Raw genomic sequence first — 144,179 nt, forward strand, 5'->3', positions numbered from 1 at the left:
TAGTCACAGGTCTTACCCTCTTCAGGAACCATTTTTGGAGCTGTTAGGCATGATGAAATGCTGGATCAAGCAAAATCTTTTATGTAACTCTCCTAAAACTGATGATTAAACCCCAAGAGTAAATTTGGTTTCCTATTCTTAAAAGACTATATTCATATAGTTGGAGCAGAAACCTGAAAGGTCTTTCTTTTATCTACTCATGATACAAAATACCTCAGTTTATTCCCCTGTTTATAAATCCGGTCTTTTGAAAGCATTATAAGATTTTCAGCTTAGAATGTATTACTTAATTCCATGTAATTTAGATAAAACTATTACATAAAACATTTATGGAGTGAGATTCCCAGATGGCTTTCTCTTCCTCTTCAGCTGGTTATCCAATATAAATTATCACAAGTTTCATATAGGCCAAAAATGCCAGCTGAAACCATAAAGTCTGTCCAGAGGAGCTAAAAAAGCATATCTGCCTTAGGGTTTCCTTTTTTTACAAAATGCAAGATTTTTTTTTAAAAAAAGAACAGCTTTTGGCTGAGTGTTGTTTTTATACTGGCACTCTTATTATTGGCATGATCTTTCCATTATTTATTGCATGTGATGTTTTATGTTTGGAAAGTGTTTTGAGCTTTTAAAGAAAGGCAGTCTAGAAATATATCAAATAAATAAATCTCTGCTTTATAACATATTATAAAGCCAGCAGATAAGTTTGTATTAGTAGCGTATTACTTCCCACATAGAAGCTATTGATGCATTCATTCATCAGTGACAAATAATTCAGAAACCACTTAAAACTCCAAGAAATCTCTAGGATTTCCATAACAAAATCTTATGCTTTACCATACCAGGAGTTTTTTGTCATCAAGTTGCCGCAGACATGCTGCATAGGTCAGGGTAGCCTTTGTAGTAAAAGTCACACAATTTGAGATCCCCCAAGTCAAGCACAGACCTCCAGTTATGTACTGTTGCTTCTCGATTATGGATACAATAATTGGTTTAACTGCCCAGGAAACTTATGTTCCAAGCAAGTCTCTTCTTCAGGGATAGAATTTATACTGTCACATTTATATACAATGACTAATGAAGTTACTTATAAAAGAACATAGAGTTAGCCATTCTAAGCATATTGTTCACATGTGTATCAGATAAGCCCCCTTCAAATGACAAACACATGAGTTAACAACTAGAAGACACAATTGGGTAGCACTTGCTATCCTTATTTAAGACAGAGTAGTGAATGTATCTAAGCATGTGATGTGTGCTGATGAGGAATAACCTTACACGGAGCCTGTTTTATCTTTTTTTTTCTTGCCGAACTCTGGAATAAGTTGCCTAGTAGGCCTTAATTTATTGAAAAGGTTTGTGTGTCATAGTCTTGTTTACTCCTAGGTTTTCTGACAGCAAAATGAAGCAAGCACAAAGCAGGGAAATGTGCAGCTCTTACAGGAAAACACAGAAAGGTGATGCATATAAGGCCACATTTTCTGATTACAAAAATCTAGGTGAATTCAAATATTGAACATATAAAGTGGACAACAGAGGGCAGTACTGGCATAGTTTATAGTCATATGTTTCAGCAACTAGTCCCATTTCTTCAACGTCAAAATTATACATGCTGTTTAACCCCCTAGTTATATGTTTGGACTTACATGATACCAGGTACTCTTCTTCCCAGCAAAGCAAGAAATCTAAACAGTTCTAGAGCTCTTAAAAATATTTAGAAATATATCCCCATAACTTCACACACACATCAATCAACTTGCAAAATTTGGAAAAAAAAATGAGGCTGTTAGGGATAATACAAATTTTGACAGCCAAACTGTTGATTTAAAAAAAAAAAATCAGTTTTCATATTTCCATGTATAAATCAAACTGTTTCTGTTTCACAGTGTTTCTGATCTTTTTTCATTAAAATTTTAATGTTATCTTTGCATCAGATATGTACAAATAGCATAAATGAAAAAACAAACAAACTGGGAACACCAGTAACAAAAATAGGTGAAACAAAAAAGGATCATAACATACAAAAGCAAGAAGAACAGGGCAGTTTTATCCATCCTCAGACAGTTAAAACAGTTGCTTCAGTTTAGGGCAATGCGAGATTTATACCTTTTCTCTCCCTCCCTCTGGGTTTTAGAAATACAGCTAGTACAATTTTGTCATTTCTTTTTTATTATGCTGCACACATTTAAGGACATTGCAATCTCAGTGATGAGGTGAAGCTCAAAAACCATTATGTATGCCCTCCTTAATTTTCTCAGCAGGAACAGCAGACAAAGGAAACTTTTTCTTCCATAAAGTACCAGATATCTTCTTTCATGTATGTGTTTTTTAATTTTAAAAACAGCACATATTCTCCTGAAAGGAAACTCTTGCTCTTGGAGGGGGGTGCATTTTGGCTGCAGTAATAACAATTGATTTATATACCACCCTTCAGGACAACCTAACATTAACTCAGAGTGATTGTTATTATCCTCACGACAATCACCCTGTGAGGTGGATGGAGCTGAGAGAGCTCCAAGAAGCTGCGACTGACCCAAGGTCACTCGATGGTTTCATGCAGAGGATGGGGGGATCAAACTCAGCTCTCCAGATTAGAGTCATGCCGCTCTTAACCACTACACCAAATTGGTCCTAGTAGAAAGTGGGAGATGAGTTGGGGGGACAGGTGAGGAGACCTCCAGGAACAGCTTGAGGGGGTGTTGAGATTTGCTATGGAAGGGGAATTGGCAAAGATTGTCCCCCTTCCATCTGGAAATCCTCTGTAGGATCCAGCCTATCCTGGGTCTGAAAGGAAAAGCCTAATACAGTGCACCAAGCCCAGTCTGCCGTTTCCAACTTCAGACATTGCTTATTTCTCAGGAATGTCCTCATTTTATAGTATCTTGATCAATCTAGCACAGAAAAAAAAACCATGATGATGATCAGACTGTCAGATGTGAGTCTGATGTTCTAAACTGGCAAAGCATGAATAAGGGCAAAGGAGTATTGTCAAGCCATAGGAGGAAAGAAAACATCCCAAGAGTCAAAGGGTTTTCGTGAAAGCTCTGGTCTATTTGCTCATTAGCTGATGTCCCAGCTGCTTTAATCATTAGGTACAATACTTTCCCCTCACATTTGCTACTCTACAGATTAATTGATCCAGTTTGTGGCAAATCAGAGCTACAATTCTTCCTGTAATGCTCACCAATGTGTGCTCTAAAGCCTGACCTTTCATTTAGAAAAGAAATCAATAAACCAACCAAGCATAAAACATAAGGGACACAGCCTTTTGTGCAGTTTAAATTTGAATAAGAGTGTTAGTAAAGAGGGGATCACAGTTATTCAAGATACTGCTACAGTGGCCCTGCAGAATTTATGGTCCATCAGCACACTTTGTTTCTTGCAAGGAGTTTCACAACTGGCATCTTGCAGCAAACGGTGGAGATTTTTTCAACTTCTGGAATATTGCTATATTGGTTTATACTGAAACACAGAAGTATAGTGTCCAGATTACATGAAGTAATGGTATCACTTTGCTCTGCTCTGTTCAGACATCATTTGGAATACTGTATTCAAATTTGGGCACTGCAGTTTAAGAAGGATGTTGACAAGCTAGAATTTCTCCAAAGGAGGGCTATAAAGGGGTTTGTAGACCAAATACTATGAGGAAATGTTGAAGAAATTGATATATTTAGCTAGGAGAGTAGACAACTGAGAGCTGATATGATAGCCATAAAATATGTGAAGGGATGTCACATCAGTGATGAAGAGGAGTCATTTTCTGTTGCTCCAGAGGATCAGGCCAAAACCAGTGGGTTAAAATTAAACATAAGGCTAAGCATTAAGAAGAACATCTCGAGGGTTAAAGGGGTTCCTCAGTGGAACAGGTTTCCTTGGGAGGTGGTAGGGTCTCCTTCTTTGAAGGCTTCTAAGCAGAGGCTAGATGGCCATCTGTCAGCAATGCTGATTCCATGATTCAGTAAGAACTTAAGCAGATCATGAAAAGGAGTACAGGAAGGAATGAGTTAATGCTAGGCTGTTGTGGCTGTTTCTTGTGTTCCCAGGCTAATGCCAATTGCCACTTTTGGGTCAGGCTCCAGACTGGCCAGGGATTCCAGAGCTTTTTTGCCTTCCTCTGGACATAGAACAGGAGTCACTGGGGGACTGTGAAAAGAGCTGTGAATTTAGTGCATTATGCAGGGGAGACCCTCTGGGTCTCTTCCAGCTCTAAGATTCTATGATTTTATGCTGGAGTGATGCTTTGTGTTAGTGGCCCACATGTTTTACCACTTTGCCATGGATGTTGTGCCAATGCCCAGTCCATGCATGCAACATCTGTATCTTGTGTGTCTGGCCCCTTTAGATGGCTTGCAAACAGTTTGTGTGAATTTGACTGATACCAACTGTTGCCTGCTTGAGCAATTTGCTGTTTTGAGAGGGTCAAGGTCAGAAGAGCAAAAGGCACATATAGAATTAATTCAAACAAATGGCTTTAGCCTTGTGTGTGAACCAGGACTCAAGAGGAACCGGAAGTGACAATCAACTGTAGTATATGTCACTCCTCAATATTCTGCTGCTTTGGTAAAAAAAGAATCTAGAACATTTTGAGTTGTAAGGATGAAAAAAAGGGATTGTGTATATATTATGATCTGAAGGAGACACGAAGCAGAAAAGCACAAGAGCTTTTACAGCAAAAAGTTGGAGATGTAAGGGGACTTCAAAATATGCAGAAATCTCATTTATACTTCATTAACTTTAATACTACATATTGGTTAAACGGAATCAGTTAATCCTCTACATCACTTATTCCCTCTCATCTCCTCTTGGCTGCCCACTTTCCCAAGGAGCTTTCCAGGGCAGCACTACCTGGGCTAGATCCCATAAAGGAAGGAGTTTTGAAGCATGTGTCAGTCCCTAATATTTATTTTATTTACAAATATGCAAGTAGCACAGTGACAGGCAAAGACGTCCTCCCCAAGGAAACAATAATCATTCAGGAAAGTTAACATTCTTCTGTTACAGGCCCAGTCTCTTGAGGACAAACCACTCACACTGATCAGAAATAGGCTTATCCATTGCCACTGCTGCCCTGAGCAGAGGTAGGAGAAAAATAAAAGCTAAAAAAGCGGCATTGCTGACATCATTATGTCACTTCTGGGTACAACCTGAATTGATATGGGTAGATAAGAGTTTCCAGCAATTCCTCAGCTACCCTTTGTCACTTCCAGGTTTTATCTGGAAGTGACATAGGTATGTTGGCAACATCACCGACACCACACACAAGCCCCCTTGTCTCCTCTCTCAGCCCTCCCTCCACTGGTTGTATGGCAACCCTAATCAAAAAGCAATTTCACAGCACCATATTTACAATATCTACTGGATATAACATTTGGCAACTGCTTGAAGAACTCAGTCTTCAAGCCCAGAGCAAACAAAATGCCAAGACTCGGAAATACTGCCATCCTGTACACTTGTGCAACATATTCCAGCACTGCATTAATATTCCTATTCTGCTAGTTGCCAACTTGGGAGAAAAAAAAGAAATACTATACAGGCTATTGAATGAATGCACATAAGAGCTTACTGTGGTCTGTATGACTTTTTCACTGAACAAACTGTGGGGAATCAAGGGAAGCTGTGAGCTAAGGCAAAACAAACACTCCCCCCACAATAAAATTCCAGTACGGTGCTAGAAGCTAACCCACTAAAATAAACTGCAGTTCACATTTAGATTTCTAATTGAAAGCCATGCGTCAGTATAATTGAAATGTGATGCAGAATAGCATTCAGTTAAAAACAAAATATAAACCCTTTCTAAGGGTGAACATGCTTCTTTTAAATATTTTTAAATATCCACCAGAATAAAACATTGTATGGAAAAAGTAGCAAGAAAGAAAGAAAGAAAGAAAGAAAGAAAGAAAGAAAGAAAGAAAGAAAGAAAGAAAGAAAGAAAGAAAGAAAGAAAGAAAGAAAGATGAAACCAAACATGAGGGTCTGCAGCACAAACCTCATCACACTTACTATATTAATACAGTTTACCATGGAACAAACAAGCAGTTACCCTGTTCATCTTCTTTTGGGTTTTAAATATTTATAGATCCATGAAACAGTCACTGAAGAATTTGTAGTTGTTGAAACTACAATATTCAGAACAACAAAGAAATTCAAGATATTAAGATTCAAGCTATTGCCTGACAAAACATTTTTAAAACATGCAGACAATCTCCTTACAAATGTAGAAATACTGATTTACAAATATTTACCTATCACTCTGTATAAGGATCCGGGGCAAGGTACCATTATTGGTCCTTCTCTGCCCCCTGCCCCCACTCTTCTCATGCACAGAGATCTTTATTTCAAAATTACATCCATGTTTGGTTATGTTCCTGTATTTCCCTACCCTGTTTCCTTCTTTCTTGAATTTTCTTTTATGTACTTGGTCAAATAGACATTGTTACACTACAAAAAAAGGGGGAAGGGGAAGCATTATGCCTTCAGTGAGGTATAATGCCATACAGTCTGTTCTCCAAAGCAGCCATTCTCTTTGGGGTAATTGTTCTCTTGGAGATCAGTTATAACACTGGGAGAACTCCAAGCCTACTTGGTTGGCAGAAATAGGATGCGTTGCTCAAGTTAGATAAGGTTAATTGACAAACACCCAGAGGCACCTGGCATTGGCGGACAGTGTGCCCGGAATAGGCCACCGCAGGTGTTATGGCTGGTGCACTGGGAAGGAGCACCTTCAGTGCTGAGCAGCAACTTTCCAAACCTGGTAGGTGTTGTGATAGACACTTCAGCAGCCTTGAAGATGGGAGGGGGGGGCACTGCATGTCTCTTTGTGTGTGTGTGTTTCTCTGTGGTAGGTATGCTTCCTGAGTTCTCCTTCCTCTGTTTCTTTTGAGAGATTTTGTTTCTTGTTCATGGCCTTCCGAAGGGAAGGGTGTATTTTTCAGAGCTTCTACCAATGGCCTCATCTGCCCACTTGCTTGCAGCCTTGATGCTGAATTAGCTGGCCGTGGTTTAGTGCTAGTAATGCTTTAGACTAGAACTCTTTATATTCCAAGATATTGCAGTAAATGGAATCTACCTAAATAAACTGTAAGTTGTATCTTTTCTACAATTTGATTGCCTGAAGTATTAATTGCTGCATGTTGGGGAAAATGCTTCTGACTGGATAAATCTGCTACCAAAGAAATACAAATAACCTTATGACACTTTGGGGGAAAGGGATGAAGCTGGGCACCTCTCAACACATAGTACATGTGCAAGCAAGGATAAATGAGGCCAGCAGGAGCACTGGCCGAGGTGGACCGGATCATAAAAGGCAGCTGTGATAGGCTGCCTAGCTCAGCCCATGCTTGGGGTAGTTAGCTTATAGTAATAAGCAGTGATGTTGATCAGCCATTTAAATAAATAAAACTAGTTCAACTCAATCAGCTGTCTTTGCTTGATACTGCCAGGGCAAAAAGCTTACAAAACGATCATCCCATCTTGCACTATAGGTTTTGGTCTGCCTTGCATAAAGTCCACTTAAAATTAGAGCAGAAATTATAGGCATATATTGTGGAGATAAGGAAAAGACTTAAGTAAGTAAGCAGCCACTTAGATAATGAATGGAAATTTTCATTTCCAGCCCAATGCTTAAAGATAGATATGGTTTCTAATTGTAATTAAAGACTTGCAAATGTCTACCTTTTAGTTCTTTTGAGGATTGGTATTCGGTAGACCCTTTTATCAAACAGGCAGGTCTGTGATTACCACAATTTCAATCCTCATAAAGAGCTAAAGGGAAGAGACAGTGATTTCTTTCTGCCTTGCATGTTTCCTGATCTTTTCCCTTGAACAAACGCTACACCCAAAGCAAGGAAAGAAATTTAACTTCTTCCTGTAAGTTAAATGAGGCAGTAGAAAATGTGTTTTGATCACTGTACTTGGCCTTATCTCCTGAACAGATATTATAGCTGCAAAGAGCACGGCTCATTTTGAGGGGGAACACGCAGGAATACAGTTCTGGCAGTTCCCCAAAGAGGTCACATGTCAAATGGTCCTGCCCACCTGACTCTCAGCCATTTTGGGCTTGTTTCCGCCTGGATTGGGGCCAAAACGGCTCGGATCGGGCCTCTGATGGGTGGTAGATCACTCTCTTACTCAGCAGCGGCCCGATCCGGACCATTTGGCCATTTTCAGCCCTTTTTTGCCATTTTGGGCCCAACTTCGGCCCTGAATGGCCAGGATTGGGTACAAAACAGCCAGAATAGGTGATGTCAGGGGTGTGGCATATGCAAATCAGTTATGCTAATGACACACTTCTGGTGATGTCATGAGCCGTGGCATATGCTAATGAGTTATGCTAATGAGTTCCTCCAGCTCTTTTTCTACGAAATGACCCCTGGCAAAGAGCAATGGGGAAAAGTACAGTGCAAGTGCTCTGTGGACATGGCTGTCTCTCTCTCTTTCTGCACAAAAGACCTGACAACATGGAACAAACTGCTTCTGTCTGCCTTACTCTACCACCCCCAACCCTTTGTTAGTGCCTTCACACACTGTTCCGGTCTTAGCATCCTAATTGTATTTGTCTCAATTTGAGGATCCAGTGCTACCCCCAAATGGGCAAGAGTTCATTAGCACCTATAAGACTAACAAAATTTGTGGTAGGGTATGTACTTTCATGATCCACAGCTCACTTCGTCAGATACAACTAGAATGTGAGTCTATCTGTCCTTATATCTTGGTAAGAGGAGTGACTTGCTCTTTTCTACTGCTACAGAAAGACTAAGACAGCTACCCATCTTGATCTAAACCCAAATGGAATGTTTGTTCATTTACCATGATAAGTTTTTGAGTTTATTAGGCTGAGAGCTAATTTGGTGTAGTGGTTAAGAGCTGCAGGACTCTAATCTGGAGAACTGGGTTTGATTCCCCACTCCTCCACTTAAAGCAAGTTGGGTGACCTTGGGTTGTTCACAGCTCTCTTAGAGCTTTCTAAGAGCTCTCTAAGCTCCACTCACCTTGCAGGGTGATGTTGTGAGGATAATAATAACACACATTGTAAACTGCTCTGAGCGTGGCATTAAGTTGTCCTGAAGGGCGGTATATAAATTGAATGTTGTTGTTATAGTTTATTCTAGTTACTTTTCTGTAGTTATATTAACCTGGACTTAATTGTGTATCTAACTCTGAAAGGGCAAGTAGAACACAACAAACCTGTTTCCCTTTTTCCTCCATAGTACAGTTTATTATATCCTACTCAACAAGTCGTGTGATTCAATTTGTGTCCCTTGGAGACAAGCACCTTTATCATGGGATGCTGCCTGTCCTGGAATATGGATATATTCCTGCCTCCCTTTGTACATTTGTCCATCCCTATACCACTTTACTATTGTATCCCTAACTCCCTAGATTTCCAGTTACATGTCACAACCCAATGCAGATTGAGACACACACCAAGAATCCATAATAATCACCCTTGTTTACATATTATGCATACACTTTCAGTATATACAAGTATGCAAGACTGCAGGATGTGAAGCATTAAGGATAAGGTGCATTTTGCATCTTTGCAAGCCTACTGTAATGTGTAGGGCATGTAAGTGCACAGAAGTAGATAAAAGGGTTTGTTGATCAGTCAGCATGCACCTCTGCCAATCCACCCTTGTCAGAAGCAGCATCTTCCATCATCAACCAGGAAGTGTGGTCTCCAGGACAGGTTGTATGATTTTATTATTGCACCTACACATATACATACATTAGGATTTTTAGGTTTGTTAGAATCATAGGATCAACAAGCTTAGGTAATATTAGCAATGTTGGTCATATATGTTTTGTGAGTCTGAATCAGTCCATATGGAGTGTGTGAATGTTAGCATTCTTCTGTTTGTTACATATTCATTGTGGTGTTTTTCCTGTTTTTTTTTTAAATAGCTAGACTACTTTCAGGGACAGGATAAAGGGATCATAGCACTGAGCTGAAGGAGTTACACTAGCCACCCATCAGTTTCTAGGCACAATTCAAAGCACTGGTTTACTTTTAAAGCCCTAAATGTCTTGGGGCCATGATACTTGATGGCCCAGCTCCTCCCTTAGTGGCTGGCTCGTCATCTTGTCATCTCTCTAGGGTTGCCAGCTGCCATGTGGCAGCTGGAGATCTCCTGGAATTACAACTAGAGATGGACACAAACAGCAATACAAACAAAAAAAAGCCACGAACAGCCCAATCTGTTGTTCGCGAACAAGCTGTTCATGAGGCCCCATTCTAAATGAACAGGTAGTTGTTGCAAGCCTCGCTTTTCGTCAAGCCAGACAGTCTGGTACCTGCAATCAATTCCTTTGGCATCTTAGGCAGGGATTGTCTGAACTCTCTGAACTCCTGCTGTTGCCCTGGAAACTCTAATCTAAGCCCAATTTAGCTTGATAGGCAGGTCTTCCTTTCAAGTGTGGAGCTCCAAATTTATTACAAGGGACCAAAGAGCAGGGGGGAGGGGGGCTCCCAACTCTGGCTTAGTTTGCAGACGGTGGAGAGGGAGAGAGACAGCTGCTGTTGGCATTTTGATAGAGATAGTACATTGGAGCTTGTGTGTGGTGGGATAGGGATCTACCCCTTCAGGTTCCAGGGCTGCTGTCAGGCTCTGGGCCAAGCTATTATTTATTATTGGTACCTTTCCTGGTGCCTGCTTAGGTCAGGTTTCTGTGAGTGGTGCAGTAAGGATCTTGACCAAACTTGGATGATGGCTGGAGGAGAGCCTGATGGCCCCCACGAACATCCAACCATGAACATGTTAGTGAACAGGTCATGCTCATAAGTGTTCATGAGCCCCTGTTCATGGATGGCAATGAACAACGGACATCATGTTCGGGGTTTTTTTTCCTGTTTGTGCCCATCTTTAATTACAACTGACCTCTAGCCAACAGAGATCAGTTACCCTGGAGAAAATGGCTGCTTTGGAAAGTGGGCTCTATGGAATTATACCCAGCAGAGGCCCTTCCCTAAAACACCACCCTCTGTAGTCTCCACTCCAAAATCTCCAGGAATTTCCCAACCCAGAGCTGGAAACCCTACTACTCTCTGAGCCCCAGCTGTACAGTGAGTGGCTGGCTACTACAGAAAGGCCTTTTTTAGTGGTGGCACCTTACCTTTGGAAAGCCTTCAGCACTTATGTAGTAAGGTTGCTACTCTTAGTGGCAACCCTACTCTTACTCTCCTTTAGGTGACAGGTCAAAATGTTTATTTTTACTGAGGCTTTTAATGGATGTGTTCCAACTTGTTAAATTGTTTTAAAATTGTTTTATGCACTGCTTCTAGACTGAGAACTCCTTTATGAAGAGCATTTAGACTGCTGGCCTGTTCTATGTTTTTTGTTTTTGTTTTGTTTTTTTTAAAAAAACTTGGCTGGGTTCTGCATCAATTTTATTCCCTTTTTATGATTTGCTTATTATTAATTTTATACTGTTTTATTATTTTGTTGTATTACTGTACTTTGTGATCTGTCTCAAACATGTTTCTGGAGAGGCAGCATATAAATAAATAAACAATGACTAGAATTAGACTGTAAATATCACATTTGCTTATGGTTTCTTCTCTGTAGAAAAAAAAGCATTTCTATAAAGTCTTTTCCTCATACAGCAGCAGCAAGAGCTCTGAATTCAGCAGTGCATTAATTTAATAGCATAAAGTATACAACAGCATGGTTGAAATGTCAGACTGGGGATGACTGAGAGGGGGAAAAAATGAATGAACCCCATCTGAGGCCTCTGGAAATCTGGCAGGAAATCACAGGCTTGTAAACCAGGAGATTTTCCTCAGTAAAATGTGAAGTAATCTCAAGCTGAGTCACTTTAAAATAGACAACCCCAACTGGCTGAAGGGAAAGCAGCCAAAATGGGGATTTAAAAAGTTCTCGATGGCATACGTGCCACATAGTTTAAATGTACCACATTTGTTTAAGGGATATTGGATTCAGTCAGAACCAATATCTTGACTGTAGCTGTACTGCACATTTTCATTATAGTGCCTCGTTATTTAAAACTCTTTCCCACAATGTACAATAAAACATGCTTCCTTATTAAAGTGGGGCCAGTAAATTATTAATTTATGTCTGTTAAGGGCCATTACAGGTTCCAGGGATGGGATATTTCTTCCACCACCACATATAGTCTTTCCAACCAGATGTTCTTTTGACCTGGGACATATTCTTTCATTTACAGCTTTCTTAAATGCTTCTTGGATAATTCATTTCCCCAGGGTCTTTTCTAGACAGCTAGCCTTACGCTGTACAACAGAATAGCAATTGTCTCAAACTGTTCTGGGTGTCCAGATTGTAAACATCTTAATACCATGAAAAAACTCATTGTCAGTTTGGTATCTTAAGCAAAATTGCTTGTGTATATTGAACTCTGGAAAGGAAAAAGATTCCAATTAATGCAACACAGCCATTCAGGGCTTCTTCAGTTGTAAGAAACCTATAATTTGCCATATCAGGTTAGGAAATATCTTTTCATACAGCAAAATAACACCCTGGAAAATAAGTGCAGGGTTCCAGATGGTTACAGAGAAATTCAATGGTTTTACAAAGTTTCATATTCACAAGTCATTACAAACATTGATTTATCACATTGTATGGTATGGGAAAGAGTTATAAATTCCCAGAAATATTCAACAATACAAATGTCAATCTATAGCAAGGAGCCCAAACATAGAAAAGGAAATAAGGGGGTGCACTTTACCAGTGCTGGTGGTCTAGGGAACTATGGTCTGGGCTGCTGTCCTGTTAACCATGATATATTAGAGATACTCACGAGTTCTGTTCACATCCTATTTGTGAGGATAAGGTTTCTTTAAGAGATGGCTGAGAAGAAACAACCAGGGAGACACTAAGGGAGGGGTGTGGTTATCAGAGCTTCAGGAAAGTAAGCAGGAAGGCTTTCTACAAATGTAGTTCTCAGGTTCATAATATTAATAAAGGAGTTTTCCACACATGGTTTTTTCCACTGGCTCCCTACTGCTGTAAATTATCCACTGAGTTCCACATGCGTTTCTTTCCTGTTTAGTTTTCACTTTGAGTTTTTTGGTTTTCCTCAAGGTTTTTTCTAGTTCTGTTGAGACCACCTTCACCTCATTTTCCCCACATTTTTTCCTCATTTGTAATGTTTCTTATGGGGTTGTTTGACCCACACACTCCCACACAGCTCCATCCCACTTTTTGATGATTGAACATTCATCATCATCAAACCACTTCCCCTCCAAACATACTTCCCCCTCCTTGTTTTGTTTTGAATTGTCAATTTCATATTGATAGTGCAACAGGTTCTCCGAATTCTCCAGTTCTCTGAATTCTTCCTTGCTTGAAAAAAGAAATAAAGCACATATCCCTGCGACAGAAGAGGCTTACTTTTAAATTAGCAATTTCATATCTATACATTGACCTAACATTGCAACAAAAGATACAACAGGTTCTCTGAATATCCTGCTTTCATTTAAAAAACAAAATTATCCTGCAGCCCCTTCCATTGCAGAGATACACCTTTTCCCTTAAATTTTCACAAGGGAAGGGGCTAGAGAATTTTTTTTTAAATGAAAGTTGGGAATTCAGAGAACCTGCTGCACCTTTTATTACAATGTTAGGTCGATCTATTGATAAGTAAAATAGCAAACACACTGGTGGCCTGGAGAGGCATTTCCGCAGCCAGAAAAAGCAATGTGGTTTGAACAGCACATAGCTGCTGCTGCTGCTCTGGCCTCCATCCCAGAAGAGGTCAGTTTACCCCACCAGTGCCAGCCTCTACCTCCTGGCTCTGGGTCAGCCCAGGCTCGGCTCTCTGGTTTGGGCTGTGGGATGGCAGAGCTGCTCCCCTTTTAGGCTTCCCTATGCAAAGACTTTCCCATGTGTTCATTTTCAATCTTTTTTAAAAATACAGCCCTTGCATTGATCTTTCAATATAAACATGCACAAAAAAATAAGGGCAGGGGGCTGTGATATCATAGATGATGCCACCTATGATGACAGCATCCTCACTTGAAAATCTTGATTATTTAAGGTATGTGCAGAACATAAACTGATTCCACAACAGTAAAAATGCAAAGGGAGGATAGACAGCAGAAGAACCATATCCAAATCGAAATGAATGCTTGGGATCGATCACTAAGAAAATCAGGACTAAATCAAGTGTGCAGAAAAGCCCTAAGTATTGTTTATTAAGAGAATAACGAAGCCTGCATAATTTACCAAATAGAGAAAAACACACTGGTCACAGATAGAGATGGGCACGATTGGAATCACGATGTGAAAAACCCCCTAATTATGGCGTTTGCGCCATCGGGACACAACTAATCAGTTTCATCCACGGCAACCGATCCAGCGTTGGGGGGGGGCTTGATCGGGGGGGGGGGGATCGTGATCTAATCAGAGAGCCAGACATTCAGGCGCCAATAATCTATTCCCCTAGTAACGGAGCCAGGGGAATGCCTGAACTGTGTTTGCGCTCCTACTGTCGCCCTCGAAACACGAATGGAAGCCCAGCTTTCCTTGATTAGCAGGCTTCCTTCCAACCACGGAGCAGCAACCCAGGGGAGGGAGGGGGAAGGGGGTGTTCTGAAGCCATGGGCACAGAGGTTTTTTGCTTTTTAAAAAAATGGGGTGTTGTAGGAGGAATGGGTGTTTTTCTGTCTGTCACTCTCTGCAAAAGGCAGCACAGGTGGCTGGGAGGCCACCCACGCCATTCGTCTTTCCCCAGGACAAGAGGCACACGGGCAAGCCAGCCACCCCTTGTCCTGGGGAAAGGCAAAAGGCAGCGCGGGTGGCTGGGAGGCCTCCCGCGCTGTTCGTTTTTCCCCAGGACCAGGGCCAGATCTACGATTGCCAGTGCCCAGGGCAACCGTAGTCAGGCTCTTGTATGCGCTCCTGGGTTGCCCCCCCCCGCCCATGCAGCAAGCTGGCTGTCCCGGTGCGCTGCGGAGCTGGCAGCAGCACGAGTGGCTCGGAGACTGCCTGCGCCGTTCACCTGCCCCACAAGACAAGGGGCGGCCGGCTTGCCCGCGCGCCCCTTGTCCTGGGGAAAGGCGAACGGCGCAGGCAGCCTCCCAGCCTCCCGCGCTGCCTTTTGCCTTTCCCCAGGACAAGGGGTGGCTGGCTTGCCCGTGCGCCCCTTGTCCCGGGGAAAAACAAACGGCACAGGTGGCCTCCCAGCCACCTGCGCTGCCTTTTGCTTTTCCCGCAAGCCGGCTGCCCCTTGTCCTGGGGAAAGGCAAAAGGCAGCGCGGGAGGCTAGGAGGTCGCCTGCGCCATTTGCCTTTCCCCAGGACAAGGGGCGTGCGGGCAAGCCGGCCTCCCCTTGTCCTGGGGAAAGGCAAATGGCAGTGCAGGAGGCTGGGAGGCCGCCTGCGCCGTTCACCATTCCCCAGGACAAGGGGCGTGTGTGCAAGCTGGCCGCGCGGGCAGCCGACAGGACAAGGGGCACGCCAGGACAAGGGGCGTGTGGGCAGCCTTCGAGCCACTCGCGCTGTTACCAGCTCCCCAGCGCACCGGCACAGCCAGCTTGCTGCATGGGCGGGGGGGGCGACCCATTAGCACGTGCACACAAGAGCCTGACTATGGTTGCCCTGGGCACTGGCAACCATAGATCCAGCCCTGGTGTGAATGTCCCCTCCCTGAGGGGAGGCGGCTCGTTGCCGGGTTAAAAACTCCCCCCCCTGCTCTAAGTGTATGTGTGTGTGTGAACGTCCCCTCCCTCCCCGTGCCCGCCGGGCCTGGCGGACGCTGCCACCAACCACCGTTCCTATATCACTGGAAACAGCGGGGCTCCCTCCCACTTTGGCCTCCCCGATTCCCAATTCTGGATTGGAAACGGGACTTGATCAGTTAGAATTGGTCACCTGGGTTTGGCGGCAGCCTGGATCCACGAACGGCTTGATTGGTATTTTTTTTTTGGATCGTGCCCACCTCTAGTCACAGATCATGAACAGGGAGCTGATTTTGATGTCAATTAAGCTGTTCATCAACCCATTTGTGGCTGGTCAGTATGTTGCTGCAACATATTCCTTCCTAATCACGCAATGCAATGCTTTTTGCACATGCATGTTCCCACACAGCTCAACTGACTCCTACTACCTGCCCCGCCCCTGTCCGTGTGGGGCAACAGCTCCACTAAATTGTTTAAATGGTCAAATCAGTAAAAAATAATATAAATTAGTGATAAATCAATACTGTGTTTTAATAAACGCCTACCCTTGAATTTTTATCTAAGCAGTTCTTTAGTTACACTAATGGCTGCCTATCAGTTTGAATCAGCCCTGCAGTTTTGCAAAAACCCAATGCAAACTTGTTTGGATGGCATTTTCAGCTCTTCAAGCAGGATAAATTCAATTGTCAGACATTCATTGTGAAATTCACAGCATCCTTAACACAGTGCATACATGTCATGATATAAATAAAATAAGATTTTTTTTTCATTTTTGTGTTTGTATGTATGGAATGGCAGTATGTCTCTGCGAGGGCTCATGTTACACTGATCTGGGCTTGCCTGGTCTGGCTTGAAAAATATCTGGAGTTTTGGGGGCAGTGCCTGAAGAAGGCAGAGTTTGGGGAGGGGAGAGAATTCAGTGGGGATGTAATGCTATAGAGTCTGCCTTCTAGAGTTGCCGTTTCCTCCAAGGGAACTCATCTCTGTAATCTTGAGATTAATTCCAGAAGAACTCCAAGCACCATGTGGAGTTTGGCAACCATAACTGGACCCAGAGGAGTTATGCTTGGGCTTTGAATTTTCAATCCAGGCCCTACAACATTTCAGTTGCTTCATCTTATTTGCATTTATATATTGTAACAGAGGATGTGGAGGGAAAGATCTAGTATATTGTAAGCCCCCCCCCCGCCCCCCGCCAATTCAAATGCTAACTACACACTATTTTATGAGTTCCTTTTCATCATATTTCTGAACTCTAGGAAATGAGAGACATTCCTGAGATGGGTAATTTCTGTAGATCTTTGCAAAACATGGAATCTTGTCTCATTTTTTAAACAGAATTTCATAAAAGATAACATAATGACACCCAACCACCTGCATAAATTACCAACAAGAGAAAACCACACCATTCACAGATTGTGAGAAGGGGGCTGATTTTGATGTCAGTTCAACAGTTCATCAACCCATTTGCGGCTGGTCTATGTAGCTTCTATGTATTCCTTCCTAACCATGCAGTACAGCATAATTGGCTTTTTGCACATGTTCTCACACAGCTCAACTGAGTTCTGCTATTCCTTCCCCATCCTGGTTGAGTAACTTTGTTAGAGAATCTTGAGCATCACTTTGCTTGTGTGAGAAATTAATGAAATGATCTGACAGTTGCTGCAGTCTTTGGCATCTCCTTTTTTCAGAACCGGAATGTAGACTGAGAGCGGAACCACAAGTGACAAAAGGCACAGGTTGGACACTTGTCAGCTTCCCTCAAGTTTTGATGGGAAATGTAGGCAGCTTGACGGAATGTTGGACAAGTGACAGTTGAAAAGTCTATTGGACAGCAGTTGGAGAGCCAAGCTGCAAGACTAGGATGCCTACATTTCCCATCAAAACTTGAGGGAAGCTGACAAGTGTCCAATCTGTGCCTTTTGTCACTTGTGGTTCCGCTCTGAGTGTTTCCAGTCATAAAGAGATGAAATCTAACTCAGAGTGAAGTTTCATATTGAATTTAATTGCCAAATTGGGATTCTCTAAAAATGTTTAATACTAATAATAATAATAACATTTCATTAATATATCGCCCTTCAGGACAACTTAATGCCACACTCAGAGTGGTTTACAAAGTGTCATTATTATCCTCACAACAATCATTCTGTGAGGTGGGTGGAGCTGAGAGAGCCCTGAGAGAGCTGTGACTGACCCTAGGTCACTCAGCTGGCTTCAAGCTGAAGATCAGGGAATCAAACCCAATTCTCCAGATTAGAGTCCTGCTGCTCTTAACTACTACACCAAAAAGTCATGGCTTCTTTGCACCTTGTTCTTGTTCCCAAAACAAACACTATGTAGTTTTACTTGCTCTATGTTTTCAGGCTATATAAAGATCACTCCCAGGTATATTCCAAAGCATGTGCAAATATAGTGAAATAGGTAAGTGTAGAGATTTATGCAATTATCTCTTTCTGTCCCATCATCCCACCTCATGCCTCTCAGATTGCAAATTCTGTTATTTCCCTTTAACCAACAGATACATCAATTAAGTCCACTGAAGTTCATGGAAAATCCTATATTACCTTTGGTGAACGTTGTATCAGACATTTGAAGAAAATACATACCAAGCAAAAGATTACTGAAGGGGAGGGGGAATCTCACGCTTCCTTTTCAGAGTTTAAGCATCAGATTACATAGGCTCAAGAACAGAGTGAAGGAAAATATCTTCCTATGTAATTTCAGAATGCTTTCTTGTGCTATTATCAGATTTCAGCTGATTGTACCCTTAGCACGGCTTGATAACTCACACCATTAATCTTTTGTTCCTTGAGCACTGATTATACCTATCAGTATATAAATAAAAAAAGAAAACCAAGTCCACAACCAAACTAAACAAAACTTGTCTTGAGTTCATCTTGGTTTTGAATCTGGCTAAAAGTAAATGACTTTTGAAAGTTGTAATGATTTTAAGTAAATGTGTGTACGTGTCTTTAAATGTTTGGTGTGGTATAGATGAAGAGTGGGGGTGAAAGAGAGGGATGAGTGAGTAATATGACTGGTTGATGACTGAGAGTGTGGGCGGGGTGAATGCAATTTTAGACAGAGTGGAGAGAAAAGATTCAGAGCCAAGCGAGAAGTGATGAATTACAGTTGAATGGCAAGTGAACGGACTCACGTGTATTCCTCCCTGTTCACTTGCACTCCACTTGCACTCCACTCAATTGAGTGGAGTGCAAGAGAACAGGGAGGAATACACGCGAGTCTGTTCACTTGCCATTCAACTGTAATTCATCACTTCTAGCTTGGCCCTTAGTCAGGACAAGAGAGGCAAGCTGTGTGCAGCCTGAGCTTGTTTATGTTGTCTGAGAGAAATATAACCTATGTGGAAACCTGAACTGTGTGTTTGTGAAAGAATATTCAGTCAGGGAAAAGTGTGTGTGCACCTGAGAAAAGGTCTTACTTGTAACTGAGAGAGAAATCAATATCAAATGCAGGCAAACTGTGTGAAGCCTGAGAGAAGATCTGTGTGACTGGGTTTAAATAAAGTAGCTTTAAGAATTGAGAGAACTACTCTTTTGAAACCATCAAGTTTTAGAAATAATATGAAACCTATACGCTTCTTATAAAAATAAAAGTTTATTTTGTTTTTTTAATCCCAGAGTCATTCCTATATCCCGTTTCTTTCCTCAGGGCCGCATAGTACCACAAAAAAGCCTGACCCTTGGGCACATTACTAAAAGGAGAAATTTAAATTATTCTGGAATTTAATTCCTGGTGGCAGCAATCTACCAAGAGGGGGCAAGAATAAAAGGATTAAAGACCAAATCTACCCAAGAGAAAGAAAGGGGTCATAATACAAGTGATTTTGCAGGGAGAGGCTGCGTGCTGCCCAAATGTCTATTCAAATATTAAATGAAATAAGCCAAGTCATCAGCTTCAGTTTACACCTATTTATGAATGGGACAAATGAACAAGAACAATGCATTGTAGTTTGAATCCTCAGATATAAAATGTCCTCTGGTTTTTTTCTGAAGTTGATATGAGTGGCAGCCAACAAAAGGCTCTGAATACTATTCATTTACCCTGAGCATGCCTTCGTAGGCAGCAATTAAGAGAAAATGTCTAACTGGACTAAGATTAAAGAACTGTAACAACAATAAACCTATTTTTAGACAGCAAAGTTACAATTATGGCAGTAGCTATAGTAAACCATTTAAAACCAGCATTTCTAGCACTTCTTTTCTTATTTAAGAAGTAATCTCAAATAATTCAGGCAAGGCAACTAGAGAAGATTCTTCACTAAGTATGCATACAGTTGGAGTTTCTGTTTAACAATGCTGTCCTGAGCAGATCTATTTAGAATCCTACTGAGGTCTTTTCAGTGGAGTTCATAGGATTGCACCATGTTCTTTCTTATATCCCTTAACTGTATTTTTAATATGAATAAAGATAAAATTGTTTTCCTGAGTACCAGACACCTAATAATGTCTTTCCGAGACATGTGGAAGAGAAAGTTAAAAACACCATAATGAAATATTTCTGAATAATATTTGAGGGTTTTTTCCATGGACTGAGGAAAACAAGAAATGTTCTGAAGTTTCCATTATTTCATTCTGTTTAATTTTTTAGTTGCTTGATTCTGAAAGAGAGGCACTTGTAGTCATGAGGGGAGAAGTCCACTGAAATCAGTGGCAGATGTCCAACTGGTTTCAATGGATTGGATTTCACCTCATGTTTCTTCTGTGGAAATGTTGTGAGAATTGATAATGGACATGATTGAATAATAGTTAAATAAATATATGGTAATACATGTGTCTAGGGTCATAACCTTTAGCTCTTAAAACAAAAGAAAGAAACAAGTTAGGTTACTGAAGTAACTGCACGTAGACACACTTTTTGTCATGATGCTAGACTTGCAGTGGGGCCAGACAATGATATAATGGGTTCATAGTGTTAACTTTCAGAACAAGAACAAAAGAAAAATATTTTGATTTTTCACTGGAAAAGAACAGAAAAAGTGGGGTGAATTCCAGGAGGAAAATAACACTGTCATTCTAAGCCACTAATGATCACACCAGTGGAGACCAAGAATGATTCACCCCAACGACAACACAGGTCTGTTGACTTTTACCAGATATGTCAGATTCCCCATCTGTTTGAAGAATCTTCATAGCACCGAGGTGATGTAGCAGGCCACTATGAGAAATGTTTTCCAGTGGTTCTTTGTATGTTTTCCTTCATATTCCTGTATGAGATCTTCATATTCCTGTATGAGATCTTTGGATTTGGGGCTTGTGCTGTTTGATTGTTTTCTACATTTTATAGGACTCTAGGTTCATTCACACATTGCCACAGTGGTGTGGGAGTTACTGTTCCATGACTTTATCTCTTGCTGTTATGGTAATGTTTGAGGGACTGATACTACATGGAAAGTGTCAAACACATGAGTCTTTCCCAACTAATTGCTAGCCTCCCTTCTAGTGACACTGAAAAAAAGACTTATACGGATGTGACACGACTTTAAATTTTACCCTAATGGCATAGATAAAACTATGGAAAAATGGAACTCATGCCACTATGGTAGCACATGAAGGGATCCAACACACTGTTAATTCAGCCACTAAAATTAATGTCTTAATACATTTCAGTCTCTTAAAATTATGTCCCTGATTAATCATGGAATGCGTTATTTTTCAAATGAAAATTATTTGTAATTCAAAACCTGCAGGTTAGCTGCTGACATCTTAGAAGAAGCATTCCCCACTCTCATTCACAAAGGAATGCTTCTGCTGTGATGATACCAGTGGCATATGCATGCACCATTTTTATACACATAATCAATATATCTAATGCTCAACATCTCCAGATCTGTGGATACTTAAATCCAGAGACTGGAGCTATGGTCAGACAGGATAGATCGTTCTACAAACCTGAAAAATGCCTCAGGTATGGAAAAAATAAAATCTTCAAATAGGAGGTTAACCTCCCCCCCCCCAGATAATAGAAGCAGCACCTGTAGTTTTAAGAAATTAATGCTATCAGTGGCCATTGTTAGGCAACCACACATTATCGGCAACCTTCAAGTCTTGGTTTCTGTTAGTAAAAATCATTAGGAGGTGATAGGTCCCTTTCCAGAGCTGTTTTGGCTTTTGAAGAAGGACTCAGTGAAGCCAGACTCAGTAGCCACCACAGGGCAACTTGCTATCACCCAACTTTCATGACTCACCAAGGCCCAGCTGCCTGCTACTGTTCAACAGCAGCCTCTGCTTGAAAGCCAATGTGATGTAGTGATTAGAGTTTCGGATCTGAGAGGCCCAGGTTTCAATCCCTACTCTGCTGTGGAAGCTCACTGTGTGACCCTGGGCCAATTTACACATTCTCAGCCTGACTTACCTCACATAGTTGTTGTGAGGATAAAATGGAGGAAAGAAAATGATATGAATTGCCTTGGTCCCTATTAGAGACAGAGGTGGGATATAAATAAAGTAAGTAAATAATAAATAAAGCTGAAGATGGGGGAGATAAAAAGGATAGTTGGTTAGTGGGAAAGAATAAAGCAGGCTAACAGGTGCAGAGAAAGAGAAAATAGCAGGGGGAAGAGGATACAGGGGAAAATTAAGTGACTCCCACAAGTCCATGTGGGTTCCCCACTTGTGTATGTGTATCTCCTATGTTCACTTAGTTTTAATCTGTTAGTAGCCTTAACAAAATGGTAAATCGTAGGAACCTCGTGACCAATTCCTTTAGAAAGAGGTCATCTAGTTGCCTGGAATAGCCCCTTACAGAGTAGGACATAGATGGGGCATACAGTTGGATGTTGCAGTCTCTTGATGTGTTGCTAGAATTTGTTCTCCCTCTCCCTTATGCCAAGACAACAGCAGTCATATTATTGCCATAGAGATTATCAGAGAGTTCATACACTATTGCTCAGGGTAGCTTTGTGTGGCCATCCCTTTAGCCAGCCTTTCTATAAATATTGGTGTTTGTCTAAGTAAATAAGCTCTTGGATCCTAATGTGTGTTGCATTTATTCGCTTCCCTATTACAGTCTTCCTGGGATTTGCTTTTGGACTGCATTCCAGACCTTCAGGCATTGACTTATTTATTCAGCTACAGCTGAGTACCCATGATCTGATATTCTGCACTAGATATCATGGCTTGATCTTGCTATCATTATACCCAAGTTTTGTTGTATTTAAATTTTTAGAAGTTAATGTGAGGTTAAGCCACTCTGGCATTCGGCTTCTTTGAGGTATAGTTTTCAGATGATTCATGTCATGACATCTCAGAGGCAGAAAATGTGCATTGCACAAAAAAGGTCTTGAGTTCCATATTGTTGTTTCTACCTACAAGGATCAAAGCCTGGGAAACCCATGAAGACCAGCATACTGATCTCAGTTAAGGATTAGAGATGGGCACGAATCGAATTATGACCCCCTAAAAAAGCACGAACCAGGCTGGTTCGTGTTGTGCGAACCAGTGGTTCACGGAAGCTCATTTCCACAAACTTCCACGAACTGGTCTACTAGTTAGTTTGGGTTGTATTAAAGGGGCAGTTTAAATGGCCATTTCCCCAGGGAAATGGTCATATAAACTTTTCCTGCTGCTTGCAAGTGGCAGGGCCCTTTAAACTATCAGCTGGCAGGCAGCAGGGGGGGGACCTACCCCTTGCCGCCTGCCAGCTGATAGTTTAAAGGGACCTGCCTCTTGCAAGCAGCAGGGCCCTTTAAACTGCCCATGAATTTTGATTCATTTGGGCTGGTCCGTTGGTCCGTGAGTCCAGACATCCTGGCGCTGATCTATCAATTCCCTAGGCAATGGAGAGGACATCCACAGACCTTTTGCAGCCCTTAAAAACTTAATAGGCAACTCTGCCTGCCGAGCAGAGAGCTCCCATTCTGCTCTATGGAGCAAGGAGCAAGAATGAATTTCCTCGGCAATGGAGGGGGGGGGGGGTCGTTCTGCAGCCATGGCAACACCAATCTTAGCCCTCAAAACTTAGATAGGCAGCTCTGACTGCCAACCAGACAGTTCCCATTCTGCTCTATGAGAGCAAGAAGAAAGAATTAATTTCCTAGGCAACAGAGAGGTGGACGTTCTGCAACCATGGCAACACCAATCTTAGCCCTCAAAACCTTGATAGGCAGCTCTGCCTGCCAACCAGAGAGCTCCCATTCTGCTCTATGCAAGCAAGGAGGAAGAATAAATTCTCTAGGCAACGGCTGGGAAGGTGTCTGTGTAGTGAGTGAGGGGGCTCTTCCTCCACCCTTTTCTGTTTGATTTTGCCTCATTGCAACTTTTTGGTGCTGCAAGCCAATGGGCATTTCTGAAACTTCTACTGGAAGTTTCCTGGGGGTGGCTGCTTTGGGGGTCTGTAACTCGGATGTCTGAAATGCAATCTTGACTAAACTTGGAGGGTGGCTGGAGGAGAGGCTGCTGAAGATTTTCGATGAGTTTGGGCTCTCTGGGTGTGAAGGGGGTGGAGCCAGGGTTGCCAGAAATGACAGACCATGGACCACCGAATTGGTCCGTGAACAGGGCTGGTCCGTGGAAAGTGTGTGGTCTGTGAAAATCGACGGACCACAGGCTGATGATCCATGGGGTTTTCCCGGTCCATGCCCACTTCTGTATTTAACCCATGTACAGAATGGTTGAAAAAAAATGCCTAAAATATAACTTTGTGTGCAGTTTGAGCCTCTCTTAAGCACATGGATATCAGCCCTATGGAAAACACATGAATCTGTCCTTCAGCTACAGGGGTGAATGTTGAGATACTGACTGCTTCCTCTGCCCTTCTTTAATGCATTGATTCATCAACTGGGTGCAGAATAAGAAACACAAGTCAATTGAGAACCTAGAGAGATTTTTGAGCAGCACTTCCTCAGAGTTGCCTTGGCTTGCGCAACTATGTCTGAGGCTAGTAATTCTTCGTATGGTTTTATTTAAGTGCTAATTGCAGAGTATTTTCCCCTACAATGTTGCACTGCCCTTGCCAAGGATTGACTAAAACAAACTTTTGAATCTCGAAAGCAATGCACTGAGTTTAAGAGGTACTGAACACACACAATATTGAACATAGTCACTGTCACAGGATTTAAACATGATAGTAAGAAACACAGGGCTAAAATTTACCATCCAATCACTATTGTCTTTGTATTGAATTACTGACTTCTGAAAAAAAGATTTATGTTTTGTCATTTATAGTATTTTAAAAGGATATTAATTCCACATATTTTATTTGGACTCCAATAATTCAATAAATATGTGTAGTTAATTCTCAACATAGACCCCTCTGTGGATACTTAAATCTGTGGATCAGGTCCATATAGAGACAAAAGCTTGGCTGAGTACCAGCTAAAGCCCGTAGTCCAGCAGAAGGCCCATTGCTGATTAGAGACCTGGTGGACCATTTCCCAGTGGGAAGAGCATTTGAGGGGCTGAAGTAGCAAATCTCTTATGCTCTGTTTAGACCCTCTGGCTGTATGAAGAGTGAGTTATACCTTGATTTCTCCAGCACTCCTCCAAGATCACCCCCAAAGCATCTGAGGAGATCTTCCATTTCCTGCCACTTGCAGGAGACAGAAGAGCATGACTTCCTTATGCTCAAATCCAAAAATCAAGGGGCCCTATGGTTGCTACTCATAGAAGTTTAAAGACAAGCAAGGTTCCATTGCAGCTCTCCATTCCATTTAATTTTGCTCTCAATTGCCTCCAGATGCCTGCCTTTCCTTCTTTCATTCCATTGTTTTAGTTGTTCTGTGCTTCAAGGCCAAACTAAACAATACATTGGATATACATGATCCCAATAGGCTTGTCGTTTATTCAAGGGTTGCAAGCAAGCTCCAGCCCCTGGGTTGAAGGCACCACTGCAGCTCTATACTAGAGAGAACATATACTTCCCATATGTTTTACCCATGCAAAAAAGTATGTCAGGGAAGGATCCCTCCAAGGCCAGCGTGAGCATGGTTGGGCACTTGCTGAGGCCCATAGCCCGATACCAGCAAAGGAACAACTTACCAGAGGATTAACACAATGAGCTATATCACTTACTGAGTTATATAATATATATCTATTTTTAATTTGATGAAAAGTGCTAAGTGCTGAAAGTGCAATATATAAAGACTAAGAAAGTAGAAAATATTATTATAAATGTAGATTCTTATCAACAATAAATATATACCGATAACAAAAGAGAACAATCAGACACAATGGTCCTTATAGGCACAAAGTTCCAAAATCCAACTGGTGAAGACGTATTCCAGATTTGTTCTGAAAGGTGAGTAAGGGAAATCCACTGGTTTCTCACAAATGTTTCTTTTCTTATAGATGGTTGGATATCCTTCTGTTCGCTGGTGATTCTTCAAAAGAGAAGCAGAGGCTCGCAGAAAACCTACTGCTGCTGGGCGGAGCCTAACGGGCATTGCCAGTTTCCCTTCTCCCATTTCATATTCCAACTTTATCAAAGGCTCACAAACAGTTGTAACATACACTGTAATAAAATGTATATTTAAATAAGTTCCCATGTCCTTTCTTTCCTGGTACATCAGAATATAAATACTTATTTTTTACTCACGTATAGCTAGAACCAAGTTCAGTACATATCACCTAGTTGGTGTGAATCCGATGGTTAATTCCCGTAGGGGACGTGTCATACATTTCCAAATATAAACCTATATGCAATTAACATGTTAGCAGCATTAAAGAGACAGAACCATATTTATACACCATAAGTGACATTTATGAGAACCATTCATAAAATATTTATAAAACATTTATAGAAAGCAGGAATATTCAGTACCTATATTCAGACCATTAGCTCCATTACTTGTAACATTAGCTCCGTTACTTGTGAGTATGTGGGCAGAATGTGTTATTTTGTATGTTTTTGTAACATGTATTAGAGTATTTACTTTTGTGCTTGTTAACAGTGATTATAACCGCCCCGGAGGAGGTCCTGCCGATGAAACAACAGGTAGCACTGCCGGCCCTGTTTGTCGGGCGGAGCCTGGAACGCCTGGCTGGCATTTTGAAAAATTCTTATCTTCTAGTGGGACTAACTGGGGTAAGGAAAGGACTTCCTGGTTAGCCCACAGACGGCATCCCTTTGGAGTTTCCCTTTGGGACTTGTTCTACACGGCCGTCATTTTTTTCATTTCTTCATTGGACATTCACAACTTTAAATTTCTAAACAGCGGTTTGAGGCTGTAGTGATATTGTTTATTTGTCTTCAATGTTTGATTAATTGCTTCGACTCCTTTAACAATATTGCCACTGTGCTTTTTCACTGTGTCAGTGTTGTTTTTTCCTTCACATGTACCTTTGTACCAGTCGTGCTTGTCTTTCCTTGTGAAGGTGCCTTCCTATTTTTTGTTCCTGTCTCTAGCACCAGCATCTGGTGCAAACAAGAAGCTTTTTTCAGCATGGCAATACAGCGATGGGGAAACTTTCTGCTCTTTAATTTTTACCATCCCAGCTGCTATTAAAATTACAGGAGAAGAAGAACAGCCCTCCTGAGTAATAATGTTCATCTACCAAGAAATCCTTTAGGGCATGCAGTCTTCTAAGCCATCTTCCTCTCCCCTGTTTTAAAGCTAGCTTTATTTATTCAAATCTAGTGCTGTTAAGGGCTTATAGCACGAACAAGCAAAGGCTTTCTTCTTATAGTGGGCTGCTAAAGTACACGTAAGCTGCACCACATATCTCTACTGTAAAGGCTTTCCAGTGACACTGCAGTTACAACTTGATTACTAGTTTTGAAACATTCCAGCCTGCTGCAAAATGAATGCACAGTTCCAAATTCGTTCTCCATTTGGAACGGTTTTCTGTAGCACTCAGATGATTTATGGGGAATATGAAGGTCCTGAAGAAAGCATCCAACAAGCATGAAAAAAACAATGCACTCTCTGACAGATTCTTTATAGCACAATTCTCCTCATGCCTGCATTTGCATGCTGTGACTTTAATTTCAGTGGATTTAAGTCTCTGCTAAATGAGGTTTTTGTATACTGAATATTTTATCAGCATTGCATTGTAAGGGGGAGTTAAATGATAAAATCTCTCCAGTCCTGGAACTGGGCTAAAACACTCCGTCTTCTGCCTGAGAGGCCTGAAATAGTCCCACGCCCATGAAATATTTACTTATGATTTTAAAAAAAAATCTTAATGTGTTAATTTTAAAATATTTAAATAGACCTTTAACCGTTCTTTTACAAGTTCATCACCACGGAGGACATAAACATGGGATATATAAATTTCAGGAATCTGCATTTCAAAGATCTTCTTAGGCAAAGCTGAAACAGCAGGATTTCATACTCCCAGCAGAAATCTGTGCTGAAAACCGGGTTTCTAACAACCTATACAGAAAAAAGTCCTGTCCCTTTAATAAAAGCTTAATGTGTAGAAATGAGTAAGTGAACTTCTTGTGGCCTGGAGCTAAATAACATCCTAACAAGTCTTTATCAGAGGCAGACAATGGCAAACCACCTCTTAGCCTCTTGCCTTAAAAACCCCAGCAGGGGTCACCATAAGTCAGCTATGACTTGACAGCACTTTCCACCACCAGCCCCAAGCCTCTGTTAAGGAAGCAGGCCATTTTTTTATCCGAATTGTTGGCAGCTCTAGCCAAGAATTTTTTTTTTCACACTCCAGAAACACTTTGTTAGACAAAATTCCAGAGAAAACATGGAGCCTCCATGGATATTTGGAATTTTTTGTTTTCTGCTCCCTCCAATGAAAAGTATAATTCCCCATACTCTTAATTTAGGTGATTTTTTCAAGGGCTGTACATCCTGATATATGTGTCAGGGCCATGTCTAAGTAGCTGTGCCTAGACTCAAACCTGGAGGGTATTTATACCAGGCCTGGCAAATCCCCAGACTTCATGTTGCTAATCATCCACAGGGAATGAACTAATGTCACGCAGTCTCTTTCCCTTCTACTCCTTAAAAGAGCTGACTGGCTTGGACACAGAGTCCACAGTAGCTCACCACAGGGCTAAATTTTACCCACAGACCCAAGACTGCTCCTTCAAGCTCCAATTCCTCTGATAATATAGGGATCTGTACTGAGATAGTAATGTTTATAAATTAATGTTATCTAAACTAAAGCAGATCCATTTGGATTGAGGTGTTCTAGCATAAACACAGGACAGCTGGCAACTCTGGCATGCATAACAAATCTGCTTCTGACTGCAATATATACTTAGGTTTTCTGGACTGGCTTAACAAATAATAAAAGTTTTGTTGGGTTGTATGTACTGGGACTTTGGCCCCACCCCACCTCGCTCCACAGTTTATAATGCATGTTACAGGCAAGAGCTCATTTAAGGTGACAAAATATCTTGGACTTGTCCTATAACCTGGAATGTATCACAGATTGGGAAAGGACATTCAAACTCCAAAAAAGCAGCTGATGCATTCCTAACCTTTCGATAGGCTTTACAGCCATGGGCAATGAATTGCAAAAGCAATATAGCTTTTCTTCCAGACACTCTCAGAGCAATATTATACGTTAACTCAGAAGTGAGCTATAATGAATTCAAATGGGGCGTGCACAAGACTGCAATCTCTGTTTTGCAGTAATGCACAATTCCTTTGAGTATTTCTTGTGAATACTCCTTGATAAGGGGGGTTTCTTCACAAATCAGTTTGTCTTCAGACTGGGAATCAGTGTAGAATGTGATTCAAATTGTCCATTCAATGAGAGGAAGGAAGGGGAATTATGACAATGTGGTAAGGATGGGTTTCTCACTAGGCCATAGTGCAAAGCAACTGGTTTAGACTCAGGATTTCTCTCATGTGAGATAACTCTTGGCACTGTCATGTTTTAAATAGCACAGTACTGTTACATATTATATATACAACCCTTAATCTTTTATGACGAATCTAAATTACTAACTTCCTTCAGGCTTCTTTGGTGGTCTAGGCAGTAATTATAGAACCTCTACACTTCCGCAGAACCACAGGTTCAAATCTCAGTTGGGCTGACTCAGCCTTTTCTCACTCTGGGGCTGTATTTCTAAGCATCCTTACCAGAAAGTCGGAGCCAACCAGATTTACTTTTGAGTAGACCAGATTAGGATGTAAAGATATCCCGCTGGAACAAGCTTATCTGAAGAGTGATCCCTTTGTGAAATGTAACTCTTTCCCCCTTCGCTGTTTAAGCACAAACTGCATCTGTTCACCATGTTGATTTTTTTTCTGCTGCAATTGACAGCGAATATAGCAGACACAAGAGAAGCCTGTAGTCAGCTAAGTAACCTGGTTTCACCACAGATGCTGTCAAAGGTTTTGATAGATATTGGGTTGGATCTCATCTAAAACTAATGTTGATGTTGGGTTGCCAACTCCTGCTCAGGAACCTCCTGGAAATTTGAGGATGGAGCCTGGGGAGGGTGGAATTTGGGGAGGAGAGGGAGCCCAACAGGTGTGTGTGAGATGGAGGGTCCACTCTCCAAAGCTGCCATTTTCTCCAGGGGAACTGTTTAGGTCCCTAGGTTACATGAAAAGTCTGAAAATTCAGTTGTCTAGAGTGACTTGTTTTAAAAGCAGGAGAGGAAAACTGCCTCTATGTTTATTTCTGATATGAATGCTTATAGAAGACAAGACAGAAAGAGAAGATGTCCAGGTTATTATTTATTAATTAACATGTCTAGTGCTTGTCAGCATCCAAAGGGTTGGATCCTGTGATCTGGAAGACACTGATATTTCCCACTCTATCCTACCCTTAGGAGTGTTACCTGTTCCCACAAAAGTTTATTTCTGGGGATGAAGGATTTGCACAGACAGGGAGCCATAGCATGGAAGGACATGAAACCACCTTTCCTGACTTTTTATGTCAGTGGAGCTGTGCTAGTGGAAGGGGGCAATTTCATCCACTTCCTCCTCTTCAATGCAGCCCCCCTGACCTGGATTGACTAACAGTGATCCAAGAGGACTGCAGGTGTGAAGGAAACATGGATAAAATCCACAGCCCTTGTACTGGTGGATTACTGTATCCAATCCAAAGCATTTTGACCATTCAGATTTCTAAAATCCATTATTGTTATAAAAAGATGAGAAGAATCCTGCTGGATCAAACTAAGAGCCATCTAATTCAACATCCTCCCATTTCCAACAATGGTTAGCAAGACATCTCTAGGAAGCTCCATAAGTGGGACATAAAGTGAACCACCATCCTCCGTAGTTTGTTACCCAACAGGTGGCAACACTGTCTCTGAACCAAAGTCCAATTTTGCTATCCTGGGTAGTTGCTTTGGGTGATAGACCTATCTTATTCTGACAGCTGCATGACATACTATATGGTGGCAAACATGTTTGCTACTCCATACATATGTGCAGGGCTTTTTTCTGGGAAAAGAGGTGGTGGAACTCAGTGGTGGAACTCAAGACCGCACAATGACATCACTTGGGTCAACTGGAACAAGGAGGGAGTTTCTTAAAGTTTAAATTGCCCTCGGCAAAAATGGTCACACGGTGCAGTGCGGAGGGCAATCTAAACTCCCCTCTGTCTGGAGATCAGGGGGAGGGCCAACGGCCATGTGACTCTTTTTAAGAGGTGCCGGAACTCTGTTCCACCACGTTCCCGCTGAAAAAAAGCCCTGCATATGTGGCAGGGAGCCCTGCCATCTGGTACCATTGTGCTTCAACAAATACAGTACACAGAGCCAATAAGCTATGCTTATGTGGTAAAATACACAACATAAGAATTTTCCTATCCAAAAATACTAAGCAGAATCATTGGTTACTTGTCAGCCATTTCTACAATGGTTTATACTCCAAAAGGACAATATTCGTGTTGATGTTGGAAGACAGGAAGAAAAAGCAAGTGTCTTTTTTTTAACTTTATAAAGCAAATAAGAGTTTGTATATTTCCAATAAAGCACCAGAGCTTGCTCTGGAAAAAAAAAGCCGCAATTACATTTTGAAGTCAATTATACAAGTATCATATTATGTTCATCTCAACACATGCAGAAGCCCAAACTAGATTGCCAGATTTTTATGTCACAATTAAATACAGATGGAAAATAATCAGAAACATTTGTATACAGATTTAAAGGCTATATTATTTTTTTAAAAGAACTCATAATTTGTATTGGATTTATACATGATTTTACATGTTCTAATACTATTTTCAGACTTTATTGATCCTTTTTACAGACATCTTTGAATAATAAGATATTACCAAGAAAGAAGGGATATGGCTAATGCAAAATTAAAGTGAGGAGAGAGCACATAAGACACTGAAGGCATTTTCACAACTTCACAAGTTATGCTAAGAAGAGGCATTCATGGCAACAATGCCATGGATTCAGTTTGCCCCAGCCTACGTCAAAGCAAATGGAACACTGGAATTACTGATGGATGCTAAATGGTCTCAGCCGATTTGGGGAAGGCAGCAGGAAGCTATTTACTTACCTTCACTTTCGCCAGAGTAGGTACTTTGCTGCAGTGACTGACCCATCCTCTCTCCTCAGGTATAGCATAGGACTGCCACTAGCTGGTCACCATTATGGGGCCCAGGAGGAATAGGGGGGGTGTCATCAGGTTGGCAATGGGGTACCCAATCCCCTTTTTTTCACCTGCTTCATTCTGCCTCTGTGTTGGGAGTCAATTCAAATAGGCCTGGTTGAAATACTGGTTAGGCCACAACTAGTTGGCAGGAACAGGGAGTGTTGCTCAGGATAGATAGGGTTAATGGGCAAACACCCTGAGGCATTACGGTGATTGGGGTGCATGTTTGGAACAGGCCATCACATGCCGGGTGGCTGGGCGGTGCTGAGAAGGAGCACCCTGGGTACTGAGCAGCACCTCTCAAACCTGGTAGGTGCCTTGTAGCCCATCAGGGGAGGTGGATGTAGCTGGGCACCTCTCAGCATAAAATGACTGTGCAGGTGGGGATAAACAAGGCTGGCGATAACTGCCAGCCAAGTTTGGAGCCAGGGTAGACTTGCCAGGTGGGCTCCACAAGTGGTTGCCTTGTGCAGCTCATCCTCAAAATAGTTGGCTTATTTAAATAAGTAGCAGCATAGATAAGCCATTTAAATGAATTTAAATAAATAAGCAAAACTAGTTGAACCCACACTCAGTTGTCTTTGTCTTTATGGTCTCGTGTTGTATTTAGGGGTGCCAGGGCAAACATCTTTCTAGAATGCATCATGGAAGCCATTTTCAGGTATGAGCACCATTTAAACCTCTCTTACACTATTTTTGGCAGCATCTAAAAAGTTTTGTCTTAAATTGGCTTAGAATGTATAAATGAAAAGGATGATTTTAATGCCATGTAAAAACTGTAAAAAAGTGATTAATACATAATAGAAAATAAAGGTGCTGCATTTAATATAGTGTACATTCTAGTTCCATATCTGCTTTGTTAGGAAGACTGGCAAGACTTCAGGAGTATGTTGGTTTCCCTCCATCATATCCAATTACAGTGCTATGAAACTATGTCCCATAATGTTACAAAGGGGTAGATTGGTGCTTTGGAATATCCAAGCACAAATAACATAAAACCATAAGGATTAGACTAGCGGTCATCATCCTGTTTCTCAGTGGCCAACCAGTTGACCTGGAGTGTCAACAGTAGAGTTGTCAGGCAACCAGAAAGAGTCCAGGAGGGTAGGGATATAGGGAGATTGCTGGTCATGATGTCACTTCTGGGAAAAGCCTTGAAGTGATGTCACATCTCTCTAGGAAATGCCAGAAATGATTGTACCATAGAGTTTCTAACAAATTCTAGAGAGGACTGACATCACTTTCTGTTTTTCCTTGGAAGTAATGTGCTATTTGCCTGACAGTGATTTTTTTTCTTCTACTACTGGTCTGAGAAGGTGACTTGGCAACCATTATGGGAGACCAGGCGTACCTATCCAATAGGGTTGCCAACTCCAGGTTGGGAAATTTCTGGAGATTTGAGGGTGGAGCCTGGAAAGGCTGGGGTTTTGGCAGCAAGGAACTTCAACAAGGATGTGATTTCATAGTGTCAACACTCCAAAGGAGTCATTTTCTTCAGTGGAATCAACCCCTGTGGTCAGTAATTCCAGGAAATCTCTGCAATTCTAGAAGATTTTCAGGCTTCACCTGGAGGTTGGCAACCCTACTGGTCACCAAACAGGGCATAAAAGGCCCATCCTAATGTTTCCTAACACTGGGTGTTAGAGATTTACCATCTTTACCGATGATAGACCTTCATTCTATTAATCAAATTCATTTTTAAAGACATCTTTGTTCGTGGTTATATCTAACTCCATTGGCAGCAAATTCTGCCGATCTGCTTTATGGCTAGTATTGACATTTCTGCATAGGCTTTTGTTGAGTGTTAGTGTTTCTCCGGCCTTCTTTGATCTCCCAACAAAGGTACTATGGAACACTAAGACTATGAAGAATTTGTTCCATATCATTGCAAAGGGCTTGGAGATTTAACAGGAAAGCCACTGGTCAAGTTAAATGAAATTCAGTAAACCTGTGATTTTCTGACATTACTGTTTTGATAATACAGCAGCAGTAGGGAGCTTTGGATTGCATTAGAGCCACAACATGCTGCAATGTTTGTTTTTAGAACCTTTCCCACACTGTTATTTTCCTAACTGAACCCCCTCCCATTTTCACCAGGGCAGCAAACAAGAGCTTGGGGTGTGATGAGCTCCTCATTCACTACCACTGAGCATTTGTGGGTGTGTGTGGGGAGAGTCCCTACTTCTATTTTTTTAAATTAATTTTTATTAGTTTTTCACAAAAATGAAAGCAGGGAAGGGAAATAGATTTGAAGAAGGGGGGATAGGAGAGGAAAGAACGAAAATCACACTATACAATCTGCTTGTAGCAGTACTCTACACATCTACATATCATTTCATACTACAGTTCAGTCGACTGTGATAGTTGAAAACAAGTTGCATTAAAGCCTTCATATCCTTCATACATTCAAGTCCTTATATTTATTTTTAACCCAATTATAAAATAGAGTCCATGGTCCAGCAAAGTCCTCTTCTATTTGTCCTTTCAATAATGAAGTTAGTTTGTCCATTTCTGCACTTCCCATTATCTTCTTGCAAAGGTATTATTTGATGTTTCTAGTAATACGCTAATAGAATTCAAGCCGCTGTTACTTCGTGTATTATGAAGTACTTCTGGTCCTTCCTCGGTTCATTCAGATGAACCCGGGAGTCCCTACTTCTAATGTTGCACAGGGTTGCCAGCTCTCGGTTGTGAAATACCTGGAAATTTTGAGGTTGGATGCTGAGGTTTAGGAGAGAAGAGACCTAAGCAAAGTATAATGCCACCGTTCAAAGGAGCAAGTTTTCTCCAGGGGAACTGATCTCTGGCATCTGAGACAAATTGTAATTCCAGGAGATCTCCAGCCACCACCAGAAGATGAAGTTAGTAGTAGCCTAACAAAAATGTTAAAAGGCATCCCCACATAGCAAACCTAGGTATACAAAAATATATAGGAGATTTAGCAGGGCGTCTTCCTGGTAAACAAAAACAATTAGTCTGCAAAGTACTTTAGACTCTAAGTCCGTTACTCCGTAGCTATCGCATGGAACGTTGCAACCTCCATCCCGTACCGCTACAGTACCAACTAACGCCACCCCCGCCTAGAGGCGAGGGGAAGCGCTCCAATGAAAACTCAGGGTTTGGGCAACGGCTTCACTTTCCTACCGAGCATGTGCATGGGCTTTACACGCGCTCCTCCGAGAACGCCCAATGATGTTCTCGCCGCGGGCGCACGATCCAGGCTGGGCTGTGGGAAATGCGAGCAGGGGCCGGAGAAAGCCCGACTCGCTTTCCCCTCCTCCCAGGCTCCCGGGCCAATCGCGGTCATAGCGCAGCTGTTTCTGCAGAAGCGCCGCTTCGCCTGCCGCGGGTCTCCCCTCCCACGCCCGCCTTTCTTATAAAGCCCCGGAGAGCCCCGAGGATGCCCTTTGCCTGTTGCCCTTAAGAGCGGCCGCATCCGACTGTCACCCGGTCGCGTCTCGCCGAGGATTCCCCTTCCCGGATCGCTTCTGCCAGTGGATTTTTTCCTGGTTCTTTGCATTTGCACCCTATGCTCTGGCAGCCTTTCTCCCAGCACTGTCTTTCTGGAGTTAGCGGAGCGTGCCGTGCTTTGGGGAGGGGGACACCGCGGAATCGGTCGGAGCAGAACTCTTTGGCGAGAGGGAAAGGCCGGAGAACCGCTGCTTTGGCTAGGTTAGAGCCGAAGATGGCGATGAGTGTGGCTGGACCCGTCGCCCTCCTCCTCTTGGGGTTAGCTAGCTCTCTCTTGCAGCCCGTCCGCACTGCTGAGACCGAGCAATCGGCCATCCCCGCAGGTGAGACGGGAGACTGATTTACTAATCCACTTTCTCTTGGTTGTTCCCCCTCAGACCCCGTTTTAGCCCCAGCACATGTGTAATGTGGAACACGCCTGCTGTCACGATCAGAGTGCTTAACCCACATTTGGTTGGAAGGAATAGGAGAGGCATTCCAGGCGGGTTTCAAAGCCAGAAGGGCCTTTGTTCGGAGAAACGGGCCACTGTTTCCCCCTCCTTCCCCGTCCCTGTGGCAGCTATAACATGATTGGGTTGAATGATACAGAAATGAAGAACAGCTGCTGTTTGAATGACGTGATCCAACTATTGCCGCTTTTTGGCACTATTCAAGATTTAAAATCTGACCCTGCCTCTCACAGGGTTCGGTGTTCACTTACTGCTAAGTAAGTATCTGCAGGATTGCAGTACAAGCTTGGAATGAACCCCGTGTAGCTTGGGCTCACACATTCCTAGTGAGGAGGCTCGGTGGGATGGAGGCTGGTAGTAGGGCAAGTTTGATCAAACCGTTTCACTGCTAAGTAAAATCTATTCGTCCCCTTCTCTCTCTCCAGTCCGTCTCCAAAATGTGAAACAAAAGCCCAGTTGTTGTGGTTGTAGATGCTGACTGCCCCAGTTCACAAGCAGTAATGGTGTTTTATGTCTTCCATGAAGTTGCTACATGTTTCTCTGTTTCTTGACTCTCTCATTTTTTCTTGTTACGTTTGAACAGAAATGTCTCAGGAATACCCTCAGTGCTCCCATTCAGAAATTGGGCTGAAGTGTTTTCTCATGGAAGTGGGTCTTCTGAAACAAGTTTCTTTTGAGATAAAAACACAAATTTCTCTTTAAGTGTTCAAGATGTGAAATGAACATAAGGAATTCAGAATGGATCTTGGATGTTGTACACAGAACACTCTTTGTAAAGGAAAATGGGTGAAACTTGCATGGGTTACTGAATCCATGACTTTTACTATAGTACTTTTACTGCAGTACTTTTACTGTAGTTCAGATACACAGACAGGGAATCGTGTAAGTGTGACAGAATATCACATGTGATAGGCTTCACACCTTTTTCTTCACCCAGGGGCCCTGATGTAGGGAAATCTTAAATTGTTAAGTTCTTAGTGAGTGAGGGAAGAGTTTTACCATGATATTGAAGGTTTTTAAAAAGGTAATTGCTATATATTTTGCATTTGAGAGGGCTAGTGCTGGAAGTGTAAGTTTTGAGTTGAGGGAGGTAACTTTTTTCTTCTTAATTTTTTTCTATTTAATCCTACTTCTCTGGCATCTCTCTCTGGCCCTTCTATACTGATAATTTGATCATGCTGTTTGATAGAGCAGGCTTGATGTATGGGAGAATGGAAGATTCCATGTAATATCAGCTCATAGACAGCAAGAATAGCTCTTTTTGCTATCCCCCCTGCCAGCCATTTCCGTAACAGGATGAATTGAATAGTTCTTTCCTTCCAAGTCTTGTTCGTATTCAGCTCCTTGGATCTTGTAATGATCTTGTTCCAAAGAGCTGGAGAGTAGTAAGAAATTCAATCCTCGATGTATAAAACAGAAGAAAGAAGACAAGCACAAAACCTGTTTAGAGCGAAGTGTCCAGCATGTGTTCTAGTGCTATTATTCCAAAAAGCCGTTTGGTTTAAAAGGTGCAGCATGCTGCTCACAGTCTGCTCCGTAGCTGAATCATCATGAATCGAAGCAGGCTTTCAGTTCTGTTTCCTGGCCTTACTTGGATTTGTATTGGAAAGACTATCCTAAATCTATGGTATACTTTAATTAGTCCCTTGATTCACACCTTTGTGGCCATAAATGACTTATTTTTAAAAATGTGCTTTGTTTTGCTATGTAGGACCGTATGGTATGCCATGTAGGTTTAGGGTATTAATATTTCGTTGAATGCTAAGTAACTTTCATGCTCATGGATGACTTGCACCAGTGCTGGTATAGACAATAGTTAGTGTCACACTAGAGCAGCAGAGACCCAAGTTCAAATGCCTACTAATCCATGAAGCTCGTGAATAACTTTTGCCAGCCATCCTCTGTCAGTTTAATCTACCTCACAGGGATGTTGTAAGAATAAAATGGAGAATGTAAGGACTACATGTGATTTCCTAAGCTACTTGGATGAAGTGTATCTGAAGAAGTGAGCTATGGCTCATGAAAGAGCTCACAAAACTCTTATAGGTGCTACTAGATTCTTGCTCTTTTCTACTGGATGATGTGATAAAAAATGGAAAATATAATAATAATGAAGCAATATAATTATAAAGGTTACACATTTCTGTTGAAGAGATTTTTAGCCTTTAAAAGCTCATGCAATGGTGATTTCCTTTCTGGTGGTAGATAAAAGTTCTCGTTGTTTTAAGGTCTTTAATAGAATAATCCTAAACAGGTCTCCTCAACATCCTACTCAGGTCTATTCAGTGGGTCTTTCTTCTAGGAAAGTGTTCATAGGATTGCACTGTAAGTTATGAAGACATTATTAATTACGCTGGAAATTAAGGGCGCTTTTCTGTATAGTTGTGCAACCATTGCAGGGTACCCAACATCAAATTACAGTTTGTAATGGCTGATAAAATAAGATCTTCGCTACTGTAAGCTTGCTGTGTATAATATAATGCAATGGGGTAACTGTGACAGGCACCTAGTAATTAGTACCCAATTTTAAAAAGGGGCATTGCATGTATAATTTGATATATGTGACCACATTATAACCACCTCACACACACATTGTATCAGTTCTTCAAAAATCCAAAAATAGCAGTAGCATAATACTTTTTAAAAAATTACAGTGAATTAAAACTTTTGAAAACAGATACTGCATTACTGTCACTTCCTTTGCTAATAGATCAGCGTTACTACTTACAATATTTTTCAAATTAAATCTGACTGTTAGTAAAAAAAATCATAGGGCCAACTCATACAATTCCTTCAGCAGATCGACAATACATGGAGTACAGTAGTGAATCTTGAGCTTGGGAGAAGCTCCCACCATTATGCATGCAGATACATGCTCACAAGCCTCTGGAACATCACAGCGGCTTGTGTGCATATATCTGGATGCACAACGGTGCACTGGCTGGAAGCCTGTGAGGTCTTGAAAACTTATGTGGCAAGGACAAGAAATAAGAGGTCTAGAAATCTCTACACACATCCGCACCCAATTTTCCTCCTTCAAGATTCCATAAGCATTAAAAGGTTTGAGCAGGCCCATCTCCCCCCCACCACAGCCCTGTTCATCTGTTGCTCTCAAGATTTCGTGCCTTCTGACACATGCTCTCTCCTCAGCAAGCCATTTGTGGTGTGTGTGGTTCATTTAGTTAATGTATAATGTCGTATTTTTCAGCATAACTGGAAGGGTGTGTGTGGATCCCACTGACAATTTCTGCTGATAGAAGGGTGGGTGATCACTGTTTTCCCCACTTGTGATAGACCTCCAGCTCACCTCTCACGCTGTTTTGAGGTCCCCTACCCTACAGGAGTGGCATTTCAGGGAGAACTTCGGGATGCAGATGGAGGGGGAGACAGAAAATCATTCTCTGCAGGTAGAAATCCTTTCACCTCTAAAGATTTTGGCAGAATCCAAGCCCAGGAAGCATCCCATATAAACACCTATGTTGTTAGTTGATGGTCTGGTTTCGTTGCTTTTAAGATTAGCACAAGCCACCCACTTTACAATTAGATGTCTGATGTATACATCTTGCATCATAATCTGTCCCCTTCCCATTTAGGAAACGGATTGTAAGGATGCATACATGCACTGAAATGTTTCTGCGTATGTTGAGCTTGAGTCTCATTGTATACGTTTTGCAGTCTGAATGTTCATGGTACATTAGAAACCTCTGGCTTCTTTGGTGAAAGGGTCTTTGTAGGAGATGTTGAGACCATTTTCTTTCTGATGCTTGGAGGCCTCTGCCGGTCAGAGTAAAAAGTATGAGCTACCACTAGATGGGCCAAAGGTCTGACTCAGTGTAAGGCAGTTTTAAACCATGTATTCTCTAGACCCCCATCTACTTCATATGAATTATCATCATGTTAATAATAGTACATGAGCAAATGATGTGATTCATGTAAAATTCTGTGTACAGCTCTGTTGAATAATAGGTATTCCTCAAATCCAAATGAAAATGCAGTGATCTATTACTTTGTGGGGGGTGGGCGGAATGTTAATGAAATAAGAAACTGTGTGTTATGCAGGTCTTTCTTTCTTTCTTTCTTTCTTTCTTTCTTTCTTTCTTTCTTTCTTTCTTTCTTTCTTTCTTTCTTTCTTTCTTTCTTTCTTTCTTTCTTTCTTTCTTTCTTTCTTTCTTTCTTTCTTTCTTTCTTTCTTTCTTTCTTTCTTTCTTGGATTTTGGTTAATATAAACATGAGGAAAAATCTTCACTGTTGTACAGCAGACTCTGCTGATTTGCAAATTTCTTTCATGTGCAGGTCCTAAACGTACTGGCTTTGTTCACAGTAGACTTCAGCTTTAATCCTTGACAAGTTGTTGGTGTAGGTTTGCACACATTGCATTACCATCTTTTCCAAAATCTAAAGGAATTGTTTTTGGTGTAACTCTGTTGCTGCTTAGCTTGTTTTCTATGTCCCAAATGAGGCTATTAAAATACATTCAGAGTACCTGTGAACGGTTTTTGTTACCGTTATTATGGCATTCTGGAGCAGATATGAAGAAAGCTGGTTACCAAAACTTCACTTGTAGTTTATGAATTTGAATTCTGTCTCCTGATGCACAACTGAACGGAACATGTGCGTAAATACAGATTGAAGTAAACCCCAAATTTACCAGGGCCCAGATGCAGGTATAATACTGACTTCTGCAAAAATGAATCGTGATCGTTGAATACTTCTTGCACCTGGTGATTGAGCTTGAACAGCGTGTGTTTGGTTGAGAACCAATAGCAAGCTTGAAATGCATTGGCAAAGAGTGAATAATTTACAACAATTCCTGTCTGTCTTTAGTTTATTTATTTATCTCATTTATATCTTCATTTATATTTATCCTCGTTTATATCTCCCTAATGAGGACCCAAAGCAGCTTACATCATTCTCTTCTGCTTTTTATCATTGCAATAACCTTATGAGCTAGATTTGGCTGGGAGGGTGTGATTGCCCCAAGGTTACCCAGTGAGTTTCCACAGCAGTGTGGTGATTTGAACGTGGTTCTCCCTGGTGTGACACTCTGACAGCTGTACCACTCTGGCTTTCATTAATTAAAGATCCCATTGAGATGGAATCTAACAAAACTAATGCTTGGAAGTGGACAAAATTGCTCATGAAGCTACCCAGAAGCCGGGAAAATGTGGTTCTAAAGTTTCCTTTATAACTTTCATGTGTGTTTCTGGCATGGTACAAGTTGTGGATAATGATGAAGCCACAACTGTATATATGATTTTTTAATACTTTGTTAATGTATACTTCTTGACATTTAACATGACCGGCATTCAATGGAATTTGAAAAGATGCTGTGGTTTCTGTCTCTGCAGTTTTTCCCCTTAAATGGTAAAATGTCAGTCATCTGTGCTGCATTTCTTTGTGAAAATAGCAGTTACTCACAAAAGGGGCAACATGACCCGCAAGCCAGTTTAGCAGAAGTGTTTGATCTAGAACTCTTGTTGTGTTCAGCAGGCGTAAAGTAGTAGCTCTTAACTCAGCTGCTGCAGTGGTTCTTTTGCCTGAAAAGCATAGCTGCTACTAACTCAATGTTGGCTTCCCAATCCCATGTATTTGAGATCATTCTAAGTTCTCCAGATAGAGCTATAGCAAGAATGCATTTGCAATTTTGTTGTCCTTTAGAAATGAAAGTTGGTTGGTTTGGGCAATTACTGAATTCTCAGCTGGGCTTTGACCCACCTTAATACATGTGACAATGCTGTCTCCTTTGAACTTTTGATTAATGTAGCTTGTTGAAAACAGTACAGAAGAATGCATCACATTGTTTGAATCAGTGTTGATGATGGACACTCCCTATCGAAGGCTTCTTCAGTCTTCCATTTGCAGCTACTTCTGTGTAAAGCGGAGGAGAACTACTGCTGTCTGATCTATGCCTTGCCTTACCCTGTGCTATGCATGCGTATGAAATTGAAACAGATTTGCTGTCCCTCCATATCTAGTGATGGAGGAGCTGTTTCCACACAATATAATGTCATGCTGCAGGAGCACATGTGCAAGTCACATGACTATATAGGTAAAGCTGACTTTGCATGTTTGTCCCCACCCACACAGCTGTGAGCCAAGCTACAAGTGACGAATTACACTTGCCTGGTGAGTGAACAGACTCACGTGTATTCCTCCCTGTTCACTTGCCCTCCCCTTGCGCTCCACTTGATCAAGTAGTGTGACATGAAAGTGGCTCCCATGGTACTGTAGAGCGTGTGAAAGTGCTTTCTTGTCCTGGATTTTAAAGCAATAAAGTAAAAGTACCATTTTTTCCTCTCCCTTCTGGTAACTGGAGCATATTGGAATCACATTTCAGCTTTCTGAATGTAATGTGTACTGAGTTTCTGTTTCTGCCTGCTGTAGAAAAGAGAACCTTAATACCATATTTGTGAGACGCTGACCTGAGATGCATTGTACTTTACAAAGCATGATAGATGTTGTGGAGGTATGTATTGTGGCAATATAATAATGTGTAGCCTGAGATCCTTCACAGTATTTCTCACTTGTAAACTTTACAGTATGTCCCTCTCAGGCCCAGTAAATACTTCTGAAGTACCGTAGCATGGTTTGATGAGATAGTAACAATTTTAATATATGTTGTGCTATGATAAAATGAAGTGGATGAAATAAGAGTTTAATGAAAAGATGGAGTACTACAGAAAAGCTGGATAAGGCCCTGGTTCAATGGTCAATAAACTGGGTGCTAAAAGAGAAATTTAAAATGTTCTGGGAATCTCGTTTTTGACTGTTGCTGTTTATACAGCTGGCCTTGTTTAAAAAAATTGCTTAAGGGCAAGACGCTTTCTCTACCAATAAACCTAGTAAGCTTTTTTATCACTTTGTAAAACTGATGGCAGTTGCTCAGCATTTGCTGCATAGTTATATTGATCATTTTCAAAACATCAAAACTTTAAGGAAGGAGCATCTACATATGTTGCAAGAAATGCAATATAGTACATAGAGAAATATTTTTCTTTAGTATGTAGTTGCAACTGATCCCACTCTAAACATTACCATGGGACAAAGTTGTCAGAATAAGCTGAGAAGTGGCTTTAAATAATGAGAGATGATCTTATAATCAACAGTGATAATACTAAGAATGTACTAACATTTCTGTTATACAAAAATAGGTTTGGTTTGTATACAGTTAAAGTTAGTCTTCTGCAATCCTATGTACATTGTGCAGTCAGATATTTGTAACCATAAAAGGCATCTAATTTACTCAGCTTTGGACTGGCAAGGCTATAATCTTCTTTTGTTTATTGAGGTTCATTTTTCTTGGTTTGTTGGCTTTTTTGGTTGCTCTCAGGGTTGCCCATTTTCCACCTTTTTAAATGTTAGTGATTTGGGGTAATGTCGTATTTTTTTCATTGCTTCGGTTGAGATACGGAAGCTCCCAATGAACTAATTGCAATGTGACATGAGTAGAAGGTGGCATGAACCAAAATACGAACTGAAGTTCATCACGAACCAGGCTGGTTCATGGTTTGCGAACCAGCAGTTCATGAGAGCTCAGTTCTTACGAACTGTGATGAATTTTAGCCAGGTTCGTTTGGTTCATATTTCAGATCATCACTGCAGACAGCCTGGCACCAATCAATCAGTTTCCTAGGCAATGGGGGGAGGGAATGGGCTCTCTGCAGACCTACTGACCAGGAAGTGACGTTTTCATGAACCGAACGAACCGGTTCACAAACCGGGGCAAGTTTGTGAAAGTTTGTGGTTCATGAAATGTGATGAACTGCACAGTTCGGAATTTTCCTGGTTTGTGCCTATCTCTAGACATGAGTTTACCATAATTAAAAAATGTTTCTGTTTCTTCATAACACAATTTGTGGGGTGGCTGTGAATCTTAATTTGGAAGGACTACTTATACTTTTATTTACTAAGCTTGTAAAAGCCACTGCAGAAAACCTGGTGTCCTTTTTGTGTCGTCTTACGCTATGCACAGAAGATGACTGTGGGCTCCTTGTTCAATGATCTATAAAGTCAGACTCTGTTATCCAATTCACTTGAAACTTGGGGGGTCTTTAGAAGAGAGGGTGGACTAGGTTCCATAAAATTTTGATACCATTTGATGAAAAAAAAACTTCAGCTCAGGAAAATCTGCCAGGGAAAACAATGGACAGCCATCTGATCCGATCAGTGAAAACGGAAATGGAACCTAATGAGTTTTCACAATACAATATTTCCAAGAATGTTTAAAACTGATACACCTTCCCTTCTTAATAATAATGTGGAACTGAAACTATTTCCCCATTGCACTTCCCTAGTACATTTACATAGAGCAGTGGTACATATTCCACAGCTTGCAGAGGGCCACATTTGCAGTTACCATCAACCAAAAGAGCCACATTTACTTCCAATTATGACATGTAGTCTGAATCTCAGGGAGACTCATAGCTTTCCCAGTCTTTTGGTGTCAGGTATTTCAAAGTGGGAACTACTCGTCAACCACAAGCCTCATGGGGCAAAGGTCTAACCCATTTAACTGCTTCAGGTTAGAATCCATGTTGTGGAACATTGCTCAGAAATACCACAAATGGCATGTCAGAGATAACTGACATAGAGGTAAGCCTCACTGATAGGCTTACAATTTGTCCACTTTGGGTGGGCAACCTCCTGGTCATTTGGCCCCCTCATCTGCACTTACTTTTTAACTAGTGGGAGAAATGACTTTCTGTGATGCCCAGAAGTAATGTGAAATCATCAATTCTCTGATGTGTCATGTGATATCCCCCCTCTTGCCCTGCTACCAAAGCACTCAGGGCTGTCAGGTGAAGACCTGGTAACCACCTGTAGAACATAGCGGGCTTTACTTCTGAGAAAACAGGCCTAGGCTTACAATCTAGGTTCCATTGAAAGTGATGGTTCTTCAGTTAGTCACAACTAGACATGGGCATGAATGGAAAAAACCCCATGAACACCCTGTTCGACGTTCGGTGCCAGCCACGAACAACGAACATGGATGAACGTGAACTGTTCCCAGACATGTTCGTTGTTCGTGTGGGCCAGAACCACCCCCACCCCAACCCCCCACTTAGCCCCCCTCCCCTCAAACCCACTTACCTGGCCCTTTAAAGATCCCTTTAAACTATCAGCTGGCAGGCGGCAGGGGGGAATCCCCCCTGCCGACTGCCAGCTGATAGTTTAAAGGCCCAGGAGAGCAGTCGTACAGCCAGCCTGCCTGCCCAGTGCAAGAGAGGTGAGGAGATTCTCCCCATCCCTCTTGCACCCAGGAGAATCTTCCCAATGTCCAAACCCACCAAATTTGCAGGGGATATAGTCTTCACTGTCCTCTGAAGACCCTCTCCCCAGTTTCAGAGAGATTGCACCCCGAGAAAGGCATGATCCGTGGCTCTCCCCCTTTAGTCCTCACTGTCCTCTGAAGACCTCCCGCCCCAGTTTCAGAGAGATTGAACCATGAGAAAGTCATGATCCATGGCTCTCCCCCTTTAGTCCTCGCTGTCCTCTGAAGCCCCCCCCCCCAGTTTCAGAGAGATTGCACCCCAGGAAAGGCATGATCCATGTGTCTCCCGCCCTTTGTTGTCATTTTCTGTTCACAGTTGCAAAAACAGAACTGCCTGTTGGAAGGCAGCTACTTTGAGGGGTTACAAACTGACCTTCCCAATGTCCAATACCCACAAAATTTGCAGGGAATATAGTCCATGTAGTAGTAGTAGTAGTAGTAGTTTATTTTTTACAGTCAGTGACCAGCAATGTCATGTTGCCTTGCAATATTTAATATCCTCTGTTTTACTATATCCTTAGCTTTTTCATAACCCATAGAGCACAGGTATTGTTTAGAAAGACCGTGTAGAAGTAACGTCTTATCCAGCGCCCTAAGCCATGGGGGAGGGGGGCGGCAAAAGGATCCAATATTATTAGACTTGTCAGTTAGTCCATGTTGTCATTTTCTGTTTACAGTGGCAAAAATGGGACTCTCTGGTGGAAGCTACTTTGAGGGGTTACAAATTGACCTTCCCAATGTCCAACACACACCAAATTTGCAGGGTGCATAGTCCTCACTGTCCTACGGGGACCCCCCAAGTTTCAGAGAGATTGCACCCTGAGAAAGGCATGATCCATGTGTCACCCCCCCTTGCTGTTATTTTCTGTTCACAGTGGCAAAAACGGAAGTGCCTGTTGGAAGGAAGCTACTTTGAGGGGTTACAAACTGCCCTCCCCGATGTCCCATACCCATCAAATTTGCAGGGGACATAGTCCTCACTGTCCTCCAAAGGAACCCCCCCCCAAGTTTCAGAGAGATTGCACCCTGAGAAACGCATAATACATGGGTCCTTCCCTTTGTTGTCATTTTCTCTTCACAGTGGCAAAAACGTGACTCTCTGCTGGAAGTACTTTGAAGGGTTAAAGCCAGAAGGCTAGCCAGAAGGAGTTCAGACAGAGTTCAGTCCCTTCCTCCAGTTGCCAATGGGATTGACTGCAGCAGGCTCCAGACTGTCTGGCTTGCCAAACGGCTGCCGAAGGCAACGAACAAGGCTTTTAATGACCACCTGTTCGTTTAGGGTGGGTCTCACGAACAGCTTGCTCACGAACAGCAGGTTGGGTTGTTCGTGGGTTTTTTCTGTTCGTAATGCTGTTCTTGCCCATGTCTAGTCAAAACTAGCCTTCCAGTAGTTTTTGATAGGACAATAATGACTGACATGAGCTGAATCAGAACTTTTTGATCCATGATGCAAGGGTAAAATACTTGGACAGGTCAGTCTGCTGTGCAAGCTGTGTGCCCTATATTCCCACAGCTGTATTCTAAGCACAGGACACAGACCTCTCTTTGATTTTCAATTTGCAACCGAATCTTACCCATCTTTAAGTTAGAACATACCCTGTACTGTGTTAGGATCTCTTACTCTGGGATCTTTAAGTCACTTCAGAAGGAGGTGTGGAACTGAAAGTCTCTGATCCCTCTTGGTCATACAAACTTTGTATGGTAATGGAATGATCTCGCTAGCATTGGGCAGATTCTTAAAGGAACTTTCTGTAATCTCTATACTCCCCTCTTTTTTAAAATAAACTCAATGGAGCACACAAGCATTTTTTATCTTGTGAGCGTTCCACTGAAATATTAGGCTTTATCTTTGGCTGTTTAATATTTACATGTAGGAACCCACAAAGAATGTGCAAGAGCAGCAGCCACCCCATTCCCTTCCCTTTTGCTTCCTCCCTCTGGGGCATTGAGCTGGTGCTGTGGCTCAAGTGGTGGCTCCTCCTCCTCCAATGTTTGCCACTCGTGGTAGGGAGGGTGGATGCTGCCAGACCAGTAGAGGAGCATTGTGTGCTCAAGTGCAGACAACTCTCCTTCATTGGGAGGGGGGAGTTTAAACCCTCCCTTCATTTAAAAAAAGTTTTCAAAGTTTGCAGAAAAATCTTCCTGTCTAAATTTCCACAATCTGCAAATTTAAGTATCCACAGATTGGAGCCGCTTGTCTTTTAGTAATACAAAAGTATAGGCAGCCCAGAATTTGGACATAGACTATATGATTTGTATGTAGAAGGTCCTGGAATCGGTTTCTGGCATAGTCACTGAAAAGGATCACAGTTAGCAGAGCTCTGTCTGAATTTAGGAAATAGTCACAGTAAAGACTAATCATCTGACTCGAGCTGGCATAAGGCAGCCTTTATATGTTCTTGTGTTATGTTATTTTTTGTGACTGTATAAATGGAAGCACAAAAGGTTATGGAAACACACATTTGGCTATTGCTTATATGGATTACTGTACTCTGTACAGTGGTCATGATGCAATTTATGTGGGACGTAAAATTGCCAGCATGTCAGTAATTGCAGTGTTCAGAATACTGTAGCTTATTTTTTTTTAACAGCACCACTAGTTCAGTGCACTTAAGTGGGAAAGTAAAGAGTTGGCTTAATTTTGGCAAAGCATTGAGTATCAGCTGCATGAAATATTTGTCCATAATGATTTACACAATTTATTTTTCACTAAACGTAACTTACACTGAGTTTGATAATGATTACTTTGCTCATTTTTACAAGTTATGCTTTGGTTTGGTCTAATACCAATACAAAATCCTTTTACACCATAGAGTTGAGGGGCTAGTGCTGGGAGTGTCACCTAATGTGATGGTATCACTTCCAAGTCATGCTGGAACTGAAATCAGAGGAACATTGATGCCCTCACATTTCCCCTGGCATTCCTTCCCCCCACCGCCCAGCTCCCTATAGTCACTGCAGCCTTCCCTTTCTTTTGTATTACACTTCATGCAGTCAGCTGGTTGAGGATCTAGTATGCATAATGGAGGAGCTGGTGAATGTATGATTTTCTTTATCATGTATGTGTAGGTCCCAACATATAACATCATGACGTGTCTGAGAAGAGGTTGCATATTTATTTTGTTTATTTATTTACGTCCTTTGTAGTCTACTTTTCTTACTGAGATTCAAGGCAGATTACACAGCATGAGTCAGTACAATAAATATCAAAAATATTTCAATATACATGTAATTTTGCAAGATTTAAAGAAAGAAAGAAAGAAAAGAAAGATTGAAAGATTTAACAATGTTGGAACAGAGCATAGGCAAATTCCATGACTGATATATTAAACAACATAGGAACTACCCAGTAGGATCATACTTATAGCTATAGTAGTGAAATCTATGGTCCCTCGCTGTTTACAGCAATAGCATATGAATGGTTACAGTGTCTGTAGCGTGTTACCTGGCATTTAGTATTAGGTCATGTCATTTTGGGGGTTGAAAATTAATTTTCACAAATGTCTTAATGAGAGGGTTTAAAAATATGTTTTTTGATGTCAAGAATTCAAATCTGCAATTATTTTTTTTGACTGGACAACATTTAGCTTGGTAAATCTACGTTTGATTAAAATGCACATGCACTGCTCTCAGAAAAATGAAATGAAATCATACCCTCAAGTCATATCTGACTTACGGTGACCCCTGGTGGGGTTTTCAAGGCAAGAGACTAACAGAGGTGGTTTGCCATTGCCTGCCTCTGCAACCCTGGTTTTCATTGGAGGTCTCCCATCCAATTACTAACCAAGACCAACCCCACTTAGCTTCTGAGATCTGATAAGATTAGGTTCTCCTGGGCTATTCAGGCCACAGTGCTCTCAGAAAACAATATATAATAATTTTAGCTTCTGGAAAAGCCAGGTAACGCTATCAATTTTTTTTCACTGCATAAAACCTACCCTATTACACATAAAACATATCCTTGTTGTAATCATAAAGCATCATGAGAAAGTAATGACATCAGTTAAAAAATATTCAAACAACTAGTTTCATCAAGTCTTGCTTTGATTCTTTCTTGGACATCAGCTGCCGATTTGCTTTTTGGCCTCTAATATAGCCCTCACGTTTCTCATATGTATACACCCTGCCTGTGGCCCCTGTGATTTGTTTCACATACCTCTCTATAGACTGACCATGACAGGGCCACTGTGAAGCTTGTATGGGCTCATCGATGAACTTCTTTACTTCTGCTGTCATCAGATTGCATGTCAAAGGAGATTCATATACCTGTCAGACCAGGCTATCATCTCCAATGGGGAAGAAGCACTGGGAAGATGTCTTCCAGGGATGTTCAGAAATATCTCCCAGTGTGTCGTCATCTCCACCCCTCAAGTCAACAACCTTTTGCACACCTGCTCTCCTCACTGTCATTGGAGCACAAGAGTGCCTGGATTATCATTTCGCTGAATGCATAGCATGATGAGCATTGGATGGTTGGCAAAACAGCATCCACTACAGCCTTCTTTTGCAGCCTAAGCAGCCACAGCTGAAACCAGGTGTGGCATGGGCCTTCCACCCAAGAGTGTTTTATTTTGATCTTGAACCAGCAGGGGAATACTCCAACCATGTATTCCACTATCAGTCTTAAGTTGTTGAGAGTTTTGCCTGTAATGCCGTGTTTTAAAACTCGTATGTGACAAACCCTGTTTGCTGTTGTCAACCATCTTGAATGGCTGACCAGTGTCAAGAAGGGCCAGATCTGTGGGAAGTTCTCCTGTGCTTATGGCCTGTGCAATTCAATACCCATATGCTTGATCAGTTGAGAGATCCTTTACCACACTGTCATTTAATGAAATAAGAAGCTCTCCAACTGAGAGTTTGGTGAATGAAGGATCAATTTCAAGTTCTGTAGCAATGTCTAGCATCTTGCCAATTTTACCTGTCCATTTGTTGTTAGACAAGGTCTTCCCAACTAGTGTTGTGATCAAGTGTTGCAAGAGTAACTCGTTGGTATGGAGGGCACAAACCAACCAGATCAGCTTACGGCAAAGCATGACCTCTACCCAATGCATGATACCACCCTCCAAGCCAGTGTTAACATTTGTAGAATCACCTCCAATGGCCTGCAGGCTTTTATCGCCCTTCTTCTTCATGAAACAACAACAACAGTAACAATAACAATAACAACAACATTCGATTTATATGCCGCCCTTCAGGACAACTTAACGCCCACTCAGAGCAGTTTACAAAGTATGCCATTATTATCCCGACAACAATCACCCTGTGAGGTGGGTGGGGCTGAGAGAGCTCCAGAGAACTGTGACTAGCCCAAGGTCACCCAGATAGCTTCAAGTGGAGGAGTGCGGAATCAAACCCAGCTCTCCAGATTAGAGTCCCGCGCTCTTAACCACTACACCAAACTGGCTCTCTACAAGATTATCAGCAATAACTTCAGTAGGTTTTTTTTTCTCTTTGAGCCTTTCTCCAGAGTGTGGAGATATCTTCCACCTGGCTCACTGAACACATAATAATGCTCTTTTTTGCTGATGGGAAATACTGATCTGAATTGTCTTCTTTCAGTCTAACTTTAGTTGTATCTTGATGGCTATCAAAGAAGATGTAGTCAATTTCCCCCTTCTTTCAAAAATCATCAAATTGCTGATCCAGGGATATCCTAACTTTCTCTTGGGCCCTCTTGAATTTATTGTGATCAGCTACCAGTCTCTTGTCTTCTTCAGTGATCAAGCAAGCATCTATAAAGGCGGCAGTTGTGATGGCAGCTGTGACATGAAGGCCAACACCACATTTGATGCTCTGCATAGCAACATTACGTATTTCTAATGTGTTGTGTTCTACCTTTTTATTTAAAGTGGAAGGCGTAGTTGGTATGTCTGTCACTTCATAACTTCCTTTCCATCTTGAGCATCCGCTGTTTGTTCTTCATTTTCATCATCTGTGAAAATTATTTCATTTGATGGTATTGAAACATCCTGCTTACTTCTATGCTTATATTCAGAAAGCCTTCTCTCATCCTCTTGCTGGTTCTGCTTTTTGACTTGTCTGATGTGCTCAGGGAGATCTGGCAAGTCATTCTGATGTGGTCCAATAGAACCAGTCTTGTCTCTCTGACCATTAATGAAAGCAAGTTCATTCACAGGGATCTTCATCTCTTTAGGACATGTACAGTTCATGTGAACTCCTTTTTTGCAACCATCATCTGCAGGGCAGCCCAATTCACAGCAGAGAACAATTTTACACTTGCAATTTAGGATGCCAAAAAGCTTGTCAAGTTTTGCAGTGAAAGCCTCTTTGACATCTCGCTTACCTCTGCCAAGAGATATTTGGCCTGTTCCCAGAAATTTTGGATCTTGTTTAAGATTGTAATTCATGAATTTACAATGGGGCTGCAAAATAACTGTTTGCTAGTTCCCACTTTTCAAGCACTTTAGGGTAAATGTCCTTTGCAAGACTAGCTGCTGGATAGTTTCTTACATCCTCGCCAGTTTGTAGTCTTAGCATTAGTCCATACCTCAGAACGTCATGCACAGTTGGGAGTTCAGAGGCCAACAACTCTCGGCCAATTCCAATTAGGTTGCTCATATGCATGAATGTCCCTCGTCTTGTTCTTTTAGAAGCCATTGCAGGTCAATTCCCACCAACATAATATTCCCACTAATATAATATTCCCAATATAATATTAATATATAATATAACTGTTAGCATTCACAGTTTTTTCATGATTTTCAGACACTTCTACACACATTTTCATAAGGAGAATGTAATAAGGCACATTCTAAGTGATTGGAAATGCAACAAAAATGTTTAAAAAGTCATAATTTTTATATATTTACCAAACAAAGTTGAATTAGATTAATTTGATAAAATGTTTTTAGAATTCCTTAGTGACGCTGCAACTTTTTAGCACCCCTCATATTTGGATTTTGAAAGTTGAAAAATTTGACACGCGCTAATGTAGTATGTCTGTGCATTCACCTCTTCGTTCCGAAGACTGGAGCCTAGTGAGTGCATGAACTGGCCCTTTGAGAGTAACTTGATACACAGAAAACACATCTGGATGTTTTGTTTTTCATTTAAATTGTAGGTGTGTGCCAAAAAACTTTCTAAATTGGCAAGCTTCACGAGTGCATTTTCCCAGATAATATCTTATTTTTAAACTTCTTATATTTAAAATCTATCCGTCAGTGTTAAAGCTTGTAACAACTTCCAGGTAGGATTCCTAGAGATTAGGGGATGGAACCTGGGAAGGGGTAGGGTTTAGGGATGGCAGGGTATATATGGATAGTTAACAATATGCAATACAAGGTTACACTGTTGTGAATAGTGTGTACACTTTGGGCATGTGTTGGGCTAAAAGAAATATATTACTGTGTTGATGTAGTGGTGTTCCACGATTGCTTCCAACATCATTTTTTTTAAATTCATATGTTGTCACTTGGTGATGAACACAAGTTACCTGACCTTTTGCACTGAAATACCCATAAGTTAAACCCTGCATGTATGATGTCTTTGGATATTCTTTGTAAGCTGTCTTTAATGTCTTCTATAGGAGAGTGCAACCTAAGTGAAATTTAATTTAAATCCCCCTGGTGCTTAGGTGGTTGTTCTGTGGGTAGCAGGTAAAGATAATTTTATTTGATCTGGCCTCTGGTTGATTTTTATCTTGACCAGTTTATCTGATGCTGCCATTTATGTCTTCAGTGATACTTTTTGTATTTTTAATAATTTATGCCGGTTTTATTGGTTGGGTGTTTTAGAGATGCTTTTATCTTTTTATTGTTCTTAAGCTTTTTGAGGTTAAGTTTTACATAAACTGCTGTAAACTACCTTAAGCTTCCATCCCTGCCCCTTTTTGAAGAGATTGCTAAAAATTATGGGTTTGCTTGTAGGGTTGCCAGCCTCCAGGTGGTGGCTGGAGATCTCTTGGAATTACAACTAATCTCCAGGTGATAGAGATCAGTTCCCCTGGAGAAAATGGCAGCTTTGGAGGGTGGGCTCTATGGTATTATACCATTCTGAGGCCCCTCCCCTCCTCAAACCCCATCCTTTGCAGGCTTCACCCCCAAAATTTCCAGGAATTTCCCAACCCGGACCTAGCAACCCTATCTGCTTGGCTAATTGTGACACCTTTCTCAAAGTTCTTTTGCCAGTTTGGTGTAGTGGTTAAGAGTGGTGGGACTCCAATCTGGAGAACCGGCTTTGATTCCCTACTCTTCCACTTGAAGTCCGCTGAGTGACCTTGGGTCAGTCACAGTTCTTCAAAACTCTCTCAACCCCACCCACCTCACAGGATGATTGTTGTGAGGATAATAATAACACACTTTGTAAAACATTCTGAGTGGGTGTTAAGTTGTCCTGAAGGGTGGTAGGTAAATTGAATGTTGTTGTTGATATTATTATTCTGAACTAGAGGTTTTTCAGGGTATCAGGCAGAGACATTTGCTGTCCTACTTCCTGAAACCTGTTATCTAGAGATACTGGGGATTGTTTTCATGTAAGCATAGTATCTGCTTTACTCCTGAATTATGGCTCACCTCCAAACATTTTAAGTCCTGCTACCAGTGATGGTAGAGGGCCATAATTCCTAGTCCACTGAAGTTCATCAAAGGTAATAGTGTTCACTGCCTCTCTCCAGCAGTGTCTCACCCATTTTCACTCTTCACACCTGTCCTACATGTACCTTCTCCTGCCCAGACCCCTTTGTAAGTTCCTTTTCTACTTGAACAGATTGAGGAAGTACTATTTTTTTCAAGATAGCAGTTCTGCGCTAGGCAGTCCTTAAACACAGCCTGTTAAGTACTTGCTGTTAATTCACTTTACAGAATGGTAAAAAAGGCCAGCAAAGGATTTGGCCAAGGCTATAAATATATCTACTGCTGTCTGATGCAAACCCAAAAATCACTCCTATGACATAAACAGTCTGAAAGAGAGAAACATTTTGCCAAGAATACATCATGTTGTATAAAGACTCTGTTCTGGATCAGACCAAAGGTTCATGTAGTCTACCATGCTGTTTCTCACTATGGCCAAGCCAGCATCCTGGGAGTTCCAGGACAAAAAAGAAAGAAAAGAAAAAGAAAAAAGGCAATCCTTTATACCCTTTCTCTTAGCAACTGGTATTTACTGGTAAGCTACTTCTGAACATGGAGCAGAGAAAACTATGGTTAGAAATATTTCTAGACAACATACTTTAACTGTTCTAACTCTATTTTTAGCTGTTGTTTTTATATATATTTATGTTGTTTATATTTTACATTGTAAGCCACCTTGGGCACCTTAGCATGAAAGCTGGCTAATACATTTGTCATATAATTCAATAAATAAATGGTCATCCCTCTTAGCCCTCAGAGCTAAGAGCTGCCAATATTCCATTATTATTTTTTTGTAATTTTGTTTCAAAGTCAAATGTGCTAGTAACCCTTGGCAACTCTTGTGGCAAGAATGTTCTATAAATTAATTTAAAGTATTCTGCATTGCCTACCCTGAATCAACTGGAAATAAATTTCATTAGATGAGTTGAAGTTCTGTTTTTATGAGAGAGGGGGGGGAAGCCTGTTTTATGACACTATCAAATCCCTGCCTAGTAGTCCTTTTCAAGCTAAAATGCTTTATCTGTCCTTTGTAGAGGAAAGCTCCAATAACTTGCTCATTTTGGTTGCCCCCTTTTAGCACCTTTTCCAGCATTCTTACCTTTTTTTCCCTCTTAAGGTGAACTAACAAGGACCACGCCTGGTGCTCAAACTATGGTGGGTAGCACTTTATAGTTCTCTCACCACTGACAGTGCAGAATTACTCCAGTCTAAACCCATTGATTTCACTGTGAGGATTGCACTGTGAGTCTGCAATTTGTATTCGTTTATCTGATGATAAGAGGAAAGGACATCTAGCTTGACAGGGTTGTTGTGTCCAGTCTCTGACTGAGCAGCTGACTGTGGAGGGTCAAATAAGGTGAGTGAGCTGAGTCCAATCTAAAGATGAGTGGGAGGGGAGGGAAAGTAGAAGAGTGAAGGTATTTGCCAAATGGAGCAAAGAAAACTGTGGTTGGAAGTATTTCTGAACAGTTGAGGGAGAAGAAATAGAGAAGAACGTATTTATGCCTGGAGTTGAGGGAAAACAGGATGTAGTTATAGATCCAGAGGAGTTAGCCGTGTTAGTCTGTAGTAGCAAAATAGTAAAGAGTCCAGTAGCACCTTTAAGACTAACCAACTTTACTGTAGCATAAGGTTTTGAGAACCACATTTCTCGACGTCAGATGCATCTGACAAAGAGAACTGTGGTTCTTGAAAGCTTATGCTACAGTAAAGTTGGTTAGTCTTAAAGGTGCTACTGGACTCGTTACTAGGATGTCATTATGGAGTGTTTATAATGGAAAGGAATGTAATTGAGCACTATGGAGTTTAGGAAGTGATAGAAGTTAATGGACAACAGTAAGAATATGCACTTTTACACAAGAGAGAAGCCCCCTCATGCTCCCAGGGCTTCTCAGTCCTTAGCACTTTTCGGAAAGTCTGAAAAAGAACAAAAACAAAAATCTGTTCATAGCATCCATAGAATATTCCCTATAGCAGCCTTGGAAGGCAACACACCAAGAAGTTAAGCTGTTGGCCAACCTCCAGTTTAGCAGGGACCAGGCAGATTACTTCATCTGTGTTCTGCATATATCAAACAGATCTCTGCTGAGACAGAGCTATTCACAGCTCTGTCTGCCCTCAAATAACTAAGGGAACAGAATCAATTTCTTTTTATGTGAATGAAACCAGAAGAGAGTGCTGCTGTGAGCGCTAGAAAATCCCCGATGAACCTTCTTCTCAGTGCTGATTGCACAGCACTCTCTCTGACCGTGTGCAAGCTCCTATGAATCACATTAATGTTCAATCGTCTTCCTGGAAGCCAGCTCTGAGAATAATGTTTTTGTACATGTGTAGTATGAAAGGGTGCCTCCCCCACATATACACACTCACTTTGTAGGGTTTACTCATAATTTGTTAGAAGAGCAGGCTAAGGGATCAGTAAACCCCTTGAATTTCTTACCTGATTTAAATGATACATTATTCTCTATTACATAGTGTATATTATTCTATTTGTGTAAATTTTAAATTCTGTTGTCAATTGTGATATTTTGCTCCCTTTATTTGACTTGTGTCATACTGCCTCCTTGCCTTTGTTACTGTTCCTTTAGGTTTCTTACTACCATCAAAGGCCTCACCTTAGTTCTCTCTTAGTGTAACCCACAGTATAGTTTTATTTGGTAGATTGACAGAACTGTCAGCACATGTGGGTTGCTGTGAGATAAAAAGGGATCCCCTCCGGATAAAACAGATGTTTTAATTAAACAGAGTTTATTTATAAGTACATATGTGTGTTTGTTTCAGAGTAGTTCATAAGTATAACGGTTTCAAGATCAGTAAAGATCTTCAAACGTTTCTAAATAGACTCAGTCACAAAAGCTTACTTTTACCCAGTTGCCACTTAGTGTAATGCTTGTAGCATACTTGTAGCACGCACGTACACACAAACTCAACACATGGATTTCTCTCAGGTTACAGTGCTTCACGCCTTCTCTGTCTTTTCCCTCTAACAATTCTGATCTACACTAGAACAATGCACTGAACTCTTTCCCTCAGAACTCTCTGACTAAATGGCGGTTCACTTTGTCCCCCTAAGGTACAGATACCATCTATTTCATTTACCCATCTAGCTCACCTCTTTCTTCTCATAGAAGCCTGCATTTTAAGTCACAGTAAACATACATTCAAAACTTCATGTTAATTCGCAGAAATAAAGCACAGAAAAATATCTACATGGCAAAACATTACAGCGGTTGTGAAAGCTGGGATTTTAAATGCTGTTTAAACAGGCAGTGTGCTGTGTAGTTTGACCAGAGGGGTCTCTATCCCAGTCTTCTACTGACAATGTGAACCCAAGTGGCCTTCTAAATGCTGTTCTTGTAGCCAAACTACACTGCTTTTAAAGAGTTGAGTCTGAGTTCCCCAGAACCAACTTGGATTCCCTGCAGCCACACAGCATCTGCGGGATTAAAAAAAATAAAAATAAAGGAGAACCCAAAAGGGCTTGGAACACCATTGCATGGAAGGGGAGGGCTCCTGCCTTCTCCCTAAGCACTTTTCCTGCATGGAAACAGTGCTTGAGGGGGTATTTCCTTTCTTTTGCTGCTCCACATGGAGTAGTCTGTGCACTCGGAGCAGCAAAAATGGGGAAATAACTCCCTCTCCGAATGCTGTTTTGACATGGGGAAATGGTTTGGAGGGAAGATAGGACCCTTTCCTCCCCCTGTGGGTGTGTTCTGAGCCCATTTGGGCTCTCTGTGTGGCTTGTGGAGAATCCAAGTTTGCCTTTCCAGTACAGTGTAAATGTACATCCCTCCCAAAACTGTCATCAGTCACTTTCCTCCAGAAACTGGGCTCTGAGATAACTTCAGTATCCTCTTCAGGCATTCACTATGCTAGCCTACATTCCCACAAAAATCAGGCACATAAACTTGTGTAGAGGTTCTCTCCCACTTAACACTCTAGAGATGTGAATGCTATTTCCACATTAAAAAATAAAGTGCAATAAAAAATCTTAATGGAAGAAGAGTGTGTGATAATCTGTCAGAGTTATGTAATAGGATACCATTGAACCAGAGTGGTGTGGTAGTTTCAGACTAAGATCTGGGAGACCCAGGTTTAAATCTCTGCTCTGCCATGGAAGCATGCTGGGATGACTGTGGGCCAATTGGTCACGCACACTCAGCCTAACTATCTCACAGGAATTGAGGAGAGTAGTATAAGCCACTTTGGGTCCCCATTGCAGTTTTGAAACTCAGGGGTATGTACGTGAGAGAGTTTGAAAGCACCTTTGTCTCAATGTTGCCCTATATTTAGAAAGCAGATGTGTTTGAGAAAATGCAGAAGCAGACTCTCTCTAGCTGATCTTCCACTGGTCCAAAGCTGCTTCCTCTCCCAAGTTCTGTGGGCATACAAAGTGTCAGTTCAAAAATGGAATAAATGAGTTGTGTCCCCCCCCCCCCGGCATATTTCTGCTTCCCTGACAGTAGAAACTGCATCAAAAGGAAGGATGCTTATTTGTTGTTTAAGAAGTGAGCTGTGGCTCACGAAAGCTCCTACCCTACAATTTTTGTTAGTCTTATAGGTACTACTGGACTCTTGCTGTTTCCTGCTGCTACAGACAAACACGGTTACCTATCTTAATCTAAGAAGAAAAAGGCATTATTAAATTTTTAAATAACTTGCTTGTTACCTATCTTTTTTGAGATGATTAGAAATAATCAGTATCATAAAAACTCTGAACTAGTACTATTCAGAATACCAGTTTAGAAGTCAAAATGCCAATGTAAAGAGTCATAAAACAAACACAACATAAAATTCTTGAGAAATGGGTATTGAAGAAATCACTTGAAGTTGTTTTCATTGCATTTCAAGCAAGGATGTTTTGATGAGGGTTCTGAAAAGACGATTTCTAACTTGAGCAGCATTTGGGGCTGCAGTGGGAGGAGAAAGTCAAGAAAGTAATTTTCTGCAGGTGAAAATCCTTCTGGTCATGGAACTGCTGCACTGGATCCAAGCCAACAGATGTTCTTTGGAACAGAGTTCCATAAATTGGGTACAGCTCTAGAACAGGATGTCTCCTTGTTCTTGGGTGGGGGCAGACAGAGAAGGGCCTTTTACGATGATCACTGCAAGCAGCAAATTTGTATGGGGCAGGTTCTCCAGACCCAGTCTAAATTGCAGCAGGTGGGGGATCCTCAAGTAGAACCTTGAGTCCTTATTTGTAAACAAGTAAGAGAGAGCCAGTTTGGTGTAGTGGTTAAAAGGGCGGGACTCTTATCTGGAAAACCAGGTTTGATTCCCCACTCCTCCACTTGAAGCCAGCTGGGTGACCTTGGGTCAGTCACAGCTCTTCCAGAGCTCTCTCAGCCCCACCCACCTCACAGGGTGTTTGTTGTTGTGGGGATAATAATAGCATACTTTATAAACAGCTCTGAGTGGGTGTTAAGCCATCCTTAAGGGTGGCATATAAATCAAATGTTGTTATTATTAAAAAATGGTGTTGTTGAAGCCACTCTATCATTGTTGTGTCTTGAGTGACATTAGAAGTTAGGACTCTGTGCAGTACATTCAGCATAAATAAAATTGGAACAAACACTGAGTCATTACTGACCCATGGGGGGACGTCACATCATGACATTTTCTTGGCAGACTTTTGTTACAGGGTGGTTTGCCATTGCCTTCCCCAGTCATTTACACTTTACCCCCAGGAAACTGGGTACTCATTTTACTGACCTCGGAAGGATGGAAGGCTGAGCCAACCTTGAGCCGGCTACTTGAACCTGGCTTCTGCCAGGATCGATCTCAGGTTGTGAGCAGAGCTTGTGGTGCAGTACTGCAGCTTACCACTCTGCACCACGGGGTTCCTGCTACATGAATTAAATGTGTATTTTTTCCCAAGAGCTGATTTGAAGAAGCAGTTTTCTTTCAGAGGATTAGTAATACCCCTTAGGGGAGTGAATGTAACTGTAATTTAATGTATTATTGCAACATTATTCCAGACACATAATCGAAGGCTGACGGCATGCTCTGTCTGCTCTCTGTCAGCATGAAGAGAGTTTCTTGTAAGCACATTTAGCCTACACACACTAAGATGATAGTCTTCAGTCTTTTATAACTGTGTATTCCTAACAGTTTCTACTACAGCAGCCAATGACATCTGGGGTACTATCACTTCAAAATAATAGGCTTCCAAGCTGCAATGAACCAACTGAAACCTTGATATGGATACAGTTGCGATCAAAAAAGGCCTCCTTTAGCTTGGAGATAACTTGGGATGTGTGATCTTTCCATAACCATGAAGAGATTAATTTCGAACTACTCTATATATCGCTAGTCATTACTGATTTTTCCAGAAGATGAGGATAATTATATTTATTAAAGGCACACTTCATTCAGCATTATACCTATTGCAGACTATGGAACTGAATTCTGAACTAATGACATGCAAGCTCTAGTGTGCACTTGGTAGGACTTGCATATTTATGTGAGAAATCCTTCTCACTCATGTGATTCTACTCCAGACAAGAGTGAATAGCTCTTGTAATATTCAGATGTCTATTCCATGTTTTGTTATTGTACCAAAGTACCAGATTTTAAAGTAGTTCCAGACCATTTTTTTAAAAAAAATCTAAGGGCTAGGCAATGCAAGAGTCTGGTGGGCCTTATTCTCTCTTGTTTCGTGTTAGCTTATTCTGAATAAAGGTATACTTTGTTAACCTAAGCCAGTGTTCAGTATATCCTTGAATGTCTGCATCTTACATCTCTTCTAAGTAGGGCCTACTGTGTACCTATGTTAATACAGTTTACTTCATATTTTAGAGCATTTATAATCTCATATTGGAACCCAGGACAGATAACTTTCTAAAACTGTTTAAAACAAAAGAATCACATATTTTTGCTTTTATGAAAATGTACACAAAATGAGGTGGTGATAAACCCAAGTTGAATTTCTCCATCATTTTCTGCAGCTGATGGATGAGGAAGGAGGAACATGGTGAAATAGTCCTCACCTCATCAACAGGTGGTCCATCTGTGGGTTTTGTATCTTTGTGATGAGATGGGAACTAGAGATTTTGGAGAAATGCCACATAAAAGACCAATGCTTTAGATGCTGGAAATAGTAAGACCTGGATTAAAGTCACTGTAGGGTATGGCTAGTGGATTCGTTGCCCCATATAGGAATGAATCTCAATGGATGGCCTTGGCCAAATCTCTCAGGTTGCCCTGTCTCATCTACTCTGTTTTGAATTGCCTGAAAGGGAAGAGAGGTTAAAAATAATGATAAAACAAAGTGCACTAAATGGAAGTCCATCTATAAATCTATAAAAATTTTGTATTTGTCTTGCACTGAGAATGTATGTGTGTGCTTCATGAATAGTGAGATAATCCAATATACCAACATTTTTTAATTCAAACATTTCCCTGTTCATTTCTTCTTGGGTTATTCAATCAAAGAATCACTTGTCCTTGTATTTGTTCCAACACCATTTTGCATCTGCAGCATTTTGTCTCATTCATTCCTTAATATTATCACTCACAAGAAACAGTAGATATAAAATATGTTTTCTCAAACCAAATTCTTCAATTGCTGCCAAATGTGAATAGTTTGTGTAAGAAAATTTCAATAGTTTTGGCTTAGTCAGTATGGTATGATCACATTTTCCAGTGCACTTTGTTTCCTCTGATCTTTTTTTCCAAAGAGGAGGAAAAGCTATTTGCTTTTCTTCCCCTCATGGCTGCTTTTTTATGCATTTAAGTTGAGCAAGGTCAGAGAGGGGATTATAGCCTCAAACTGTACATATTTAATGGGCAGAGTACCAGTTTTCTGGCTTCAGGCCAGGATTTGGGACTGAACCATTGGAGAGCTTCACCTGGGTAAGGACAATCCATCACTGCTAATATTGTTGATATCAGTAGCATTTGATAGTCAACCAAGATGTCTTAATGAATCAGCTACAATAAGCGTTAGTAATAATAGGAACCAACTTCCATTGGTTTAGCTATTTTATTACTGACAGGAAGTAAAGAGTTTCTCTAGGAGAGGAACCTAGTTGGAACCTAGTATGTGGATTACCCCAAGGATTCATTTTATTATCAATGCTCTCTAACCTTTATATTAAAATTTAGGCTGAGATCTTCAGAAATTTTGGAGTGGATTATCACGAAATATGCCGATGGCTCCCTGCTTTATATCTCATTATCTAAGCCTCTGGAGGCAGCTGCTAAAGTCATGGGCCAAACTCCTAAGGCTGAGGTCAAATGGCTGAGGGGTAAACAAAGTTAAATTTAATCCAGACAAGATTAGGGATGCCAGCCTGCAGATGGTGGCTGGAGGTCTCCTGGAATTACAACTGGTCTCCAGGCCACAGAGATCAATTCACCTGGAGAAAATGGCTACTTTGAGGGGTGGACTCTATGGAATTATGCCATGCCAATGTTTTTTCCCTCCCCAAACCCCACTTTCTCCAGGTTTCTTCTGGTTTCATCCCCCAAATATCCAGGAATTTCCCAACTTGGATCAGGCAACCCTAGACAAGATAGAGGCGATGCTGGTTGGGATAAATCCCAGATCCCAAATTTATTTATAATCCTCCTTCTCACAGGGATTCATGGCAGTTTACTCAGTGTAAATCAATGCAATCAATGGGATGAGCAATAAGCAATGTGATAGGACTAGAACTGCATAAATCTGAAACAAAAGCATTTAACATGACATGTTAAATAGTGTAGAAAGTACATAGAAATACAATGAAGTGAGAACAAGATAATACCATTAATCTAATGTTCAACCGTATTTATGGCCAATTGTTTTGCTGTTGTCTTCATAATGAGGACAATAAAACAGGCAATCCTAAAAGTAACAAATGTGGGGTTTTTCCTGCTGGCAATATTATCAAATTAACCTGATCGGGCCTTCCTTAAATTCATGTTAAAGTCAACTCAAAATCTTCCATGTTTGAGTGCAAGAGTACCAGAGCCCTATTATGCCTGTGATCACAAGAGCAAGCAACAGATATTTCTGGATACAGTAGTCCATTTTTGCTTTATTAAAGCATCTTCCTGAGCCATTCTGTTTTAATATAACTCCTGGTATGTGTATAAAAATTCCCTCCTGAACACTTTTGTTTTGCATAATTTCTGGAATGCCTGAAGTGCGGGAGCCTTCCTGACTTCCTCAGACAGGCTGTTCAGCAAGGTGGGGGCTGCAACAGAGAATGCATGTTTATGGGCAGTTGCTGATCTTGCCCATTTGCAGGGTGGCAAATGCCAAAGACCCTACACAGATGAGTACAAAGGCAGTCAGATGAGTGAAGAGGCAGTCCTCTAGATATGAGAGTCCAAGGCCATGAAGGGCTTTGTATGATCCATTCTACTTCAGGATGGGCTTTGGGACTGCTTTAGTAGCTGTGGTTGATGACATCTGGCTTCAGCTAGATAAGGTCAGTTGTGAATGGCTGATTTCATTAGATCCGATGGCAGCATTTGACACAATTGACCATTTGGTCCTGGTTGGTTACCTAGCCTCACTGGGGGGTAAGAGCTACCACATTTGAATGGTTTGCCCCTTTCCTCCAAGGATGAGGGTGATCCTTAAGAATGAAGATTCATCCCGATGGGAACTACATTGTGGGGTACCACAGGGATCAATCTTGTCCCCAGTGGAGACCCTCATACATTTGGTCCACCTTTCCCACTATGAACCCCACCCTACACCTGCTTCATTCATCTTCACAGGGCTTGCTGGTGGTTCCTGGCCCCGGGGTAGTATGACTTTCTTCCACCAGGAAGAGTACCTTTACAATTGTGGTGCCTTCCCTTTGGTACGCCCTGTTGGAAGGCACTTGTGCTCAGCAGGACCTGTGGATGTTTTGGAAACTCTGTAAGGCAGAACTATTTAGGCATGCTTTTGCTGTCTAATAATCTCCTGAGATACAGAGCAAATTGCTGTGCATTTTATCTACCTGAAGTTTTTATGTTATTTGCAGGGTTTTTATAGGTTGAGGTTGGGACTAGAGTGGTTTTTAACTGTCAGGCTGTTGTTTTATTGAATATTATACTTTTGTATTGGTCTTAACTGTTGTAATTGTTGTGAACCGCTTCAAGATCTTAAATGAAGAGAAGTGGTATAAAATTGAAAAAATAAAAATAAAATAAATAAATGTGATAGTATTAGTAACTGATGAACAGCTACTAGACTGACTGCAGAATAGCTGTTCACATGGATGACATAGTGGATTGGATCCAACAGCGCATGACTTTTCTTGCCTCTTTCCTCTCAGTGCAGCCCAAAATGCTGTTCTTGGGTTCCTCTGTCTTCCAGAAGCAGTGTTAGGAGGACATTTTGGGCTTTAGGTAGTGTGAGAGAAAATCATATTCTGCAGGTAGAAATCTTTTGTCCACAGAAATGCTCTGCTGAAATCCAGCAAGAAGCTTGAAGCAGATTTCTAATGTGTGTTCCCTTTTTGTGCTCTAAAAGTAAGCATATTGAAAATACATAATTCATCATTTGGAAAGGGCTTTGAAATGGCGTAATTCCGACTTTCACTGATACTCAAAGACATGTAAGGCTGTTATTGAGAAGTTGAACATTTCCTGGCCTTTGTGTCAGCAGTTGTACATTGAGGATGCCAAGTTACATTTTGGACTGAACTTTTATGTCTTGTATCTTGAGTAATAGGACACAGGGATTAGTTTAGACAAATTTATTTCATATACAGGCTTTTAGAATCTCTTAATGCATTGAAAGTTTCATATTGTTTTATTTTTTATTTTTTAGAATTGACTGTTTGGACTTGTAAAATGATGAAATACTGTTTCTTATTTTCTTTGAGTAAACTATTCTGTGCTTGAGAACATACTTAAGCAATACTTAGCCAGTGTGACACAGTGGCTTGGATTACTGGTCTTGGAATTTAATTCCCATTCAGATAAGAATTTCCCAGGAATGTCTTGGCAAGTAATTTGCTTTTTTTCAGATATCACTCAGTGGGGAAGAGACAGGAAGGTGAATGGGATCCTTCTTCCTTACCTCCTCACTGAGCTGAGTATTTGGACAGCGTTTATATATTTAGTGTGTGTGTATGTGTGTGTTGGCTCTCCATATGATTGGGAATTCTGCACATGATCATTTTCCCGAGTCTCCTGTGTGCATTCAACAGTTATTCATGTACCAATGTCCAATAGATTTGTGAGGGTCAGGAAAGGAGCTGGGTCAGTATATATGTAATCCAACTGTCTATACAGAGGCTCTTTAAGTGCAGGTTCCTAATTGTGCATATTGCACTTATGTGCAGAAAATTTAGGTAGGAGCCAAGCCAGTGGTTGCAAACAAAAATGAACCTGTTGCTTTCAGGTACACATTGACTGAATCTTTTAGGCCATCCATCACTGTGCTACAGTAAAGAGATGTTTGTAGGCTTTTTGTGGTTTATATGCACAGCTGCTTTGGAAGCTTTTGTAAGTTAGAATAGTAAATAATGAAAAGCATCCCTCCCCTTCCCCTGGGTAGGATCTCATGATCTAGGGACAGAAGCAATCCACAGGGCCAGTCTGGGCTCAGTGAAAGTGAGGACTCCTCAGGAGAAGAGGAGCTTTGTGTAGTCAGCCCTGACTCAGCAGAAGTCAGTGATCAGAGAGAACACCTGCTGTCTAATCAGAGTCCACAGCCAGCAGCCGAGGCAGAGCCACGGGCACCCTCCAGCCCCAACATCACAGAGGAAGCTCAGCCAGGGACTTCCAACATCATGGGTGAAGCCCAGCCAGGGGCTTCCAGCCTCCCAGATTCGCCCAAGTTCTCCTCTTTTTCAGAATCTCTTGCTGTTGTAGAGGATTGATTAGGGGAATAATTTCTAAAGATTTGTATTAAAGCTGCAGCCTCCTGCACTGCATCTCATACTGTTCCCAAAGTTTCCTGAACACTCAGGAGTGGCATGGCAGAAGGAAGAAAGATCTGTTTGTGAACTTCTGTTCATAGGATCCAACCAAATACCTGTGGGCTAATTTTTCCATTAATGGAAGGCAATTCTGTCGGTGGAATAGAACTTTCCTGCCTCCCACTGATCTTCACAAAGCAGGATTGCAAAGCTGCAGCCATCAACCCCTGGGAGCATTTAGAAAGTGGGGACTGGCACACCAATATCATGCTGGCACACTGAGGTCACTTCTTGTTAAAACCTAGGAAGTCATCATGGAGTACTCTGGGATTTTTAGAAACTCTATGGTTTTACTCTATGGTAAAACAAGAGAGTTTTTGCAAATTCTAGTGTCCCATTGATCACTTCCAGTTTTTACCAGAAGTGACACCAGTGTACTGGTACAATGCAGGCGCACACCCTCACCCTCTCTTCCCATTTCCTCCTGGGCACTGGGAGACAATGAACTAGATTAGCAGGAGGTATCCTGCTGTAGTGGGAGACCTGCCCCTGTGGAACTGGTATTCTCAAGAATGGCATGAGGGACAAAATGGGGGACTGCAGCAAGAATGAGAAATTGGCAGGAAATTATACCTCCCCTTCCATTAGTGTAAAGTTTAGTCTGGATCCTCTCCTGATCCCAATGGGGTCCCTTGCTCAAGCCAGCAAGTGGCCAAGATAGATCTGTTGCCCAAGATTCATACTTGTGAGGAATCCCAATCCTTCCTCCCCCAAATCCCCTCCTTGTTTTTTGGAGTACCTGGTAGAAATTGCCATCACTCAAGGTGTCACTAATTCTCTGTTGCTTTCAAATCCTCCGAGTGCCTTGAGTCGCCAGTAGATGGAATGGTGTGTTTGGGTGGGTGGGTGAGTGGGTTCAGTGCAGTTAAACCCTCATATAAGAGAAGGATTTTATTAACTAGCATACATCCTACAGAAAAGACAGAGATGAAATGAGAATGCATCAGCATACAATGAGAGTTATTGCAGAATAGGTAAGAAATAAATCCAAATGAGAATAACATATATTGAGCATGTTACCTTGGCATTCTTCCCCAGCCCAAGTCACTGATGTGAAGATGCGGGAAACATAACAAAGGATGCTCTCCAGCCTTGGTACAGCATCAGCCTTTGCTCTCCCCTGTCCCTCCCTCCCTGTTCCTACACTTTCCCCCCAAAGAAATAGATTGTTCTAAATCTTTGCCTGCCTGCTGGAAGTAGCTCTGTGGGATAAATCCTTTAATATATGGGGTGGCTCCCATTTCATACCAGACCGGAGTTATACAAACCCACAGTGCTTTCAGCCACTGATTTTTAGGACTTCACACTGGGGATGTTAACACCTAACCACCACCACCCCACACACAATTAGCCGTATGTTTCAAGCTTCCACTGATACTCGCACATCCATCTCCATATAGGTCACTTTCCTCCTTTAGTGTGACTTTAAGACATCTATGGCAGGCTTCGTACAGGTGTGAATTGTAGCTTGAGAGTACTGTTGGACTTGGGCCTTCTGTTGGATAAACAAGTGGCAGCGGTGGCCAGGGATGTCTTCCACCAGCTCCAGCTGGTAACCTGGCTGCTGCCCTTCCTTGGGTGGAAAAGATCTTGCCACTATGGTGCCCTGGTATCATCTAGATTAGATTACAGTAATGCATTCTATGTAGATCTGCTCTAGAAGACTGTCCAGAACTGCAATTGGTATAGAATGTTGTGACCAGAGTGTTGGCTGAAGTGGGTCATAGGGACCACATCACTGCAAACCTGTTAACCTGCACTGGCTCCTCATTTGTTTCTGGGCCTAATTCAGGGTGCTGGTACTAACTCTTGAAGCCCTATGTGGCTTGGGACCAGCATACCTTAAGGATTGCCTCTCCCATATGAGCACACCTGTCTACTTCTTTGGAGGCCTTGATTCAGGTGCCCCCACCATCTGAAGCTGGATGGGTAGCAACCAGGGAAAGGGTATTCCTGGTTGAGGCACCAAAACTTTGGAACTCCCTTCCCAGGAGGTTCACCTATATCCCTCTGATATTGTCTTCCACCAATGAGTGATGACTTTTTGTTTTGTTTGGGCCGTCTCCTTTGTATGTGTTTATATGGCCATAGGTTTTTATTGTATTTATATATACGTTTTAAATGTTATTTTATTGTTTTAATATTTGATGTTCATCACCTTTGAGATCCTATTTGTGTGGAAAGGTGCGTAATGTTGTAAATAAATAAATATTTTCTTAGGGCAAACAGCCTCTCATACACAACAGATCCAACCCATTGTTAAGGGCCTTAATTGTTCACTAGAGCCTTTAAAATGTTTATTTCAATGATGAAAGTATGCCTCTCTTTTTTCCCACTTTACCAGATAAGTTGTTAATTCTAACTGTTGCAACCAAGGAAACAGACGGCTTTCACCGATTCGTGCAGTCAGCAAAGTACTTCAACTACACAGTGAAGGTACTATACATTCTCTTGCTCTTTTTCAGTGTTGGAAAGAATGACACCTCTGTATATGTGTGTGTGATTGCACTTAGGCTGCACTGTACTAAAGTCGTTTTAGAGTGAAGTCATGGAAAATACCAGCAACGCTACTTACCGCACATCTCTGCCAGATCAGAATTATTCCCCACTGTGGGCTTGCTAGTGTTTTGCCTAGTCTACCTCTTGATATTCCAGATGGTGGAGTTTTCCACTTTACCTCTAGAGATTATTCCATGGGTTTACAAATTTAACTGCTGAAAAGGTTCAATTCTCACTCTATGTAATATTACCTCTCTTTCCATTCCACTTTTCCAGTAGTTGTTGAATATTATAGGCTTTTCAAAATGATTCCCTTTTCTTCTGCAAGTTTAGTTTTAATAAGACCAATGCCTCCATTGGAATAGTGTCTGTGTATATAAAAGACTGTAGCTTTTTTTGGTTGTATTCCAGCTTCTGCTTTCCAAAGTTACTTGCTCATGGAATGTATATCCCTGCACTTGATTCAGTAGGAAAACAGTGGGTTACTAAGTTAGAATTTTTACCACTTAGTACTATAACCTCAAAGGGAATTCCCTCTTACAGAGATTCAAAGGCGATAGAGAGAAAATAAAGCTTTTGGCTTTCCTGGTTCCTCTGGGACTGATTGAAACACAAAGGAGTAATAATGGCATTTATTTCTGTTTGGTCTGCTTGGGACTCTGCCCAAGCCTTTATCTTTATCTTCATCTTCAGTTAAATAATTCCAGCTAACCAATTGAGCAATCAAACACCAGTCCAGCAAAACTGATGAGCTTTTAGGGCATGTCTTTCTGCTTTAGCTGAGGCAGCATGAATACCAATCTCATTGTTGTGGCCAGAAATAGAATGCAACTGCTGCAGAATTTATCTCTGCCTTACATGCCAAGAAAAGCCTTACAGTCCTAGCAAAAGCCTAACTTCCACATAAGTGGAATCTGCCTAAATCTGCATCCAGACTTTCTGTACACATTGTAGTACTTTTTGGTATGAAAAGTTGTATGCAGTGTGGGGGGCGGGGGGAGGAGACAAAGTCATGGCAACAGGTTGTGCCTCAGAGATTCAGGTGGAGCCTAGAACCCTATGTGTAGACAGTACACAATAGCTCTGGCTATTCAACTTGGGTCCTGAGCCAATGTGTACAGCTGTATTCACAAGTTCACTGAATGCCTGTAGGTCAGGGATATAGATGCTCCAATCCCCTTCTCTGTCCCTTCTTAGAAACTTTGAAGAGAGTTTTTGATTCAGCAGCACCTACCACTCCCAAACAGCAATTTACACGAAGCACGTTGATCATCTGAGAATGGTCTTGGTGATTGTAGGATGCTAAACTGGGAAGCAGGCCAAACAGCAGGGTCTGCTAAGAATTCTTTATCTCTGGTTGAAGTTGTAAAACTAATTGAGGCATCCCAAACATCTCTGTGCCCTGTCCTGGATAGCCCCATTTCATCAGATCTTGGAAGCTAAGCTGGGTGACCCTTAGTTAGTAATTGGATGGGAGACCTCCAGTGAGGACCAGGATTGCAGACGCAAGCAGTGGCAAACCACCTCTGTTAGTCTCTTGCCTAGAAAACCTCAGCAAGGGCTGCCATAAGTCTGTTATGACTTGATGGCACTTTTTACCATCATCAACCATTTCTGTATGGAGCAGACTATATGCCATTTAAGTATCAGGTTGATCTCCAGAGACTTATTTCCAAATCTGTGCTATCACCTCAAGAATCAAGCAAAGAAATAATATATAAATAATAGCGGTGAGAAAAATGGAGATACTTCCATCCCCAAATCTAACCAACATTTCTTTGACCACTATTTTCTACACAATTACAAATTTTATCTTTAAAAATGAGCACTAGCCATGTGCATAGTATTTAAGAATTCTAACCCTGTTTTCTCCTTCTCAGCAAGAGAGAGCTGTGAGTAATTTATGTGGTGGGAAGTAATTGCTAGGTTACTATTTGGGTAGGAATCATCTCACTCATATTTCTAGAGTGATGTCACTTTGATCAGTTCTACTGAGGACATGGAAAATTTTATGGGCACTGAAACACCGAAGTGATACGTGTTAACTTTGGAACTCATTATATTTGAAGGGGTGGGTGTGTATGGCTCTGACTGAACTAGTTTTTTTTAAAAAAAATACTGAAAGACAACACATTAAACTTGTTTACTTTAGGGTGAGTTCCATATATATCAACTTTATTCTTTAAAATGTGTCCAGAATTGAAATTTCGGAATAGAATTCTTTGGATGAATGGGAAGGATAGGCTGATGGAGAAAAATATCTTGCTCTCTTTTGGCTGCTCTAAACAGGATTACAGTCAACAGGAGATAATATGCTAGTGAAGATTATGATTCAGAGACATCATAATCCTACACATGGTAGCTTTGCACTTGGCTCTTTAACCAAATATAAACCAGATATTGGAATCTAAAAGTTCCTGTTGTATTGAGCAAGATTAATTAAGCAATGTGAAGACAAAGAAGGGTTATGACTAAATGCTTCTGAAACAGAATCTTTTAAAGCATAATGTTAATCTCTTGCAGCAGTAGAAATCCTGCTCAGCACAAGAAGAATTGTGAGTTCAGATACTTAATATAATGATTTGCTGGCAAGACAATGGGCAGATTTTAAAAATTAAGAAGAAACAATGTATTTTAGCAACTGGCTTTAATTATAAGCTGTTTTGGGAGTCAGTCTGGCTGACAACATGGAATGAATGAATGAATGAATGAATGAATGAATGAATGAATGAATGAATGAATGAATGAATGGTTAACAAATCAATATTATTGGCGGAATTGTGATTCTAATAATTCAATTCTGTACAGAGATACTCCAGTCTGATCCCAGTGGTTTGAATGTGATTAGACTAGAGTGGTTCTGCATATGAGGCAAGCATCATAATCCCACAAATAATATTAATTTGTTTAATCATTCAGTCATTACAGTGGATTTAGACTGGCATAACTGTACATAAATTTGCACTGTAAGTCCCTCTAAATATCTTAGATGAATACCCTTTTTTTTTGGTCAAATACATTCTCAGCTATTGCAGTCAGGAAGTAGTTTTTGTTTCATTTGAGCATAGCACTAGCTGAAGGGTGGATATCATAAGTGCACGTGCTTTGTGGTATCTACTTCACTGTTGTTGGGCACAGGATATGGTTCCAAGTATTAGATCAAGAGAGTTGTGTCAGACAGCTGCATTTCCACCTCTCCTTAAGAACAGCCAATGGGAGCTATCAGAATGTTTAGCTCTGTGACAGCTGGAAAAAGCAGTTAAGTGGCAGAGTCGAGGGAGAGCTGTGTAGAGCAGAGGAAGGTTACTAAGCCAGAAAGAGAGAGAGCAGCTGAGTCTGTCCTAGCTGAGAAAGAAAAGTATATTTAGCAACAAAAAGTTCTGAAAGTAGGTATAGTCTCTAAGGTCAAAAGTTCAAGAGTAAATAAACTATTTATATAATTCATGACACATTCTTATGTTGATAAATCTTTAATAAAAATCACTTTAAAAAAAGTTCACTCATTGTTTATAATTAATCCCAACTGACCAAAGGTTATCTCTGTTTGCGGAAGGAAACACATGTGCACGTGCATACACACCTAAAGAAACATACGTGCACACACAACATGATTGCTCTACAAATACAGATGTATGGAAATCAGTGAGAGCCGAGCAGTAAAAGAAGTATAGAGTTCCTTGACCCCAAGAGCTGTGGTCAAGGGGTGGATAATACAGGAAACTGGCTGACTTCTCTGATGAAGTCTCTGGAAAGAGGAGAGAAGGGACCCAGTGTGAAAAGGGGTCAGGGCTTTTTACTAGTAAATAGAGACTAGACCAGAAGCAAATTGTGACTGTCTTACCTGACCTGTGAAGAAAGGTTTATGTTGGAAAGTTGTGGAAAGCCATCATGACAGGGAGGTACTAGCTTCAGTATTAGCTGAAGGGGAAGGTATCACCAGTGTGCATGTCTTGTGGTATTTCTTTCACTGCTGTGCTGGGCACAAGATATGGTTCAAGTATTGTTTGGAATGGAAGTTTACTTCTCTCAGGGCCAAGCTACACATGACGAATGACACTTGAACGGCAAGTGGATTGAGTGGAGGGCAAGTGAAAAGGGAGAAATACACTTGCTGTTCAAGTGTCATTCGCCATGTGTAGCTTGGCCCTCATTTGCTTGTGAGCTTTTTTTTTTTACATACTGAACCTTCTCATTTGTTCCATGAGAATCAAAGTTTCTATCTCAAAGAAAATAATAATCTATATGTTTTATTCATTTCAGCTGAACTCTTTTAGAAGGCTTGGGAATACAGATTGTAATATGTTGAAGCATAAGAATGGACTGTTGTGTCTGATTGCAACATAATCTGAACTATGGTGCAATATGAGCTAGATGCTGCTAAGCCAAAAAGTCTAAACTACTTACCTACCCTTTAAGTGTAATGATACCTGTTATATGATAATGCTCCTGATCAGAACAAGAGGAACTACTTTCTTTATATTCCCAGGTCCTCGGAAAAGGTGAAGAGTGGAAAGGAGGTGATGCTCTAAACTCTATTGGAGGAGGCCAGAAAGTCCGACTGCTAAAGTCTGCACTGGAAATCTATGCAGATCAGGAGGATTTGGTGGTTATGTATGTTGACTGGTAAGATAATTTCCTTGTTTTGGATTTCCCACTTTAATCTTTGGGAAGCTTGTAAAATGTCAGTGTTATAAAATGGTGCAAGTTTACATGCAAATATTTTTCCTCTGCTGTTTTACTGTTGGAAAAGTGACTGCTTATTTTCCACTTACAGAGTTGTGGGGTTGTATATGGAGCAGACTGTGTTTGTTCAAGAGATTTACAGATGCATAAACTGTCACTGTGCCATGACTGCTGTATTCCTTGAGGAGAAAAAAAGTGTTATCTAGACATGACAAGCTGTGAAATATGTAGCGTAAAATAAATATTCATGTATTTTGTGTTACTCATTCCTGTCAGAAACAAATGGACAAAGGAATTATCCTACTGGTAATGTGAATAGCAAGGGTAAAGAATGCATATATATTAGAGAGCAGCTGTATGGTCAAGCCACCTTCATACTAAAATGAGCACTCAGATGCTGAGATGCAACCTTTTTGATGATTCCACTCTTTCTGAAATGCCTGCTTATGGTGGGCAATCTCATAGGGATTCGATCTGTTGCCTGCTGCCACTCCAAGTGGCTGTGGGAGAAATATAATAATAATAATAATAAAAGCTCTGGCCTAATTGTTGGCATGCCACTTCCAGGTACAAAGCGGAAATGACAGTGGTAGTTCTAGGAATCGTCATAGAGTTGGGGTGATCCTAGAGCTATCCATTGTCACCTCTGGGTTGTAGCCAGAAGTGACATAATGACATCTGCAACATCACCAGTGACACATGCTCCTCCCACATCCCTCCCCCTCAACCCTTCGCTAGTCGCCAGGCTCAGCTTGTCAACTCTAAGTCTTGCCCTCATAGCCTCAGTGGGAGCTGGCTACAGTTTAATTTACTCAATGTTGTCCTTTGCATTTCTTTGTTTACCTCACACGCTCTAGGCCTCACATGCTCATTAAAGGAAAATGCAGGGCTGAGTCTATGGCATCCAATGACACTGATAGACAGGATGAGCAAAAGGAATACTTCTTTACACAACAAATGAATAAAATGTGGAATTTGCAGCCAGAGGATGTAGTGATGTCCACAAGCATAGACAGCTTTAAAAGGGGATTAGATGAATTCATGGAAGTCAGTTCTATCAGTGGCTACTAGCTATGGTGCCTGAAAGCCAACCTTGACATGCAGAGGCATAAACCTCTAAATACCAGTGCTAGGCAGCAACATCAGGGAAAGGCCTTGACTTCTACGCCCCATTGTTGGCCCTCCAAAGTAACTGGTTGGCTACTGTATAAGACAGGATGCTGGACTAGGTGGATAACTGGGCTGATCTAGCAGGATCTTCTTACGTAGTTTTAGGGTCTTGGGTCAGATGAAGCTCTGAAATAGAGATGGTTGGATTGGAGAGTAAATTTTAGGATGCATTCATAAAGTGATCACATAATATTCATGATGACTGGTTGCCTCTTAAAACACCTTGAGCAGTCTTTATGATTGTAATGAAAGTCTTGTAAAATAGTGCATGGTTATGCTGAAATGGGAATTCTAATCTATCATGGTAAATGATTGACTCATAGTATTGTGATGTTTGGATGTTTTGTTTAATTGAGCAGGTTTATGAGAGAAAAATGCTAAAATTGTAAGCTACTCTCCTCATAAAATGTCCTCAGTCTGATTATAGGTATGCTTATAAGTATGATTCAAAAGATACAACCAACAATATGAATGCTACATCTGCAGTGAAATGGGATAGAATATAATTGTTTTTATTTGAGATTTCTGGTTAAGCACCATAGTAATAGAGTCAGTGACCAGATAAGTAAACTGAAGATGGAATGAGGAAATTGAAAAATAAATTGTTTGCTCTTGCTTCAGCTTTGTCCAGTTTACCCAAGTGACTCATGAAGGAGGTTAAGAAAGACTTGGAAGCCTTAATTTAAAGAAATTAAATGAAATGTCTTTTTAAAGAGACAAAAAAAGAGAGTTCAATTTCATGTTGGACTTATATATCCATGCAAGGCCCTTGACTGGCAAAGGAGTTTAAAGTTCTTAATTCTGTTTAGGGTGGAACAAGATTAAAATTCCCATTGAGGCATGGGACCCAGACCAGCTGGCAAAATATTTCATCTTCCTATGGCAGAATGGGAATGCCTACTGGGGCCATTTTTCCACAATTTGGGCCATCTTTGTGTCTGTGCCTGTCTCAGTATTTGGTTTTGAATATTATTAGATGAGGTATTTGAAGTGTAGCGTAGCTGACCAATTTTGAACGTTTTCAAAAAATCATCAAAATAAGTTTTAAAAGTAGCTATAATCCAGTTAACGTAGGTAATGATTGTAGTGCATAAAAAACCCTGCAGAATATTGTGGACTATGGTGGGAGCAATAAACAAAGGATTGCACTTAAAGGGAACAGGATATCCATAATACTACCTTCAGCTTTCTCAAAAATCTGTTGTTTGTCCTCGAGTCTAAAGTGGTGTTATAGGCCATAACAGATAGATTTGGTAATCTCCAGGTGGGGCTGAGAGACCAGGAATTACAAGTGTTCTCCACTCTATAGAGATCAGTTTCCCTGGAGAAAATAGTAGTTTCTGTGGAATTGCAACTCTGCGGAGCTCCCTCCCTTTCCCAAACTCTACCACTACCACCCCCCCCCCCGCAAGCTTCACCCCCAAATGTACAGAAATTTCCCCAACCCAGAGTTGGCAACCCTAGCATTGACAAAGTGCATGGAGACAGTGCACTAGGGTGGTTTGTAGCATCTGAGGAAATGCTACAAACCACCCTAGTGCATTGTCTCCATGCACTTTGTCAATGCTAATTCCCCTAATACTGCATGGCACAAGAATTAGAAGTTATTAAATTTTGCTTTGCCATAATCTAGCTCTGAAGAGATGCTAAGGAGAGAAAATAAACACCAAAATAAAAATCAGATTTCGGTGAAAAGACAAATTATTTTAGTTTTGAGTGAATGTTGACAGGCAGCATTTCAAAACAGACAAACACTTCTTTAATGAATTGTAATTATGGTGGATCATAAAGAGGAATGTGTAAACAAAGCTTAAACATTTGTTTTCCCCCCTCTCTTTTTCACATTGCTGCCATTCACTACCACTTCAAAAGCCGCCTGAATACCACAATATGCTACCACTCTGGGAAAGATAAAGAGAAGGAATAACATTAGATCATTCTGCTTTGCGGTGGAAAATGTTGTCTGGGAAGCCGTGCTTCAGAGTGCATCTGGATCGTTTCATGGGCTGAAAGTTGCTGCTCTTTGCAAAGAGGCTTTGTCTGCTTTCATTTGCCACTTTCTCTTCTCCCTCAGACTTTTCTCTGTTTTGCTCTGGGCTTACAGACTGGGTTTGGGGAGCTTGAATGGAGGGTTTTCTCTGGCAGAAGCCATTTTTTTAAAAGCTGGAGAAACTCCAAGGCACACTTCTCACATTTGTCCTTTTGCCAAACCTTGAGAAAAGCAAAACAGTGTGAGTCTTCATAAACCCACTAGGTAACTCCGTACACATCATTTAATATGCCCCCCACAAGTTTCTAAATAACTGCCATTCTATACAGAGCTCTGGAAGGTTCCTTATGTTTTTCTCCTTTTTCTGTTTTAAACCAGTCAGTTAGTCTCTCCCTCTCTCTCTCTCTGTGCATGTCACTGTGCTTTATCAATGGGATTGTCTGCTATAGTTTTTCAAAAAGTAAGCAATGCCCTTCAAAAGTACCTATTAATAGCTATGCCATCTGTTTTCTTACTGTGTGTTCCAGTTACTGCTATGGTTTCTGGTTTGAACCATTCACAAAATCTGCCTAGAGTGGGAATTCAGTAAAAAAGTCAACACTCACAATACATATACAATCTTGATAATCTTCCATGAGCCATAATCACCTCTTCTGTCAGGGAATATTTTATATACTTTTTCCTGAAGTCTTTTGCCATGAGAACTCAATCACCAAGCATTTGTTTAGACCTGCCTATAGGATCATCTGTTCTGTGTTTTCTGTTCACTGTCAGCGATCTAGAGGAAACAGAGACTAACTATAGCATACTAGCATACATTAATAACATTTTCTCCAAAATTAGGCAGGGCAGGCTGATTGTGAACTCATAACCTCTTTTTCTTAATATCTCTTTCAGAATTATTTCTGCAGGTGAAAATTCAGTTCTTCTGACAGACCAGTTTTAACATCTTCTCGTTTCCTTAGACCTATCAAGATTATTTTGCAAGTAACTTTCCCCTCTTATGCTATTTTCTAAGGACTTTTTTGTGTGAAAAGACAAAAAAATGCACAGCCAAGTCACATGCTCATTTAACTTTTATTTCAGCTGGGTATCCAGACTCCATTATGTTTTTGGCAGTAGAATTTGCCCATGGCTATGACTTCTGTAATAGATCATAGTTAAGGAGTAGCTGCTGATAGTTTGTTTTTCATTAAGGTTGATTACCTTGCTTTTACAAATGTCTCCTAAACATTAGGGCACTCTTAACACTAAATGTCACTAAATCTTGGTAAATGTTGTTTTGAGGACATTCCTGTTTTTTTTTAAATCAGTGTATCTAATTCTCAACATGACCTGATCTGCAGGAATTTGGATCTGGGGATCAAGGTCACGGAAGCAGAAAACCACTTTTCTTGCAATTTGGGGGGGGGGGGACCCCGTCAGCTTTGCCGAAAAGTCTGAACACTTTTTAAAAAGAGGAGGAGGGGTAAATTCCCCTGATGGAGGAGTATTGTCTGCACTTGTGCACACAACACCCCACTGTTAGGCCAGGTTCACCAATGCTAGCTAGCAGGCAGAGGAGGGCGCAAAGCAGAAGCAGCAACCCCTGCTGCTGTGGGAGCCTTGGGGGTTGCAATGATCCAAGCAAGTGTGTGAACAAGTGAGCACTGGGAGCCACCACACCCCACGAACTGTGAAAGAGTGGCAATGCAGGCAGGTGAGAAAGGAAGGAGCTGCCATTGCTGCTCCCTCTGTGAGCCATGGAGGCAGGCAGATGGATGGGAGTTGAGCAGGTGCTGGATCTCTGCTGCTGTGTTAGCTGTAGAGGCACCTGTGATGCAGATGGGTGAGCTAGCAAGCTGTAGGGGGCAGCAATACAGGCAGGGGTGGATGTTGGGCTGTGTGCAAAGGGCAAGGGCGTTTTGGAGGGGGGTGCCCTGGGGGAAGGGTCTTTGTGAGGGAGGAAGAAAAGGGGGGAGAAGCAGGGAAGGGTCTTTGGGAAGGGTGGAGATACAACAGCAAAGGGTCTTTGGAAGAGAGGAAGGAAAATTGAAGGATCTTGGGAGAGGGACAGAGAAAGATCTTTGGGAAGGGGGGAGAAACAGGGGATGATCATTTGAAGGTGAAAAGCAAAGACGGGGAATAGGATTTCCTCTCTTTGCAACTGCCCTGCCTCACCCCAGTGTCACCACCCCAGCACCAGCAGCATTGCCATATCCAGAGCAGTTCCCTCCTATGAATGTCACCCCAACACAATCTGCAACATTTGGTTGCGGGCCCCCACTTGTAATATCTAATAGAAGGAGGTCAGGTAGCAGGAGAGAGAATATAGGGGGAAAAAATGGCTTGAGACATGAGAAGGGAATAATGCAGTCTGACATGTGGAGGGAGGATGCATGAAAATAAATGAAGAGAGAAAAAATTCCTATATTCTGCATCTTTGTAGAGTGCAGACTTATTCATGGTTGCAAAAATTAGAACAAATAAAGGATGTTGTTATTCTCCCCTGTGTGGATTGAGGCTGCCAAGCAACAGGGAGCACAAATGCTTTGCCACTGTATTTCTTACTGCTAGAGGAGACTGTAGACAGGAGAGGAAGGGTGGAGGTTGCCAAAGATCTCTGACTGCCTAAATATCAGCCGCTGGAGAGTACGCTCTGGCAAGTTAGTATAGAGAGGAAAGAAGGAGAAGGCTGAAGTAATGCTTAAGCTCCAGTATGGATGTATATGAACAGAAAAAGATTAGAAAAGCTGCAGAAAGAGAATTGTAGATGGCTAAGAACAAAACAACCTATGAAGAACTCCAGCAATAGAATACTGATGAAGTCATATACACCAAGATTGTGTTATTAATCCAGGAGTCATTCTGTGCTGCAGTTCCAAGGCTTTTCAAAAGGACAAGACCGTAAGAGCAGACATGCTGGGTCAGGTCCGTGGGCCATCATTTCCTAGCATCCTGTTTCACATAGTGGCCAATGAAATGCCTCCTGAGGTAAGGCAAGGCATGGAGTCTTCTCCAAAGTCTGATATATATATATAGTTTTAAATGTATAATCCAGCAATTCTGCATCTTATGCTTGAACTGTGTAATTTTAATGAAGGCAAGTGGACACTGGGGCCGTTTTCACACTATCTATAAATAGCACGAGACTCACGGAAGGCTGTTGGCTTTGTCCGGCGATTTTTGACGCCATCGGTTTACAAAATGCCACAAACAGTGATTTATGGTGTTTTGTAATCGGATGGTGTTAAAAATCGCTCGAGGAAGCCAGCAGCCTTCCGTGAGTCTCATGCTATTTATAGACAGTGTGAAAACGGCCAATGTTGGATCCAGCATAACATTTCCACATATGCTAGAGCTCTTGCACAAGTGGAAATGCAAGAAAAAGACCACTTGTGCTAACTTACTGTATTTCCACTTGCACAAGATGTGCAACCAAACCTAGGGTTTCAGGAAGTAAATCTAGCATCTTATTCATTCTTAAAATGGCTCCCTAAGGTACAGTATGAGAAAGGTAGATAAGGGTTGCCACACACACACAACCCGGTGTGCCAACCTACCCCCAGCTCTCCTTTTCCAGTGGCAGGGGAAAAACAAAATTTAAAAATGACCATTGGGCTGATGGTGTGGCATCACTTCCAGGAAAACCTAGGAATCACCAGAAAGTGTAGCAAAACTATACAACTTCTGCCAATTCCTAGATATGTGTGATGTCACTTCCAAGGTATCTTGAAAATGATGTCACATCATGATAAATAACCGCCACCCTATCCCTTCCGTTCAATCTCCTGCTGCTTGCCCACCCTGGCAAAACTTTAGAGATTGTTGCATAAGATCTTACATGTTTATGCCATTGTGTACTAGAATGTGCACTAGAATGGAAGTGTTAATGTTGCACAAGATCTTGCACAAATTCTTCTGCAAGTGGAACTATGCTGAACAGGTTTCTTTTTCTGTTTACACATTGCTGGATCCAACCACTTGTGTTTTTATGGGAAGGTCTTTGCATTTTCCAAGAAGGAAATGGTTAGATGCAAGCAGTGTGATGCTATGCTAGTGTAGAGATTTGTTTCAGTGGAATCAAGTCAGTCATTGTTTCTGTGCCTAGATAGAGGCCTTTTTGACCTACTGCATTTACAGTGCAATTATTCTAACCCGGGTAATCAGGCTGATTAATTATAGTCTTTTCTCGGTATATATGGAAACAAGAGAACCCCCCCCCACACACACACACAACCCCCCCCCAAAAGGATGCTATACACTGCTGAAACAATATTGTGTCTTAATCCCTTGCTCTGAGGTGCACGTCATGTTTCTTCCAGGAAATGTGAGTTGGGAAAGGCAGTTCACAACAAGCAGTTGTTTCAAACACCAGTGCTTCCTGTTAAGTGAGCTCAGTAGTGCTATGTATATATCCTTGATATTTTTATTTTTTAATTTATTTTATCGTATTTATATTCCGCCCTCCCCGCAAGCAGGCTCAGCCTTGATGCTCCACTCTAAAATATTTCTTCTCAAATATCCACCTGTAATTTAGTGTAAAATCTTGGCAATGCCAGTGTGATGTTGTAGTTAATGATTGTATGTGGTAGTTTGATCCATAGACTGCACCCTAAACATTTAGTTGCCAACTGCTGGGTGCGGCCTGGTGTTCTCCCATATAATTATAACTGATATCCAGGTTACAAGTATCAGTTTCTCTGGAGGAAGTGCCAAATTTGGAAGGCCTATTGAATTTTCTCCCTTTTCGGGCACTGAAGTTTAGAAATTTCTCAAGCTGGATTTGGCAGCCCTAGCTGAAGGCATTTGGATTGGATTATTAGGCTCTTAAAACGCGTAGATCACTTAGATATTTTATTAAGATTTTATTAATATAGGTAAGTCTGACAGGCCCTGTTTTGGTGTAGGATAATGATTTCTGTCTTGGCCTAAAATTTCTTTTCCTTTTGCAAAGTAAACTCCGTTTCTCCCAGTATAGATGACTGATAACCTACAACTGCCATGAATTAATGTTGCATTTCTAGGATTCCAAGGATACAGGATGATCTTGACAGGTTGGGAAACTGGGCTAAAACAAATAAAATGAATTTCAACAGAGATAAATGCAAAGTTCTGCATTTAGGAAGGAAAAATCAAATGCATAATTATAGGATGGGGGAGATTTGTCTTGGCACTGGTATGTGCGAAAAGGATCTAGGGATCTTAGTAGACCATACACTGAATGTGAGTAGCAGTGTGATATGGTAGCTAAAAAGGCAAATGTGATTTTGAGCTCTATCAACAGAAGCATAGTGTCCAGATCATGAGAAGTGATGGTATTACTCTACTCTGCTCTGGTTAGACTTCACCTAGAGTACTGTGTTCAGTTTTGGGCACCATAATTTAAGAAGGTTATAGACAAGCTGGAATGTGTCCGGAGGAGGGCAACGAAGATGGTGAGGAGTCTGGACACCAGTCCTATGAGGAAAGGTTGAAGGAGCTCAGAATGTTTAGCCTGGAGAAGTGACGACTGAGAGGTGATGTGATAACCATCTTCAAGTACTTGAAGGACTGTCATATAGAAGATGGCATGGAGTTGTTTTCCATTGCCCCAGAAGGTCGGACCAGAACAATGGCTTGAAATTAAATCAAAAGAGCTTTTGGCTAAGCATTAGGAAGAACTTCCTGAAAGTTAGAGCAGTCCCTCAGTGGAACAGGCTTCCTCGGGAGGTGGTGGGCTCTCCTTCTTTGTAGGTTTTTAAGCAGAGGCTAGATGGCCATCTGACAGTAATGCTGATTCTGTGAACCTGGGCAGATCAGGAGGGGGAGGGCAGAATGGTTACATCAGAGCTTAGTTCTTGTGGCCCTTCTTACATGCCCAGGGTAATGCCAATCACCACCTAGCAACTTTCCACAGGCCAGTTTGGCTATGGATGCTGGCGGTGTTTTGCCATCTTCTGGGCATGGAGCAGGGGTCACTGGGGCAATCCGGGGGGTGGGTAGTTGTGAATTTCCTGCATTGTGCAGAAGGGTGGACTAGATGACCCTAGAGGTACCTTCCAAGTCTATGATTCTATGATTCCTAGGTCTACTGTGCCAGCAAAAACAAATATTTTTGATTGATACAGCAGGTAGCTGTATAACTTATATCAGTGAAACTGAATGCTGTTTTTACACTTTAGCCCACAATGTAACTAGTCTTTCCATTTTGTATTTTATTCTGTATCTTATTTAGTATGACTTCTGATATGGTTCATCATGTGATTTAAGCATATAACAACAACAACAACAATAATAATAATCGATTTATATACCGCCCTCCAGGACAACAATGCCCACTCAGAGCGGTTTACAAAGTATGCTATCATTATCCCCACAACAATACACCCTCTGAGGTGGGTGGGGCTGAGAGAGCTCCAGAGAGCTGTGACTAGCCCAAGGTCACCCAGCTGGCTTCAAGCGGAGGGGTGGGGAATCAAACCCGGCTCTCCAGATTAGAGTCCCACGCTCTTAACCACTACACCAAACTGGCTCTCAGTTACTCACAACATGCACACAATGGCACAGATTGTGCTTTAGCCTTTTTCATCTCCTTCTTGTCTCCGAAGCAGACAAAAATTAATCTGGGATAGGCACCACCTGGATGGATCTTTTAGCACTCCGTGGCATGGGGAAGGATCCTGGTTGGAGTTGCTATTGTGCCTTTATGGAATAACGTTCTGACAGGAGATTGTCTTGGAACAAATGTTTGAGGCTGAAGTGAAGCAGCACAACTATGAAACAGCTTTGAACTTCTTGAAGTCCTCAAGGATTGAGGATTTTGCAAAGGCAAAGAAAGAAAACAAAATACGGGATCTAATGTAAAATTCAGCATTATTTCAGGACCAAGTTAGATGCTCTAAGAAAGGCTGACTGGCCATAACGCTATGTGTGCATTTGCTGCTGCCTAATCATTGGTAGATGGGAAATGGAAGATCTGAAGCAATAACATTTTATTGTGTTCTGTGGTATATAATAAAAAGAAAGAGAGGAAAAGCATGGAGCCCCCAACCACTCCATTGTTTCCTTTGGGAGAAAAGTCAGAGCTGACTCCCACTACAGAAACACACTAGGGCAGGGCTTCCATGGCCAAGGAACAATCCCCAATGCAAGCTGAGCTCATCCCACAGAAAGCCCAATAGAACCAAACTGAAGCACGGAAATGGAATCCCCCTCAGAACCAAAATGAAGCACAGGGACCAACATTACACAAGAGAATCACAGAACAGAAGCAGGCTGAAGCAAGGGAATGCCTTGTGCTTGTGGCTGGGTCTACTTGGTTCTGTTCTGTGGTGTTCCTCCACTGGCTGAGCCCAGTGCCTGACTGCTGTTCACTGGTTCAGAAATGTTAAAGTGCAATTGCAAACTAGTCTTTTTGGTTCTGTGCATATGCATATGAACAGGAAGGAAAGCAATTTTAATGTCACACTCAGCCTAATATTTTCAATGTCTTTGTTTTGCAAAGCAACCTTTTAAATTAAAGTTTAAGATACACATTCAAGACTTGGATTGAGTTACATTTTAGCATATTCTAGTCCCGTCAGCATACAGTAATTCAATTTTTGTTCTCTTTAATAGCATGGTTAAAGCTTGGGGGTGGGGGGAGGAAGTAGATTTTAAAAATTGATTAGAACACATTTCTAGTACACACTTTTGTATGCATAGAATCAGAGGCTTGCAGTTACTTGGGATTACTTAACAAAGACGACAGGGTGTGATCTTGTGCTTGTACAGATAAGAGATTACGTCCTAACACAATGAATAATTAGGTTATGGAACTCCTTGCCACAAGATATAGTCCTGGCTTCCACCTTAGATGACTTTAAAAAGGAAATGTGACAGCTTCCTGTGGTAGGTCCAGTAATAGCTACTATTTTATTTATTCTGTGCTTATTTTATGTGGATATTTATACCTTGCTTTTATCATTAAGGGGGACTTAAAATGGCTTACAACATAATTCTAGTTATCCTCACAACAGACACTCTGTGAGGTAGGTCAGCCTGAGAAAGTGATTGACTGGCCCAGACTCACCCAGAGACCTTCCATGGCAGAGTGGGGGTTTGAACCTAGGTGTCCCAGATCCTAATCTGGCTCACCACTACACTACGCTGACCATGAACCTCCAAAAACAAAATCCTTGTTGCTGGGGGTTAACGGCTGTGGAAGATTTTGACCTGTTTGTATCCCTGTTTGTGGGCCTTCTGGGCCACTGTGAGGAACAGTGTACTAGGTGCCACGGGAAGCAGGACTTTTGGTCTGATCCCGCTGGACCCTTGTTATGTTCGTATGACTGTCACATCATGTTTAAAGTTGTTACCTACAATGGTGAGAAATAAAATACATTTTCCTTCAATGAAACTGGAAATGAATCTAGCAGCTGTTTCTTTTAGACAAAGACTAATGTGACAACGCTGACATTATTAGTAGGAATAGCTGAGTTCATAGTTTAACTATGTTATGCTGATTCCCCAAATGAAAATGCCAGTATGAGAGAGAACATTTTATTAGAATGATTTTGCATATCAGCTCTGGAAGTTTTTTTTTTGTTTAGAAGACTTGGAAAGAGCATAGGTATGCTACTTCTAAATTGTTACAGCTGTGTGCAGCTGTCTTCTAGATTTACAGGACATTATTACAAAGAACTAAATGCATATGTACCTCATTTGACCTTTTTCTTTCTTTCTCAAAAACAAATTTAAACCTATAATAAAGGATTTTTTTCTGGAATAAAACTACTACTGTTTTTTTAGGGCTTTTTGCATAGAAAATTACATCTGTTAGAGCCAATACCTTTCAGCAGTTTGGGTGTGGCAGAGCAAAGAATGTGTGGTCCTAATTTTCTTTCTTTTTTCACCTTTTAATATCATTGGATCATGCCCAACTTTTACATGACAAAGCTCACATAACTAAATAAAACACACATATGGGGAAGAAACAAATGCTTGCAGTTGTTTGATACTCTAGACAATTGGCCTGCACTGCATACATAGGCTTATGCTCCTCAATGGGTAGCAGAACACGAGAATTGTCCTGAGAAAATAATGTTACTTCCCATGTGCTAATCACATGCTTACTCCAGGGGCTGCATCTGCACCAGTCAGGAATCAGTGCAGGCCAAAGCAAACTGGTGTCTACTGGAGAAGGGTGATGTTAATAGGAGAAATGAAATGTACCATCCAGTTTCAGTACAGATGGAAGTCTCCGTCCTTCTGAAAACCCATGGATGTATCTGCTGTAAAATTTGATACAGGACTGAATATGTAAAAATTCATGAAAATAACTGTATAGGAGGACTATGGATTAAATGGAGATTAACAGAGGAACTGTTGAGTAAATTAACCATGTGTATATGGAGTTACACTGTGATAGAACATCTGCATCTGAAATAGCTGTCAGTATCTGTTGCATGGACCTTCCCAAAAATATCTGCACCAATCAGATCAGGCAGCGATAGATTCAGTAAACGGATTTTTAAAATTCAGGAATCACAGTACAACCAACCAACATAAGGCAATTGCCGAGAATGACTGTTTAACTGAAACAATGCTGACTATATACTCCTTGTCCCTTCCTTTTCCTATGGAATGGAACTCTTTGACAGCCTTTCCACGCTAGAAAACTAAACTGTAACTATGTAACTTCCCTACCTTCTGTAACTGACAAGCTAATTCCTGTCAGACGTTAAACTGCAACTATGTAACTTCTGCCTTCTGTGCCAGACAGGTTAACACCTGTCTGGCACAGAAGGCAGAAGTTACATAGTTGCAGTTTAACACCTGCAGTTAACACCTGTCTGGCATAGAAGGCAGAAGTTACATAGGCATAGTTACATAGGCATAGAAGGCAGAAGTTACATAGTTACATAGAAGGCAGAAGTTACAGAAGGAATTTCATATTCAAGCTATTGTCAGACAGGTTAACACCTGTTTGACAATAGCTTGAATATGAAATTCCTTCTGAATATATTTAGCTCTAATTTTTTCTTGCTACTTTTACTATGGAATACCTTTTTCAGTTCCCCCTTCCCTTTTTTTTAACTTCAGCTATGATGTTTTATTTGCTGGTGGATCTGAAGAATTGTTAAAGAAGTTCCAGCAAGCTAACCACAAAGTAATATTTGCAGCGGATGGTTTGATATGGCCTGACAAAAGATTATCAGACAAGTACCCTGTGGTTCGCAGTGGAAAACGATTCCTTAATGCAGGAGGTAAGTATTAGAAAAACATCGAAAGGGTTTCATCAACTGTTGGAGAAGCCCTACTTTCATTGCAATACATTATGCAAAAATGCATCTTAAATAGATATGCTTCTTCATGCCATCGATTTTAGACTGCAGTTCTTAAAGCCCAATCCCAAACAGCTTTTATTAGAATCGAGTTAACTAAGACCTACTTTGTATCAAGAATGTTTAGGATTGAAAATATATGGGTAATTTATTTCAAAATGTTATAAACTACTTTACCATGCTTCCAAAATACTAAATTCTCGCCATATAATGTTCATAATTTTTATTTGGTAAGAAAATATATGAAAATCAAAGCTGCCTTAACATTCGAATGAAAAATTTAATTTGGAATTCCAAACTTGGGCAAAACACCTGACTTTTTAAAGGGAAGACAAAAAATGTTTATGTAAGGTGTGACTTTCTCTAAGACATGAACTTCAGATCATTTTACTCATTAAAAATGCTACAATTTCTAGTAACATTTCATTACATGACAAAAATGGGAAATTGGGAAAATATTAGGTTTTCTCTGATTCATGTCTCTCTGTGGCCTTTCTCCCTATCAAGTCACTCCTGATTACTTCTTCAAATCCTTCTCTAGGACCAGTTTTCAGGCTCACCTTCATTGCCATGGCCACATGACTACCCATGTTCTATCATAGTTTCTTTCATCTGCAAATATTCTGGGCAGGGACTGAATCAATTCTGTTTTGTGAATGGGTGTTCAGAAGTATTTGGAGTTTACCAAAGCAAGATTCTCTCTTCCAGTAGGCTTTATAGATTGTTTCATTGGAAAGACAATGTCTAGGATCCTGTGGCAAACATTTGCTGATGGAAGGCATTTCCATTAATGGAACAAGACATTTCCTCCCACTCACTGTGGTCCCCAAATGCTTCCTGAGATTTTGTGTGAGAGACAAGGGACCCCCCAGGGACAGCATGAGGGGGCAGATCAGTGGAGTGCCTCCCTTCCATTAATGGAAATTGATTGCTGGATCCATGCCAGTGTTCTAAAGTAGACTGTCTCTCTAGAGTGAATATTTTGCAGACAGCTATGGAAGGAGCCTACGATGATATCAAGGTATGGTTGGATGCCATATGGAGCACCACAACCTTGCTACAACCTTGCTATAGCTCAATCAGTTTGGACAGTACCACAATAGGAACTTCATGATAACCCTATGTGCATCCCTTGAGTTTCATGGATGAAAAAGGTATTTCGTTTAAAGAATTATGTAGCAGGTTATTCTGGGGATCCTGTATTGATAAGGTGTCTTTAGTGTGTGTACATAATTTATAGGAAGATTGACTGAATTGTGTACACAGGTTGAAGATTGATTTCTTCCTTATTGTGATAATGGATGGAAAATACATGGCTGAAAATGTAAAGCCTTCACCAATAGTCTAGAGTTAGAAATGGATAGGAAAATTAATGTCTCCTTGAACATTAATGCCTCCTTGGTAAAATGAGAAAAACAGAAAACTCTCTTTCAAATAAACATAACAATGGATTTATTTATTATTCAATTTCTCACTTCTTTCAGGATTTATTGGTTATGCACCATATGTAAATAATATTGTACAACAATGGGACCTTCAGGATAATGATGATGATCAACTTTTTTACACCAAAATCTACATTGACCAATTAAAAAGGGTATGCAAAACTTCATCAGTAGATATATATACCTACATGTGCTGAAATTCTGATTCTCTTCGGGTCAGTTTAAAAATTCAAGAAGATTAGATTGCATTTTCTCTGGATTTATTAAATTTATTTCAGTGTTTTCATCCTAATTTTCTTTCCAGTGGTAGGGTTACAAAACTCAAGGTGGGGTCTGGCATTCCCTGGAATTACAGTTGAACTACAGACTACAGAAATCAGTTACCTTAGAGGAAATGGCAGCTTTAGAGGGTGTATCATAGAGTTTAGGAGAAAAGGAAGTCCTAAAGTAGCATCCCATAACCATTGAACTCCATCTCCACCCCTGGTTCCTGTTCCAAGGAGGAATAGAAGTTCAGCCCAGATCTTGACTGTTTTCACACTGTCTATAAATCGCGCGAGACTCACAGAAGGCGGCATCCTCACCCGATTTTTGATGCCATCTGTTTACAAAATGCCACAAACAGTGATTTATGGCATTTTGTAATCAGATGGTGTTAAAAATCACGGGAGGAAGCCGGCAGCCTTTTGTGAGTCTCCCACGATTTATAGACTGTGTGAAAACAGCCCTTATTCAGCTGCCATCAACATGTTCCCCAGCTTTTGTTTAAAAAAAAAAAAGATGTTCCCCAGTTTTCTCCCCTGAGTATTATGCCACAGTTCAGAGTTATCTGCATTGATGATATTGTTACAACTATTTTATAAGTATGCTGGAAACAACGTATTGTTTGATTAGAAGCTTTTATTTTCTTAATGTGCCTTGCTAACTGTAATTCTTGGTACAGAAGTTTTTGGAGCTCCGATAAATATACTGGAATTTTAAAAGAGAAGCTGAAGTCACCATGTATAAGTCAAATATATTTGGCTAGATGTCATTGAATAGCTTGAAGGACTGAATCCTTGAGAAAGTCTTCTGGATGTAGTATCCATTTATAATTCATCAGCTGGATATAATATCTGACCCTGAATGTGAACGTCTGGAAGCCCACATATCGTGGCTGAATTTGGTCCCCCTTCCTTGCGAAGTAGCTGGTCTACAGAACTTCAGCTTTCCCCAAAGACATTGTAAGATGAAGAAGGAATACAATGAGGATTTTTTTTCAGGAAAACTCGATGTGATTTTATTCAGAACACAGACTGATTAAAACTCACCAGAAATGTTCATAGAAACTTGCAGAGATCCAGCCTGTAGAACAAAGAGCAATAAGTAAAACCTGGCTTGGAAATAGAAAAGCCAGTTCTTCTCCTTTGTTAGGAAATGCCCCGCATTGGGTTGTTCCTGCCACTGGTCATCTGGATGGTGGTGGGAAAATTTGGAGGGAAGTGGGAGGGCAATGGCTTGGCAACTCCATCATGTCACTTCCGATATAATACAGAAATAATGTCAAAAGTCAGGTGATGCTTCAGAGGTTTGGATGAATGTTGAGTGTCGCCCCTACATGATGATGTAACTTCCAGAACTATAACAAAATGTAGAACAGGTATCAGAAAATGTTAATATTGTTCTGGATTTAATAAGATCCAATTTAATAGATTTTCTATTTTATTTTTAAATTTTAGGAACATATTAATATTACTTTGGATCACAAGTGCAATATTTTCCAGACTCTAAATGGAGCTGTTGGTATGTATACTAAAGTGCCTGTTGAGTGATGAGTGTTCTGGTCACATCTTATAAAAATTCTGCCTTACTGCTCTGCACTTATCTAATTCAGAATATTTGTTTAGGATATTTACACCTAATATACTCAAGGGGTTTATTGGTATGTTTTATTTAATCTGGAATTGTTCCTGAAAAGAGATTAGAGGCAATCCTTGGCTTGTGTAAGCTTTCTTCCCTCCCAGCTTCACAGAAATAACTGAATATTGACCCGCCCTGATTCTGAGAAATTAAATCTTCTTTATAGAGCTCACACTTTATTTACTTTTTCTCATGATGACAGGAATAAGGAGTCAGGGAGAATGAGCTCTTTCTGGAACAAACCCAAGTGGAATATTTCCAAGTGGAAAAATGACAGCCAACAGGCCCTGGTTTATGAAAGAAGGGTTGATTAAGAGTTTCCTATTTCCTCAGAACTCCAAAGAAGCAGATGCTTTGCAGTAGTGTGAGAAGAGTTTCCAACTAGAAATGGAGTAATGCAGGTTCAACCCCCACTCTGTCATGAAGTTCCCTGACAGATGTTACACCACGCTTCTCAGTATAACCTACCTCACAGGGTTACAAGAACAAAATGGATAGAGAACTGCATAGAATGGGTTTAAAAAATAAGATGGATAAATGGTTTATAATAAACATTTTGCTGAATAATTTATAAAAAGATTACTGTATTAAACAATTGCTCTGTTGTGTTCCTACTGAAGTCAGTAGCCGAAATCTTGAATGATCAGCTTGAGAACTGGAAGCAAAGTCTTAGGAAATACAAGGATCAGTGTAAAAAATGAGTTTGCATAGATTTTCTCAATTGGATGGAGAGAGTGTTGTGACTGCCCTTTTAAAATAACATGCAACTGATATTTTGTTAACTTGTTGATGGGTTGCAGATGAAGTTGTTCTGAAATTTGATGAAGGAAGACCTAGAGCCAAGAATTCATTGTATGACACTTTGCCCATCACTCTTCATGGAAACGGCCCAACTAAAGTAAGTGATGACGGCTTCATTTCAACTAAGATTTTTAATGTGAGAAGAATGATACAGATGTGTGATGTAAATTCAGCTAGTATCCTAACAAGTGGTCAGTGGTCAGTGGCCCATTTTCTGGCTCATTTTCTATTAATTTCAATGACTGTATACTATAAAAGATGCCCATGCAATATGACTTTAACTGAAAGCCATAGAAATACAGTAGATCATGATTTTATTTTTTTATAAAAAAAATATCCTAGGTTCATCTCAATTACTTTGGAAATTATATCCCTAATGGCTGGTCCCATGAAACTGGCTGCAGTGCCTGTGACACAGATTTACTTGATTTAGATGCCCTAAATGTAAGTATATGATGCATGATATCGGAGCAAAAACCTACATAACAATGACTATCTTGTGTATGCTTAGGAGGCAGTTTTCAGCTGTTCGTCCCACTAGTATTGCTCTCCCCATCTTGCCACTGTCCTGTGTGCATTATAAACTATGGAGGATGAATGTGTGTACATGGGGAGGGATGGGTTTGGGATTGTGCATGTTGGCTGTGATCTGCATATGTTTATCCTACCTGTAGCAAATGTCCTATGCTCATTCCAGCTATTGAAATTTGCATAGATCTAGCCTTTAGGCTCCAGACAGAAGGTTGGATGATGGAGGTTGAAGGAGGACCCAGCTGTTACATTCTCATTACCCTCCACATAGTTATTCTCCCATGGTCATTGCTTGTCAACGCTTTAACACAGGGACTGGGAACTGGACAAAGCCCATGGTTCTGTACCCTAAAAAATAGAACTGCAACATAGTGTAATGACAGTTACAGGCACAGCTCTGAGCCTTCTAGCTTTAGGACATGATTAGTATAAATGACCTATTATATGGGAATAGATCTAGCCTTGTGAACAAGGCTGTAGTTCAAAACTAAAACGGGGGGTTGCCCAGCACCTGGAGAAAAAACGCGTACCCATTTAACAGAGGCTTAATGGAATGCTTTTTACCAGGTGATATTGTCGTATATCTCAGTGCCATGAAAAATTTCAGTGGCCCCTTTCTACACATTAAGCCTCTATTAAAGGGACAAGAGATCTTTTCCCCAAAATTGTTGGCAACCCCAACTAAAGTGCTGAGAACAAAAACATTCTCCTGGCTTGAATAACAGATAATTTGTGATAGCTTTTCATCCATTCCATTGTCACATTATCAGATGTTCCTCATTGGAAGGTGCTTGTTACGTATAGATTACAAAAATCATATTTTGATATATTTGTTTGTATGGAAATAATACTAACAACCTCAGTAGAATAGACAGGAATAGATTAATTTATTAGCATTAGTTAATATATTAGTTTAAGTAATGGCAGTAATTGTCAAATGATCATGAAATCAGATCAAGCCTTATCCTTACATTTGTTGGGACTTTGGCATATCAGAAGCATTGACTTCTTATAGACTTCTACTACAAGGAGACACATGACCACATGAAGCTACCTTATGCCGAATTGCACCATAGGTCCATCAGGGTCAGCATTGTTTATTTAGATAGGCAGTATCTGTCCAGGGTCTTAAGAAAAGGTCTTTCACCTCACCTCCTACTTGGTCCTTCCAACTGGAAAAGCCTGGAATTGACCCTGGAACAAAGCAGATGCTCCACCAAGCAGATGCCCCTCTCCTATATAGCACATAGTTCAAGACTAGAGATGGGCATGAACCAGGAAAATGGTAGTTCATGGCAGTTTGTGGTTCATGCGTTGCACGAACCACAAACCATGAACTTAAAATTGCTCGGTTCACAAACTAGTTTGTTTGGTTCATGATTTGTCACTTCTGGAGGCTGTAGAACGGCCCGCTTGGCAGTCAGAGATGCCAAACTCATAGGGAGTCTTCAGAAGGCTCTCCTCCAGCTACCCTCTAAGTTTGGCAAAGATAGAATTTCAAGTACCTAAGTTATAGACCCCCCAAAGTGGGCTCCCCCAGGAAAGTTCCATTAGATGTAATAGGAGCCATGAATGTGAATTAACTTGCATTGGCTCCATTGAAATACATTGCAGCACCAAAAAGTTGCAGTGAAAACGTGGGATGGAGTTACAGAATCTTCCTCTGAGAGTGGAATGACTGTCCCTGGGCCCAGCTAAAATGCTCTGGGGCTGGAATGGGGACAGAAGTACACTTTGAGGGGACATTCAAGGAGATGTTCGTGGGGAGACAGGAATATTCATTTGAAGGACAGGAGGACAGAGACAATCTATGAGAGGAGGATATTATTTCGGGGAAATAGTACATGTTCTTTGGGGAGATGGGAATATTTTTGTACAGGAAAGGACAGAGGTGATGCATGAGAGGAGGTTAATCCTGGGCGGAAAGAGACCTTCGGGGAACAAAAATCTTCCCAACAGGGCGGGTAAGGGACGGAGAGCCTGGAATACCAGAAAGGAAAAGCCTTTTAATCTGGAAACAGACCCTGGGTAGAAGTTGCCACAACAGCCAGAATCCATCTCCCCAATGGGGTGGCCACTAGCACAATCCATCTCCACAACCCATGGGGAAGGAGGTTAAAATTCCCCTTGTGGGGGAGGGGGGTGCATTCGCACCTGGCAAGGACTGTGAGTCCTCACAGGAACCCACTCAGCTTGGCCCCTGAGCCTGGCAGTGGCACAGAAGCAGATGCTTCAGAGACCTGAAGCACCGGAAATCCAACAGCAGTTCCTCCCTGTCTAACTGCCTGCTGGAAACTGAAACCACTCACCTGAGAGCTGGGGGTTATATATCATTCTGCTCTCATAGAGCAGAATAGGAGTTCTCTGGTTGGCAGCCAGAGCTGCCTATCAAGTTTTGGAACGCTGACATTGGTGTTCCCAGGGCTGCAGAAGTCCATCCTCCACGTTACCTAGAGAATAGATTGATTGGTGCCAGGCTGTCTGCAGTGATGAACTGAAAAATGAACCAAATGAACCGCCCGAAAAATCATAATAGTTTGTCAGAATTGTGCTCCAACAAATTGCTGGTTCATGACCCCCCCCCCCAACAAAAAAGCATGGCCTAGTTCGTGACGAGCTTTGGTTTGTATTTCGGTTTGTGCTCATCTCTATTTCAGACCATGTTTACTACTTTCTTTACCCAATTTTATTTTATTAGCCTAAGAGATTAGCAAAATATAATTCTTTCCACATTGGGTTATCCCAGAAAGCTTCCTGATTGTGATGCAAAAATAAAGTTCCTACTTTTTTTCTGATTTGTTTATGCTAAATCATAACTATGCTAAGTTTTCTATTTAGTACATTTAACAACAACAACAACATTTTTTCTCACAATAATATACTGCCCTTGAGGACAACTTAACACCCACTCAGAGCGGTTTACAAAGTATGTTATTATTGTCCCCACAACAAAACACCTTGTGAGTGGGTGGGGCTGAGAGAACTCCTAGAAGCTGTGACCGACTCTTAGAAGCTGAGTGACCAAGGTCACCCAGCTGGCTTTAAGTGGAAGAGTGGGGAATCAAACCTGGTTCTCCAGATTAGAGTCCCATGCTCTTAACCACTGCAGCAAACTGGTTTTAGTTTTCTATTTAGTATATTTTCCTCTATCTTTCCTCCAAGAAGCTCAAGGTTGAATACATAACAGGTGTTTTTTTCTCACAGCAGTCCTGTGAGGCAGGTTTTGCTCAGAGAGATGATTGGCCCAAGGTCACCTAAAAAGCTTCATGGTATGATAATGATAATGATAATAATAACATTCAATTTATATACCGCCCTCCAGGACAACTTAAAGCCCACTCAGAGCGGTTTACAAAGTATGTTATCATTATCCCCACAACAAAACACCTTGTGAGGTGGGAGGGGCTGAGAGAGCACCAGAGAACTGTGACTAGCCCAAAGTCACCCAGATGGCTTCAAGTGGAGGAGTGAGGAATTAAACCTGGCTCTCCAGATTAGAGTCCCGCGTTCTTAACCACTACACCAAACTGGCTCTCTGATGGGTATGATGTAACTTAATTTGTAACTTAACTTGTGCTGTTACATGGAACTCTACTAGAATTCTGGCAGTGTTTAATTTTAGTTATTCAGAGTCCCCTAATAAGCAGCTAGGTCCAGCATTTAAGGATGGGGGTACAGAAGGGATACTATTTTCAGGAAAGGGGTGAGCAGATGCAAGGAGACAAGTGACAAATGACACTTGAACGGCAAGTGTATTTCTCCCTGTTCACTTGCCCTCCACTCAATCCACTTGCCAGGCAAGTGTCTTTCGTCATGTGTAGCTTGGCCCTGAAGGAAAAGGAGGCAAGGAGACTGAAGGAAAAGGAGGCAAAGAGACTGACAGGAAGGACCTTGAGAGTAAGGGTATTTGAAGGGGGCAGAATAGGCAGTCCCTCTTGCAGTAGATTTTTTATGGGAACTACATGCCCACCACAGGCAATAGCTATGCCCTCTTTCCTGGAATGTGAACTAGGTGCAACATTGGGGAACGGTGCTCAGAAGAGCCACAGAAAAAGCCACATGTAGTTCCCAAAGCACTGAGTAAATCACAGAATCACAGAGTTGGAAGTGGCCATACAGACCTTCTAGTCCAACCCCCTGCCCATATCACTGATTTATCATTTATCACTGAAATATCACTCATTTAGGGTGCATCATACACTTCAGCCAATCTATTTCATGCAGTATCCAGTGCGTAACATGTATTAAGCAGGCAAAGAAGACAGTTTCCTTTTGTTGACCTCTTTTTGGTTTCACATGCCAACACACTGACTTCATGAAACATAAACACACCCTGCTTTCTCAAGCAGACACATTGCAAGGGGTGTAAGCAGTTCATCAGCACACCATGGCCATATTTAGTTTCAGTCTGAGGTGCTGTACAGTTTCAAAATATTTATATAGTGTCTGGTACAGAGGCAGAAACAGAACTTTGCAATACTCACACATATTTGTACTTATTGCAGTATATTCTTGATCTTTTATTCAGTTAATGTAAAAAGTGTTGAGTTTCCTGAGTCTGATATTTAGTCATAATTTTAGCTGATAAGGCACTTTAACAGCCTGATAAACAGGATTAAGGCTATTTATTTGCTTTTTAAAAATATATAATAGATTTTTATTGGTTTTTTAAAAGGAAGAAAAAAAACCTTTTAGTATCAGGTTCGTGTACAAGATAGTCATTATACATCCAAAATTTCAAGAAATTTGCAATGCAGACATCAATCCATAGGGAAAGAAACTGAGTAATTGACTACCCCGCCCTTTCTCCCCATTTATAAAATACACAGTCCATTTAGATCTCTCCAAGCACCTTTTAAATTCCGTGCTCTTTTACCCAACTACTCAATTCCTTTTCTCATTTCTTACAATTATTTATATTCTAAGTGAACAGCTTCTTAAGGCACACTTCAATCCTTTAATTCTTAAGCCTAGGGTACTAAGCCCATAGCCAGTCCAGAGACAAAGCTAAAAAAACCCAAAACAAACAAACAGCCACATCTTTATATTCTATTATTAGTCCTATTATTTGTGTATATCATTGACTAAATAGTTTCTTAAAGGAGAAAAGTATATATAATTTTTTTTTGTAACAGCCTACCCTCCGTCTTTCATACATCAAAACCCAAGCCATCGGAAGTTTTGTACTTGTATTTTCATTACAAAAGGCAAAAGAAAAATGTATAGGTAGACTTAGCTTAACCAATAGTTTAAGTTCTGAAATTTAACAAATTTACAAAGTTCCCTCTACCTCCCTGGTGTTTCCCCTATTAGTTCTAGAAGATATCTTATCTCAACATCTTTCTTATACTTTTATTTAAAGGAAAGGAATCCAAAGAATAAGATAAAGGGTGAGAAGGAAAATAGAAGACTACTAAGACCCATTTGCCACACTCCCTCTAGTCCAATAACTAAATATAAACAATATCTAATGTGTTAGAAAAGCATAGAAGATTGTATTAGGTCTATATTAAACCGCATCAGAAGGAGGCATATTAAGCCTAGTTTCTTTCCAGATTCTCTAAGTTTTATGTTAAAGCAATTTAAATAGCATTTAGAACATGGACATATAAAAATCACAATATATCCCATATACCATCCTTATTTGCGAAAGCCCCTAACAACCCTATTAATCCACCCTTTTAATCTCACTTCAGTTTAAAGCTCTATGCTATATAAACAGAAAAGAAGAGAGAGGGGAAGGAAAGATAAAGGAACAAGGGTCACACTTTAAGTTTCATTTTGTTTCTTCTTTCTCCCTCTGGAATAGTATTGAAACTCTTTCTTTCCAATGATCAGCCATAACCGACTCTTTTTGCCTTCTAGCCATTCATGCGAGGTGCCATTAGATATGTTATAATGTCCCTGTTTATCTCTCTTCATCTTTGTGATATGTTTCTTGATTGGAGTATGTTGTATGCTTTGTACTTCATACAGAAGCAGTACGCTAAAACTCTTCCTCACAGCTTTCTTTTCACCACGTTCCTCCCACTTCTTCTCCACTTTCTGTACTTTCCGAGAGGAAATCTGATTTTCTTCTCCATTTTGTTGGGTGTATTTTTCACAATTCCACTCTGATTTTCTTTTAGTTAGGTCTGTCCCATGAAAATTCTCTTCTGACTTGGCATCTCACACAGTGCTCATGTCTGTTTTTATTCCAAGTGTTTCGTTTGCTTTTCTTAATACACAATCCATCAGTTTAGAAGTTGCAGCTTTAAAAGTATCTCTTCAGAAAACGCCATTTTGTCCACTCACTTACAAATGTTCAATCACAGATCTTTTAAAACTGGTAAAAAGCTCCTTTGCTCTTACAATTTGTAGTCAGAACGTTTTTTGCTCCCCAGCTGTCCATTTCAGGAAACCTCTCCTTATGCTTCACTTCTTGAGTGTCAGTTTCCTAGTCTATGAGGCGGCTGCCTCGCCAAGGGATGATAAAACCCCCCTCATCAAGCTGTTTAGCCATCATAAAGCAATAAACAATACTCTTACTTAGAGAAATGTCAAGTGAAATCACTCTTTTTCGGTCTTTCAGTTGTCCTTGCATCTATCTTTTTCAGGAATCCTTGCTTTGTTTTTGCTTGTTTCAAAGTTGTGGGGTTCATAGCTTATGCGCCATTAAGGCTTCTTCCTCGGTCCTTGCCTTTGAGCTGGTGCGGGGGCTCCAACAGGGGGTTGCTAATCCCCATGAGCTCCTCCACCTTGCTCTGGTCTACCCCCCTCTCTGTGGGGGAGTCTTGGGGGCCCGAATCCTCAGGTCCCAGGGGATCAGGAAGATCACAGTACTGAGCTCATAAACTCGGCTGCCGTGACATCGCCACACCATTCCGGAAGTCAAGGCTATTTATTTGTTGGTTACATGTTTTTTATCCCACTGGAACTTTATATGTGACAAGCCCATATGTAGCCTTGCATCTGCAAAGTTGCTGCATTGTGCACCTTTGGACCATGTTTTGGGACTCGCTCAAAAATATCTTTTCATTGACACTTCTCACACACTATTGCACAGCATTGTGTACAACTTATATGTATACATGTGCCAGCTGATTGCAGAACAATGGCTCCACTTTTATCGGTAAAGCTATATTAAAAATGGTGATAACAGAGCCAATGTGGTTTAGTTAGAGTATCAGGCTAGAACCAGAAAGAGCCAAGTTAAAATAGCTGCCCTTCCAGGAAGTTTATTATTTGGTCTTTGGCCCCTCAGCCTAAACTACCTTAGTATGTCTGTGTGAAGTTTTTTGGGGGTGAGGTGCGTGATAAAATGGAGGAAGGGGAGATCCATGTACACTATCCTGAATTCTTTGGAGGAAGGCAAGATGGAAGTATGATGGAAGTGTAATAGATAGATCCTGACCCTTAATAAAATCTCTTCTTATGACTTCCGATACATTGTAAGAACCTTGTGCTGAAACATCCCTGTAGAAATACAATAAAGGGACCATAGGTTTATTATCTATAGATCTAGTGCAGCAACTGTGTTTAGGATATTTCAGTGATAGGTTCAGAATTCTTTCCATTACAGCTATATTTCCTAAAAATTACTGTAAGTGAACTGCTGGTACAGTGGTTAGACTAACTGGGAGACCCAGGTTTGAATCCCTGCTCTGCCGTGGAAGTTTGCTTGGTGATTTTGGACTGGAAACACACACATAGCCTAACTTTACCTTACAGGTTCATTGTGAGAATTAAATGGAGGACAAGAGAATAGGGTACCCATTAGAGAGAAAGACAGGATATAAGTAAATATTTTTTTAATATTTTCATGTATGTTCATGTTGTATAACTGCACTTATCCCACAGGATTATCCATTAAAATAGTTAACCCTCTTTGCTATCAGCAGTTTAAATAATTCCTCAGAAAGCATTTTACATGGACGGTTATCTCAAGAGACAGTGAGTGATATGGATTCTTCTTAATATAATTTAAACTGAATGTGTGTGTGTAATTGGAGTCTAAAATCCACAATCAACACTGCTACTCATTTATACGTTGCACAAAATAAAAAGTAACTTATTTACCCTTGTACCTATAGGTAATTTATCTTCCAAGCTATATAGTGTGGTGCATTAGGGAAAAATACAAGATGGTCACACTGTTGTAGACTTTGAAGTTAATTTTAAAGTAAATATATGTTTTTTTGTCCACAAATTACCTTTCAGGAGATTCCAACAGTAACAATTGGTGTTTTCATTGAACAACCAACTCCTTTCCTGTCTAGGTTTTTAGACAGATTATTGACTCTAGAATATGCAAAGGAAAAACTTTCTCTCTTCATTCATAATAATGTAAGTACTTTATAACTAGTTGCTAATTGTACAGTTATATTATTGCATATTTGTAAATGACTCAGTCTAGTAATATAGACTGATGGCAAGGAGATCATAAAGGTTGGCTCCTTTACCGTATGATAAATAGTGTGTGTGTGTGAATAAATAATGTAGGTTCACAAAAGAATATCCAACACATTCAGATCCACCATTCCATACAATTCAAAGTCCATGTTAAACTCTTACTAAAGGTCAAAGTACATAGGATACTCAGTTGTGAGAATGTTTTCCCTATGGGATTTTTTTGTTTTGTTTTTCTTCTCAAAGCAAATGCAGGGAATTGTGATCTGGACTGGAAGTTTGTGTTTCTGAGTGTGTGCTTATCTTTTCCCCTCAGAATCACACTCTTCAAGCTAATTCTTGTCCCTTGAAGGCAAAATACAAAAAATATATGACTTTATATAGAGGACAGAATGCTGACTATTGGGAATGTCTATCGTGGGAAAGGAAATGAGGCAGAAGATGTCTTGTCATTGAATTCTGAAGTTTAAGTAATGAGGACAATTTCAACCATGTTCAAGATGCTATCGTTGGAGAGAGACTACATATGTACAAATATATATTTCTTTTAGTTTTAGTTGGGCTTTTATCCTGCATATTTGCGGGGGGGGGGGGCAGGGAATTCCCATTTTTGTTTGCTTCTTTTATGCATTTTTACATCAGTTGATACCAGTCTAGGCATCAATTTTTATGGTGAAGTTTCCCTAAAATTATATTAATAAGGATCAGAAAGGACAATTGCAGTCTTCTGGGTTGAGGCAAAACTATGAAAGAACCTTGTTTTTGACTCTACACAGAGTTATTACAAAATTCCAACACCTTTTGGAGGTTGAAAATCAGATTCTAAACATTATGGAGTTGATTACACTTGGGAGGGGATACAATTGAGTGGGGGGGAGAAGCGTTGTTGATCTTGGACTAATTTCATCTGCCTTCTGTTGCTGGATTTCTAGTGTTATTTTTTACTGTGTGGACTCCTGCTGTTTTACCATAATATTTTGAGTAAGTGGTCTGTTCCAAACTCCAAGTGAAATATATTGGCATCACAATTATATTTTAAAGCAGAGAGCAAAGCCGGAGATTTATAATTTTGCTTTTAGATAAATTGCCATTGGCTCTCAGGGACACAGCTTTGCAAAAGAAAATCCAAGTGTAGCATTATGAATGGTAGAAATTTCACCTGAAGGTTCTATGGGAATAGTCAGTCCAGTAAAGCTGGTCTGTGTGTGTATATGAAAAAAATAACTTGAGTTAAGTAGCAACACATTGTTCCTTCTGCTCAAAAACTTGGTATTGTATTTCGTCGTCTTAGACTTTTCTTCTCAGAGTTCATCATTATCTGAATTCTGTTGTTGAAGTTTTCAGATGTTGCTAAAAAAACAATTCCTCCTGATGATTCCACACACTGTTATTGAAATGCTCTTGTATTTTCTGTTCCTTACTACCATGTTAAGCCTCTTGTTTCTCTTTTGAATTCTAACGCCTACCTTATTTGTACCACATGCTAATATGTTTATGCTTCTTAGTTTCCTTACTGGTGATCTTTTTCTTTTCACAATCTATTTAAAGTGATGGTGTTTACCTTTAGATATATTCACGGTATGCAATCTAGTGCAGATATTCTCAGAACAACACTCACAGCTATTCCACCTTTTATATTTTCCCATTATTATTAGATTTGTTTGGAACCTGTAATTTCTCTGGAATATATATGTATGTAACATGTATAGTGGTTGTAGATGTTCAAGTCATTTTTCTGCTTTACTTTCATTCTGCCCCACAGAATCAAATGAGATTCACGTACCCTAGTGGTTGATCTGTTAGGATATAAGAGGAAGAGAAAATCTGGAGCAAGACTAGAGAAGCAAGACACCAGCGTGTATAACTAGGGTTACCATCCTCCAGGTGGGACTTGGAGATCTCCCGAAATTACTACTGATCGCTAAATAACAAAGATCAGTTCCCCTGGAGAAAATGGCAGCATTGGAGGGTGGACTCTATGGTGTTATACCCCAATAAGGGCCCTCCCTTCCTCATGCTCTACTCCCAAATCTCTAGGAATTTCCCAACCCAGAGTTGGCAACCCTATGTATAACCCATATCAGACTTGATGGATTATGGCTTCGATTTCCAACTAGCCTTTTGATACACTGCAGTCTGCCACTGGCTTAATTTAATGTCTGTTTAATTTTCTTGTAGGCCTGATGCCCATTAACTTTTTACTTTAATGCTTTCAGGAGGTCTACCATGAAAAGCATATCAAGAAATTCTGGGAAAAAGCCAAGCATGCTATCAGTACTATAAAAATTGTTGGACCTGAAGAAAATCTGAGTCAAGCTGATGCCAGGAACATGGGAATGTAATAACATTTTATTTTTCCTTTCACAGTTACCCTTTTTTGTAGATTTAAATGTGTAGGGAAAGTGATGAAAATATACAAATAACACATTTTAAATGAAGTTTCACAGCCATGTATTGTGGCACTTCCGAGAGATTTGTGGTTGCTTATTTGAGGAAATACTTACTTATTGTTGTTTAAGATGTAACCATCATCTGAATTTTCAGCTTGTGTGTTTAAAATACAGAGAATAATTGGTTACATAAGAATACATCATCTTTCTTTAGAGATAACAAAGGTCCTAAACATGTAAATGAGAAGTATCAAAATTGTATTTACATAGGCACATATAAACATGTAGTCAAAGGTCCAGCATTGTGGTTTAGCTTTATCACTTCAAATACATTCTATAACATATTCAGTGAGCTTCCTGCCTCTTGTACTCTGTTTCTCTTCACTACCACATACGGACATATGTACACTTGTAAACCAAAGTAATTCTGATACGGAAGCACATAGAAATCTCTTTGATAACAACTCAAGCAATTTCCTGTTGCAAAGTTGACCAAGTCATTGGCAAGATTATAAATATCAATAGCGAACTTTTCCCAAGAGTGCTGGAATCCAGTTGGATCTAGAAATCTCAACGGACAGACCATCACACTTTTTCTTCTGAGTCCCTGTCTGTTCTTTGACAAATCCCATAAGAAACCACAATGTCCTTCACTCTCAAATGACCTCTTTCCAGGCCAGTGAAAAATAATAAATTGAGGATGCAGCACATGCTCAAGGGTTAATGACATACAGCTGGTTTCTGCCTCGTGAAGGGACTGTTCTAAAATGAGAATTTAACCAGTTGTTGCACATTCTGAAAGAATGGAACCCTCTAGATACATAAGGGATGTTATATATTCAGTCTTACAAAAATTAAGTACGCTTGAGCTTTCACGATCACATCTTGAAATTATGTTTGTTTATGTTCTCACTATGTGCTGTGTTTGTATATTTTAGCACAAGTCTCTGGTAGATAATGTTCTGCATTGTTAAACCAGGCAACAATTCATATTTTTTTTGTAAACTTTGTAAGCATAATTCTAGTGACATGATAAAAAAAAATTCCAACATGTTTTCCACATTGTATCTATCACTTGGGCAGAATAATAGTAAAGCATTTTGTATTCATACTTATTTATATTCGCAGTTGGTTATTTAGGTATTAAATATAGAGATGAACACACATTTCACTCATTTTTTTTCCTAGAAGGAGTAATACAGTATGGGAAGGGTGGGTTTCGTTCACCTCGGGTGAGGTACACCCCTTTTTCCCATGATGGGAAGTGTGAGACTTTTGTTAGCATTTTAAAACTGGGCTAATTCAATCACAGAGTTTCTAGAACCTCATCTGAACTGGCTCTAACTTAGCAAAGATTTGAAATACTGGAAACATTGGGAGTGAATCAGGAGATTTCAAAACTACTGGTTACAAATATTTCAGCATATTTTTGAATTTCCCCAAATTGGGCGCAGTTGACCTTCAAAAATCCCAAATATCCTTCAAAATGATAATTGTTATGAAGACGAGAAGTAAGATTGCTAATCATATTATGTCTGCTTAAAATTGTGAGCTGTTATGTCCAGTGCTAATGGCTTGCATTTCTTGTCTTTTTCAAGGGACATCTGTCGCCAGAACAAAGACTGTGACTATTATTTCAGCATAGATGCTGATGTTGTTTTAACAAAACCACAGACTTTAAAGCTCCTGATAGAACAAAACAGGTATGTGTGAGATAGGGAGGAAGCGGGAACATTACCCATGTCAGTCTTGTCTTAGTTTCATTGTGCCCTTGAAACGGCTTTGTCACAGGATAAAAGACATATATCTCATAGGGAGAGTATTTCTGTACCCTTCTATGTGAAGTTGTCAGCAGGACTTTGAGTGCTCTTGTTCAGTGCACTGTCTTCAGTGTCATTAGTCTAGACATATGCCATGGTGATAGAGATTCTTCTGTGTTGTCTGTGCATCTTGGTATAAATCAGTTCCTGTTCACAGGTTAAGATATATCTTGGGTTTGGAGACAATGTGTCTGCTAGTGGAGGAATCATTTTCACTAGGTGCCAGTTAAGAATATAAGTAGCTGCCTTATCAGTCAGACCATTAATCTACCAGGGACAGTGCTGTCTACTCTGATTGGCAGAAGCTTTCTAAGATCTCTGGCAGCGTTCTTTCCAAGCTGAGCTCTTTTAAGTGGAAATGCCAAGGATGGCATCCAAGATCTTTAACTCACAAAGCATGTGTTCTTCCATTCAGTTATGGCTTCTACATTTCACACAACTGTTGCTACATTAAAAAAAATCCCTTTGAGTTCATTTCTCTGTGAAATTGTATTTTATCCATGTGTGTGTTATGTGCAAATCCAAAAGCATGCTCAAACCTGCATATGCCTACCTCAGAAATGTCCACTGTGTCTGTTCATCTCTCAAAACAATTGGAAGCAATGCTCAGGAACCAAAGAGGCTTACATCAACAACCATTCCATTCTATCCCCTTCCTCTGATTCCTCCAGAATTGTAGATCTATTCCTCAACTTCTATAATTTACGTTGAATCTTCCTTAAATGTTTGCTTTTAAATTGAAAGGTTGGATAGTGGTTTTTGTTTATTTAAATCTGCTATACAACTAAATGCATGATATTGAAGAGCTCGGTGTGTTACCACTTTTTGTTAATCTTTTTTTTTTTTTAACCATGTCTTTTGACAGAAAGATGATTGCTCCTCTTGTTACCCGTCATGGGAAGCTCTGGTCCAACTTTTGGGGAGCATTGAGTGCTGATGGATATTATGCTCGATCTGAAGACTATGTGGATATTGTCCATGGAAAGAGAGTGTGAGTTAATCTTATATTGTTTAGTAATTCTGTGTGCAAATAGATGTTAGTTGGAAAACTCCTTTTTGAATATAATAGGTTTCAGTTCTCAGGTGTGTGTATTTCACTGCAGCCTGTGTGCCACATATCATGCTCCTCCAGCAAATCCTCAGGAACAGACTGCGGGAGGCTTTAGGGAGTGGACTGAAGAAGGAGTGGACAGCAAGGATCCCATTTGTTCCACTATAGAAATTGGGTTCCAACCTGCTATGCTCTATGTATATTTTTGAAAGTCATATTTTCTGTGCTGAATTTCTTCACTAACACATCTTTAGCACTTCCAGAATAATTTACCCCACTTTTCTGTGTTTAAAACATGCTGTGACGAACAGGACTAGTTGTAGTTTTGCCTTTTCCAGAGGACAGCCAGTGAGAGCTAGCAGAATGCTAGGGAAAGGGGCAGTTGAAAGTCTGTTGGAAAGTCAGTTACTGGGAGGACAAAGTTTTGGAAGCTACTAATGGAGGCAGCAGAAATATATCTGGCTGTTTAAATCTGTTCTAATACCTAGTAATAATTCCCTGCTTAACCACATATCTTTGAGTTTTAAAATAATTTACCTCAGTGTTCTACATTGTAAATAACATCTATTCTTGTTTCTGTTTTAACCCATGCTGGTCTGAAGTTGTTGGCTGAGGGAAAATAACAAACACACACACAAACCTCAGACACTCTGGTCATGACAAATGGCCCAAGTATAAATAAAAGTTGGCAGCATATCAGGGAAAGTGAAACATTAAGTTGGCTTTCCTCAATAGTCCAGGGCAGTAGCTGGATGAGGGGAAATAAACATAGGCTGCCTGTCTGTGCAGCCTCTGGGAAGAGAGGTGAGCTGGTGAGGATTTGGGTCAGGGTTCTCTGCTTGAAAAACAGAGGTTAGACGGGTGGCATATTGTGACTGCCCTTGACTGTCTGTGAAGCCCCAAACCTGTATAGGGAGGTTTATGGTAGGTAGTGGTGTGAAACAGGTCACAGATCTTTCTGTGAGAAACTGTAGCAGAGAATTATCTGCTATGGTTTTGTTTGTTATCTGCCTATAAACTTGCTACTGTATAAATAGGCACCAATATAAAGATGCTAGGGTCATGTAAATAGCTACCCCTTAGTGTTAAAAGTAATTTTAGACTATCTTAATATTTCTCATTCTCCCAGTGGACCTGCTACTGAATATTCCACAATAAATAGATTAGTCTCCTTGGAATATAATGTCTCTAAAATGCACTATAGACACCTTGCTTTGGGGAGTTTCTCCATAAAGAAAAGTTTATTGAAAACTAACAGTACTTTTATCCTATTTCAGTAGTGTGTCCCTAACAAACAAACTGCTTCAATAATGTTATCTCTCTTTAGATTTCCAGTGCAAATTTGTTCTTAATCAGAATATTTTGAAACATTTTTTTTTTTGCTTTGCAAGTTTTCAAAATGAATAAAAGTGGAAACATTTCTAGTATCACCCTCAGCTTCATTTTGTATTTCTTTCATAGAGGTGTATGGAATGTTCCTTATGTAGCTAATATATACCTGATCAAAGGACAGACCCTCCGATCGGAGATGAAAGAGAGAAACTATTTTGCACGTGAAAGATTGGATCCTGATATGGCTCTCTGCAGGAATTTCAGGGAAATGGTAAGATGCATGTGGTTTGGCTGCTTTTAAAATACCTTGTAAAGTGTGTTTCCACATTAAAATACTAGCCAATTTTTGTGAGCAAAACTCATTTTTGTGACTTCTTCAGAAGGTAAATGACAGCAGTTAAATGAATTCAGAATAGAAATTGTATTCTTGAATACTGAAAATTAATAACTATTATAGTCTGCCTACTTCTGAATGCAAAATTATTTTTTATACTGTGAACTTTTCACTACTGGTTGCATATGGTAATTTTAACATCACACAAATGTTCCATTTTTCACCTTAAATCTTGGCTTTGCCCGGGATTAATAATAGATCATAAATCCTACATATTGTTTGAATGATACAGAAGCACTTGCGCCAATATAATTGTTACATTTTCCAATTGTCTTGTTCAAGGGCATGAATGATAGATGTTGTTATTTCAAGGCAGATGAAATTTGCTAAACAGGAGCAATGCTCCATGCTGTTACTGGCATTTTCTAGACACTAGCATTATGAGAATGTATTTGAATATCATGATAATACAAATGTAAATCTGTATTTGTACTGATATTTACACTAGTTCCAGGGCAGAAACAAATGACAGCTATTTCCAGACAATTTAGCATTGAAAAAATAATTTTGCTGAATTGAACAAGAAAAGTTGGCAAGTATTAAAGTTTATTCCCTCCTTTAACAAGGCATGACTTCTTTTGTTCGTACTCATTTTACAGACCAAGCCCAATCAATATTCTCTTGTTCTCAAACTTCCTCATCATCAGTTATTTCAATCTGTGCTTACTGTGTGCTCGTGTTCTGCTAATCTAACTTGGTGGCTCATCAGAAACTGCCTTCTTTATTCAGCCTCATGCTGTGAAGCAGCCTGGTATGAGCTAGTTTGTCCCCCACCCCCTTTCTGTACTGCTGCAGATAAGAAGCTGATAGATCAAGCTTTTAACCTATACATGATAAGCTTTGCTTGGAGCTGCATGCTGCTCACAGAATTCTTTCAGAATCTGAGCTTTTGATTAAGGGATGTTGTTTATCTAATACAGCATTGGAAACCCAATTGCTCTAACAATGTGAAATAGCAAGGAAAGGTCAACTGATATGGTCTTCTCCTTCATTTTAGACTTTACAAAGGGAAAAAGACTCCCCTTCAGCGGAAACATTCCTTATGCTCAGCCCCCCAAAGGTTTTGATCTCTTTTTTTTATTCGTTAGTTTTTTCATTTACTACAATGCAAAATTACTTTTGTTAGAGAAGATCCTTCCCTTCTCTTTGTTTACCCTGGAACAGTTTTGTGAGATTTTTAATCATACATATCAGTTTACTTTTTTGGTGACCATGTGAAAATAGTTTAAAATTAACTATTTTAAATGTCAGCCTCTGTTAGTGTACTGAAGCATGTATAAAAGAACAACAAAAAGGGTACAACTTACAGAGCCCAACTTCTAATAGCCAAGCTCTGGCCCTCATATGGCTAGGTATATCGATACAATAGAGACAGCCACAGCTATGATATAGGGGCTCTGCAAATCTAGGAAAACTAGATTTCAGGAAAGTCTTACTGTTTTGTTTTTAAATAATTTGGGGGCACAAGTCAATAAGGGCATCTGTATGTATGCAGACATTGCAATAAAAACCTTATCAGAGTTCAGGCAGCATGGCATGTGAAAACACAGGGAGTAACCACCAGGAGCAAGCAAGGAAAGGCAGCCATCTTCAGTTTAGTTTCTCATGCCCAGCCACTTCTCTCCCCTTGCCACACTGGCAGTTTGAGGGGTAGATGGGCAGGAGAAGGTAGAAAGCTAAAAAGCATCACAGGGAAGAGGGTTCCACCATGGTGAGGAAGGGAATGGAAGAAGAAGCTGGAGGGGGACAGAGTAGTCGGGAATGGGATTTCCCATCCCCTGTGGCGGGATATCCCATTCCATATGTTCTCACTTGTTGTATATTCATACCAGCATGTTTTAAAATTTATTTTCATTTATTTTAAAAATTACAGACTCTAGCATTTCACATACTATTACCAAAATACAGAAGTCTATAAAAAGAACACACCATCTAGTTACTTTTGCTCTGCATAGCAATACTGGTCTTTAGAGGTCTCCCATCTAATTACAAACCAAGGCAAACCTTGCTTAGCTTCTGAGATCTGACAAGACTGGGCTTGCCTGGACTATCCAGGTCTATGAAAGTTCTGGGATATCCAGAACTATCAAAGCTACATTTCAAATTGGACTTTTAAAAGGGAGGGGGAGTGAAAAAAGAATTAGAATATAAATCCCAGTTTAAATGGTATCTGTTTTCCGGTCATCAGGTCATGAGATAATCAGAACATACATGGTTTTGTTAAATACAACATAATGGGCTGCATCTGGATGCAGTTATGTGGGTTGTTGGAGCCATGTTCTCTAATTCCAATTATTCATTCCAGCCTCTGAATCTATCTAATGTATTGCTGCTCTCAAGGTTCCTTCATTCAAACACCTGTTTACATATTTTGCTCAGTGAAAACTGAAGTTCAGGGCAGAACTGATTGTGGTTTCCCTTCATTTCATATGAGAAATTGTGTCTTGAAAGCAGAAGCACAATTTTAAATACACATGCTGTTGGAAACTTGATTTATCACTGAATTTCCCCAGTTCTATGTGGATGTAATTCCATTGAAAATAATGGAACATAAAACTGGACAGTGATCTGATGTATTTGAATAGCACAGAGAAGTGCTACATAAACACTATTTATTTAGCAATATTTGGCCGTGCTTTTTTGATGCACCTTGTGTGTGTGTGTGTGTGAAAGAGAGAGAGAGAGAGAGAGAGAGAGAGAGAATTTAATAAGAACCATGGATTCAGTGTATGTATAGTTTGTGTATATTAGAATTATAGCACTTATTTTCCAGATCAAAAATAAAGATTTGCACTTTATCCCTAAAGATTTGAACTAGTATATCTGTCTGCAGTGCTCATGCAATATGCTATGAGGTAGCATTTTGTATATCCTATGCTAAGTACTTGGGGAACTTCCAGGCAACAGCTGCCTCGGTGACAGTAACCACAAACCCAGAAGGAAAACAGGAAGTGCTTCAAAGCCTATTATCATGTGGGTTTAAAGCTACTATCACTGGGTTCTGTGCAGTGATTGGTGTCCCACACTCCTGCTTCATGCTGATCCTACCAGCAGTATAATTTGGGTTAGCTGGGCTGGCCTTCTTGATGCCTGCCTTATAGATGGCCAGAATGCAGTGTGCCAGCCACCAAGAGAACAAATAAGATTGCTGACACATCTTGATTTGGAAGTGCAGAAAGCCTTAGAATTGGGTCATAATAAATACAGATGCATGTATTATTGAAAACGTAGAGATGTTAGACTGAAAACAATATTATAGTTTTTGTAATCTCCAGTTTACTCAGTTTAAGGAGTAAGCATGTCCATTACAGTTCTACTCATCAAAGAAGTTTCTAGAAAAGTGAATAAAATAATTCTCAACATGGCCAAATCTGTGGATACTTAAATCCAGAGATGGAAGCCAGGAACAGATAACAGGTCTTTCTAAAAACATGAAAAACACATCAGATTTGCAGAAAAATCTGAAATCTATTTTTTTTAAAAAAAACCCTATCATAGAAGCAGTACGTGTAGCTTGGTATCTACAACTATATTGTCAGTCTTCCAGCCTGGGCTTCTGTCAGTAAAGGGTGGGGGCAGTGTCCTTTCAAAGGTTGTTTTGGGCTCTGAGAGAGGATGCCTCAAGGCTAGGCACAGCAGCAACCACTGGGAAACTTGCTACCGCACGTCTTGCGTGACTCACCCAGGACTGGCTGCTTACAATTATTCAACAGCAGACACCCCCCTCCCCCTACAGCCAGTGTGGTGTAGTTTAAGAGTTTCAGATTAGGATCAGATTCAAATCCCCATTCTGCTGTGGAAGCTCACTGGGTGGTTGACACTCTCAGCCTAACCTACTTGATAGAGTGTTGTGAAGATAAAGTGGAGGAGAGGAGAAAGATATAAGCTCATTTGGGTCACCATTGTGGAGAAAGGAATGGTATAAATGACTAATAAATATAGCTGGAGATGGGGGGGGGGCAGATAAAAGGTAGGCTGGTGGTGGGTAAGGACTCGAGAGAAGGAAGCAAGGAAAGTATGAGGGCTGCCAGGATGAGGAAAAAAGGAAATATGTGGGAAGGAGGGTGGAGGAGAAAGTAAGGTGACCCCACAAGTCCTTTTAGGTTCCTCAATGCACAACTGGTCCCGACTTGGCTGGCACAGCAAGTCAGCCAGTTTTTCCATGTAGAGGCTGCCAGAGGGAGGAAAGAGGGAAAGATGAAGATGGGGTGGAGGGCAGGTAAAAGTAGATTGATTAGTGGATGGGAAGGAGAGGAGGAAGCAGGGAAAAGTGGAGAAGCTATGGAGGGCTTTCAGGAAAGGAAAAGAAAAAAATAGTGGAGGAGGGGAAAATTATATGTGCCCCACAAGTCCTTTCTGGTTCTCCATTTGTACTATTCTGACAGAGACCTTTTTAAAATTCTAGGTGTTTAACATTCCTCTTAAAATCTTGGTTCATCTGTTTCAACCACAAAGCTCCATGTTGCTGAGGCAATTTCCTATCTGGTCCCAGGAGGAGACTGCTTGCAGGTAGCAGAGCATGATTCTTACATGCTCCTTTTAGACTTGTTAGTGCCAACAGTCAAACTCTGTTCCCCACTCCAGAAAGATGTATGTGTGCAAAAGCAAAAAGGGACAATGTATTTAGAGGGGGGATACTGGAGAACATCTTGCACAAAATGCCCCAAAATGTGTGCTCCATATTTATAAATTGAGGTAACTGATGAGGAATCATTTTCAGGACCCTGTTCATAAGGGGACATTTACTGTTTCTTTGTTCCATATGTTTTGAAGCAATTGTCTTCAGACCTAAATTTCTGAGAAATATTAAACACCTAGAATTTTAAAAAGGTCTCTGTCAGAGGGTGTTAAGCCCTTTGCCTGACAGATGCTCCATCACAATGCCAACTGATGATGCATGCCTAAAGAGGGACAAAATCAAGACTTTTGTATATAGGTATTGGATTCAAACATTTGCAGCACTTTCTTTCTCCCTCTGCATCTTAATTTCTGTGCATTGTAAATGAACAATGGGCATTTTCCATTACATGTACAGATAACAAAACTTCCTCTCTGCAAATCCTAATCAACGTTTACTCACTGCTGGTTCAAGATTAGTTTAGTAGTGTCATTTCTCTTAATCCTCATCCCCAAATTGTCAAAGTTCAGGAAAATGAGGAATGTGATTTGAATAGTTATATTGTAATGGGGTGGGTGGGTGGCATTGATAACAATGGATATAAATGAATTTGAATAGCCAAACACTGAATAACATAGCTCCTTCATTGTTTCAAAGTTTAAAATGTAATCACTAACATAGAGATTTTTTTGTCTGGTAATAGGGTGTTTTTATGTACATCACTAACAGACATGAATTTGGGCGACTCTTATCAACTGCTAACTACAATACTTCTCACTACAACAATGACCTCTGGCAGATCTTTGAAAATCCTGTGGTATGTATTAAAATATGTAATAAATTCATCTGTTGCAAGTTTTTTAAGGCAGTAGATAATAGGTTTTTTTTAAATGAGGCTTTTGTGTTTTATTTTTCTTGCTGATAAATATTGAAAAATATCCTGCATTGTAAACATTTCAATGTCTTGGAAATGTAACAATTTTCTTCAAAACATTATTTTCAGGACTGGAAGGAAACCTATATAAATGCTAACTATTCAAAGATCTTCACTGAAAATATAGTGGAACAGGTGTGTAGAAGTTCTCATTGACAAAGGTATTGAAATGGATGGTATGATTCCAAAAAACAGTAACAGAAAGCTATTGCCTTCTTTCCCTCCATTTCTGGACTTCCCAGGAGCATTTTGCTGATCAGTGTGAGAAACAGGATATTGAATTAGATGGAATGCTGGACTTATAAAAACTGTGTTTTTCATGGAAGCTTGCTCAGGTGGCCCTCTTTGACTCATGACATGCCAGCGTACACTATGTGTTCCCCCAACATGGGTGTCAGTCTATGGAAACAGGACACGTTGAAGTTGACTCCCTCCCCTTCCAGCAAGAAATGCAAGCTCTCTTGAGTCAAAGGTTCTTTAATGAGAAATCATAGTTCCAGCATATATATGTCCATAGGTTACACAGAGGCAAGTAAAAGCATCTGGCTGTACACAGGTCTCTTGTTGAGAATGATGTACTGAGTGCTTGTTACAGCATTTCTATCCCTCTACACAAGCCCCCGCCCCATCCTCGGTGCCCATCCAGCTGGGTACAGTCAGTGGGAGAGAAGGAAGGAGCTGTCCCAAGGCTGCTGCGGCGAGCCACCTCAGATAAGAGCTCAGCCATCCCGGGAACTAGACAGCAACTGTGGAAAACAGACACATGAGACTATTGCAACATACTCAGAGTAGGCAATATGGAAGGACTGTGGGCAACAGACCTGACAATGGGAAATCCTATCCAAATCCTTGGAGCTAGTATGGCCTTGGGCACCTGTTTGGATAGCTCACATTTTTGTGCCAGTCATACTTTAAAGAAACCAAATTACTGGATAGGAAAATGTATTTTCCTCAAATATAAGAAAAATGGAAAAATAAATAGATATATGACATAGTGTGGCCACTTGCAACATGTGATAGGAAACTGCTCCATATTGACCAACTCTAGCAGATGTTGAAATGTTTTCTTCTTTCAGATAATTGGAGATTTCATATAACTTTTTCTTATGCGCTGCCCAAATGCAGTATACAGAATAACCAATTCATAACTATTTTGGGGTCAACATAACTAAGGGGGAAAGGATGCTGTTGTCTTAGCCGATGTCCAAAGTTCTAAGAGAAGCAAAGGACTAAGAGCAGGATGTGATTACCTGTTAGTACCTCACCATTTTGTTCCAGTACAATCTCTGCTCTGTATCCCTACCTCCTCTATGCCAGTATTCCCACCTTCTCTTTTGTGACTTATTTTTAAGCCGGAGTTTTAATGCCATTTCTAAGTACTGAATTTTAATTGACATGAACCACTTTCAGACATGGCCTGAAAAATAGGATAAAATATAATATAGTATATAAAATATAATCACAAGCTGAGTTCAACAGACAACATTTATTTATTTATTTATTCAAGGATGGAGCCTGGTTGGACAAAGAATTCTTTCCATGGAGATTGACTAAATTCTGAAATGTAACCCCAAAGTTCTCTGGCAGTAATATCCTGTACAGCACATAGCACAAACTGTTAATGCAACATCATTTTTGTATATTTCCCTCTTGTAGCCATGCCCAGATGTTTTTTGGTTCCCCATATTTTCTGAGAAAGCCTGTGATGAACTGGTGGAGGAAATGGAACATTATGGACAGTGGTCTGGTGGCAAGCATCATGTAAGCATGATTTCTGAAAAGAATTTTTAATGTTTGGTTTCATGTAAATAATAGAAGTTTCAATTATATTATGTTGTTAAAAGGCAGGAAGAACCGTGTTAATGATCTTAACCCATCCTGTGCATGCAGAAGATGGTTTCTGAGTGCTGCTATGTGGGGAATCATGGGACCCTGTTACAGGGAATGGCCAGAATTCTGCAACATGCATGCATCTTGACACAGGCTGGAATGGGAGAGACAGTCAGGGTTTCATTAACCTCTCTGGTATATGTGAAGGGATGTTCCTCTACTGCCAGAAGCCAGTCCAATAAAATAGGTGGGGAATGAACAATGTGATGTATTTTCTTTTTTTAGGATAGCCGTATCTCTGGAGGATATGAAAATGTTCCAACTGATGACATTCACATGAAGCAAGTTGGGCTGGAGAATGAATGGCTGCATTTTATTAGAGAATTCATTGCACCTGTAACACTGAAAGTATTTGCTGGCTACTATACAAAGGTAAGTTAAAGTTGTTAACAGGTCTGTCATAGAGGATTCAATGCAGTGAAGAGCCAGTGCAGCACTGTGTGCCAATACATTAAATTTCACAGCACTGTATTCTTCCCTCTTTTCTTCTCCACTTGCTAATGGGAGAGCACAAGGAATACACAAGGAATAGTAGGTCCATGAATGCCTCCCATATATCCCCATCCAGTCTCAATCTCTGCAAGGGTCCATTTGATTGGGCAAGTAAGGATTGTATTATTTATGTACGTCTTAGGGAGCATTCCTAAACAAGGCTACTCAGAAGTAAGTCCCATGTTGTTTATAGTGTTTACTTCAAGTAAAATGTTCTTAGAATGGCATAGTTAGTTATCTACAAGCAAAATTGTGAAGATGGCCTGTAGCAGAAAGAGTGAGCATTACAAATTGCTGTGTCCTTTGCTATTCTAGTTCATGTACCTTAGTTTATGCTTTTGGAGAGGTAGAAAAAATAGAAAATAGAATATGAAAAAAGTTGAAGTAAAAACACAAGGAGTCTGATTAGATTCAACCAATCTTGTACAATATGACCAGCAGTATATTTGGATATCAAATTTATAAAACTGAAAAAGACTAAATTCTTGAATAGTATATTGTCATCATATAGATTATAGCAAATTAATGGACAAAATACCATTCAGACAATAAACATATCCTTGGGAATCTCTCATATATGTATGTAGTGTTACAGGAGTTATCTAATGCTGTAGATTGTCTTATATAAAAATCTTACTGCACATTTGAGTGAGTAGAACTTTATCTTAAAAAGCATCACATTCATTCCAAAATATATTTTCTTCAAAAATTCCATTATTTCTTTTCAGGGCCATGCCTTGCTAAATTTTGTTGTAAAATACACTACTGACAGACAACGTTCTCTCAGACCTCATCACGATGCATCTACATTTACTATCAACGTTGCACTCAACAAAGTAGGACAAGATTTTCAAGTAAGTTTGCAGTGCATCCAGTTAAGATTGTTATTTTGATCTTTGTGATTAGTTTCCACTAAAATGTTTTTTATAGATACCCACAAAAAAATGGCATCACGATCATAAATATCTGAAACATCCAACTGTGAGAGTGTATTTTGCACTGAAACATATCATTGGATTAGGACATAAGACTGGGGTAGTTAATGGGTATTGGGAAAGGGCATGGAAAGGAAGCACTATGAACCTTGTTTTCCTGAAGGGACATTTTGCAGATGGTATAAGGGGAAAAACACCCAACCTACATGTATTTTTTATTTTATTTTGCATTTGAATTTAAATATTTTACATGTCACCCTGAAAAAACACGATGGTAGTAATGATAAGTTCTAAAAAAAAATCAGACGAACCAATAAATACATTTATTTATATATTTATTTATCAATAAATACACTGATTAATTGATTTACTTCGTTTACTTCACTTGTCCTTTCTCATTGAGATACAAGGAGGATTACAAGATAAGAAAAAAATTCAGCCAGACTGCATAAGATATCCAGTAAACAATGCAATAGGAGTGGGATTGCAGAAATTAGAAAACAATACAAATAGAAAACTGTCTAAGGCATCACATACCATTATTTCAAGAGTGGATTACAAAGGTACAAGGCAGTACAGTAAAGGCAATATGGCACACAATGGATATTGCAATAGTCTACAATTTTGTTCCCATTATAAAAGCACCCTCCTGATCTGTACCATTATGCTGTAATTCCGATAACTTTATTAAAATGACATCCTGACTGTTTCTGTTTTGCATGGCAAGGGAATGGCAGGCAAAGATTTTTGTGTGTGACTAAACAGCTTCTTAGAGAGGCTTTTTGGAAATGATACAGGTGAACAGTTGCCGGTAGTGCCAAATGCAAATTTATGCCAGTGCACTAAAACATTTAGGGTACTTCAGTGTATATTTATGAGTTCTTATAAGAACTGGTGGTATGTGCCACTTTCTAACAAAGGGCTCATCATGATTGGTGTCCAGGCTGTAGAAACGTTATGGAGTATGAATCAACATGTCAATTAGCTGTCATGTTAAGCAGTATATTTTCAGTTACGCAGATAGGCTTTTTAATAATGCCTCTTTGTTTAAGCTCTTGCTCTGTATTTCCACCCTTTAGTTTGGCTCTTTAATTATAAAAGGTTGCAATGCTGACCCCTGATCTATAAGCTTTCCTATACATACGAAGAATCATGAGAATGGAGCAGAACAGAATTCAAAACAATAAATATAATTAAAGCTATACATATTGCCCAGGGGAGAAAGGGAGGGGCAGACAGAATTCATTGGGTTCAATAAAATATGTGGATAAATAAAAATGTTTAACCTTGCACCCCAAACCAAACTGGTTAGGTTTCAGTTGGCTATTTGCCATGAGGAGGTTCTGTAAATGAAGAACAGTTTTAAAAAGGGCTTCTCTCTGGTAGCTGTGGGTCTACATGGCATACCTCAGGGGGGTGGATTAGGCCTAGGGATATCTTCACTCACTCATGCCTCACTAGAATTATGTATATATTATTTTTTAATTGTAACCTGCTTTTTCCCACTTAATGCAGATTCAAAGCAGCTTACAATGTCAAAGACAGCAACAGTAAAAATCAATACCACAGTCAAACCCTGGTTACTTAACCAGCCTAGCATTGATCAGCAGACAAAATCCATAGAGAAAAGTACAGAGCATGGGTCATACCTCTGCCCTTGATCGTAATATTCTCTCAGCAAGCAGGCAGACAATATTGTCTGCAGAATGTCTAGTATGCCATTGGATTTTACAGAAGGGTTCTGTATCTGAATTTAAGAGCCAGAGGAGTTATCCGTGTTAGTCTGTAGTAGCAAAATCAAAAAGAGTCCAGTAGCACCTTTAAGACTAACCAATTTTATTGTAGCATAAGCTTTCAAGAATCAAGGTCTCTTCGTCAGATGCATAGTACAGAAACTGGTCAAATATAGAAGAGGAGGGGGGAGGAGGGGAGGAGAGAGAAGATGCATCTGACGGGGAGAGCTGTGGTTATCAAAGGCTTATACTACATAGGAATTGGATGGTCTAGCTGTTTTACTGCTGCAAACTAACACGGCAAACTCCTTTGAAGCCTCACCCAAGCCAACTGACCCCCACACCAAAAGGAGATGTTTACATTTACTAGCAAAGGAATGTTTTGGTTGCACCCTCCCTCTCCCCCCCTAACTGCATCTTCTCTCTCCTCCCCTCCTCCCCCTCCTCTTCTATATTTGACCAGTTTCTGTACTATGCATCTGACGAAGAGAACTTGATTCTCGAAAGCTTATGCTACAATAAAATTGGTTAGTCTTAAAGGTGCTACTGGACTCTTTTTGAATTTAAGAGAAGTCTCAAATACCACAGGGGATTAAGGTGGGATATTGTACCCCCTAAGTATATTATTGGTGCAGGTTATTATATTTGTATAGAATGGAACTGTAATTCTGTGATCTTTAAAACACCTTACACTGCAGAATCTCAGTTTCTAATGATTTTCATTGAACAACTTGAAGACTGCAGTCTAAAACTTTTTTTTATTCTCTTATAGGGAGGTGGATGTAAATTTTTGAGGTACAACTGTTCAATTGAGTCCCCTAGGAAAGGATGGAGTTTCATGCATCCAGGAAGACTTACTCATTTACATGAAGGGCTTCCCATTTTGAATGGAACAAGATATATTGCGGTATCATTTATAGACCCTTAATTTTATTCCCCTGGCCTATTAAAAGACAACGTTTGGCTCCTGATGATAAACTCTTATTTATAATACTTCTCCCAGAAGATGGTGATAAAAGAAGCTTCTTCTAGAAAACTGCTTTACTTTGGGCTAAAATATTGGGAAAACGTTTCTTAGTTGTTGGAAATCAAGCATCTGCTCTGAGCCTTGAGTCACAAATAAAAAACAAGCATTCAAATTCTCTCATTTGCTGCCTTTAAAGAGAGAATTCCTCAATGTAGACTTTTCATAAGCATTTCCCATTCATAATATGATGAAGATAAGGTGCATTCTTTGCTCAATTAGAGGATATCTGCACATATTTATAAAAAATCAGTGGGTCATAGATAAATGCAAATTATTGGTGGTACAAATATATGTTGTTTCTTCAGGTATTAAAAATGGTTCTTAAAGAAGAAACGTTCCAGAATGGAACTCCCTTTGATTCACCAAGTGCCCTTCGGTCAATCTGTGCTATTTAGAAAATAAACTTTTTGCACCAGATTAGTGCTGGCAATCCAAACTCCCTCTCCAGAATTTTAGTAAACGTTAATACCAGCATGTTTTGAAAAGAAAATTTTCTGCTCCTATTTAACACTACTTGAATTTTTTTATCAGGAAATTGATAAATAGCTGAAGTTGCTCTTTTTAAATTTTGCGGGTTTTGACTTGTCTTTTGTTATCAAGGGATCAGTTTTAAATAATCCCTGATGTGCCTACTGTTTGTAATTTAAAAGTTACACTTGAAAAAAATGCTGAAACAATGAAACCTGAGGTGCTAAAATGCACACTTTTTAAAAACGCCTAGTGAAAAATAAAGAAATATTAAATTAAGAAGGTTTTTATTGTGTCTGCTTTTAAAGATATACTGCATTTGATCTCTGTTTTGTAAGCAGAGAATCCTATGGGGCTCCCCCCCCCCTCCGTATGATGTTTTGGAGTGTGTATGTAACTTAATGAGTGCCTTGCATTTTTCAATTCTAGGCAGGTTTTAGCAGTGAAGAAATTTTTCATATCTGCATTTTGTGACTTTCACTTGAAAAATGAAAATAAAATCTTTCTGAAGTAACGGGGTTTTTCATGTTTCTTGTGCGCTGGATTTCTACAGGTAGATTTACAGTGCAATCATAATCAGAGTTACTCCAGTCTAAGCCCATTGGATTGCACTGTTAGTGCCATAGGCTGCTGCTTAAGGGCCACCCCATGAATCATAAAGTAGGGAAAATGCAGTAAATGTACATTTTTCTTGAATGGTTATTGTTCCAAGGTTGGCCTTAAATGTGAATTATCATATAGTATTGATTAAATCCTAAAGTTTCAGCTTGATATAGACCATAAGTCTGTTGGCTGATAAATTTTGTTTTCAAGCAACAGCATACTTAATAGTTCTCCTATGATATTCATTACTACAGGATGAGGTGGTTTTATTTATTAAACATAGTTATATTTCTGTCTTTTCCCCAGACAACAGAGACCCAAGGCAAAGTTAGAGAGGGGGAAAAAACTTTAAGACATTCAAAGACTAAATAACAATAAAAGGAACAACAGTCAATGAAAACTGCAATGTATCATGCCCATTTAATAATCCACTACCTAAAAAAAAATCTAGACTATGTATGTGCAGTTTGGTTCAGAATTTAGATTAAAATATCAAATTTTGGCTGATTTGGTAGAATGCGGGTACTCCAAATCAAAAATCAAGTATCCCAAATTTTTACCGAATTTTCACAAAAATTCAGTAAAATCCAGCTGTTGTTTTCTATGGAAAAATCATACTGGAAGCTATCCTGTGGGCTGGAGGATTATTTTTCAACAAAACATCCTCAAATTTGGGGGGACCCTACTCCTGACTGTTCTCTTAATGACCCCCCAGTTTCATGAAGATTGGACTCGGGGGCAATTTTATGACCCCCCAAAGAAGATGCCCCATACCCTCCATTATTCCGTATAGGGAAAAAAATCTGGAGGCTATCCAGGGGCTGGGACTCGCATTTTTCATGCAAACTCCACCACATTTTCAGGGGACCTACTTCTGATTGTCCTCTAAAGACCCCCAAGTTTCCAGATGATTGAACCCAGGGGACCAAGGTTCCCCCAGCCACTCCATTGTTTCCTATAGGAAAAAAGTCAAAGCTGACTCTCATTGCAGAAACACATTGGGGCACACTTGGCTGCCATTGCACACCCCAAGTGCAAGTTGAATTCATCCCAGAGAAAGCCTAACAGAACCAAACTGAAGAACAGGAATGGAATCCTCCCATAACCAAAATGAAGCAAGGGGACCAATATCATATCACAGAATCACATCTAATACACACAAACCAAACTGAAGCAAGAGACAACTTGCAACCTATCCTCACAGAACCAGTGTCATTCACAGCAGCCAGGTACTAAGTTCAGCCAGTGGAGAAACACCCCTGAACAGAACCAAGCAGTGCACAAGCACAAGGCATTTCCTTGCTTCAGTTTGCTTCTGTTGGGCTAGGAGGTAGAACAAGCAAGAGGACTGGATGTGGGATTCTTTGAAATAATATTATTTTCATGCACTATTGCTGAGTATTTTCAAAAGGTGCAGGAATTCCATTCCACTGCGTTCTTGCTGAAACGCGTTCCTGATTATACCTCAATGGAATCACCCATGCTGAGAAATACTGGCCTGTATCCAGCCACACAGGTAAGAAAACTTGTATCTTTAAGAGGAGCAACAATTATTGCTGATTCACTCCCTCCTTTTGCAGCCCCCTGAGCCCCCTGTTACCTTAATAAGGGTCTTCTTGTGAGCTGGGGGAATTAGCATTTACGGAAATGCTAACCGGGAAATCTTCACCTATGTTTACCGGGATTGTTCCCTTAGAGAACTCTCAAATAAACAGGCAGATGTTCTAAAGGAAAAATTTCTTTATTAACAGAGCAGTAAAAATCACACACAGCATTCACACAGAGCTAACTAGGAAAACAGTTTTGGGGAAAGAATGATTATTTACTAGTCTCAGAGAAGAGAAGAGGAGGAGGAGCAAAACAACCAGTGTTTCATGGAGAGAAGGAGTCCAATGGAGTCGGGGTGCATCACTAGATACCAAGACTCACATATACTGAGCACATGGCTAGACAATCCAATTATAGGGTGAAATGCACCCTGGAGCAAAACTAACATCTTGCTTCCAAAAGCCATACCTTAATGGCTTCCGGAGGTGGAACAATAAATTGGGAAAGGTGTGATATGACTATCTGGGCTGGACTATAAGTAAAATATATTGCTTGACAACCTGGTAAGTATTGGGCATGGAGGCTATCAAGCATGCTAAATAGCCAGATTAGGTTATATGGGTGAGGGGAAGCATGGAAGAGCATTGATAGGATAAAGCAGGGAGTTTTCTCAGGAAGCCTTGTTATTTCTGCTGCTCTCTGGGGCATCCAGGCCAGCTGGCATCCGCTTTGCCTGGGGACAGGTAGTGTCTGGGACTTCTGGCAAGGAGTTTATGATATTTCATATCCATAAACTGCTAATACAGGTCCCCTCCAGTGGACCTTCAGGAACAATACAGTAGAGGTCTACAGTGGAACAGTGAGATTAATAAAAATTATTGCACGTTCTTTAGAAAACAAAGTATCCTTAAATTAATGTGGATGGATTCAGGCCATCTACATACCTCTAATATTGGGAGGCTGCAGCAAGGACAGACTTTCCAGGGTATCTAGTAAAACACTGTGGCAAACCAGGTGCTAGGCTAGATGGACCATTGATCTAGTATGGCCATTCTTAAGTGCTTAATAGCTATTTTTTATCTCTCTTTTTAAACTTTAGAGCAAATATCAATACTGTATGACTGGGATACAAAGACTGCTTAAAGTTCCTGCACATATAAACTTCTAAGTCTTCATTCCCTCAAGCAACAACAAATGTTGCTTTAGAAGTTATCACATACCTCATTACTGCCTTTTAAGGGGCACAGGGGAAGAAAAGCCTATGTGCACAAGGGAATCAACTTGCACTTGTCTGGCTCTTAATTATATCTAACCTAATTAAGTGATACTGTCTCTGTTCTGATATTTAAATAACAATAATTTAGTGCCATCAAGTTACAACCCATTTATGTTGTCCTCTCAGGTTTTTAAGGCAATAGATGAGCAGAGAGAGTTTGTCATTGCCTTTTGCATAGCAACTCAGGTCTTCCATGGTGGTCTCCCATCCAAATATTAACTATGGCTGACCCTGCTTAGCTTCCAAGCTCTGATGAGCTCAGATTAGTCTGGGCTAATTAAGTAGTTTAACAGATTGGATGATTGTCAAGTCACAGCCCACTCAGCTATGTATGTAATACATTTTTTATCCTGACCTCCTTCCACAGAGTTCTGAACAGCATACATGGTAATTCCTTCATCTTATTGTCACAACAAACTTATGAGATAGGTAAGGCTGAGGAAAAGCTTCCCACCAAGCTTCATTGCAGAGTGGAGTCTTCATCCTAGAACTTCCTGATACTTGTTTGACTTTTTAACCAGAATGACTCTCAACCATGTAGGGTGAGCCATAACCACAGTTAAAGTATGTCAAATTAATATCTGAAAGCATCGCTTCATGTTATTAACCATAGTTATCCTTAACAGTAATTTTGCATGCAGACAAATTGGCTTAAATCTCTCTTGTTTCCTTGTGCTGCCCTTGCCTTAATGCAGGCTGGGATACCAGCCTAGACTTTGAGCTGGAGTAGGGGAAAGAATGAAGCTGAGGAAATCAGCAATTCCTGAGGCAAGCCAGGATATGAATTATTGTCTGTGAGCCAAATACTGGTTTTACATACTAACCATTTTGAAAATAAACCATGTTTTCATGTTATGTCTGATCTGAGCAAATCAGTAGATTTTGAACGTTATATTTTGTTCAACTTGATCGTTGCTTTATTTTACATTTCATAGTTTACAGATTGCATAACAGTACCACCCCAGTAAGTTTGCCATTCTGGAGAGATTCCTTATGTGCAAATATTGCTGAATGACTGGGTTCTTTTGATGAGATCAGTGCTGCACCTCTACAAATTCCAGGATTCTCAGTAATGAAAGCAGTCTTTGTTTCATAAGGTTATTCCTGGCATTAACCTGTGGTCTGTTGGGATAGCACAGCACCAAAGTGTCAAACTTAAGACTGATTTATTGTAAAAGAACAGTCTTTCTTAAAACAACTTTACTAAAGTGAAAAGGGAAAAAAAATCATTCTGGAGATGGTTTTTGCACTAATAGGTAACTGCTACATGTCTAGAGATCCCAAACTCATATTATCCCTAGTGAAGTTTTATTATTCTTTACGTAGTAAAGAATTATAGTTTACCTTAATATATATTCAGATGTTCAAAATATTTTAAAATAATGGCTCTGATTCATGTACATCATTGGGCTACACATATGCCTCTCATTTGTAATACCCACCAATTAGATGGACCTTTGACAGTCCGATCATGTGCTTGAGCAACAAAGGACCTTGGAGTTATGGTAACTTTTGCTGTCAAATCAAGTGACAGAAAATGAAGAAGTCACCTGTCTGGTCCCAAAAGCCATCTTCTTACCTGCATGAACATCACTTCATAGCAAGGACCTTGACAAAAGGAAAGCTGGACTCTTGTTTATGCAGTCACTAGGACTGCTCTTACAGGTCCTCAAAGAAGAATTCTGGAGATGGGCCATTCCCAGGTTTTGAATTCATGCCAGGTGGGTGCCGTAACATTTGATTCAAGGTAAAAACAAAGCCTGACATTATAGTTCTGCTTCTTTTATATTATGATCTGTTACCTGTCAACTGAGTATTTCCCTATAATGTTGATGAAGATCCTGGGTATGCAGGCTCATTTTGGATTAAGGTTGCACGACAAAAGAAGATTGAAACCTTTTATATTCATTTGATTCTGCTGGTGTCAATTTTTATTTATTTATGTTATTTATAGTCCGCCCTTTTCACTGAGACTCAAGGTGGATTACACAGCGTCAGTCTGTGCAATCAATAGCTGGAACAACTCAATAAACAATGCAATAGGTATAAATTGTTTTCAAATTTCTACAATCAGAAATCTGATACAGAGCTGAAACAATATTGAAATAAAGCATAAGCAATTATACATGACAAATGAAACGATCAGAAGCTACCCAGTAGGAGCATACTTACAGCAACAGACAGTACAGAGTAGTACAGTTAATTATCCCTGTCCCTTAACCAAAGCATCTCTGTGAACTGTTTCCTTAAAAGAGACTCCCAATGTTGCTGTTAGCAGTTGAGAAGTTGGTATGGTGTACTATTTAGAGCAGTGATACGCAGAGACTTGGAAGCCACATGTGGCTTTTTGCCATGCCAACTGTGACTTTTCTAGGCACTGTTCCCCAGTGTGACCCCCATCCCATGCTCCAGGAAAGTAAGCAAGGCCATTGTACTGTGGAGCTTGTGGTTGGCGAGTGGGTCCTGCCTTGAAACAGCTGCCGCCATAGGGAGTGAAGGACAGGTAAGCTGTGACCTGCAGGCCTTGGGCCAGGGATGGGAGTAAAGGACCTGTCCAATAATCCTGTCTTCACAGCCTCTGCACTCTTATCCCAGTACCCCAGCAGCTACCAGGACAGCAAGCTGGCTGCAGGAAAGAGAGAGTACAGCCACCATGGAAAAGAGCAAGCTGGCCATAGTGGGGTGCTAATGGTTTACTCCCTTTTGTCCCCGACCAGCTTGCTCTCCTGTGGCAGACTTGTTGATCTCACTCTGCTGTTTGAGCAGCTGCTCCTCATGCTGAGGAGAGCACCAGCAGCAAGTCCCTTTCCCCCATTTCAGATACATAAATGTTGGTTAAGGTTCAATGGTGGTGGGAAAGCAGCTCTATAACCTCAGAAGTAATCTGGTGGGGCAGCCCTACAACTTCAGAAGTAATCTTGTAATTAAAAGGGTAGTAGTGATAATATTAAATATTAACAGCTATATTATTGCATGTGTGTGTTCAATGAAGCAGCATATAATAATAACATTTGATGTATATGCCACCCTTCAGGACAACTTAACACCCACTCAGAGCGGTTTACAATGTGTGTTATTATTATCCTCACGACAATAACCTCTGAGGTGGGTGGGGCTGAGAGAGCTCTGAGTGAGCTGTGAGTAACCCAGGGTCACCTAGCTGGCTTCAAGTGGAGGAGTAGATAATCAAACCCGGTTCTCCAGATTAGAGTCCTGCCACTCTTAACACCAAACTGGCATATGCTCATTATCATGTGGCAATTTGGGTTGATGGGAAATGTGAATGTGGCTTTCTGCAAGCTGCAGAGTGAACACCACTGGGTTAGAGGGTTGAACTAGGATTTAGGAGACCCAGGCTCAAATCTCCATTCTGCCATGGAAGTTTGCTGAATGATCTTGGGCAACTCACACTCCCTCACCCTCACCTACCTCATATGATTGTTGTAAGGATAAAATGGAAGCAAGATAACAATGCTGTAAGTTGCTTTCCCGTTGGGGAAGAAAGTAAATATTTATTTTTATTTATTTATTTTATCAAATTTATATCCCACCCTCCCCACAAACGGGCTCAGGGCAGCTAACAATATATATTATACAATTAAAACCGTATACATATCTTAAAAAAACCGTAAAAATTATACAAACAAACTGGTGCCATGATCAATTCAAACACTGCCACACGATCGAAAAGTGCCAGCAGCGCCAACTCGCCTCGATCCAAGTGTCACCACAGATCATCCATGAGGGCAACCAGAGCTGTCTCCGCACCAAAGCCCGGCTGGAAGCCAGATTGGATCCAGGATGGAGGACTCATCCAGGAATACCTGTAGCGGTTCTGCTACTGCCCTCTCAATTACCTTGCCCAGAAACAAAAGATTTGAAACCGAGCGGTAATTGGCTGGATCAACAGGATCCAATTATGTTTTTTTTTAAATAAGGGCTGCACCACTTGCCTCCTTCAGTAAGTCAGGGAAATTCTGAGGAGGAGGGTGGGGCTGAGCAGCTGGCATCTCTCAGCACAGGCAGGCAGAAGTTTGTTCTCTCTCTCCCTCCCTTTCTGGCAGCACAAGCTCTTGGAGGCAGATGTCTTTATAGTATCTTAAATTTTAAGAAAAAAATGTTAAGAGACATCTCTCATTCTCTTTAAAATTCTGATAACAGCACGGAGAGTCTGGTTTGGACTACCCAGAAGGAGCAAAGTTTGAAGGATTAAATCCCCTTTCCTTGTGTTGCCCCTTAGCTGAATCAGGGCTGAGTATGGACATGATTTGCCTTTTATAGATGAACTGAAATCCATAATCTTTGTTGTTTCTGACTATGCCATTAGAAAGCCTCCTTACATGGTGCCACATTGCGCACAGGTCAGTGGGATAAGACTACCCACTTAGAAGGCACATAGTTCTGGCTTAAGAGCGAAGCACAAAGTGTGAAGGAGCTGAACTCAGCTGATTTACGTTTCCTCAATTCCAGTCATGATCCAAATGTCTAGAAACTTTCTAAAAATGTTTTCAGAGCATGCTGAATGTCATGATGTGAGAACCTTTCAGGCTTCCCCTTTCTCATATTGCTTATGAGAAATGCAAATGTAAGATATTTATATTTGGAAAGCTGGGGTTAAGTATGGGGTTATTTTAGTTTTATATCTGTATGTCTGGTACATCTTGTTTACATTTTAAATATATCTTTCTTTGCTCACTCTCTTTCTTTCTCTGTATATACAGATATTTTTACAGAAAGGGAGGCTGAGGACAGAGTTGTAAGAATAGAATTACCATGTAAATAAATTGAGTCAACACAAAATATGTTCTTGAATTTGTATGTAACTTCAGTCAAATTGCTTTGGGTATATTTGGCCTCACCTGTATTTATTTAAAATCTAAAATGGACCAAACCACAGTAAAGGAAATAAATTGTATTTCTGTTTGGAATTCCTGAGCACCAGAAAATCAAAATCCTGTCTAACTTCTAAGGAGCTACTTTCTTACCAAGTAGGTTTCATAGTTTCTACAGGAATAGATGGATGGGGCTGTTCTTTAACTAAACTTCCAGAAAATTTATAGAAGGAATATAGTATTTATATTTTTGCTACCAGTCAATCTCTGTTTTGGTTTGTTTTGAACAAATACAAGTGCGTGATCTAGCCAAAGTTATACACTTTTAAGTGCCACTGATTTCAGTGCAAGAGAATTAAATATTTAATTCTTGCATTGAAATAAATGATATTTAGAAGTGTGCAGGTTTCAAGATGCAGGTTACTTTGTTTAAAAAATGAATTGTGAGAATATCCCTAGTTGTTTCCAGTTTAAACTGGAAGTTACGTTGGCACACTGGTGGTCTTCTGAGCCCATTGACAAATGGAATGGTAGAACTCTATTGAGGATGGTGCTACTTGTGTACGAGGTACAAGAATTCAGGGCAGCACTAACTTTTGTGCCAGTTGTTTTGGGGAGGTCGACCAAGTAACTTGTTAATTTGTCTGTGGAGTGTCAAGTAAAAACATGTGTAACAGAGGGTGCTGGATTTTTGAAAACAGAATAGGATTTCTCTTCACTTGTGCAATCGTTTTGTCAACTGGTGTGTGTGTGAGGGAAGGGAGGGACGAAGTTCTCCTCAGGCTAGCTTTACAATCAGTGGTAGATAATATCATCTTCTTTCTGATGACAACCTGCATGTTAATAATAATAATAATAACATTCAATTTATATACTGCCCTTCAGGACAACTTAACACCCACTCAGAGCGGTTTACAAGGTATGTTATTATTATCCCCACAACAATCACCCTGAGCTCCGGACAGCTGTGACTTACCCAAGGTCACCCAGCTGGCTTCAAGTGGATGAGTAAGGAATCAAACTCGGTTTTCCAGATTAGAGTCCTGCCACTCTTAACCACTACACCAAGCTGTTACCTATATCACGTCTTTCTATGCAGTGAGTGCTAAGAAAATATACATGAAATTTTTGCTTTCACATTTAATGCACTGCAATTTATGTTTTGGCGCTGGAAATGTTAACATCGCTCTGTTTTATTTTGCTTTTATTGTGTTTTATTTATCACTTCTTGGACAGTTGTTTTTGTATATTGTAATCGCCTTTGATTATGTACAATAAGTTTTACCTACCTACCTACCTACCTTTCTACTTACCTATGTTCTTCCCATCTAGCAGCACCCACAGCAACTCCAGCAGAGCGTAGGAGGGCTTTTCCCTCTCATTTTGCTTTGATTGGAATTTTCCTGCTCCCCACCTCCTCATACAAGAGTGCTGAGTAAACTCTAAACAATACTGAGGCTGTTCTTCAAGAACAGCAAACTGATAATCTGCCAACTCTGATTTATGCCTTGTTCTTAACCAATCAAAGTGGGATACGATGCATCTTCTTTTTGTCCCAATAAGCTTCTAAGGCTACTCACATTGTGTCGGTGACTGTGAAGAGGGCAAAAATCTTCTCTCTTTAAGGTCTATTTATCCTGAGTAGAGATGGGCACAATTCGGGAAAATTGCGAACCGTGCGGTTCATGGTTTGTTGCATTTCATGAATCACAAACCACAAACTTGCCCTGGTTTGCGAACTGGTTCATTTGGTTCATGAAAACGTCACTTCCGGGTCAACAGAAAGTCTGCAGAGAGCACCCTCCCCCCATTGCCTAGGAAACTGATTGATTGGCACCAGACTGTCTACATGACAAACCAAAATACGAACCAAATGAACCAGGCTAAAATTTGTCAGTTTGTGAAAAATGAGCTCCCATCAACCGCCGGTTCACAAACTATGAACCAGCCCAGTTCATGACGAACTTCGGTTCATATTTTGGTTCACGCTCGCCTCTAATGCTGAGGCAATTCTGATAGTGGTCTGGAAATATTTTACCCTGTTTTCCATCAGTAAGGTGGTCTTCCTTTCCTCCTCCAATAAGGGTGTTGGGGTCTTGACTCCACTAAATTATTCAACTAAATTACAAATTCAGAAAGCAGCTTGTGGATTTTGTGCACTTCTGAACTGTACTCCGTGAACTCCTGGGTGTGCCTAAAGTAATTCCTTGATTTGCAGCCGTTGTTGGGTTAGATAATTTTAATAACAAAAAGAAAGACAGACATATTTGCTCACTGAGCTGTGCAACAAAAATGTGTAGTTTTGGCATCCTCTTTGTCTCATTTTGTGAAATGATCTTGCAAGCAAGAATGCAGGCTGCTTACACAAATCAAGCTAAATATGCTACAAGAACAGTCTTAATTTAATTCAGTTAGTGGTTACTAAAAATTATCACCACAAGCATTAGAAAGCCTTGCTAAATATAACATAAACACTAGCAATTTTAGCTTGCCCGCAACAAAGACAATGTACCTTGTGCAAAACAAATAACAGTATCAGTTTGAAGGTCATGCCTGAAAATTGTTGTGTTGCTGCAGAACATCTGATTTCTATTACCTGTTTAAAATGGTCATTAGTCAACTGGAAGCATACAATTACAGTTTTTAAAAAACATCGCATAATGAACCTCTGTTCTTCAATTTGCTCTTGCCACCATACTTGGCAAGCTAGTGTAGCTTTGTGATCGTGGAACATGAACAATACACTGGCAGCTCAGTCCTGAGAGGTAGATGCTACAGACATATGAAACTGGGGTTCCATATGTTGTGTCTGTAGCTGGATGACAAGTTGTGCATGCTGTGCATATGGATTGTTTAGCTTGGTGGAAAACTGCAACTGCTGCAGCTTTACAGTCTTTGTCAGCAATGGCACCAACAAGCTATTTTCAGATGGCAGGCTAGGGCTAGATTTAGTGCCCTCCCCCTCCCCCAACTCCTTGCCAAGCATCTGATCTGTAAGACTGCCATTTATCTGGCAGGGCTAGAGATACACTGCTGCTTACAAAACAACTTGTTTCAGGGCCAATAAGCATTCCTGGCCATCTCCTAAGTATATAATAACCATGGAGATATTGGCAGCAATTTCTGTGTCTGCTGCTGATTGGGAAAGTGCTGTGATCACCAGCAGGTTCTCAGATCCTACCAACTACCAATAGAAAAGATCTGGTGGTTGCAGTTTGTGTAACAAAATTCCTGAGCCAAAGCTATACACGGAAACCACTGTTTCAGGTCATTACCTTGATTTTCCAGAATGGTAACAGAAATCTGAGATGTTTGGAAATTATGAAACCTTTTCCTCAAAAGAATCTGCATCCCCCTAATGTCCAATAATGCAGTATGTGCTGGTGTTTTTGATTTTAATGAGATCCTGGGAAATGGTATTTCTCCCTTCCAATCAGATCTTTGCAAGGGAGATCTCGCAGCCAATCACCTTTGCAGGAAAGTTGCAAAGAGCTGCTGACTCCTTTGCTCCTGTTGAAAGCCTAGGGGCACTTTGTTCATGGGGCCATAGAATTTGGAACCCTTGGTCCAATTCACTGGAAACCTGGAGATCCATTAGTAGACAGACAATCCTCAGTCTCCTGCAATTTTGGTGTCATTTGGCTGGGAAACAGCCACTCAAGTTCCCCCCCCAAGCCCCCGCCAGGGAATAATGGTAGGGGTGTCTGCAAAGGAAGCCTCCCTCACTTTATAAAAGAAAACAAACAATGGACTACAACAAGGAATGATAGCAAACACAAAGGTAATTTTTTTATTGTCAGTCAGTCACTGTAAGAAGAGGAAGATGAAAGGAATCAGCAGAGTTTTTTTTAATGGTGGTGACCTGGAGCTCTTTTACTAGGCTGCTGCTTGGCAACCATTTTAGGAATCAGTGGGGAGAAGTGCAGCTGCGTAGAAAAGCACCTACTTTGGGGATCAGTAAAACAGGACTCATTTTTTCAATCTGCTTGAAATTTAGGGGGTCCTTAGATTACAGAGAAGACTGTGTTCTATGCAAATTTGGTGCCATTACATTGTCGAAGGCTTTCAGGGCCGGAGAACGATGGTTGTTGTGGATTTTCCAGGCTGTATAGCCGTGGTCTTGGCATTGTAGTTCCTGACGTTTCGCCAGCAGCTGTGGCTGGCATCTTCAGAGGTGTAGCACCAAAAGACAGAGATCTCTCAGTGTCACAGTGTGGAGAAGATGTTGGCAGGTAATTTATATCTATTCAGGAAGGTGGGTTTGGGTTGAGTCATCCTGTAAGAGTTTCCCAGGGTGTGGAATGCTAATGGAGGGAGGCTTCACTGTATCCCGAGGAGGTTCTGTTGCATATGGATTGGGGGTTGATATGCTAATCTTCTCTGCAGGGCTGTTGCGGGATGTAGACTATTTCATTAGCCTGATGTTTTTCAGGACTGGAAACCATGCTCTGTTCATTCTTAAAGTCTCTTCTTTCCTGTTGAAATTGTGCTTATACTTATGAATTTCAATGGCTTCCCTGTGCAATCTGACAAAGTAGTTGGAAGTGTTGTCCAGTATTTTAGTGTCCTGGAATAGGATACTGTGTCCTGTTTGAGTTAGGCTATGTTTAGCCACTGCTGATTTTTCAGGATGGCCAAGTCTGCAGTGTCTTTCATGTTCTTTTATTCTTGTCTGGATGCTACGCTTTGTGGTCCCAATGTAAACTTGTCCACAGCTGCAGGGTATGCGGAATACTCCTGCAGTGGTGAGGGGGTCTCTACTGTCTTTTGCTGAATGTAGCCTCTGTTGTATTTTTCTGGTGGGTCTGAATACTGTTTGTAGGCTGTGCTTTTTCATAAGCTTTCCCATCTGATCAGTGATTCCTTTGATATACGGCAAAAACACTTTTCCTGTGGGAGACTGTTTTTCCTTAGTTGTTTGATTTATCCTTGGTTTAATCGCTCTTCTGATTTCATTTCTGGAGTAGCCATTTGCTTGAAGTGAATGGTTTAGATGATTAATTTCCTCGTTGAGAAAGTGCGGTTCACATATCCGTCTTGCACGGTCTGCTAATGTTTTTATTATGCTTCTTTTCTGTCGAGGGTGGTGATTGGAGTTTTTGTGTAAGTACCGATCCGTGTGAGTTGGTTTCCTGTAGACCTTGTGACCTAACTGAAAGTTTGCTTTGTGGATGACCAAGGTATCTAGAAATGGAAGTTTACCTTCGATTTCTTTCTGGTGAATTGTATGTTCAGGCGGATATTGTTGAGGTGGTTTAAAACTCCATCATTTTTTCCTCACCATGGCTCCAAATGATAAAGGTATCATTCACAAACCAGAACCAGACTGTAGGTTTGTGGAGTGCTGAACTAGGTATCTAGAAATGGAAGTTTACCCTCAGTTTCTTTCTCCATGGTGAATTGTATGTTCAGGTGGATCAGCACTGCAGACTTGGCCATCCTGAAAAATCAGCAGTGGCTGAACATAGCCTAACTCAAACAGGACACAGTATCCTATTCCAGGGCACTTAAATACTTGACAACACTTCCAACTACTTTGTCAGATTGCACAGGCAAGCCACTGAAATTCATAAGCATAAGCACAATTTCAACAGGAAAGAAGAGACTTTAAGAATGAATAGAGCATGGTTTCCACAACAGCCCTGCAGAGAAGATTAGCATATCAACCCCCAATCCATATGCAAAAGAACCTCCTCGGGATACCGTGAAGCCTCCCTCCATTAGCATTCCACACCCTGGGAAACTCTTACAGGATGACTCAACCCAAACCCACCTTCCTGAATAGATATAAATTACCTGCCAACATCTTCTCCACACTGTGACACTGAGAGATCTCTGTCTTTTGGTGCTACACCTCTGAAGATGCCAGCCACAGCTGCTGGCGAAAAGTCAGGAACTACAATGCCAAGACCACGGCTATACAGCCCTAAAAATCCACAACAACCATTGGTGCCATTATCTTTATAAAAAGCTGCTCCAGACTCTCATATACATTCCCCATCAAAAATAATTTTCTTGAACTCTCTGGAGCACAACAAAACCCACATGGTTTTGAATTCCAAACTTGTAACATCTTATTGCAATATAAGCAATCCCTGTAAAAATTTCTCTTCCAAAGCCTGGATATGAAATAATGATTTTTTTTCTTTGTGCACATCCCAGTAGGTGGTATGAATGACCTCTAGCAGAGTCCCTATAAAGTCACTGCCAGTCCAAGGTAATACTGATCTTGATAGACCAGTGGTCTGACTTGGTATAAAATAGCTTCATATATGTCCCTGTGAAGTTAATGTATTGCTTTGTATACAAGAGAGAAAAGCCATAGATCAGTGGTAGAGCATGTGCTTTCCATGAATAAAATTCCGAGTTCAGTCTCTAGCAACACCATTGAATAAAAGAATCTCCAATTGCATGGCTGGGAAAAACCTCTGCCTGAGACTTTGGAGAACAGTTGTCAGTGAGAATAAACAGTTCTAGACTAAAAGGGAATGCTCTGTCTTGGTATGAGACAAGTTCAGATGTATTCACATGTAAAGAAAATATATTGCCTCCAATTCAGACAAAGATTGGTACGGTGAAGCCCTATTCATATCAGAGAAACTTAACTAAGAACTTGTCACATTCATTTTCATAGGACATGAGAACCTCTCTCTTTGAAACTCAACCCTATATAAAAATGTAACGCACTCCTTTGTGTACTAATAAACAAAAGCTGAACAACAGATATCTTGATATTATATTTCTGCCACCCAGAGGCCAAACTAAAATTTACAATGTTTATTTTTCTAAATATAGCACATTAAATTGAATCCTTTAGAATTCCCTAGCAGGTTTACAAATGTATCAGAACATCTATGCACCAGCCATTAATGAACATTAACCATTTAAATGAATACTTTTGTATGTTCACATTTTTAACTTATGCAGTCAAGGGGATCCAGACATGCATATCGATATTGTGATCATATTAAATTTGAAGACAAGACAAAAAAGTCCAAAAGCTGTGAGACAGTATATCAAGGTTCAGCATATATTTATATTTATCAAGTTCATTTTTAAAAATTCTAATGAGTGCTTTTCAAGGAGAGCCATAGGAGATGTGTATCTTAAGGTGCTGTTCTTACACAGTACAATAAAAATTATGAATGCAGCAATGAAAGCACAAAATATTCAATCAACATATGTTGCTGAACACTGTTTTTTCTCCAACCCTTCCTACAAAGAGCTGAGGGCAACACATGTTTTTTTACTCCAGTTTTATTCTTGCAGCAACCCTTAACACAGGGTACAGTCATCCTATGTGCTTTGATGAATAGGGATTAAACCCATGTCTATTCCATCCCATTTTAAGCTTATAGATATGCCATTATTAATATATGTTGGGTTTTCACTCTTTCATTAGCAGTATCACTGAGGATCTCTTGGGTGTTGCACATCAGGTGTAGTTAGAAGGCTTTGTTTATTTATTCATTTGAAACATTTCTACAGCATCTTTCCACCCAGCTCAGGGACCCTAGGCAGCCAGTATTTCAAACCTGAAACAGCATTTAAAATACAAAATGAATATATGAAATATTTACAATAATTAAAAAAAAAATCTGAACACTTCAACACACTAACCAGGAGGAGGGTTGATAAAAGTTAGTGAGTGAATGGAAAACAAAATGAAAAAAGTCTTCACCCACTAGTGGAAGACAACAATAGAGGGAGATAGATGAATATCTCCCTAGGGAAGGGAGTTCCAAGGTTGGGAACTGAAGACTGTACAACTGCACAACATTCCAGAATGCTTCTGAGCAGGCGAATTGAAGGACAGCAGAGGACTCGTCTTGTGCCAGTGTTGGATGTAAAGATACCAACAGAAAGCTATTGGCTATAAAAATATTACAAGTCTAACATGTCAATCAATATAAAATACAATATGACAAAGCCAATCAAAGTTATGATCAAATGAGGCAAACCCCTGCAAATTAATAAAATATAGCAGAAAGATTAAATAGAACAATAAAAATTATAACCATGTAAGTTCACAAACAGCACTATGATGAACCAATTGCCATAGACACAGTAGGTTGTGTACTGGAAGGACGTCCATTGCATGGAGAAAGCCAAATCTTATGAGGAAAGTTTGAAGGAGTTCGGAATATTTACCCTGGAGAGGAGACGACTGATAGGTGACCATCATCAAGTACTTGCAGGGCTGCCAGAAGGTTGGACCAGAATCAATGGATTGAAATTAAATCAAAAGAGTTTTTGGCTAAACATTAGGCAGAACTTCCTGACAGTTAGAGCAGTCCCTTAGTGGAATAGGCTTCCTTGGGAGGTGGTGGGCTCCTTCTGTGGAGGTTTTTAAGCAGAGGCTAGATGGCCATTTGACAGCAATGCTTATTCTGTGAACCTAGGCAGATCATGAGAGGAGGGCAGGAAGGGTTATATCAGTGCTTAGTTCTAGTGGCCCCTTCTTACATGCCCAGGGTAAGGTGGATTTCAACCTTGGGGTCAGGTAGAAATTTTCCCCAGGCCAGTTTGGCTAGGGATCCTGATGGTGTTTTACCATCTTCCGGGCATGGAGCAGGAGTAGCTGGGGGTAAGGAGAGGGAAGATAGTTGTGAATTTCCTGTATTGTGCAGGGGGGTGGACTAGATGAACCTAGATTTCAACCCTATGATTCTATATGTCCTAGGCTCTATGCATTCATTTCAGTGCACATAGTTCAGGGCAGATTTGGAAGGATCCTGCTGTCTGTTCTCCCCTTTAGACATCATTAAATTATTTGAAAAGACCTTCTACACACAAGTAATAAGTCTAACCTTAACTTTATGGATGACAATAGTCAATTGGCCACACAACCCTAACTCTAACCCTAACAACTGATTCTATTTCAAAGGGATATCCCCATATGCAATTATTATAAGGCATATCATTCTTAATCATCTCACATAGCTTTAGAACATAGCATAGTCGAGTCTCTCTACACAAGACATCTTACACGGGGACACTAAAGTGAAAGATCTTACACTTATTCTCCCATTGTGGATACATATGCGCTGCTAGGGACAAAGAGTACACTAGAATATAAGACTACACAGAAAGTAACTCACTTGAGCATCCCCGTGTAAGATGTCTTGTGTAGAGAGACTTGTTAGAGTGCCAGACTAGGATCTAAATAACCCAGGTTTGAATCTCCACTCTACCATTGGGCCAATCGTTTTGTCTCAGATGAGCCTATCTCACAGGGTTGTTATGATGAGGATAAAATGGAGGAGAGGAAAACAATATGGTATGCCGCTTTGATTTCCAATTTGGGAGAAAATCAGGCTATAAATACCTAAATAAGGTAATAGATGCGAGAAATATGGCTTATAGAAACTGCATGTGGTCTTTCTAGTGCTGGGCTTTTCAGTGCTGAATTTTGCAAGTAGCTTTCTGGTTCGTTTAAAGAATTTTACTCCAAGAATTACACTAATGGATAGGATAGTCAATTGGAGACTCTTCCTGCTCTATTTATATAGCATTTATAGTGGGCAGTTGAACTGAATTTAGGCTTGTTTTGGCTTGTAGCCCAACATTCCAATTTATTTCATTCCAATTTATTTCATTCCAATTTATTGTAATGGAACAGTAGGGATTCAAATACGTAGGTTGTGTTGCCACAACATATGTTTGAAGAATTGCAGAGAAATTTATTTATAAAAGAAAACTAGGACTTTTATATTTGGCTGTACAGATTGCGAGATCCTTTGCTGTTTTGTATTATCAGTAGAGGTGAAGCTTGGTTTGATTCTTATTCACTCTGATCCTTTAAATTCTTTTTGATCACCAGAGAATTTGAGCATCTTGCTGACATTTTAGGTCAAGGATGACCTTATTTACAAAGCATTTTTAACAGTTCCGATTTGCATTAAGTTTTAAAGAAAGATCATCAGTGCAATCCTAAGCAGAGTGGCACCTTGCTAAATTTGTTGACTTTGATGGATCTAGAAGGGTGCTGCTTAAGACTGCACTGTATATATTTGAAGAATAGCAGGGAAGTTACTTATGAAACAACCTTAGAGATGTTTATATTTTCTCCAAGGGAATTTATCTCTGTAGTCTGGAGATCAGTTGTAATTCTTGAAGGTTAGCAACCCTAATGTACAACAGACATCCTACTATATAAAAGGCTAAGCATGTTCCAGTCAACTCACTTCCTACCCTGGTACACCTCCAGAGGGCACTGCTGTGGATGAAAGCCCAGAAGAGGCAGCCTGTCCCTCCAAGAGTGCACCATGGCAGGAAGTCGAAGCCGGGATCAGGCATGGAGTAGGCAACAATGCTGCCCCCCGCCATCATCTGGCTGGGATCAGGAGTGGAACAGGTGGCAATGCCCACTCCCAGCCTTCACCCAGCTGGGATCAGGAGTGGAGCAGGTGGCAATGCCCACTCCCAGCCTTCACCCAGCTGGGATCAGGAGTGGAACAGGTGGCAATGCCCGCCCCCACTTTCACTCAGCTGGAATCAGATGCTGAGCAGGTGGCAATGTCAGCTCCCCCTCACCCAGCTGGGATCTGGCACGGAGCAGGTGGCGATGCCTATCCTCTGCCTTCACCCAGCTGGGATCAGATGCTGAGCAGGGGACAATGCCACTCCCCACCTTCACTCAGCTGGGATCAGGAGCAGAGTAAATGGCAATGCTCACTCCCCACCGTCACCTGGTTGGGATCAAGAGTGGAGCAGGTGGCAATACCCGCCCCCTTCACCTAACTGAGAACAGGAACAGAGCAGGTGGCAATGTCTGCCCTCTGCCTTCACCTGGCCAGGATCAATCATGGAGGAGGAGGCAATGCCAGCCTGCCTGCCCTCCCCTTTCTAGAGCCCATTGTGTTTTTCCCCACAACGGGTTTTGTTACTAGTCTTAAATAATGTTTTAAGGTTTAGAGTTTTGTAAATATGTTATTTACATTCCAGTCAAATAACTACCTCTAGACTGGAAAGATGCTACACTCAAAAAAATTCAGAATATTCTGACCAAGAGAACAATCAAAGAAAACCAAGAACTTTTAACAGCAAGATGCATTAAAATGACCACACAAGGCTATAGGTGGAGTGTTTCTTTTGACTCTCTTGGAACATAAAAAGGGAGCCAATCTATGGGGGAACCTGGAGGCAGAATTGTGAAAGTTCTCTTCTCTTTGTCCTTTCTTTATAGTTCTGTGTAGCTGTAAACTTGTATTCAATTATGATTAGGGATGCTTGAACACCCACCGGTTCAGCTCACCATCTGTTCTCCACTTGCAGACAGGGAGGTGATTGTCTATCAATCACTTTGCCATTTGCTGGAGGTTCAAGCCTGTTCATTGAGTTCCTTTTCAAGTATTCAAATAATGTGGCACAGTGCAGAGCAGTCAGCGCTGCTTCACACATGCGCATTCTCAAATAGCCCAATGGCAGACCTACTTCCCCCACCCTCACAGACTCTCACAGATTCTCGGCAAACAATGATATAGATAAAGAGTGAACAAATCAGTCAGCTACCAATTATAAGTAGACATTTTTTTTAAAAAAAATTATAACTATTTGGTGTTATTATAAGTCCATGATATCAATGTTATTTTGCATATGTGCATATTATTATGGGCTGATGCGAAGTGGAGTTGTCACACCACATCATTTAATGACCTGATCTTGAGGATGGGTAGAATCAATGTAACCTACTGCCCAAGTGCAAAGCCCCTGCAAGGCAAAGAAATAAAACACCATCATTGCAAGGAAATAAAGCTGCACCACAGTAGCTGCTGTGCAGATGCAAAGCTGTTTGACAGCTATTCCAGGTGGTTGATGGAAAGGGGAACGTACTGGATGTTTAGTTCATAAGTTATTGCATCTATATGTGAGTGCACAGCTCTACGGATGTATGAATGGAAGAATGAATGAATAGGTTGGAACGAAGAGACAATCACTGGAAGCAATAGCTCCCAGACTCACCTGAGCGGCCTGGGTTGTGGTCCATGGGTAGCAGAGGGGCAAGAGGCATGGTCACCCCCATGTTCAGGCCCAGGATCCTCCTGGGAAGGTCCACAGACCAACCAGATTCAAACTTCCTTGCTGGCCAATCGGGGCCAGCTGGGGATTTGCAGGCAGGGCTTATCACCAGACCTGAGTAGTACAGTCTTCCCTCAGGTCTGGTGACCGGACTTTAAAAGGGCAGCCAGCCCTGCCTCCGCTCCCCTCACACTGCAGCAGCAGTCTGAGGGGTGGTCATTGGCTGGCGGATGGGTCAACTGAAGCTTGGGTTCTGGCCCCTATGCATCGTCAATGCTCCTTTTAGCTGTAATTCAATAAAGTTGTGACTTCCTTTAAAGTTGTGACCACAATCATGTTGTGTGTTTTGTCACCGTGCCCTCCTCCTCTCCTCCGCCCTTCAGTGCTGGGCTGCAAGTAAATGTATATTTAATGGGTTGGATCCTATGACTTCTGCCTTATTCCAGTCGAATGAAGCTTGCTCTAAGGGCTTGTTCCTGCAGATAAATGCTTCTAATTTAGCTGAAGGGGATCATGGAATCCAATCCACCATGTGGTTGGATGACTATTTGTGTGCTTGGATAGACAAAACAGAAGAACTTGAATATTTATAGGCTTTCCAACTCTGGGTTGGAAAATCCTGGAGATTTGATGGTGGAGCCTAGGGTGGGGACGGTTTTGGGAGGGCAAGGACCTCAGTGGGGTGAAATGCCACAGAGTTGATCCTTTATGTAACTATTTTCTCCAGGTGAACTGATCTCTGTAGTCTGGAGATCAGTTGTGATTCTGGGAGATTTCCAGCCCTATCTAGAGGCTGAAAACACTATCTGACTCTAGTTCAAGTTCCTTCACTTTCAGTTTTCCCCCCGCATTCTTCATTCCCTTTTGCTATTCTACTGTTTTACAATGAAGACAGAGCGACTAAACTGCCATGGAAATGATCTTGAAGAAGTTGTTATCATTTTTACTGACAGTGGGTGGCATTTTTGCCTAGCCAGATTCCATTCAGTAATTAAAAGGCATTTGTATACTTGGTATGACAGCTATATATTTATAATTTATTTCTCCCCACAGTACAATTGCAGGATTCCCCTAGCAAGGGACAGAAGTTTGACTTATGAAGACTGGCTCTTGGAACAATCCAAAGTCCTTGGCAAATGCAAATATTTGAGGGTTAGCTAACTGAAGTGTCAGGAGTTGCAAACACTTGGAAATCTTTGGTTGTTCCCTAAGGGGGAAAAGATAGACTTACAACTAGCTATCATTGCAAATCTCCTTACCTCAATATGAGGATTGTTAAAGAGTTGGGAAGGGTGCTTACTTATTCCAATTTTCAGGCATAATTTACTGGCTGCCACATAACCCCCACCCCCAACTCACCCATTTTCTGAGGTTGCTTCAGTTATGTGAAGGTGAATATCCAGCGACACTGTTTCCCATCTGTGTCTTGTCTGTTCCAGAGAGTGCACAGCTGTTATGTGGTAGAGTTCATGTTCTGGGTTTGAAATGTCCCATTTTCAGATTTTTCTCATATTCAGTGTGTTATGGAACACATGTGAAAAATTTTTATCCAATCCTTGTGGGAAGTACCTTAAGAATTCTGACAGCCATGTCAGTGAGTATGGTCAAAGTATTTTTATGTAAATAGTCAGAAAAGAGTATTATCTAAGGTTTTAAAAAATCACTGATTGCTTTAAAAGTAAGTTTGAATATAGACTATTTCACCAGAAAACGTTTACAGGGTTTTAATTAGGTATGATTGTAAAATCTAGATAAAAGACTGGGATTGTATCTTCAACAGGACAGAGCTAGGGAAGTCGAATCATCCTTAGATTTGATATAGAGGTCTGAGCTAACAGTTCCATCTTTAACACGTAAAATGAAACTGGCAAAGTTGACTCTTTCAAGAAGTAACCAGACAACAGAAAACTCAGCTTTTTGCCATTAAGCAATTTTGTAATTCAGGAGAAATCACTTTTGCATTGAAACAGTCTACTCAATCATTAGCTCCTGAACAGAGACCAAATGGATTGGGTCTGCTACACTGAATGTATTGCTTTCAAAAAGTCTCTGTAGGATCACATGCTTGCACAGATGATAATCTCTCAAGACATAAAACAGATTTTCTGTTTCATATGATAGATCTAGACTAATGGTGGTAAGGCTTGAGCTGAACTTCATTCCAACAAGTGTTGAATATAAGCTTTGACAGTGAATCTTGGCTAAGAGACTGCAACCACAAACAAATGTATGCTGTCTGGTTGCTTCTTTTTCCTGCATTTCCCTGCCAATTCATACTTGTTCCTTCTCCCACTCTTCCCATCAACAGCTGGAGAAAATGGATCATCTTAAATACACTTTTATTTCCCCCCCTTCTCTGGAAAGGACTTCTGTTTTTTATCCCCCTCTGTGATATTCCTGTCTTACTTATTCACAGGGCTTTTTTTCTGGGAAAAGAGGTGGTGGAACTCAATGGGTTGCCCTTGGAGAAAATGGTCACATGGGTGGTGGCCCCATCCCCTGATCTCCAGACAGAGGGGAGTTTAGATTGCCCTCCGCACCGCTGAGTGGTGCAGAGGGCACTCTAAACTCCCCTCTGTCTGGAGATCAGGGGGCGGGGCCACCACCCATGTGACCATTTTCAAGAGGTTCCAGAACTCTGTTCCCCTGTGTTCCCCCTGAAAAAAAGCCCTGCTTATTCATACTGAAATCAGAATAATCATGGAAAGGGAAAAGCAAAACAAACCCATGGCTGACTGTGAATATATTTGGGTGCCCAGTACCATCCCATCCTGCCACTTAGCACACAAGCTTTCCCCCTTCATATCCCATTTTCTCAGGATTCACTTCTTGAATCGGTTGTTTCCTATTTATCACAGAACTTTAAAAAAGCGATTTATTTGTGCTGCTTTTCTGGGCACAATATCCACTCAATGTGATTCACCAATAAAACAAAAAATGCAATCACTATAAAATATAACAGTCCATTAAAATAAGTGAAAATGACAAATCAAGATTCAACAAAGTATCAAAATAGTACTGTTCATTTGTGATAGCACAGTGTTTTGATTTTGCTGAATGCTTACGTTATTGCAAGGGCTTATTTCCACTGTTTTGAAACTTCAATTTAAAAGTGGCATTAAAGCCCTCTATGGGTGACATTACGTAAAAGAGGAGGGGGCTCAGGTGTGCTGGCCCAACACAATCATAGGCTGGGTGTCTACATACACAGGACGTGTGTGTACATATTGCCGTGCCTCTTTGTCAAATATTCCTAATCATGGGAACTGTGTTTATGTGTACACTTCCTATACATACAGACTTAAGAGGAAGTAATTATACACTGGTGTTGGATGGGGCCACCACACTTTGACCCCCCCCCCAATTTTTCTGAGGCTTCCCCATTCTCCAGAAGCAGCAGTTTGAAATGCTCAGAGGGCTGGACTGAAAAATAAAGAGAAAAGGCTGAAGGGAGAATATCTAATGATTCCATTTGATCTTGTTACTAATGTTTTGATGCCCTCCCATTGTTGGTTCAATTATTTTTACTCCATTATTCTGTCACTTTAGGAGCTCAAAGTAGCTTACAAAATGAAATACAAACACAAATACAATCTAAATCAAGAGGAGTTAGCCATGTTAGTCTGTAGTCGCAAAATAGGCCGAATCCACACTTACCCGGCACAGCACTAAGCAGGCGGAGTGAGAGCGTCTTTCTGGCGTGTTTTATGATGTCATCGCGCCACGAGAGCGGCATCATGGTGCGATGACGTCATAAATCGCGCCAGAAAAACGCTCTCACTCTGCCTGCTTAGCGCTGTGCTGGGTAAGTGTGGATTTGGCCATAGTATAGAGTCCAGTAGCAGCATCTTTAAGACTAACCAACTTTATTGCATCTGACAAAGAGAACTGTGGTTCTCGAAAACTTATGCTACAATAAAGTTGGTTAATCTAAATCAAGACATCAGACTCCAAATATATTCTTGTTCCAGATGATAGCTACAAGGTTGTCTCAGGCTACTGCTGTTTTCACTACAGGGGCACAGATTAGTGCAAGCCATGTGCTAAGAGCCAAAGATCCTGCTAATGATGAAACAAGACTTTCTTTTGAGAGAGAGATGGAAATAGAAGAGTAGAACTGCTTAGTCAACTATACTGTGTTGCTGCTGTCTATTGCATATCCCGATAATACAGAACTTCTAAATTCTCACTTTCAGATCTTTGTAATCTTTACACTATGGCCCGCATGTGAACTTTGCAGTAATGATCCCTGGTGCATATGAAGTACAAGTAATTGCATATCTGAGCTCAGAATCTACAGCTGGCCTATTTTATGCAAGCTGATAAATCATCCGTTTCCTGTAGAGCTGAAGAATACTGGCTTGTTAACAAATTGTGAAGGAGGATCATCAAACTCAAGTTGCTGGTTATAAAACTATCATTTGATTTGCCTCTTTCAACACACAGCATCTTTAAACCTTCTGTACATACTGAAAAGGCTTTAATTGTGTCCCCCTTGCTTTAAAAGCTTCCTGTGTATGCCAGTCTTGCTGCTCCAGTGACTTTAGCTGGTTTTGTAATTCTATAGGAGCTTTTCAGCATTCTTTTTTGTGAGTTCACATTTCTTCAAGGAAAGCAAAGTTTTAATAAGTGCTTTCTGAGCAATGAAGATCCTACTCCTAAAGGAGCAGCACAGGTGCTTTCACATGACCATGACCATACTTAATAGACATCCCATTCCTGACGTATTAGTGCAGTCTAAAATCAGATGTATTTTCTTCACAAGTTCTTTTCAAAGCAATTGTGTATGTGTACACATCGGTGTGTGTGTATGGGAGAGGAACGTTCTTTCCCTTGGTAGCCTCTTCATGCAATTGCTTTGCCAAGCTTCCTTTTGAGCTGGAGGGAGGAAATTCTCTGACTGTTAACATTGTTTTCTTCCTTGGCAACCAAGTATTTTGGCCTGGTCTTCTGACTTGCTTTTAGCATTAGTACTACTTCCAGATGTTTTCTCTGGATGCTTCCCTTGTGACCTTGTTTGCGTTGGGCTAGTCCCTTGGTCATTAACATCTATCTTCCCTTTTTAAAAAAAGCATTTACAAAACACATATCCAAGCCACTAATTTCATATCTACACTTCCCCTAAATATGAAGTTGACAGGATCAGGGTTTTGGTTTGGTGTATTGCGGTAAAGTCTGGATTCGGATATGAAGTTCAACGAAGTGCACAAATATTCACACCATGAGTATATGCTTTTTGTCTTCTCCTATAAAGGATAAAGATATTCTTTTCTATCTCTTAATTTCATTGGC

General features: G+C 40.6%; 1 protein-coding gene across 3 annotated transcripts; it reads left to right on the top strand.

The window, feature by feature from the left end:
* The first annotated feature begins 35,444 nt into the window (after positions 1-35,444).
* On the top strand, positions 35,445-119,121 carry PLOD2 (procollagen-lysine,2-oxoglutarate 5-dioxygenase 2). Of its 3 annotated transcripts, XM_054982714.1 has the most exons (20): positions 35,445-35,934; positions 68,176-68,267; positions 72,817-72,953; positions 86,218-86,381; positions 87,944-88,056; positions 89,623-89,686; positions 90,604-90,701; positions 90,947-91,048; positions 99,335-99,460; positions 101,740-101,861; positions 103,512-103,616; positions 104,599-104,724; positions 106,246-106,387; positions 107,508-107,570; positions 111,832-111,945; positions 112,132-112,197; positions 113,719-113,823; positions 114,178-114,324; positions 115,173-115,298; positions 117,885-119,121. In XM_054982714.1, the coding sequence occupies exons 1-20, from the start codon at positions 35,670-35,672 to the stop codon at positions 118,038-118,040; spliced, it is 2,433 nt and encodes an 810-aa protein (XP_054838689.1). In that variant the 5' UTR covers positions 35,445-35,669; the 3' UTR covers positions 118,041-119,121. The 3 variants fall into 3 exon arrangements, with proteins under 3 accessions (XP_054838689.1, XP_054838690.1, XP_054838691.1); XM_054982715.1 differs by lacking the exon at positions 107,508-107,570; XM_054982716.1 differs by lacking the exons at positions 35,445-35,934; positions 68,176-68,267; positions 72,817-72,953 and adding an exon at positions 79,059-79,146.
* The last annotated feature ends 25,058 nt before the right edge of the window (positions 119,122-144,179 follow it).

Source organism: Eublepharis macularius, chromosome 6 (assembly GCF_028583425.1).
Source record: "Eublepharis macularius isolate TG4126 chromosome 6, MPM_Emac_v1.0, whole genome shotgun sequence".
NCBI lineage: Eukaryota > Metazoa > Chordata > Lepidosauria > Squamata > Eublepharidae > Eublepharis > Eublepharis macularius.

Bases quoted from the DNA above. Each gene is read 5' to 3' on its own strand.
- PLOD2 (XM_054982714.1), top strand. From the start codon at position 35,670: ATGCTCTGGCAGCCTTTCTCCCAGCACTGTCTTTCTGGAGTTAGCGGA. The intron at 91,049-99,334 runs GTAAGTATATGA...ATTACCTTTCAG, and splicing joins TTGATTTAGATGCCCTAAAT to GAGATTCCAACAGTAACAAT. The intron at 103,617-104,598 runs GTATGTGTGAGA...GTCTTTTGACAG, and splicing joins CTCCTGATAGAACAAAACAG to AAAGATGATTGCTCCTCTTG.